This window comes from Dasypus novemcinctus, chromosome 9 (assembly GCF_030445035.2).
Source record: "Dasypus novemcinctus isolate mDasNov1 chromosome 9, mDasNov1.1.hap2, whole genome shotgun sequence".
Taxonomy (NCBI): Eukaryota; Metazoa; Chordata; class Mammalia; order Cingulata; family Dasypodidae; genus Dasypus; species Dasypus novemcinctus.
Genome location: NC_080681.1, coordinates 86,771,665 through 86,912,404, shown reverse-complemented (window position 1 = coordinate 86,912,404; position 140,740 = coordinate 86,771,665). Strand labels below are relative to the sequence as shown.

The 140,740-nt window shown below is 43.9% G+C and overlaps 4 protein-coding genes and 1 long non-coding RNA gene across 12 annotated transcripts; 3 read left to right on the top strand and 2 right to left on the bottom strand.

Moving 5' to 3' along the window:
- Positions 1–34,330: 34,330 nt before the first annotated feature.
- RAD54L (RAD54 like) lies at positions 34,331–59,488 on the top strand. Of its 2 annotated transcripts, XM_004462769.5 has the most exons (18): positions 34,331–35,021; positions 35,112–35,198; positions 36,798–36,917; positions 41,959–42,019; positions 42,768–42,903; positions 43,346–43,415; positions 43,554–43,842; positions 44,120–44,244; positions 47,110–47,260; positions 53,100–53,226; positions 54,230–54,304; positions 54,442–54,572; positions 55,133–55,243; positions 55,626–55,749; positions 56,095–56,173; positions 56,490–56,669; positions 58,815–58,978; positions 59,077–59,488. In XM_004462769.5, exons 1-18 carry the CDS (start codon positions 35,019–35,021, stop codon positions 59,285–59,287), a joined length of 2,244 nt encoding a protein of 747 aa, XP_004462826.1. In that variant the 5' UTR covers positions 34,331–35,018; the 3' UTR covers positions 59,288–59,488. The 2 variants fall into 2 exon arrangements, with proteins under 2 accessions (XP_004462826.1, XP_058159627.1); XM_058303644.2 differs by lacking the exon at positions 56,490–56,669.
- LOC139439678 (uncharacterized) lies at positions 49,269–54,020 on the bottom strand. Its single transcript, XR_011649677.1, has 2 exons — positions 53,964–54,020; positions 49,269–49,395 (listed from the first exon to the last, which is right to left on the bottom strand). It is a non-coding gene; the product is annotated as an uncharacterized lncRNA (long non-coding RNA).
- On the bottom strand, positions 59,408–77,664 carry LRRC41 (leucine rich repeat containing 41). Of its 2 annotated transcripts, none has more exons than XM_004462771.5 (10): positions 77,161–77,664; positions 73,276–73,362; positions 72,175–72,245; positions 65,552–66,653; positions 62,147–62,407; positions 61,414–61,578; positions 61,212–61,310; positions 60,513–60,635; positions 60,206–60,281; positions 59,408–60,113 (listed from the first exon to the last, which is right to left on the bottom strand). In XM_004462771.5, the coding sequence occupies exons 1-10, from the start codon at positions 77,357–77,359 to the stop codon at positions 59,894–59,896; spliced, it is 2,403 nt and encodes an 800-aa protein (XP_004462828.1). In that variant the 5' UTR covers positions 77,360–77,664; the 3' UTR covers positions 59,408–59,893. The 2 variants fall into 2 exon arrangements, with proteins under 2 accessions (XP_004462828.1, XP_058159626.1); XM_058303643.2 differs by lacking the exon at positions 77,161–77,664 and adding an exon at positions 76,106–77,095.
- Positions 77,665–77,698: 34 nt separating this feature from the next.
- On the top strand, positions 77,699–86,710 carry UQCRH (ubiquinol-cytochrome c reductase hinge protein). The gene is made up of 4 exons (XM_004462768.5): positions 77,699–77,855; positions 83,327–83,353; positions 84,135–84,296; positions 86,489–86,710. The coding sequence occupies exons 1-4, from the start codon at positions 77,802–77,804 to the stop codon at positions 86,519–86,521; spliced, it is 276 nt and encodes a 91-aa protein (XP_004462825.1). The 5' UTR covers positions 77,699–77,801; the 3' UTR covers positions 86,522–86,710.
- Positions 86,711–102,322: 15,612 nt separating this feature from the next.
- NSUN4 (NOP2/Sun RNA methyltransferase 4) lies at positions 102,323–136,960 on the top strand. Of its 6 annotated transcripts, none has more exons than XR_011649676.1 (7): positions 102,323–102,455; positions 106,379–106,722; positions 112,352–112,506; positions 115,018–115,178; positions 132,715–132,973; positions 134,884–135,008; positions 135,610–136,960. XR_011649676.1 is itself a non-coding variant. In XM_058303641.1 (7 exons), the coding sequence occupies exons 3-7, from the start codon at positions 106,433–106,435 to the stop codon at positions 135,884–135,886; spliced, it is 1,008 nt and encodes a 335-aa protein (XP_058159624.1). In that variant the 5' UTR covers positions 102,800–102,991; positions 105,109–105,854; positions 106,379–106,432; the 3' UTR covers positions 135,887–136,960. The 6 variants fall into 6 exon arrangements, 5 of the variants coding, with proteins under 5 accessions (XP_058159621.1, XP_058159624.1, XP_058159623.1 ...); XM_058303641.1 differs by lacking the exons at positions 102,323–102,455; positions 132,715–132,973 and adding exons at positions 102,800–102,991; positions 105,109–105,854; XM_058303640.1 differs by lacking the exons at positions 102,323–102,455; positions 132,715–132,973 and adding exons at positions 102,800–103,046; positions 105,109–105,854.
- The last annotated feature ends 3,780 nt before the right edge of the window (positions 136,961–140,740 follow it).

The following is a 140,740-nucleotide window of genomic DNA, read 5'->3' as shown; positions in this document are numbered from 1 at the left end:
TGTGGTCTTTTGTAATTCCACAAGAAGGTACTTCCATGTCTGGTTCTCTCTTTTTGGTGTTAGCAGCCCCTGATGATTGTTGTCTAGATGCATTATTGTTTTTTGTTTTATTTTTTAAGATTTATTTATTTATCCTCCCTCTCCCCCTCATTGTTTGTACTTGCTGTCTGCTCTCTGTGTCCATTCACTGTCTGCTTGTCTTCTCTTTAGAAGGCCCAGGGAACTGAACCTGGGACTTCTCACATGGGAGAGAGGTGCTCTCTGCTTTGTTCTCATTGTATTTCCTCTTGGTGTCTCTTATTGTATCATTTTGTTATGTCAGCTTGCTGTGCCAGCCTATTGCGCCAGCTCGCTGTCCTGCTCATCTTCTCCAGGAGGTACCAGAAACCGAACCCTGGGGAAGTGGATTTGCCTCAACGGATAGAGCATCCACCTACCATGTGGGAGGCCCAGGGTTCAAACCCAGGGCCTCCTGACCCATGTGATGAGCTGGCCCACGTGCAGTGCTGATGCATGCAAGGAGTGCCGTGCCATGCAGGGGTGTCCCTGCATAGGGAAGCCCCACGTGCAAGGAGTGGACCCTGAAAGGAGAGCCACCCAGCGCAAAAAAATGTGCAGGCTGCCCAGAAATGGCGCCATACACATGGAGAGCTGACGCAGCAAGATGATGCAGGAAAAAGAGACACAGATTCTGGGTGCTGCTGACAAGAACACAAGCAGACACAGATGAACACACAACGAATGGACAGAGAGCAGACAACTGGGAGAGAAATAAATAAAAAATAAATCTTAAAAAAAAAAAAAGACTACAATGTGAAGGCTGGGAATGTTCATTGCTATTTAGTTGTCATAGCTCCTAGGCCTTTTCAATAGTCAGAACCAGGAAATACATATTTTTAGAAAGAGAGGAAAAATTGTGAGTATTCATGGATGTTTCCACTGCAAATTTAAAATTGCAGGTCTTAACTTAAAAAACAAATTATACTTGTGTCTTTTTTTTTTTCTTGTTTTTTTTTTCTTATACTGAAAGCCTTGATTGCCAACCACATTTACATAAGTACTTACCTGCTTTATCATACAATATACATTTCTTGTTCGATTTTGATATTGTAAATATCTTCTAACCTATCACCGTCTGTTAATATGGTGTCCTTAATTGAACAGAAATGCTTAATTTTCTAAAACATGGTTGCATTTATTTACTTACCGTTCTTTTTAGATAAAATTTATATATGTTAAAAGCCCACAACTTCTCTAATTAAAAAAGGGGGGCATGGGTGTTGCTTATCAACATTCTTCGCCAAATTTGACATGGTTAGACTTTTCAGTGTTTGCCAATTCAGTGGATATGAAATGATACCAGTTGTAAAAATAATTTGTTGTTCTGGGATAACTAGTAAAGTTGAATGTTCAGCTTATTGGTCTTTTTTATATTCTCTTCTGTACTAACTTCATTACATTTGTCCTTTCCTTTTCAATAGAAAATCTTTTTCAATAGAATATCTTTTCCCAATTGATTAGGATTATTATTTAAATATGTTCTGAATATCAATCTTTGCTTGGTTAAGTGTATTTTTTCCCCATTTTTATGTAGTATTTTTTTTCTTGGTTACTGGTACCTCTATGTGTGTGTGCACTAAAGTTTTCCAATTCAAGTTTCCTTAGGAACACGGCTTAATTCCTTGGCTCTGTTTCCTGTAAAATTTGTTTTTTGGCTTATTCATCTTCCAGTATCACAGTATATTACCTATAATTTTATAATAAATTTTAATACTTGGCAAAACAAAAAATATATATATATATATATGTTGAAATGCACAAATATTAGCTAGGATTTTAACAAATGGTTGTACCTGTGTAACCAATACTCTTGTCATGATATAGAGCAGGGGTTCTTAACCTTTTTTGATCCATGGACCTCTTTGCCAGTCAGGTGGAAAACATGGACCCATTACTAAGTCCACCCTATATTTAATAAATATATCACACCTGCACCAACATCTCCCCACAAGAATGATGTTTTTTGAATTTTCAGTTCAAGTTCATGGACCCCCAAAAATCTTTCCATGGACTCGGGGGGACCCCTGGTGAAGAACCCCTGTTATAGAGCATCACCTTTCCTCTGGAAAGTACCCTTGTCTCCCATTAAGTCAACTCCCTACCCCTTCACAAGCAACCACTGTTCTGATTTTTTTTCACCTTAGTTTTGCTTGTTCTAGAGCTCATATATGTAGAATTATATAGTGTGTGCTCTGTGTGAGGCTTCTTTCACTCAGCAGAATGCCTGTGAGATTGATCCATGTTGCTGCCTATATAATAATTCATTTCTTTTTGTTGTCAAGTATGAAAACACTTCCCTGCCTTTGTTTTTTTTTTTTTTTTTTTAATCCCTTCTGTTAATGAATCTTTAGGTTATTTCCAATTTTTGCCTATTATGAATAAAGCTGCCATGAACATTCATGTATAAATGTTTTCATTTCATTTGGATTAACATTTAGGAGTGGAATTGCAGGGTCAAAAGATAGGTGTATTTATAACATTATAGGAAACTGCCAAACTACAGTCTCCTCACCATTTGGTGGTATTAGCCTTTTCAATTTTACCCATTCTAGTGGTTGGTAACTCATGGTTTTAATTTACATTTCCCTGAAGACTAAAAATGTTGGGCATTTTTTCCTGTGTTTATTCACCATTTGTACTTCTTTGTGAATTGACTGTTTAACTGTTTATCTATTTTTTATTGAATTTGCCCATTTTAAAAATTGTTTTGTTTTTTTTTTAAAGATTTATTTTATTTATTTCTCTCCCCTTTCCCCCCGTTGTCTTCTCTCTGTGTCCATTCACTATGTGTTCTTCTGTGTCTGCTTGCATTCTTGTCATGTGGCACCAGGAAACAGTGTTGCTTTTTTTGTTGCGTTATTTTGCTGCTTCAGCTCTCGTGTGTGTGGCACCACTCCTAGGCGGGGCTGTGCTTTTTTTGCCTCGGTCGGGGTGCACTCCTTGCGCATGGGGCCCCCCTATGCGGGGGGCACCCTTGCGTGGCATGGCACTCCTTGTGCACAGCAGCACTGTGCGTGGGCCAGCTCCACACAGGTCAAGAAGTCTTGGGTATAGAACCCCGGTCCCTCCATATGGTAGGCAGATACTCTATCAGTTGAGCCACAACTGCTTCCCTGTTTTTCTTTTTATTGTTGATAGTAGGAGTTGTTGGCGGCGGACTTGGCCCAGTGGTTAGGGCATCCATCTACCACATGGGAGGTCCACGGTTCAAACCCCGGGCCTCCTTGACCCGTGTGGAGCTGGCCCATGCACAGTGTTGATGCGCGCAAGGAGTGCAGTGCCATGCAGGGGTGTCTCCCGCGTAGGGGAGCCCCATGAGCAAGGAGTGCGCCCTGTAAGGAGAGCCGCCCAGCGCAAAAGAAAGTGCAGCCTGCCCAGGAATGGTGCCAGACACATGGAGAACTGACACAACAAGATGACTCAACAAAAAGAGACACAGATTCCTGTGCCGCTGACAACAATAGAGGCGGACAAAGAAGACGCAGCAAATAGACACAAAGAACAGACAACCAGGGTGGGGGAGGGGAAGGGGAGAGAAATAAATAAATAAATAAATCTTTAAAAAATATATATAGTAGGAGTTGTTTATATATTCTGGCTAAAAGTTTTTTGTCAGATACATGTTTTGTGAATATTTTCTCCCAATTTGTGGCCTGCCTCTTCATTTTGTTTTTTTAAGATTTATTATTTATTTATTACCTGCCCACCCCACCACTTGTTTTGCACTCACTGTCTGTTTTTTGTGTCTGTTAGTTGTGTGCTCGTCTTTTTTTTTTTTTTTTAGGAGGCACCAGAGACTGAATCCAGGACCTCTCATGTTGGAGGGAGGTACCCAATGGCTTGAGCTGCCTCCTCTCCCTTAATTATGTTTTTTGATGAGCAGAAGTTTTAAGTTTTGATGAAGTCTGATCAATTTTTTTCTTTTGGTTATTGCTTTCTGTGTCGTATCTAAGTGTAAATCTATTTCTGGGCTCTCTTTTCTGTTCCACTGATTTGTGTTTCTTGATGTTTTGTTTTGTTTTTTTCTTTTTTCTTTTAAAGATTTATTTATTTAATTCCGCCCCCCTCCCCCGGTTGTCTGTTCTCTGTGTCTATTTGCTGCATCTTGTTTCTTTGTCCGCTTCTGTTGTCATCAGCGGCACGGGAAGTGTGGGCAGCGCCATTTTTGGGCAGACTGCACTTTCTTTCGCGCTGGGCGGCTCTCCTTACGGGTGCACTCCTTGTGCGTGGGGCTCCCCTACGCGGGGGACACCCCTGCGTGGCAGGGCACTCCTTGCGCGCATCAGCACTGAGCATGGGCCAGCTCCACACAGATCAAGGAGGCCCGGGGTTTGAACCGCGGACCTCCCATGTGATAGACGTATGCCCTAACCACTGGGCCAAGTCCATTTCCCTCTTGATGTTAATATCACACTGTGTTGATTACTGTAGTGTTACAGTAAATCTTGAAATCAGGTAGTGTAAATTCTCTAATTTTGCTCTTTTTTACGATTGCTTGGGACTTTGCATTTCCATATAAATTTTAGTGTCAGTTTATCAACTTCTATTAAAAAGGCTGCTTGGCTTATGATTGGGATGGTGTTGAATCTATAAATTAATTTTGGGAGAATCAATAACAATATTGAGTCAATCTATAAACACAGTACATCTCAATTTATTGAGGGCTTACATTTTCCTCAGCAGTGTTTTATGGTTTTCAGAGTAGAAGTTCTGCACATCTTTTGTTATATTTATTCATAAGTATTTTACACTATTGTAAATGGAGCTATTCTCTTAAATTTTTGTCTTCCAACTATTTGATGCTAGTATTAAAAATAAGATAGATTTTTAAAAAATGACCTTCCATCCTGGGTACTTGCTAAACTCACTTAATAGTTCTAATATTTTTTGGTGGTGTTAATCCCTTAGGATTTTCTATGTACAAACTCTTGTCATCTGTGAACAGGGAATGTTTTACTTCTTTTCCGATCTATATGCCAAACTATTTTATTTTTCTTGTGTTATTGCACTGGCTAGGATCTCTGGTATAATACTGAATAAAAGTGATGAATGGACTTCCTTATGTTGTTCTCATTCATAAGGGAAAAGAATTCAGTGTATCATAATTAGGTAGTATGTTAGCCATTGGATTTTAGGAGATAACTCTTTATGACATTCAAGATGTTCTTTTATACCTAGTTTGCTGGGAGTTTTGGTTCTCAGTAAGTACTGAATTTTGTCAAACGCTTTTTGTGTGTGTGTCTATCAAGATAAACACATAGTTTCCCTCTTTCATTCTGTTTTTATGATGAATTGCATTGATTAATTATGAATGTTGAACCAAATTTGCATGCCTGTCCTAGACCCCACTTCCTCATGAGGTATTATCCTTTAATTATATTATGGCATTCTATTTGCTAATTTTTTTTAAGATTTATTTTTTATTTATTTCTCTTCCCTTCCCTGTGTCCCCCCCAACCCCTCCCCCAGTTGTCTGCTTTCTGTGTCCATTCCTGTATATTCTTCTGCGTCCACTTGTATTCTTGTCAGCGGCACTGGGAATGTGTGTCTCGTTTGTTGCGTCATTGTGCTGCGTCAGCTCTCTGTGTGTGCCATACCATTCCTGGGCAGGCTGCACTTTTTTTGCGCTGGGTGGCTCTCCTTACAGGGCATATTCCTTGCACATGGGGCTCCCCTACGCAGGGGACACCCCTGCGTGGCACGGCATTCCTTGCAGGCATCAGCACTGCACATGGGCCAGCTCATCACATGGATCAGGAGGCCCTGGGTTTGAACCACTTTCCTGCTAATATTTTGTTACAATTTTTATATAATGATATTCAGGGATATTGGCTTGGAGTTTTCTTTCTTGTAATGTCTTTATCTTGTTTTAGTACCAGTGTTATCCTGGCCTCAGAATATAAGTTAGGAAGTGTTTCCTCTTCCTCTGTTTTCTTTTTTTTTTTTTTAAGATTTATTTATTTATTTAATTTCCCCCCCTCCCCTGGTTGTCTGTTCTTGGTGTCTATTTGCTGCATCTTGTTTCTTTGTCCGCTTCTGTTGTCAGTCAGCGGCACTGGAAGTGTGGGCGGCGCCATTCCTGGGCAGGCTGCTCTTTCTTTTCATGCTGGGCGGCTTTCCTCACGGGCGCACTCCTTGCGCGTGGGGCTCCCCCACGCGGGGGACACCCTTGCGTGGCACGGCACTCCTTGCGTGCATCAGCGCTGCGCGTGGGCCAGCTCCACACGGGTCAAGGAGGCCCGGGGTTTGAACCGCGGACCTCCCATTTGGTAGACGGACGCCCTAACCACTGGGCCAAAGTCCGTTTCCTATCTTCCTCTGTTTTCTGAAAGCATTTGTGTAAGACTGGTAGTGTTACTCAATATTTGATAGAATTCAACAGTGAAAATTCCTGGACCCACATTTTCTTTTTTCCTTTTTAAAGTATACTTTTTAAAAATTAGAGAAGTTGTAGGTTTACAGGAAAAAACACGCAGAAAGCAGAGTTTCTATATCACCCCCCCCAAATTAATACCTTACATTAGCGGGGTACCTTTGCTAAAACTGTTGTAAGAGTATTCCTTTAACTATACTATTATAGTCCATAGTTTACATTAGTATTCGCTGTGTTGTACAATCCTAAATTGTTGGGTTTTAAAATTTTTACTCTAGTAACCCATATACAACTTAAAATTTCCCCTTTTAACCATATTGAAATATATGTTAGTGCTATTAATTACATTCACAATGTTGTGCTACTATTACCACCATCCATTTCCAAAAATCTTTCCATTATCCCAAACATAAACGCTTTACCAACTAAGTGTTAACTCCCAATCCCACCCCTACCCCAGCCCCTGCTAACCTGTATTATAGCTTCTATGAATTTGCTTATTCTACTTATTTCATAACAGTGAGATCATACAATATTTGTTCTTTTGTGCCTGACTTATTTCACTCAACATGAGTCTTTAAGGTTCATTCATGTTGTTGCATGTATCAGATCTTCATTCCTTTTTACAGCTTAATAACATTCCCTTGTATGAATATACCATGTTTTGTTTATTCATCTGTGCATGGATACTTGGGTTGCTTCCATCTTTTGGCAATAATGAATGATGCCACTATGAACATCTATGTGCAAATATCTGTCTGAGACCCTGCTTTCAATTCTTTTGAGTATATACCTAGGCATGGGATGGCCAGGCCATGTAGTAATTCTATACTTAATTTTCTGAGGAACCACCAGATTGTCTTCCATGGTGGCTGCACCATTTTACATTCCCACTAACAATGAACAAGTGTTCCTGTTTCTCCACATCCTTCCTAACACTTGTTATTTTCCATTTTTTAAAAATAGTAGCCATTCTCATGAAATGCTACCTCATTGTAGTTTTGATTAGCATTTCTTTAATGGGTAATGATGTTGAGCATCTTTTCATGTGCTTTTTGACCATTTGAGTACTTTTTTTGAGAAATATCTATTCAACCACAGTTTTCTTTATGGGAAAGTTTTTAATAATTTCTATTTCTTTGAGAGATATGGAGCTATTCAGATTTTCTATTTCATTTTGAGTTAGTTTTGATAAGTTGTACTTTCCAAATAATTTGTTCATTGATATAAGTTGTTGAATTTATTGTTATAAAGTTGTTCATAGGGAAGTGGATTTGGCTCAACTGATAGAGTGTCCGCCTACCACATAGGAGGTCCAGGGTTCAAACCCAGGGCCTCCTGACCCACGTGGTGAGCTGGCCCACGCATAGTGCTGATGCACACTAGGGGTGCCATACCATGCAGGGGTGTCCCTGGTGTAGGGGAACCCCACATGCAAGGTGTGTGCCCTCAAGGAGAGCCATCCCGCGCAAAAAAACTCAGCCCACCCAGGAGTGGCAACGCACACACGAAGGGCTGATGCAGCAAGATGATGCAACAAAAAGACACAAATTTCTGGTGCTGCTGAATGCAAGCGGACACAGAAGAACACAGCAAATGGACACAGAGAGCAGACAACTGGGAAGGTGAGGCAGGGAAAGGGAGAGAAATAAAAAAAAAATCTTAAAAAAAAAGTTGTTCATAATATTCCGTTATTCTTTAAAATAATATTTTAATTGTAAAATAAAGCACAAGTGTAGAAAAGCATGCAAAATGAACACAAGGTTTAATGAATTATTTTAAGTTGAGCTCTTATGACCAACACCATGTCAAAAATTAGAACCCACCTGTGGTGATTTGAAACTGAAAAACATGTTCTTAGATTTAATCCATCCCTGTGGGTGTGGACCCACTGCAAGTAGAGCCTTTTGATGAAGCTACTTCAGTTAAGGTGCGACCCACCTCATTCAGGATGGGTCTTTTTTTTTTTAAGATTATTTTTTTATTTCTCCCCCACCTTTGTTGTTTGTGCTTGCTATCTGCTCTCTCTGTCCATTCATTGTGTGTTCCTCTTTTTTTTAAGGAGGCACTGGGAACCAAAACTGGGACCTCTCACGTGGGAGGGAGGCGCCTTGAACCACCTCTGCTCCCTCCTTGTTGTGTCCCTCATTGCATTTCCTCATTGTGTCTCTTCATTGCATCATCTCATTGCATCAGCTTGCCACACCATCCTATTGTGACAGCTCTCTGTCTTGCTAGTCTTCTTTAGGAGGCGCTGGGAACTGGACCTGGGACCTCCCATGTGATAGGAGGGTGCCCAACTAATTAAGCCACATCTGATTCCCCAGAATGGGTCTTAATACTATTACTGAAGTTCTTTAAACAAGAATGAAATTCAGACAGAAGAAAGAGAAAGTCACAGAAGCAACTAGCTAAGATCCATGAAGCCTGGAAGAGACCTGGAAGAGACCTGGAGAGACCAGGAGATGCTGCCATATGCCTTGCCATGTGACAAGCTAAGGAGCAAGGGTTCCTGACAGCCAGCCTCACAGTACCACATCTTGGGGAGAAGGCATCGCCTTGATGATGCCTTGAGTTGGACATATTCCCAGTGTACTAGTCAGCCAAAAGGGATGCTGATGCAAAATACCAGAAATCTATTGGCTTTTCTAAAGGGTGTTTCTTTGGGGTAAAAGCTTACAGTTACAAGGCTCCAAAGAGTCCAACTGCAGGTACCATAAGAGGTCCTTCCTCACCAAATGTCTGTTGCCACGTATTGAAGCAGGATGGCGAGGTTCAGCCTTCCTCTTCTTCTTAAGGCTCAATGGGGCAAGCTTCTTCCAATAAATCTCAGCTGTAGGCTGGAGGGCACATTTCTTTCCAGGCTTAGCAGCTTTGTTCTCTTTACAAGGTCAGCTATAGACTATCAGGTGAATGGCTCATCTTTCTTCTCGGGGTCGCAGGATCAAAGTTCATTCCTTTTTGGTGTCTGTGGAGCTCTCTCTACTCCTCTCTGTGTATGTCTCCTTGACTGACTGTCTATTTGTATAATCCACAGAAGGGATGGGGACTGTTACACTCTACTGATATGGTCGAATCAAACCCCTAATCTTTTTTTTTATCCCCCTCCCTCTACCCTGCTGTTTTGTTGTCTGTGTTCATTTGCTGTGTGATCTTCGGTGTCTGTTAATTTTTGTCTTCTCTTCTCATTTTCTCTTCTAGGCTTCACCAGGATTCAATCTCAGGGACCTCCAATGTGAGAGAGAGGCTCCCTGTCGCTTGGGCCACCTCAGTTCTTGGTTTCTGTTGCATCTTACCTTAACTCTCCCCTACAGCTCTCTTTTGTTGCTTCAGCATCTCACTGCATCACTCACCGCTTGGGCCTGGCTCACTGTGCAGGCATGCCTTTACCAGGAGGACACAGGGATGGAAACTGGGTCCTCCCATTTGGTAGATGGAAGCTCAGTTGCTTGAGCCACATCTGCTTCCCTCAAAGCCCTAATCTTAATGTAATTTAATCAAAGACATCTCAGCTGAATCTTTTTAAAAAAGGTTTATTTATTTAGTTAGTTAGTTCTCTCCCCTCCCCCCCCCCCCCACCCCGGTTGTCTCTTCTCTGTGTCTATTTGCTGCATCTTCTTTGTCCGCTTCTGTTGTTAGCGGCACGGGAATCTGTGTTTTTTTTTTGTTGCATCATCTTGTTGTATCAGCTCTCCATGTGGGCGGCCCCATTCCTGGGCAGGCTGCACTTTCTTTCGCGCTGGGCTGCTCTCCTTATGGGGTGCACTCCTTGCGCATGGGGCTCCCCTACACTGGGGACACCCCTGTGTGGCAGGGCACTCCTTGTGCGCAAAAGCACTGTGCATGGGCCAGCTCCACACGGGTCAAGGAGGCCCGGGGTTTGAACCATGGACCTCCCATGTGGTAGACGGACGCCCTAACCACTGGGCCAAGTCCGCCACCTCAGCTGAGTCTAATACAATCAAAGGGTATCCTGCCCAGAGGAACAGACTTGTTTACAAATATAATCAAATATCCTCTTTTGGAATTCATAATAGTATCAAACTGCCACACTCAGCCTCAAAACCATAAGCTAATAAATTCCCTTTGTTTAACATAACCCTATTTCATAGTATTTGCTTTGAGCAACCTAGGAAACTAAAACACCGCCCAAAAGTTCTGTCTGTTTGCCCCACTTCAATTATAATTGCCCTCCTCCCCTTATTTCCCCCTAGATGGCTCCCTCGTCTGTCTGCTCATTGTCTGCTTGCTTTCTCTGCTCATTTCATCAGCTCGTTGAATCTACTCATTTTCTTTAGGAGGCATTGGAAACTGAACCTGGGACCTCCCATGTGAGATGCAGGTGTTCAACTGCTTGAACCACATCTGCTCCCTCCCTCATTTTCTGACTTTATCGAATTCATTTCCTTCCATCTTTTTTTTAATAGTTTTATCCTCCAAATGTGCATTCCTAAAAGACATGTTTTTAAGTCTCTTAATCTAGAAGGTTCCCTTTTCATCCCTTTCTTAATTCCTTATAATTTATCTGTTGAAGAACTTGGAGCATTTGATTTTTTAAAAAGATTAATTTATTTCTCCCCACCCCTTTGCTGTTTGTACTTGCTGTGTCTGTTCATCTTTCTTGTTTCTTTTTTTTTCTTAAGATTTATTCAATTTATTTATTTCTCCCCACCCCTTTGTTGTTTTTCACTTGCTGTGTCTGTTCATCTTCCTTGTTTTCTTTAGGAGGCACCAATAGCCAAACCTGGGACCTCTGATGTGGGAGAGAGGTGCCTAATCGCTTGAACCACCTCCACTCCCTGCTTTTGTTGTGTCTCATTCTGTTTTTCCTCCCCACATCTCTTTTTTAATATGTTTTTTATTTATTTTGAAAAAATACTTAGTTTACATTAAACATTACATTAAAAAAATAAGGGATTTCCATATACCCCACCTCCCACACCTCCCACTTTTCCCCATATTAACAACTTTTTTATTAGTGTGGTACAATTTGGAGCATTGCCACTAAGCATGGATTACAGTTTACATTGTAGTTTACACTCCCACTCAATTCTGTAGGTTATGGCAGGATATATAATGGCCTGTATCTGTCATTGCAATGTCGTTCAGGACAATTCCAAGTCCTGAAAATGCCCCTATATTACACCTCTTTTTTTCCCTGACTTCAGCACCTCCAGTGGCCACTATCTCCACATCAATGGTATAATTTCTTCCATTGCTAAAATCAAAATAAGTCTATAGTAGAATACCAGTAAGTCCACTCTAGTCCATATTTTATCCGAATCCTGAGGATTCTGGGATGGTGATGCTCACTCCACCTCTAATTGAGAGGCACCTTGATCCCAAACAGCTGATGGATGGGGCCTCTTGCTTGCAGTTGTAGACTCTCTCAGTTCTTTGGTGTGCTGATTGTCCATCCTCACCTCCTTGTTAGTTGTCCTGGGTGAGTCTAAAGAACTGGAGAGTAGGTGTTGCAACTCCGCTGAGGCTCATGGACAGCCCAGAGATTCAAGTCTCTTGGATTGGATGTACACTTACCAACTCCAGCACCAGCTACAGGTTCAAATAAAAGGGACAGAAGAGGCATGTGTAGAGTCCAACTCTGTCACACTTGGGAGCACAAACTCCAAAGTAGGACCCACTGGCAAGGCACCAAATTCCAGAGCTATCTGCCATGACCATAGGACCTGGGTGTCTCCAGGGCCTTCTCCCCACGTCTCTTGTTTCATCATCTTGTTGCATCAGCTCACCGTGCCTGTCCATCTTGTCAGCTTGCTGACTTATTTAGGAGGCACTGGGAACCTCTTTTCCCTGCTTTTGCTATGTCTCCCATTATGTTTTTTTATTCCCCCCTTTGGCTTTTTTGCTTGCTGTTTGTTCTCTGTTTCCATTCACTGTGTGTTCTTCTGCATCTGTATTTATTTTTATTTATTTATTTCCCTTCCCTTTTGCAGCTTGCTTGCTGTCTGCTCTCTGTGTCCATTTGCTGTGCGGTCTTCTGCATTGTTTTTTTTTGCTTGTCTCCCTTTTTGTTGCATCACCTTGCCACAGCCGCTTCTCTCCCATTATGTTTTTTCTTCTTGTGTCTCTTGTTGTGTCACTTGCCACACCTGCGCATCATGCCAGCATGCTGTCTTCTTTAGGAGGCACTGGGATCCGAACCAGCGACCTCCCATGTGGTAGGTAGGTAGCCCAGGCAACTGAACCACATCTGCTTCTCCCTTGTTTCTTTAGGAAGTACTGGGAACCGAACACAGGACCTCCAAGATGGGAGGGAGGCATCTAATCACTTGAGCCACCTCTGTTTCCAGCTTTCTCGTGTCTCTCATGTTTTTTCTTCTTGTGTCTCTTGTTGTGTCAGCTTGCCATGCCTGCCCCTCATGGCAGCTCGCTGTCTTATTTAGGAGGCACTGGGGAACTGAACCAGGGGCCTCCCATGTGGTAGTCAGGACTCAATTGTGTGTGCCACATCTGCTTCCCAGAGCATTTGATTATAGAGTTTACCACAGTCTGGATTTTGATGATGGCACACATCAGTGGCAGTACTGACATGTCTCTGTCTTTCCCACAAACTGACAGCTAGATTCAGAGGCTGGATCAAACTCAGACTTGATCACTTTGGTAAGACTTTAGGAAGTATATAAATCTAGTTGTCTGTACTCGTGATTTTTTTCCAGGAATTAATGCTAATTGCCTGTATCCATGAATTCACTGAGGATTGAAAGTCGGTACCATCCTAATAATATACATTTTTTATTTATTAGTTGAAATACTTTTATAAAGAGAAACATCCTCTCATCTACTACTTGGTTATTGAGTAGTACAGTACACATAAGAAAGTTCAGAATAAATGCTTGAATTCTTTCCCTTTTCTTACAAGTTTTCATGATAATGAATTGGATTCCTATCATGCTCAGAAGGTGACCATTTTAAATAATATATCATGAACTTATGGATTTATATATATTTGATGGGTTTCAATCAATTTTAATTGTTGTCATTATTGAATGTAAACTGTCCCAACTTAGGCCAGTGGAGCCTCTTTATATTGGCTCCTGGGTCTCTTGATATGACCCTAGTAATTTTTAATAGCTTTCCTTGCTATTTGGTATGACAAAATATTCCTTGGCTATCTTGTACACTTTCTGCTCTAGACTGAAATCAGCCATTTCTCCAAGAAGCCTGGTTTCCTTTCTTTCGGTGAGATATTGTATTTCAAGACCATATCTACGGCGGCGGACTTGACCCAGTGGTTAGGGCGTCCGTCTACCACATGGGAGGTCCACGGTTCAAACCCCGGGCCTCCTTGATCCATGTGGAGCTGGCCCATGTGCAGTGCTGATGCGCGCAAGGAGTGCTGTGCCACACAGGGGTGTCCCCCGCGTAAGGAAACCCCACGCGCAAGGAGTTCTCCCTGTAAGGGGAGCCGCCCAGTGCAAAAGCAAGTGCAGCCTGCCCAGGAATGGTGCCACCCACACGGAGAGCTGACACAACAAGATGACACAACAAAAAGAGACACAGATTCCCGTGCCGCTGACAACAACAGAAGTGGACAAAGAAGATGCAGCAAATAGACACAGAGAACAGACAATCGGGGTTGGGGGCAGAGAAATAAATAAATAAATAAATCTTAAAAAAAAAAAAGACCATCTCTATGGAAGTGAATGTAGCCCAGTAGTTGAACCTGCTTCCCATGTACAAAGTCCTGGGTTCAATCCTGATGTCTCCTGAAACAAACAAAAAACATATCTAGGTGTTTTTGGTATACAGAGCTAGGATATAAATATATTCACACAGACACACACTCCTCATGACACATTTTGATACTTTCAATACAAATCAAGACTAAAGAGTTTTTACTTAATTTCTTCTCTAGCTCCTTTTTTTCGTACTGGGAGTCCTGGTTTTCAGGGACACAGGAGATGACAGAATTAGAATATTCCATAACAACTAATTTCTTTTATTTCATATTACACACAAAATACTTAGAATACCAACAGTAACACTACCAACAATAGGATTACTGAAAACATCTTAAAAGTATTTTGTTAATACATTTCCCATTCTCCATCCACTTTACTTTAAAAAAATTGTATTAACCTTACATTGTCAGAGCATATAGTCATTATGTGTTATATTCTGTCCTTCTTAGCCCGTAGGCAGTCTTAGTTCTATAAGTAACCTTATAGTTAATGCTCACACTAGTCCTTAAGGGTGCTGCTCTATTCATTTGCATTGTTTGAAGTTTGTTCTGTAGTGGTTTCCTCAGGAAGGGTGCATTGGAACAATATTCTCTGAGCTCTTACATGTTGGTAACAGTTTTCTGTGCCCTGTATACTTCAAAGTCAGTTTTGCTAGAGTTACACTTTCTTTTCTTGAGTCTGTTAAATACATTATTACATTATGTTCTGGCATAAAGTGTTGCTTTTGGAGAGTGTAATGATAATCTACTTTTTTGCCTTCTAAGTTATGTGCTTCCACCCCACCCCACCCCCCGGATGTCCAATGAATTAATTTTTTTTAAAGTTTAGCAATTTTATTAGAATATGTATTGGTGTTACTCATTTTGGGTCCATATATTCAGGTTTGCAGTAAGTTCTTTCAGTATCTTTATTTCAGGAAAATAAATAGTATGAATAGTATTTAGCATTTGTTCTCTCTCTCTCTTTTTAGATTTATTTATTTATTTCTCTCTCCTTCTCCCCTCCCCCCCGCAGTTGTCTGTTCTCTGTGTCTATTGGCTGCATCTTCTTTGTCCGCTTCTGTTGTTGTCAGCGGCATGGGAATCTGTGTCTCTTTCTGTTGCATCATCTTATTGTGTCAGCTCTCTGTGTGTGCGGCGCCATTCCTGGGCAGCCTGAACTTTTGCGCTGGGCGGCTCTCCTTACAGGGTGCACTCCTTGCACGGCTCCCCTGCGCGGGGACACCCCTGCGTGGCACATCACTCCTCGCGCGCATCAGCACTGCACATGGGCCAGCTCCACACAGGTCAAGGAGGCCCGGGTTTGAACCACGGACCTCCCATGTGGTAGACAGACGCCTTAACCACTGGGCCAAGTCCGCCTCCCCAGCATTTGTTCTATTCCTTTGCTTTTCTTCTTTAGGGACTCACTATCTATATTTTTTATCTTCTTTGTTTATTTTCAGTATTTGTCATTGTCTCTAATCCTTTTTTTTAAAAAGATTTATTTCTTTATTTCTCCCACACACACCCTTGTTGTCTGCTCTCTGTGTTCATTTGCTGTGTGTTCTTCTGTGTCTGCTTGTCTTCTCTTTAGGTGGCACTGGGAACTGACCCTGGCACCTTCAGGAGTGGGAGAGAGTTGCTCAAGCTCTTGTGCTACCTCAGCTCCCTGGTCTGCTGCTTCTCTTATTGTCTCTCCTCTGTGTTTCTTTTTGTTGCATCATATTGATGTGCCAGCTCTCTGGTCAGGCCAGCTTGCCATGTGGGCCAGCATTCCTGGGCAGGCCAGCTCTCTGCTTGGATCAGCTTGCTGTGTGGGGCAGCTTGCCTTCACCAGGAGGCCCTGGGAATTGAACCCTGGACCTCCCATATGGTAGACCAGAACCCAATTGCTTGAGCCACATCTGCTTCCCTCTAATCCTTTTTCACTTTTAATTTCTGTTTGATTTTTTTTTTTAACTTTCCTTTTTCACCTATTTAAAGCATTGTCTATTATGTTTAGTCACTCTCGAGTAGATTTTATTTTGTTTTCCTTTCTAAAATGATTTTATTTTATTTCTAATTCTTTCTAAATTCTATCACTTCATTTCAGAGTTTTTCTAATTCTGGTTTATGTTGTTCCTTCATATATATATCATATTCCTTTTTTTTTCTCTCTCTTTATTATTTTTTTAATGTTACATTAAAAATATATAAGAGGTTCCCATATACCCCCACCCCCCTCACACCACTCCTCCCACATCAACAACCTCTTTCATCATCGTGGGACATTCATTGCATTTGGTGAATACATTTTGGAGCACTGCTGCACCACATGGATCATGGTTTATATTGTAGTTTACATTCTCCCCCAGTCCACCCAGTGGGCCATGGCAGGACATACAATGTCCAGCATCTGTCCCTGCAGGACAACTCCAAGTCCCAAAAATGCCCCCACATCATATCTCTTCTTTCATATCATATTCTCAATACCTTTTAGGTTGTTTTCAAATGGTAGGTTGAAGGTTTTTTCATTTTGTTTTGTTTTAAGTATTATCATTTTTTGAGCACCCACCATATTATACAAGCTTTCTAGGAATTATTGGTAATCCATACAGCACCCCTTCAGAATGGGATTTTTGTGTTTTTTTTTTTAGGAGGTACCTGGAATTGAACTGGGTACTTCATAGATGGGAAGGAGGCACTTAACCACTGAGCTACATCCACTCCCTGTAGGTTGAAGTTTTGTGGCATATCTTTCTGGTGTGTGCTTCCCCCCACCCCCGAGATGACTCCCTCATCTGTCTGCTCATTGTTTCCACTTGTTGTCCGCTCATTGTGTCCACTAGTCTTCTTTAGGGGACACTGGGAACTGAACCCAAGACTCCCCATATGGAGGCTGGTGTCCAACTGCTCGAGTGATACCTGCTTCCTGCTCATTGTCTGCTCATTTTCTCACTCGTGTCCTTTGAGGCACCAGGAACCAAACCCAGGACTGCCCATGTGAGAGGCAGTCCCCTAACTGCTTGAGCCATATCCAGTCCCTCTGATGTGTTTTTATTGTGTATAGGATGTTATTCTTATGGTTTTAATAATAATTTTATCTGGGATTTGATCTCAGAACCTTACTATTGCCAATTTTTATGTGAAATTAGTTTCCCTGAATTTATAGAATGAGGTGGGGTTCAGGAAAGCTTTTATAGCATTGCAGAGCTTCTTTTTCTGTTGTTTTTATGTGGCTTGTTTTCTGTAGCCTGGGATAAACAGGAAATCCTCCAGGAATCCAGGGCTCACTCGACTGCAGAGATGCCAGGTTTTATTTTCTGGAGCCTCTCCTGGGGGTTGGACACACATGACAGAAGGATGGGGATAGAATAGGGAGGAGGCAAAGCAGTCTAAGACCCTTAGCTCAATAGGAGTCTCTCCCCAGTAACCTCCCACTACTCTTCCAGTGTCCTGTTGTCACTACCCCCATGTATCCCACTATGGCAGTTTGAGATTATTTTACGAATCCCAAAAAGAGAAAAATTATATTTGTAAACTAATCTATTCCTCTGGGTATGGTACCCTTTGATTGCTTTAAATTCAGTTAAGGGGTCTTTGATTAGATTACTTGATAAGACCACTTTAGGATTTTTTATTGGATTTCGTCAGTGAGGTGTGACTCAGGTTGAGTTTCCACCCTTTTGTTGGGTCTGATATAAATGGAGACACATAGACAGATAGACACAGGAAAAGGAAGCTGCCATGTTTGATCCTGCCATGTAAGAGAGGCCTAGAGGGTAAGCACGACGTCTCAAGAGGCTGGGCCAGTGGAAAAGCTCAAGAGGAGATCAGCCCTGCTCGATACTTAGTAGCTTACAACTGAACTCAGGAAGAAAGCAGAACAGCTGAGATGGATATAGGAGGACTGTAGAGAGACAAACCCTATGCCTGGTTGCCCTCAGCTGAGCTTAAACCTCAGCAGAGATCGGGAGTGATCTTGCTTCAGCATGTGGCATCTGACTTTGGTGAGAAAGCACTTCTTTTTTTTTTTTTAATGTATTTTTTATTTTTAAAAGATACATAGATCACACAAAATGTTACATTAAAAAATATAGGAGGTTCCCATTCACCCCACTCCCTACACACATACCCCACTTTATCCATATCGACAACATCTTTCACTAGTGTGGTACAAGAGAAAGTACTTCTGATGGTGCCTTAATTTGGATATTTTATAGCCTTGGAATTGTAAGATTTTATTCCAAATAAATCCCCTTTCTAAAAGCCAACCCATTTCTGTACTTTGCAGCAGCAGCCCTTTGGTAAATGAAAACACCCACTTTTCAGTAACATGAAACATGCCCAGGACACATCCTGCTGTTACACACATTTATGCTTTAACACACAGCGCTCTTTCTTTCTGATACCTTGCCTACCACCAGTTTATTATTACATTACTATAATATTTACCATGTTAATTATTTCTCCTTTATAGAGTAGCTCAAACATCACTTATAGATAAAAATAGTATGGGAAGCGGTAGATGTGGCTCAAGCAGTTGAGTGCCTACATCTCACATAGGAGATTCCAGATTCGGTTTCGGTGCCTCCTAGAAAAAACAAAACAAACAACAAGCAAAACAGATGAAAAAACCAGCTCGGGGGAGCCGATGTGGCCCGGTGGTTGAGCACCGGCTTCCCACACACGAGGTCCCAGGTTCAATCCCTGGCTTCTGGCACCTCAAAAAAAAAAAAAAAGTAGGGACTTCCATTTCTGGGAAGATGGGTGTAGAGGCGTATTTTCCCCTCCCACTAAGTACAACTGAAACCCCTGGACATTTAGATAAAGCAAACAAAAGATTCTGAATGAAAGAGAGAAGAAGGAACAGCAGGTAGGGCCTTCAGGACCTGAGGAACAACATGGTGGTGCACTCCCTGGGTTTTCTTCTTGCCTTATAATCCCCAGACTAAGAAATGAAGAAACTGGCAACCCAGAAATGCTAGTGGATGTAGACCAGAAATGCCCCAACAAAAGCCTGCCTTCTCTAGCCAAAGGAGAAGGAAAGGGACAGCTTAGCAAGAAGGAAAACTAGTAGACAGTAAACACTCTATTCCAGCCACATTAGGAGCTGGCTTTCCCATCCCTATCCTGCAGTAACAAGTAGTCCCCCACCTCAGCTGTCAGCGGAGGTTGGACTTCCAACCATACTAGGCAGTGACTAGACAGTGCTCCCTCCCTTTCCCCACCAGACCAGTGCTAAAAAAAAAAAAGCTGGGTAAAACAGAATTTTGAATAAGATCTAGAGCTTCATAATATAATATGAAAGGTTTCAACTTAAAAAGAAATCACTCACCATACAAGAAAGAGGAAGATCTCAACCTAAGTGAAAAAGGGCAAATTAATAGGTGCCACCACTGAGGTGACAAAGATGTTAAACTAACCTGACAAATATTTTAAAACAGCCATGATAAAAATGCTTCAGTGAGCAATTATGAAAATGCTAGGAATTAATGAAACTAATGAACAGAGCCTCAGCGAAGAAACAGAAGATATCAAGAAGACCCAAACTGAAATTCTAGAATTGGAAAAAATAATAACCTTGATTAAAAAAAATAAAACCCTCAATGGATGAACTCAAATGCAGAATGGAGGGGACAGAGGAAAGATTCAGAGAATGGTAAGATAGAACAATAGAAATTACTCAACTTGAATAACAGACAAAACAGACTGGAAAAAAAAAGTCTCAGGGACCTGCGGGACTACAAGAAAAGATTCAACATTTATGCCATTAGAGTGCAAGAAGGAGAGGTGAAAGAGGGCAGGCCTGAAAAAGTACTCAAAGAAATAATTTCTGAAAATGTCCAAAATTTGCCAGATTCAAGAAGCTCAGGCAGTTCCAAAGGTATAAACACAAAGAAATTCATGTCAATACATATCATAATATCCCAATTAAACTTCTGAATAATAATGACAAAGAAAAATTTGAAAGCAGCCAGAGAAAAACTGACACTGTACTCATGGGTGAAAAATAATTCAAATGACAGCAAAATTTTCATCAGAAGCCACAGAGATCAGAAGGAAGTGGCACAATATTTTTCAAGTGCTAAAAGAAGAGATCGTCAACTAAGAATCCCATACCCAGAAAAAATATACTTCAGGAATAAATGGGAACCAAGATATTCTTAGATGAAGGAAAACTATAAAAAATTGTTACCAGTGATGAACCTAAAGAAATGGCTAGAGGAAGTTCTCTAAACAGAAAGAAAATGATAAAAGAAAGATTCTTAGAACATCAGGAAAGAAGAAAGAACACAGTAAGGAAAAATATAGATAGTACAGTAGGTTTCCCTTGAGCTTTCTAAATTATGCTAGCTGACTGAAGAAAAAATTATAACACTGTCTGATGTTGTTCTAAAGGTTTGTGGAAGAAATAAATACTTAAGACAATTATAGGGAAACGGATTTGGCCCAGTGGATAGGGCGTCCGTCTACCACAGGGAAGGTCCACAGTTCAAACCCCGGGCCTTCTTGACCTGTGTGGAGCTGGCCCATGCGCAGTGCTGATGCACGCAAGGAGTGCCGTCCCATGCAGGAGTGTCCCCTGCGTAGGGGAGCCCCACGCACAAGGAGTGCGCCCCGTAAGGAGAGCTGCCCAGTGCGAAAGAAAGTGCAGCCTGCCCAGGAATGGCACTGCACACACAGAGAGCTGACGCAGCAAGATGACGCAACAAAAAGAGACACAGATTCCCGTGCCGCTGACAACAACAGAAGCGGACAAAAAGAAGAACACGCAGCAAATGGACACAAAGAACAGATAACTGGGGCGGGGGGGGCGGGGGGGGAGAGAAATAAATAAACACAAATCTAAAAAAAAAAAAAGACAATTATATTATAAACCTGGGACAGTAAAGGAACATAAAGACAGGTGAGAATTCTATGCTTCATTTGAACTGGTAAAATGATGACACCAGTAGATTGTGAAATGTTATGTATACATAATGTATTATCTAGAACAACCACTAAAAAAGCTATAAAAAGAGATATACTCAAAAACATTAGATAAATCAAAATATTCAAGGAACTTATAGGGAGACAGGCAAATGGAAACAAAAATGAAAGAACAAACAGAAAGCAAAAAATAAAATGGCAGATTTAAGCCCTAATATATCAATAATAAAACATGAATGGTCTAAATACACCAATTAAAAGAGATTGGGAGGAAGTGGATGTGGCTCAAATAACTGGGCTCCTACCTACCACCTGGGAGGTCCATGGTTCAGTTCCTGGTGCCTCCTAAAGAAGACAGCAAGTTGGCATGATGGGCAGGTGTGGCAAGCTGACACAAGAAGATGACACAACAAGAAATACAAGAAGAAAAACATAATGAGAGACCCAACAAAGCAGGGAGCAGAGGTTCCCAGTGCCTCCTAAAGAGGACAAGCAGGATGGCAAGCTGGTATGACAGGACTGATGCATCAAGATGATGCAACAACAGACACAAGAGGAAAAACATAAGGAGAGACACAACAAAGTAGGGAACAGAGGTGGCTTAAGTGATTAGGTGTCTCCCTCCCATATGGGAAGTCCTGGGTTTGGGTCCCAGTGCCTCCTAAAGAAACAAGGAAGATGAACAGACATACCAAGTGCAAAGACTGAGGGGGTGGGGAGAGATAAATAAATAAAATCTTTTTAAAAAATAAAAAAATAAAAGAGATTGGGCAGGGGAGAAGATGTGGTTCAAGTGGGTCAGCACCTACTTCCAGTATGGGAGGTACCGAGTTTGGTTCCCAGTGCCTCCTAAAAACAAAACAAGAAGCAAACAAACAAAAAAAACCAACTCAGGGGAGCCGATGTGGCTCAGTGGTTGAGTGCTGGCTCCCCACATGCCAGGTCCCAGTTTCAATCCCCGGCCCTGGTACTTCAGCAAAGAAGAGAAGAGAGAGATTGGGGAGTGGATGTAGCTCAAGTAATTAAGTACTTGCTTCCCATGTAAAAGGTCCTTGGTACCTCCTAAAAAAAACCAAACAAACATGAAAAAAACAACTTTCTTTGAAGGAGTGGATGTAGCTCAAGTGGTTGAGCAGCTGCTTCCCATGCATGAGGTCCTGGTTTAATCCCCGGTACCTCCTAAAAAAAAAGAGAGATTACAGAGTGGATTAAAAATCATGGCCCATGGGAAGTGGATGTGGCTCAACTGATAGAGCATCCGCCTACCACATAGGAGGTCTAGGGTTCAAACCCAGGGCCTCCTGACCTGTGTGGTGAGCTGGCCCATGCGCAGTGCTGATGCATGCAAGGAGTGCCGTGCTACGCACAGTGTCCCCCGCTTAGGGGAGCCCCACGCACAAGGAGTGCACCCCTCAAGGAGAGCTGCCCTGCGTGAAAAAAGCGCAGCCTGCCCAGGAGTGGCACTGTGTACACACAGAGAGCTAATGGAGCAAGATGATGCAACAAAAAGAGACACAGATTCCTGGTGCTGCTGACAAGAATGCAAGTGGACAAAGAAGAACACACAGCGAATGGACACAGAGAGCAGACAACGGGGCGGGGCGGGGGGGCAGGGCGGAAAGGAGAGAGAAATAAATAAAAAATAAATCTTAAAAAAAAATAATCCATGGTCCAACTATACCATGCCTACAAAAAACTCACTCCCTATGTAATATAGACAGGTTGAAAGTAAAAGGATGGAAAAAAATACATCATGCAACCATTAATCAAATATTTATTCTTGTGTAAGCAACAGAGCTGAAAAATATGTGACGCAAAAACTAATAGAACTGAAAGGAGAAAATGACAAATCCATGATGAGAGTTGGAAACTTCAATAGCTCTCTCAGCAATTAATAGAACTAGACAGAAAATCAGAAGGATATAGAAGAATGCAGCAATACCATCACCCAACAGGACCTAATTGACATTATACCAACACTACCAAATAGCATCAGAATATATATTATTTTGAAGTGCTCATGGAATAAGTACCAAGATAGACCATATCCTGGGCCATAAAACAAACCTCGTCTAAAAGAACCAAAATCAGATGGAGTGTGTTCTCTGATCACACTAGAAACCAATAACAGAACTTTACAACAACAGCAAAAAAATTTCCAAACAATTGGAAACTAAAAACCACACTTCTAAATAATCCATGGTTCCAAGAGGCCAAGAGGGAGTCTCAGGGGGGAAAATACATGGAACTGAATGAATGAAAATACAATATATCAAATTTTGTGGGACACAGCTACAGTAATGCAGAAAGAAAAATTTATAACAATACGTAAATGCATACATTAGAAAAGAGGAAAAAAACTCAAATCAATAATCTAAGCTATGACTTTAAGAAATTAGAAAAAGAAGAGCAAAGTAACCAGAAAGTTAGCAGAGGGAAGGGAATAAAAGATAAGTGCAGAAATCAATGAAATTGAAAACAGAAGAAAAATAGAGAAAATCAATGAAGCAAAGGGCTGGTTCTTTGAAAAGATCCATAAAATTGACAAATTTCTAGCAAGACTGACAAATTAAAAAAAAGACACAAATTTCTTTTCTTTTTTTTTTTTTAGTTAGTACCAGGGATTGAACCCGGGACCTCATGTGTGGGAAGTAGGTGCTCAACCACTTGACCTATATCCACTCCCCGCAAATTTCTAATATCAGGGATATCATCACAGATGCTACAGACATCAAAAGTATAGTAAGGAGGGAAATGGACTTTGGCCCAGTGGTTAGGGTGTCCGTCTACCACATGGGAGGTCCGCGGTTCAAACCCCGGGCCTCCTTGACCCGTGTGGAGCTGGCCATGCGCAGTGCTGATGTGCGCAAGGAGTGTGGTGCCACTCAGGGGTGTCCCCCGCGTAGGGGAGCCCCACGCGCAAGGAGTGCGCCCCGTAAGGAGAGCCACCCAGCGTGAAAAGAAAGTGCAGCCTGCCCAGGAATGGTGCCGCCCACACTTCCCGTGCCGCTGACGACAACAGAAGCGGACAAAGAAACAAGACGCAGCAAATAGACACCAAGAACAGACAACCAGAGGAGGGGGGGAATTTAAATAAATAAATCTTTAAAAAAAAGAAAAAAAAAAGTATAGTAAGGAAATACTATGAATACTTCTACACACCTAAATTTGACATATTAGATGAAATAGAGATCCCAGAAATCTACCCACACAAATATGCCCAACTTTTTTTTACAAAGTTGCAGAAATAATTCATTGAGGGAACAATAGCCTTTTCTTTCTTTCTTTTTTTTTAAAATTTTGATAACCACCGAGGTAGGTAGTGTTTCTTTCTCTTTTTTTAAAAAGATTTATTTATTTATTTATTTATTTATTTATCTCCCCCCCCACCCACCCCAGTTGTCTGTTCTCTGTGTCTATTTGCTGCGTCTTCTTTGTCTGATTCTGTTGCTGTCAGCGGCACGGGAATCTGTGTTTCTTTTTTTGTTGTGTCATCTTGTTGTGTTAGCTCTCCGTGTGTGCGGCGCCATTCCTGGGCAGGCTGCACTTGCTTTTGCACTGGGCGGCTCTCCTTACAGGAGAACTCCTTGCGCTTGGGGCTCCCCTACGCGGGGGACACCCCTGCGTGGCAGGGCACTCCTTGCGCGCATCAGCACTGCGTGTGGGCCAGCTCCACATGGGTCAAGGAGACCCGGGGTTATGAACCGCGGACCTCCCATGTGGTAGACGGATGCCCTAACCACTGGGCCAAGTCCACTTCCCCCAATAAATTCTTTTCACTACCCTAACTTAAAAAAAAAGAATCCTCAAGACACAACAGTCATAAAAACAATTCAATTAAAAATAGGCAAAAATGTAGACCCATTAGCATTAGTTTTGTTTTGTTTTTTTTCTTCAAAGAGAAGGGAGAAATCACAGATGTTAACATGAAATCTTTGTAACTGGTGACAAATTTTAAAAAGTTTAAAAACGTGGGTCAGAAAAAATCCCCTGTAGGCCAGACTTACCCTGCTGGTCACCACTTTATAATCTCTCATAGACTCTTCTTATTTCTCCCCACCCCCTTGTTGTTTGCATTTGCTGTGTCTGTTTGTTGTGTGCTGGTCTTCTTCTTAGGAGGCATGGGAAACTGAACCTGGAACCTCTGATGTGGGAGGGAGGCACCTAATTGCTTGAGCCACCTCTGTTTCCTGCTTTGTTGTGTCTCTCACTATGTTTCTCATTGTGTCTCTTGTTGCAAAATCTTGTTGCGTCAGCTCACCGTGCCTGCCCAAGGCGTCAGCTCACTGTCTTACTTGTCTTCTTTAGGAGGCACAGGGAACTGAACCAGCGACCTCCCATGTGCTGAGTGGGAGCTCAGCTGCTTGAGCCACATCTGCTTCCCTCTCAGGGACTCTTGTTTTATTACCAAAACATGGAATTGTCCAACAGTCAACTTCAAAATTAGCATAGTCATCACTTTTTAATTGGAGAATATATTGTAATTCATTCTTTGGTCAGGTATGCTTAAAATATCATCTACCTGCATCTGTTATGAAGATGGAGCAGGACTCTTATGACTGCTTCTCTCCAGGAGCTGTGGAAAGGAATTGGAAGGAAATAAACATGGGCAAAAGACGTGAAGACATATTCCACTGAAGATAATAAGTAGAAAGCAAATTAGTATATGTAAAGATGTTTCAGCATCTTTAGCTATTAGGAAATTAAGACCACAATGAGGGGAGCGAATGTAGCTCAAGAGGTTGAGCACCTGCTTCCCACGTATGAGGTCCTGGGTCAATCTCTGGTACTTCCTACAAACAAACAAATGGAAAAACCAACAATCATTGGAGTGGACATAGCTCAGTGGTTGAGCACCTACTCCCATGTAGGAGGTCCTGGGTTCAATCCCCAGTACCTACGAAAAAATAAAAAACACAGTGAGATATTACTTCACGCCCATCAGAATGGTTAAAGTAAAAGATGTTGGTGAGGATGTAGAGAAACTGGATGACTCCTGCATTGCTGGTAGAAATGTAAAATGGTGCAGCCACTCTGGAAAAGTTGGGCAGTTTTCTGAAAACTAAACATGTAACTACTATACAACCCAGTAATTATGTTCCTGGGCACCTATTAAAGAGAAATGAGGACTTATGTTCACACAAAAAATTTCTATATAGCAAATTTATTCATAATAGTTAAACACTGAAAACAACCCAGATATCCTTGAAAAGGTGAATAAACTATGGTACATCTATAGTATAGGATACTACCCAGGATACACACAAAAATCTGGATGAATCTCCAGAGAATTATTCTCAGTGAAAAAAGCCAATTCTAAAATGTTAGATACTGCATGATTCCATTTATGTAACATTCCTGAACTGTTTTTAAACAATTCTTAAACACTTTTTAAAATTATAAAAAGAGACAGGATTATTGGTTACCAGGGGTTAAGGGCAGGAGATGAAGGTGGGAGGAAAGTGGGTGCATCCATAAAAGGGTAACATGCTCCATCTTAACTGTATCACTGTCAATATCCTGGTTGTGATACTGTACTAGTTTTAGGGAAAAATGGGTAAAGGGTACATGGGATCTTTCAGTATTGTTTCTTTTTTTTTTCTTTTTACATATTCATACTATATTTACTGAAACCGATGTACAGATATTGAGACAATAGCTTTCAAACAAGGTAACATTTGGGTTTACATTGTGGTTTATATTTTAGTGTAGCTGAGCGAGAGGGTTTCGTCCTCGCTCAGGCCCAAGAGTCAGGGGGGCTTGCTCCTGCCGATCAGCCGGTGGGGGGTGCCCCAAGAGGGAGCACTGGTTCTCCAGGCGTGGGGGACGCGCGGTTGGGGAAAAACCACGGAGACCGCTTGAGCGCAAGAACAGGTCTGCTTTATTACGGAAGTACACTTAGCTATATAGGGTTGGGTAGAGGGAGGGGCGTGATGAAGGGAGGGTTGGCTAAGGGGCGGCTGTGGACAGGCTGAAGCTGATGGATAGACCTGAGGTAAGCAGTTACTGGGGAAGAGGGCAGATTGTAGGTTGGCAATATGGGCGGGACTGGCGGGAAGGGCGGCGGGGGCTGAAAGGGGAGGAGGGGTGGAGAGAGGCGGTAACAATTGCTCCTTTTGTTTTAAAAGGAAATAGAAGCAACAAGTTTTGGCGCACACGGTGGGTGTGAATGGCTCGGCGTGCGCAGCAACAAAGACAAGGATATGAGGAGGAGGAGGAGGAAAAGGAGGTCATAGGGACGGGCACTGGGATAAGACGAGGGGTGGGGGGAGACCACGAGGACCGGCCGGTCGTGAGCGGACAACATAGCATCTGGCCAGGATGCATGTGCCCGCCATTAGGGTCGGCGCACGCCGGCGCCTGGCGCGCGCCGAGCCTTGCCAGCGAAACGGGCCTGTGATGCCCCTGTACCCCTCGCCCGAGGGGGAGGAGTAGTTGGGGAGAAGTAAGGAGAGGAAGACAAGAAGCTATAGGCGTGTGGTCTGGAGTAGGTGGCGCGGATGGAAGGGGCGTGGTGGACGGCTGGGGGGGGACTCAGCGGTGGCGAGGTGTTGGTAGTGGACTTGTACAAAGGAGCTGAACACTGCATTGAGTTGGTCTTTGGCAAGGCGGACTATTCTCCTGATGGCCCAGGGGCCCACGGTGAGGGCTAAAAGGATAATGATAAGGGGCCTAGGAATGGGAGCAGGTACGGGAGGAGAGAGTGAAAGAGTGTAGAGGAGTAGCTCACGTTGTTGCGTTCTCTTTGGCGTCGCTCCAGGCCTTCGCGGACTTTTTGTAGGCTATCTTCTGCGAGGCCCGTGGTATTGGCGTATACACAACATTCTTCTCCAAGGGCGGCGCAGAGCCCCCCTTCTTTGAGCAGGAGGAGGTCAAGGCTGCGACGGTTCTGGAGAACGACCTCAGAGAGAGAGTTAAGGGAGTTTTTTAGATGCTCAACAGCTTCTTGGAGATAGGTAATATCTTGATCGACCGCCTGCCGGAGGGAGGAGAGAGAGGCGGATTGCGTAGCGAGGGCGGCGATCCCTGTGCCTGCTCCAGCGAGACCTAAAAGGGTGGCGACGGTAAGGACAGCAGTAACAGGCTCCCTTTTTTGAAAGTGGGAAGAGAGGTGGCGGGTGTGAAGAGAGAGAAAGAATTCATCATCTCCATGGAAAAGGACTCGTGGGGCGAGGAAAATAAGCAGACAGGTTTCCTTAGAGGCATTTAGGGTGGCGATGTTGAGGCAGGGGGTTAATCCCGTGGAGGTACAAAGCCACTGGGAGGTGACTTCCTTGGCATCTAAAGGCCAGACAATGGTGTGTGGCGGGATGCCATACGTTTGTATGGAGAGAAGTACTAGGTCAGTGGCCAACGCGATCCAGGCCCTTGTAAAAGGGCAGGTTTTCGGGAGTTTGCTCTTTGACATATGCAGAAAAAGGAGAGGGCCATCTTGCCACAAGAGACCTGTGGGAGTGATTGGCGTTGGCAGAACTAAAGCCAAAATTGGAAGGTTAGGGGAGAACCGCTCCAGGCGGCACTGCTGCAGAGCGGCGCTAACTTGCTGGACGACTTCTCAAGCAGCAGGAGTGATGGTGATGCTGCGGGTGGCTGCAGTTGGTGGGCTGTCGGTCTGCAAGAGCTCGAAGAGGGGTTGCATCTGCGCTGTTGTGATGGGCAGCGCCGAGCGAAGCCAATTGATTTGTCCGCAAAGTTGTTGGAGTTCAGTCAGCGTCATCTTGTGAGAGACATGAATTTGTGGGCTTGTGGGCTGAATGAAGTGATGAAAATGAAAGCCCAAAAATTGAAAAGGAGGTTGGAGGTTTATTTTGTCTGATTGCATGGTAAGTCCGAGGCTTGAAAGGTTTGTCATCACTGCAGAGAGCAGGTCATTGAGGAGCGCGCTGGAGCTCGCTGCTAAGAGAAGGTCATCCATATAGTGGAGAATGTATGTTTGCTCTGGATGAAACTTTGAGCGCAGCGGCTCAATGGCATGGTTAACATAGAGCTGACATATGGTTGGGCTGTTCCGCATACCTTGCGGTAGCACTCGCCATTGGAATCGAAGCGCTGCGCCCTGGTTGTTGGTGCGTGGGACTGTAAACGCAAATCGCGGACAGTCTCGCGGGTGAAGAGGAATAGAGAAAAAGCAGTCCTTGATGTCAATGGTTGCTGCATGAAAATGTTGGGGGACTGCAGTGGGGTGCGGGCATCCTGGCTGAGGTGACCCCATTGGTTTGATATGCTTGTTGATCTCGCGGAGATCGTGGAGAAGGCGGTATTTGCCAGTGCTCTTTTTGCTGATGACAAAGACTGGTCAATTGTAGGGACTAGTGGATGACTCTATGTGCCCTGCCTGTAGCTGCTCTTGGACGAGGGCGGAGAGAGCTTGTAATTTGTGAGCTGGTAAGGGCCACTGCTCGACCCAGATGGGCTCCTCTGTGTCCCATTCCAGAGGAATAGGGTCAGGTCTTGAGATGTGAGCAGTGGCCCCTAGTAGGGGGGGGGCAGCGCAGCTGAGAAGGCCTCTGTGGTAATTCGGGCTTTTAACTGGCTGAGGACATCTCTCCCCCACAAGATGGTCTGGACAGACGAAAGGACGAGTGGGCGAATTTGGCCTTCGTGGCCTTCCCGGTCGCTCCAATGCAGAGGCTGGGACGTTTTCCAGGAGGTAGCGGCTCCCGTGGCGCCGATGACTTGAGGGCCGGTCTCTAGGGGCCAGTGATTGAACGCAGCAACTTCGAAGGGAACACAGGAGACTTCAGCGCCGGAATCCAGGAGCCCATCAAGCCATTGCCCATCGATTTTAAGCTCCAATGAGGGTCTCTGGCAGTGCGTGATGGGCATTGTCCACATTATGGCTTGGGAATTCTTCTGGGGGCCTCTTGGGGGTGGGGCTGAGGCCTGCCCCGCTGGGAGTTTAAAGGCTGCTGAGGACTTTGGACAGAACGGCAGTCACGGGCCCAGTGATATCCTTTCCCACAACGCAGACACGGCGTAGAAGGGCCCCTTGGCCGTCGCATTGGCGGGTCTGAGCAAGGCGCTGGGCCTGGCTGGGAGCACTCGCGGACGAAGTGGCTGGGCTGGCCGCACCGAAAGCAGACGGAAGTGGGGGCGGATGAAACAGCCATGGCAGAGGCAAAGGCAGCGGTGAGTGTTTTGACTTGTGGGTCGACGTCACGGCAAGCAAGGACCCATTCGTGCAGAGCTTTGTCGCGTATGGGAAGGACTACGGCCTGGAACGGCGCAAGGCACCCGTCTATGATAAGTTCTTTGGCCAGCGCAAACTGGGCGTCCTCGCTAGAAATTTTTCCCTGGCAAGCTTCCAGGACGCGGGCGACAAATGCGGAGAAAGTCTCATTAGAGTCTTGAAGCAGTTGCGCGAGCTTGGTGGGCTGCTTGGTGGAGACTAGAGAGAAAGACCGCTGGATGAGGACCTTTACCCGGTGCCAAAACCCTGGGTCAATTTGGAGGTAAGAACGAGGGTCTGCATAATTGTTGGTCCCCATGTATGCATCGGAGGGATCGAGGACGCCAGCTTGGGCATTCTCCACGATTTGCCGGTCAACAGCCGCTTGGTAATGGGCGCGCCATTCAATAAATTGACCCGGCGTCAGGATGGTATGGGCTAGTGCAATCCAGTCATATGGGAGAACGAGTTGGGTCCCCAACTCCTCAAGTAGTTGCTGCGCATAAGGGCTGCCAATTCCGTCTTCCTTCACAGCTTTGCGGAGGGTCCTGACCTCTTCCGCTGTAAAGGGTAGCCAAGTTTGGGGTCGCTGCGGCGTGGGCTGCGGATTTAGCGGATACAGCTGGGGGGTTTGAGAAGATGTGGCACCGGGGACTGATGGAGCAGCCAAGGCAGGTGAAGGGCTATTGCCGTACGGCGGCGGCAAGGGATAAGCGGAACACGGGTAAGAAAATGGCGGCTTAGCGGCTTCCGGGCGACAACAAAATGGCGGCGGGACTCTTCTGGGCGCCAGCCAAGATGGCGGAGCAGCCACATCCGGTGGCGGACAAAATGGCACGAAGGGCGCTTCCGGTTTAGCGGAAGATGGCGACCATGCAGCTTCCGGGCCCAAACCGGATGCTGACTGGGCAGGAAGAGGCGGGTAGAGGCGGGAGGAGGAGGATACCGGTGGAGAAGAAGCCGGATGTGCGCCATCTTGGGCAGAAGTGGGGGAAGAAGGCGGAAGTCCGCCATCTTGGGGAGTGGCAGGAGTGGTTTCTGTCTGCTGCGGGGAGCTCGGGCGGGGAGGTTCACGCTCGAGAGCAGCAGCAAGTTGGTTAGACAGAGAGTCAGTGTCGGCGGACTCATCGGGATCACAGTCTAGAGGCCGTTTGGGAGAAGCTTCATAAACGGCTTCGGTCGGAGCGCCAAGGAGACAGGCGCGAGTGGCAACGAGAACGGGTAAGAGGCCTGCTGGGAAGGTGCGTTTCTCGTGCTCCATGGCGGAGGTGACTCGATCTATGAGTCGCGAGTATGTATCCGGGCTCCAGAGTTGGCAGGTGGCGAGCCACGGATTAAAGGGGAGTAAGAGGTCCCAGTACTTTTGGAGTTGCCGCAAAGAGACGCGGACTCCATTGGCATCTAGCAGGGCAGCAAGGGCCCTGACTTGTGGCGCCTGACGCAGCGACAAAGAGGCGCCCATGACGGGATAGGAACGGGACGACGGCAAGGGGTCCCTTGGGGCTTGTCCGGGCGAGGGGTCCCTACCTGGAGAGGAGGACGATCACAGCAGCAGCAGCAGCAGAGAGGGGCCGGGGGAGGCGCCGCCACGTTGGGCGCCAGTTGTAGCTTAGCGAGAGGGTTTCGTCCTCGCTCAGGCCCAAGAGTCGGGGGGGCTTGCTCCTGCCGAACCGCCGGCGGGGGGTGCTCCAAGAGGGAACACCGGTTCTCCAGGCGTGGGGGACGCGCGGTTGGGGAAAAACCACGGAGACCGCTTGAGCACAAGAACGGGTCTGCTTTATTACGGAAGTACACTTAGCTATATAGGGTTGGGTAGAGGGAGGGGCGTGATGAAGGGAGGGTTGGCTAAGGGGCGGCTGTGGACAGGCTGAAGCTGATGGATAGACCTGAGGTAAGCAGTTACTGGGGAAGAGGGCAGATTGTAGGTTGGCAATATGGGCGGGACTGGCGGGAAGGGCGGCGGGGGCTGAAAGGGGAGGAGGGGTGGAGAGAGGCGGTAACATTTTAGACTACACAATTTTCTAAATTTTTAGTTTTCTTATGTTTTACATTATGATTTACATTTTAGCCTATCAGCCCCTATATATTTTTGGTGTAATTTTACATGTCTTCTATCCATCCTTGCGTACTCTTGTGGAACACTTCTATTACCCACACAGATACAATGGTTCCATCTATTCAATACCTCTTTCCCCCTCCCCTTAGGGCCCACAGTGACAGTCAATCTTCATTGCTTGAAGGACCATGTTCAGAGATACTTGCAACTGTGTTGAGGGCTCAGTATTATTTCTTTTTTTTTTTAAGATTTATTTATTTCTCTCCCCTCCCCCCCAAACCCGGTTGTCTGTTCTCTGTGTCTATTTGCTGCGTCTTCTTTGTCCGCTTCTGTTGTTGTCAGCCGCACAGGAATCTGTGTTTTTTTCTTTTTGCTGTTTCATCCTGTTGTGTCATTTCTCCGTGTGGGCGGCACCATTCTTAGGCAGGCTACACTTTCTTCTGTGCTGGGCAGCTCTCCTTACGGGGTGCACTCCTTGTGTGGGGGGCTCCCCCATGTCGGGGACACCCCTGCTTGGCAGGGCACTCCTTGGGCTGCACACGGGTCAAGGAGGCCCGGGGTTTGAACCACGGACCTCCCATGTGGTAGACAGATGCCCTAACAGCTGGGCCAAGTCCGCTTCCCAGTATTATTTCTTAAAACTATACGTGACTTTACAAATGATCTCAAAATAAGAATTTTAAAAAAATCAATAATATTAAACATTTTTATTCCTCACCCACCCCCCAGCCCCATAATAATAATTATTACAGGCACATTTACCATGAAACTAACTAAATATAATTCAGGGGCCCACCTGCAGACCTTGGGAGTGCTGGGAGTTATAAGGATTTGTAATCAGAATATTCTAGTTGGGGAAGAAACCAGGCTGCAATAGGAAGCATTATTAAGAAGCATTTCTGATAAATTATTAAAGAAGTTTCAGAAGAAAGGGACCTAAATCTCCAAGTTTCCATAATTGGGTGTTTGTTTTCTCATTCTAAATAAATATTAACCTTTATATCTAATTCTGTGTTCTTTTTCTTAAAAAAAAATTCAGGCTCCACAAAACCCATCTCTGCACCTCCTAAGGACTGCGTGGTGTCTTAAGAACAAGGACTTTGGAAACAGCCTAAACTCAAATCTTGGCTATACTAACAAGGTGTGACCTTGGACAAGTTAATTAGTTCTCTCTACCTGTTTCCTCACTCATAAAATGTGTACAATAATAAACGTTATTGTTTTGAGCATGAAATACTTTATTTTTAAGAGGTATGGTATATTTAAGTACCTGGTAGTGGAACCAGTGTGTACCCTTAGCATTATTAGTGAGCAGCTAGGCTGTGCCTGGCATTGTGTGGAGTACTTTAGACACATTAATTTACTTAATCCTCAAAATAATCCTGGCGGGGAGGTACTATTATAATGCTCACTTCAGAGATGAAGAAACTGAAGTTTTCAGAGACTAGAGGTTAAGTCTTTGGGATCAAGTCCTGACTCCAAAAACCACGGTTTTTTCAATAACGATTTGGCCTAGGAAAGGCAGGCCGCTTCCTTCAAGACATTCCAGTCCGAGAAAAGTCGTCCTGGGGGCTGCTACTGCCTGGGCTGACCCGCCGGACTCCAGCTCCCGGTTGGGTGAGGTCTGACTCCAACCCCGGATCCCGGCTCCAGGTGCCGCATGGGGGACGTTCAATCAGCTCCAAAGTCCGAGCTAAATTCGTAAAAATAAGCCGCCTTTCATAATCCAATTCTGCAAACAGGTGGCAACTCCTCTGCAGCCCAGCCCGATGCAAATCCTCATTTCGCCGCCTGCTGGGCCAAGTCTTGCGCCTCGGACAAATCACAAGCGATCAGATTTGGACGCCCGCCCTCAGGCACCAAACTCGGCCCCGTCCCGCTCGCCCCGCCCCTCCGCTTCCGCCGCTGTTGGCCCCAGCCTTCCACCTAAATCCCGTCCCTGGTACGTCCGTTTAGCCGCTCCACCTCCAGAGCCGTCGTCCCCTGGTAGCTTCCGCTCTAGGCCCGTCCCTTTCTTTGGGCGCGAGCGCCGAACGCATCGAACGCAGCCAATGAGTGGTGCGGCGGGAGCTCCGCGGGAGGTTCGATTGACGGGGCCTGGCGGGCCGGGCCGGCTGTTAACGCGCGCTTTGGGAAGAGAAAGGTTAAACGGGAGGTGCTCGGTCCTGAATTTGTTTCTGCCGCTCCTTTCAGCCCCTCTTGGGATTCCCCTCTCAGTCCAACCTGGGGCCTTCTCCCTGGCCCAACTCGATCTCCCTCAGTCCGGGCTTGGGGACCGCGTCCCAGAACTGGGAAATTCCCCTTCTCCGGGCTCGGGCGCCTCGCCCTCCCCAGGCCTCGGACTTCCACGTCAACTTCTCTTCTCGCCTGAGATTATCACCCCCACCCCCCCGCAACTACCACTCCCCTCCCTTCAGCCCGATCTGAGGCTATTATCCAGATTCTTCTCTGCCCAGCCTTGGGTCCCCACCTGCTTCCTCTTCCCATCCCAGAGATAGCTCTGCTTTGGCTCCTTATTTGGCCTGGTCTCCCATCTCGCCTAACTGAAGACTGACACTCACCCAGTTTGAGTCCAAATTCTAGGACCTGGCTGGACACCACTCCTCCCCCCACCCCCATACATGCCTCATGGTTTAATTTGCCCACCCCCTCAATAATATAGCAGTCCCCTGCTTTACAAGGTCCTGGTCCTGCATTCTTAGCTACTGATTGCTTTTGACCCTTTGCTGATGACTTCTTGAAGTTTTACCTTCCTGGGCCCAGGATGGTAAGTGTGGGCCTAGGGAGACTCTCTGGGTCTAATGGGTCCAGGCTGCAGCATGCCTGCAGGTGCTTAATTTCTATTCTTCCCTTACAGAGGAGAAGCTTAGCTCCCAGCCAGCTGGCCAAGAGGAAACCTGGAGGCCAACTGTCTGATGATGAAGACTGGCAGCCTGAGGCAGTGGTGAGTGAGTACTCTGCCCTCATGGGAAGGTGGGGATGCAGGACTATTTGGGCAGAAAGAAAGCCTGGACTAGGTTTCTGGGGTTACCCAGTCACCTCCAGAAGCCTCTTCCATGTATTTATTTATTTTAAAAGATGTATTTCATTTATTCCCCCTCCCCCGCATCATTGTTTGTGCTTGCCGTCTGCTCACTCTGTTGGTTGTGTGCTCGTCTTCTTTTTAGGAGGCACTGAGAACCAAACTCAGGACCTCCCATGTGGGAAGGAGGTGAACATTGGCTTGAGCCACCTCTGCTTCCCATTTTCATGTATTTAGTAAACTTTTAATGAGTACTTACTCCGTGTCAGGCACTGAACAAGATAAATGAAATCTTTGCCCCGAAGGTGCTCCCTAGAAGCTAACAGAGCTTTATTTCTGCTGGGAAGGGGTATCTCAACGCCAAAGAGCTGGTTAAATTAGGTCTTTTGACTCCCTTGAGAACAAAGTGCTCTCCAATAGCAACTTGCAGCCTGTTCTTTTGCTCTTTGTTCCCTGCCCAGTGTCACAGTGTTCTGGGCCTACCTTAGGGTCCCATGGTCACTTGGGGACCTGAGGGATGGCGCCCTTTCAGTCCCTGCTCATGTTCTAGTATACAGTATGTTCTAGCTTGGACTGTATTTCCTGCCTTGGAGGCTTGTTGGGCTGGCTCTGGGCAGGACTTATATGAATAAAATAAATAGGACATACAGCATGTCCTACAGAGAGAGAGGGCAGTTAGAGAGGAAAAGCCTTGGCCGCCGGAGCTTTGGAGTAAGGGATTATTTAAGGAAGTACTAGAAGGGAATTTAGGGCAGGGTCAGAGATGAGTAAAGGAATGTAGAGAGGGGAAGGGACCTAGCATTTTTGTTGCAGGTGTGCCTTATAGGACGACTGGAGGCTTAAATACCTTGGTGAGTTGGTACAAGTGGGTTCTTGCTTGATTGTTTGGTAGGGCTTGTTGCACTGCTGGCGTGCTGGGGGCTCCTCTACCTGTGAGGGAGGTACATAGGCTGCTCTCTGCCACTTACGTGGGTCTCAGACTTGAACTTGGGACAGCACTCTGTGTACCTACATCATGAACAGTGCTGTCTGCAGCTGGTTGGCCCTAAAAATGTTTTTGGTGCTAGTGTCCTCACCAAGGTATGGACTGGGGAGTAGCCCCAGTGGCCTGGGAGTTGAGGGACAGTTGTGCTCTTGCCTTTTTGGGAAATTGAGGGAGGCAGGCAACTGGTTGTTTGGTTATTCCTTAGGGCTTTTGGAGTGGAGATTTGGGGATGGACAGCATGACTTCATGCTGCTGGTCAACCTGCCCTTCACAGGTCCACTTCATTCACCTTTTCTGGTGCCTGTTCCTCAGTGTAGGTAGGTTATTTAACTTTGGTAAGGTCCCGTTCTCGCACCTGTTAAATAAGAATACTAATCAGCCTATGTCATAGGGTTGCTGTAAAGATGATACAAGATAATGCATGTGAAGGACTTAGCCCAGCACCTGGTACTTAATAAGAACTTTGAGTGTGAGGTGCTGTTATGGTGATCTTTGTAATCTTCCAGACTTATGTCTCCCCTAATTCTCCCTCCTAGACTCCTAAGAAGCGGAAACCTAGCAGTGAGAACCAGACCGCGGAGTGCTTCCTGTCTCCTTTTCGGAAACCTTTGACCCATCTAACCAATCGACCACCCTGCCTGGACAGCAGTCAACATGTAAGTCAGAACTGCAACCCACCTCGGTGTATGTGTGCCCATTTGTTCCACCTAGAGACTCCTGCCTCTCTAAACTTCCTCTGTGGTCTAGAGAGTAAGTGACCAGGGACGCGGACTTGGCCCAATGGATAGGGCGTCCACCTACCACATGGGAGGTCCGCTGTTCAAACCCTGGGCCTCCTTGACCCATGTGGAGCTGGCCCATGCGCAGTGCTGATGCACGCAAGGAGTGCCCTGCCTCGCAGGGGTGTCCCCCACATAGGGGATCCCCACACGCAAGGAGTGCGCCCCGTAAGGAGAGCCACCCAGCGCGAAAGAAAGTGCAGCCTGCCCAGGAATGGCGCCACACACACGGAGAGCTGACACAACAAGATGATGCAACAAAAAGAAACACAGATTCCCGGTGCTGCTGCTAAGGATAGAAGCGGTCACAGAAGAACATACAGCAAATGGACACAGAGAGAAGACAACTGGGGGGGTGGGAAGGGAAGAGAAATAAATAAAAAATCTTAAAAAAAAAAAAAAAGAGTAAGTGACCAGCAGACAGACTTTGGTGCAGGCTTTGGGCCTACCTGCAGCAGTTGGGCCTGGAGGAGACCTGGCTACTTCTTTAGAAATACGTGCCTGACTTTGAGTCCCCTCTTGTTTGTAATAATATGGGCAGCGAATCCCACGTGGCCCAGGATTCTGTTGAGGACACACAGGGTAGAAGAGGGAGAACGCCCTGGTGGGATGTTGATGGATCCTTGTGTCCTCGCAGCCTATGATTTGCTTGTAGCTTTAAGAGGTACCAGAGCCCTGTAGCTTTCATGTGTATCCTCTGGTAAAGTCAAAGCTAATTATTGCCATGGCAGTATCTGTGCATTATCTTACTTCTCATTTTTTAAAATGAGGAAACTGAGTTCTCAGAGGGAGTAAGTAATTTTCCCAAGGTTACAGAGTAGTCAGTGGATAGAGCAGATTTGCCTAGCTCCAAAGCTTTTTCTCCAAGATTTATGAGGGACATTTTGAAGAGAAAATGGGAATATGTTGACGGGAGTATATAATGAAGGTTAGTCATTTGTGTATTCAGCAAACATCTAAAAGCATTTTTATACAATATTTGACCAATACAAAAGAATGTGTAGCATATGAAAGTTATAAAATACAAAATAGAACAAACATCTGTGAACCCATCACTCCCTTGCTTTTTGTGATAGTTTTACCATATGTATGTAATTCACTACGTAGTACATAGTTTAATTTTTTATATATTTTTTCATTAGAGAACTTGTAGGTTTACAGAAAAATCATGCATAGAGTTCTATTTACTGCCCTGTTAATACTTTGTATTACTGTAATAAATACATTACCAGTTGATGAAAGAACATTTTTATAATTGTGCTGTTAACTATAGTTCATGGTTTACCTTAGGGTTCTCTGTATTGTATAGTTTTAGGTATTTTTTTTTTTATTCTAATGTATATAAAACCTAAAACTTCCCTTTTTAACCATATTCAAACATATAATTCAAAGCTTTTAATTATGTTTTCAATGTGGTGCTACTATCATTATTGTCCATTACTGAAACTTCCGTCAACACAAATAGAAACTCTGTACAATTTAAACATTAACTCCCTATCCCATATCCCCACCCTGACCCATGGTAACCTGCCCATGGTAATATGTTTAAGATTTAGTAAAAGGCAAAAGATTTATATGATCTGAAGAGAAACCAGAGTATAAGATTTAGAAGTGGAAAGACGTAGATTGACTGCAGGTGAGAAGAGGGAAAAATTGAAAATCAATTTGAGATTTCTAATTTGGGCAAGATAGGTGAATGGTGGTGCTATTCACTGAGATAGGAAGCACAGAGGAGGAGCAGGATTTGGTGGGGAGATGAGCAAGACTGTCTATGGTACTTTTAAGGGCCCATGAAAATGTTTTAATTCCTTTTTCAATCTGAAGGGAAAAACTGAGGACATATTAATAAATCCAGCCTGGCTTATATTCATCTCTATACCAATGAATATAATTTTTAGTAATATTTTTATGAAGAAAGTATCCCAAAAGGCAAAAGTGCCCAGAGTCCACAGAAGTCATAGTGCAGCCCTGGAGATGAAGACTAGCTTTAGACATGAGTTGGAGGTGCCTGTAGGATATCCAGGATTGGAGGCACTTGCATAGGTGGGTATGGAGCCTAGGAGAGAGGTATGGCCTAGAAACAGATTTGGAGGTCATTAGCATAATGAAAGCACTTGGCACTTTGGAAATGTATTTGAATATCCAGGTAGTGTGCAGAGTCCAAAGAGCTGAGGACCAAGTCTAACCGAGATGAGCACAGACTTTTATGGGGATTAGACAAGGAAGAACATGTTAGGGCTGGGCATGAGGTCCCAGAGATGGGAGTCACTCGCAGAGAATATTTGAGAGGGAGTGGCCAGTGTTGTCAGGTTAAGTAAGATAGAAACAAGTAGTTAGAGTTAGTGTAGGCCACAGGTGATCTTGGGTAAAGTCATTTCTGGGGAGTGAAAGGGACAGAAGACAAGGAGTAGAAGATAAGGATGGGGAGACGTGCAGTTTTTTTTTTTTTTTTATAAGAAATTTGCTTATGAAGGGAGGGGAGATGAGTCAAAGGAAGTTTTGTTTTACGGTAGGAGAGAGTTAAGCATTCTTTAAATGCTGAGGAAAAAGCTAGTAGAGAGGGTGAGGTTCAGATAAGAAGAGATCAGGCATAACTGATAGTGAATCCCTGCAGAAGAGGGATGCTTTGACCTTGAAAGGGCTGAGGGATACCCTCTAATAGCTGGAAAGGATGGTCTGTAGGAATTTTCAGTAGCTAAATAAGCAAGGAGTGAGAGCATGGTCTCTTCCTTGCCTCTGCCACAGACTCTGGTGAACATTACCAGACCAGATCCCTGGTATCTGACCATTCCAAGTTTTGCAGTCTGTGCCTCGCAGAAGTTTTTGGCCAGAGGTCATCATATTCCCCAACGTCAGTTATATAACCTGCACTTCTCCCTGCAAGGCCTGTGGCTCCTGGTTCTATTGAGTCTTGCTGTTTTAATTTGAAGCATAAATTCTTGGTTAGTCAGAGTCTCAAATGTAGCCTTCTATATTAATATTAGATACTTATTTAATAATTTCTAATCTTAAAATAATATTTCAGTTTTAGAATTGAAAGCTGAATTGATGCCAAATTAGAAAAGAAGTTAAAGTCCCTCTCCTTTTTCTTCTCCCTTGACTTAAGGATAGCTATTTGGGAGCATCTCTCATATATGAGTTTCTGATTAGCATTGCTATTCATAGTTTTATAGCAATCATTTTAATTATAAATAGACAAATAAAGGAGGATTTGAACCTTTCTCCCTACTTTGACCTTGTCATGTTATTTAGTGTGATAATGAAGTTCAATTCTCTGCATTCCTTTTTTTTCTTTCAACAGATCACAGAATATTCATTATATTTTTCCTATTTAAAATACATTGAGTTTGTAGAAATTTATCATGATCTATGTATGTGAAGAGATGGGTCAGAATACAAAGGTAGAAATATCAGGGCAAGACTGCCTTGCTTTTTTTCCTATTAAAGTACCTTTTTGCTACAAGGGAATTTTTTCATTACTGCTTTTCCACTATGTATTCCCATTAAATCTACCTTTAGGGTTTCTGTTTCTTGGTTTCTCCTTGCTCTTTTGGGTTCCAGCTCTGGTTCTGTTGACATTCACATGTAATTGTAATTCCCCAAGACTTACGATATGTGTGTGAGGTGGAACTTTTCCTGGGAGTTGTCAGAGTCAGTACAGCAAGTATAGACTTTCTTGCTTCCTTTGCCCCTGCCCCAGCCCCATAGTCCAGTGCTGATCCCAGGCTGAAGTGCTGGCACAGGGATTCCTGTAGGCCCCAAGGTGGAGGCCAAACACCCTGCACCAGGGTCACCTTTCTCCAGGACCTGTGTGTGTCTGCTTCCTGTCACCCTTGTCCCACTTGCTCTTTTTTTTTTTTTTTTAAAGATTTATTTATTTATTTCTCCCCACCACTTTGCTGTTTGTACCTGCTGTGTCTGTCTTCCTTCTTCCTTCAGGAGGCAGCGGGAACTGAACCATGGACCTCCCATGTAGTAGGCAGGAGCTCCATTGCTCGAGCCATATCCGTTTCCCTGCTCTTTCTTGAGGATGGGCCTGGCGTCTCTCTCATGTCTCCTCTTTCATGTTTTTTCCTCTCCCATACCTTCCCATGGCAGTAAGCTGTTGGCTTTGGGCTGAGCTGAATGGCTGCGTGCAGACAGATTGTGTTCAGAGGCCACTGTTGACAAGTACAGGGCCTGGAAATCAAGAAAGTCCTGCATCTGTCATGACTGTGTGACTTGGGAAAATAACTACCCTGAGTCTCAGTTTACTCATCTATAAAATGGAGAAGTCAATAATATATAGATCTAATAGGGCTGTTAGTGAAGATTAAATGATGATATGAATGCAAGGGGTTTAACTATGTGGTACTCATCATTAACCATCACTGTTGATGTTTTATCTGTCCTTACTATCATTGTTATTTTACTACTATTGCTCCTGTTGCTTCTACTACCACTATTCTTTGAAGGGTTCATTAGTCCCCAAGGATTAAAGTTTTAGATGTAGTAGGCAGAATTGATGTGACAAAAAAAGAACTGGGTATACTTGGGTGTAGCCCTATAGAACAGCTATTGAACCCAGACATTGGAGCTCCCTGTTAGTACCACAGTTGGGTAGGTGTGGGAATCCTCACTGGCATGGTCTTTCATGAGCAAATGGTCTCTGAACCTTGTGGTTGACCGAAGCAAGGCACTTGCCAGTGTCACTTTGCTGGCCCTGGGTGTCTGCAGAACCTTAAAGATGGAAGCTGTTGTATGAAACCAAATGTGGAGCACCTCTTACATTCTGGATACGCTGGGTGACATGTAGTGAAGATACATTGCTTTGAATGTGTTATGAGGCTTAAATAGGCATTTTAGACTGCCTTTATAAAAATGCTGTCGTATAACATTTCTAATCAGTCCTGAATCCCTGTTTCTCCTTTCTTTCTAGGAAGCATTTATTCGAACCATTCTGTCAAAGCCTTTCAAAGTTCCCATTCCAAATTATCAAGGTAAAATGGAGACTTTGCTATTTTTTAGATCAGTCTTGTGTGAATGTGCCTGAATAGATTTAAGACCTCTGCTATTGTAAAAACAAGCTTAGTTTAGAATTGAAGATGCTAGTCTTGTGGGGGGCTGTGAATGAGTGGCTCTCCTGAGGCCTGCACAAAGGTAGTGTTTGGTAGCTTCAGTAAGGGCTGCCAACACTAACTGCACAAAGGTAGTGTTTGGTAGCTTCAGTAAGGGCTGCCAACACTAACTGTTCCTCATCTGGAGAGCTGCAGTGACTGATGGGCCTGGACTCCATTCTGTCCAAGTTATTTCAACAGCATCTCCTTTTGGAGGTGGACTGTGTGGGAGGCCTGGATTCTGTAAGGGTTTTTCCCATCCTATGCAGGACACAACACTGTGCTAAAACTGGGGCTGGGGAGGGAGGAGACCAGCTCCTAAGAGCTCTCAGATTTGAAAGGCCCCTTTAGGGTTTCAGACTTTTCCAAGATTGACTTGAGTTGAGATGAACAAGACATGATCCTCTAGAAGTTTGCAGTTGAATGATAGAAACAAAATGGGAAAAGCTTTGATCTAAGGCAGACTGGGATAATGGCTAAGCCGAGGTGCCCAGATCAGGTATAGAGAAGTTCTGAGAGAAAAGGGTTTATATGGGAGCTCAGGAAAGGTTATATGAAGGAGAGGTATTTGTGCTGGGCCTGCTGTATCTCCTCAACAGAGAGACTCAGGTGACAGATTGTTGGTTTCTAGGTCCTCTGGGCTCTCGGGCATTGGGCCTCAAAAGGGCTGGGGTCCGTCGGGCCCTACATGACCCCATGGAAGAAGGTGCCTTGGTTTTGTATGAGCCTCCCCTGCTGAGCGCCCATGACCTGCTGAAGCTCGACAAGTATGTGCACTGGTATTTCTTGAGCAGTTCTAGTCCTTTGTCAGAACACATACCTGAGAGGGAGGAGGGTATTTTGATGTGATTTTCCCCTTGGGATCAGCATATGTTTCCAGAATGCTATCATAGCTACTGTACCATTTAGAGAGTGGGTAATGGGGGAAGGAGAGTGCTCAGACAAGAAATATGGTCATGTCCAGTTGGTTGAGTCTCCTCACCACTTCTGTTGCCCATTCAGGGGAACAGAAGGAGCTGAGGTGATTCTATAGGGAACATGTCCTCCCCGCTCCTAACTTTAGAGTTTGCTGAGAAGGAATTTACTCTGGTTTGGTGCCCATGCCAAAAAGTCCTCTCTCAGGCAGCTGCCTTTGTTTCCTCTGATTTAGCAGGACACAGCTTCCTGAGGGTGTCTGAGCTTCATGTTTTCTTTCATGTTTTTCCTCAGGGAAAAACTCCCTGTCCATGTGGTCGTTGATCCTATTCTCAGTAAGGTCTTACGGCCTCATCAGAGAGAGGTAAATGGGGGTGGGGTGTGGTGTGGTGGAGGGTGGGAGGAATGAAGTGTGGGCTAGGAAACTGACCCTGGGAGGCTGCCATCCCTGGGCCAGCAGCAGTGTGTGTGGCCAAGGTGGCTGAGAGCTGTTACTCTGCAGGGAGTGAAGTTCCTGTGGGAGTGTGTAACCAGTCGGCGCATCCCTGGCAGCCAAGGCTGCATCATGGCTGATGAGATGGGCCTGGGCAAGACGCTGCAGTGCATCACATTGATGTGGACACTTTTGCGCCAGAGTCCAGAGTGCAAGCCAGAAATTGACAAGGCAGTGGTGGTGTCACCCTCCAGCCTGGTGAAGAACTGGTACAACGAGGTTGGGAAATGGCTTGGAGGGAGGATCCATCCTCTGGCCATCGACGGAGGCTCTAAGGAAGAAATAGACCAGAAACTGGGTATGGAACCTTAACAAGAGGTCTGTACACTTCTGACCAGCCTGCTGCTTTCTTTTTATGTGTATGATCACTTATGGTCAGGATTAAGAGCAATGCAGGTATGGAAAAGAAGAAAATTCCCATTGAAAATAGTTGAAAGAGTGGGTTATTTCTGGGCTAAAGTAAAGAACTGTCAAACTGTTTCCTTCAAGATAATCCAAAAGTTGGGCATTGAGCTTTTAATTAATTCCTTGGGAATATGCCTTTTTATGTTTCCTTGACATCTTCCCTGTTGTAGATGGATTCATGAACCAGCGTGGAGCCAGAGTGCCTTCTCCTATCCTCATCATCTCCTATGAGACATTCCGCCTTCATGTTGGAGTCCTCCAGAAAGGGAGTGTTGGATTGGTCATATGCGACGAGGTACATAACTCAGCAGTCTGGGTGGTAGGAGAAAAAGCTGTCAAAATCTCCTCACTGAGCAATGTCATCAAGGGCTATGCTAGTCATTGGGGAATGCTGATAGGCAACATGGCCTGAACAGGGAAGTTACCACTCCAAGTTTTCATGTTTCCAGCACTTACAGTGAATTCCTCACAGCTGACTCTTTTATCCAGAACATACCACTTCTTCATGGTAACTCTTAGGTACAAAAGCCTTGGTCTGCATAGTAATCCTGAGGGAGGGAGGACAAATCAGAAAACTTGGGATCAGCTTTGGCTTTGCCACTTGCAAGCATGACTTGAAGCAGATAACTGAATGTCTCTGAGATTCTGTTTCTTTATCTGTAGTGTGGATGACACAGGGTTTACCTGAAAGAGACATGGTGAGGATGAAGAGAGAGGATATGGAGAGGCTTTTTGTGATGTGGATGAATAGGGGAGGGATTGACTCATCATCTCAGTTTTCGAAATTAGGAGACTGAGGCTCAGGGAAATATAGTAACTTGCCCAAGTTCACCCAGTAAGTAAATAGTGAGCTGGGACTTAATCCAGGTCTGTGATTCTAGTCTTGGTGCTCTTCCCTATCCTCGCTGCCTTGGATATAGCTGAGAGCTTGGTGCAGGAAGCAGCTTGGGCAGGTATGGAAAGGCTATCCCTGTAAGCCTTGTCCAGACTTGCATATGTTCCTTAACAAGTGCTAGGACACAAAGTAAGCCAGAGGAAAGATGCTGGGGAAATTCATTAAAAAACAAGAATGCTATCACAGGGCTCATGCTCCAGAGAGAGAAATGGTGGTAGTTAGTCTTGGTATCAGTTTTTGTTTTTAAAAATGATAAATTATGAACTCTGGAATGATCATCAGAAATTCCATAGCAGCTTATAAATAGGAGCTTTGACAGCCTTTCATCTGGCCAAATATTTGATTTGCTGCAATGCCAGGGGATGGTGGCAGGAGCTGGGTCTGGAACCTTGACCATAGGGATCTGGGTTTCCCTTCTGCAAGACTCCCAGGGTCGTGTGGCAGCCCCTTTCATTCCCTCAGCTATTTATCAAGTGCCTGCTGTGTGTCTGGCCTTGGGGATCCCATGATGCCTGTCCTCAGGGAGCTTAAGTTTAGAGGGATCCAACTGCTGATACTCCTTTCCCCAGGACCTTTTTGGGAAATTCTTCACAAGTTTCAAGTCTCATTTCCCTCTTCAGCTTAGAAGTATCAGCCTTCTGTTTCAGGGCCAATGCTTGGTACTTCTGGTCATTTTTTAAAAAATAAAAATTCTTTAATTCTTAAATAGTGGCTTTGGCCTTTAATTCTTTAATTCAATAAGCATTCACGGAGTAGTACTCATGCAGGGACATATACCCTATCCCTATAGGGACATGTCCCTATGGTACCCTGTCCCTATAGTACCCTGTCCTATACACTAGAGTTATGAAGGTGAAGCTGCATTGTCTCTGCCTTAAGATGTTCATGCCTAGTGAGGTAAAATACAGTAAAGTGTGATTAGTACTCTGTATATGTAGTATTGGATGAGCGGTAGAGTAGTGCAGTGCCCAGGCTTTGGAGTCACACAGACCTGAGTTCAAATTCCAGCTTTGATACTTTCTACTGGTGTGATCTTGGATAACTCTTCATCTCTCTGAGCCTCAGTTGCTTCATTTCTAAAATGGTAATATAATGTCCACTCATTTGATTGTTTGGATTATAGAAGAGAATATAAAGTGCTTAATATAGTGTCTGGCATGTTTAAAGTGTTCAATAAATAATAGCAGCTATTTTTATGCACTGAATGCCATAGAAGCACAGAGATGAGAAGGCCCAGCAGCCTGGGGTGATTGTGGAAGTCTTTGCAGAGGAGGTGACATTTGGGGAATTTACCTGTGGGATAGCATTCTAGGCAGAGGAATAGCATGGGCAAAGAGAAATATGGGGAAAAATCAGCATTAGGATGGTTAAGGCTTCCTGGAGCTTCTAAGCATGACAAGCTGTGGAGTCTCTCAGAGATGTTGGCAGGGGCCTCACTGAGAAAGACTTTGAATGCCAGGTTGAGGAATTTGGACTTGATCCTCTAGAAGGGAAAGTCAGTGGTGTCTGTTTAATTGCATTGTAAAAAGCTGCTTAGAGGGAGCAAGGCTGATTTGTTTAATCATTCTTTAACTGGTGCTTGAGTTTTGTGTGCCTTGTGCCCAGTACGGGGCTGAGAAGGGGCAGGATGTAGAGAAGGCCTGATTTTGCCCATGAGGTTCTTGGGGAAAGTAGTGTCCTTTTAAATTTTCTTGAGGAAAAATTGAAGAGAAAGAAGTAATAGGTGTGTATCTTGGTGGACAAGAAGAATAGAGATTGGGGAAGATATGCAAGGGAGGCAGGAGGCTCTTTAGATGTATATGCTGTGGGCATTCTGGTGGAAGGAGAGGAGGAGGAGCCAGGGCCATGTCCCATTAGCACTGACAGCTCAGGTGAGGGCTTCTAATTCAGAAGGCATCTGGCTCAATGGGTTCTGGGTTGGTTGGGCTAGTGGGGAGGGTGTCCTCCTTGAAGGTCTGTAACATGGCCTTATGATCTTCAAGGAGGATAAGCACGCTGCCAAGGCCCTGGAGGTTGGGGCAAGGAAGGGGATGGGAGGGAGCAGAGGGAATCCTTGTTTTATGGATGTAGCACTGGACTGGAAACTTAAGGTCGATTGCTTGAGCCTGACCTTTCTAAGCAAGCAGGTAAACTCTCTCTTGCTGTCTCCTGCCCAAATCCCTAGGCCCCAGAACCTGTAATGTTTGTGACTCCCCTTTTCCTGTCTGCACAAGACCCTGCTATCACATTGTGCCCAGGCCTGAGCGAGAATTAATTCCCTTGCAGGGGCATAGGCTCAAGAACTCGGAGAATCAGACTTACCAGGCCCTGGACAGCTTGAACACTAGCCGACGGGTGCTCATCTCCGGGACCCCCATCCAAAATGATCTGCTTGAGTATTTCAGCTTGGTACATTTTGTTAATTCGGGCATCCTGGGTAAGAATTCAGTCTTGTCTGCCTCATTGGAAAGGCCTTGGCCTTGTAGTATAGCTCCAGCTGAGTACTCTTATAGGAAGACTTCTCTTGCCATTGAGTAGCAAAGCCACTAGAAGGCCTTAGCTCTGCTGAACAACTCAGCAAGGTCCGCTCTGGCTCAGGGGCTACGCAGGACCTGGTGTCACTATAACCCGGGAGTGAAAATATTACCCTCCAGTCTTTTTTTTTTTTTTTAATATATGGGAAACCTGTGCTCAACCTCTTGAGCCACATCTGCTCTGCCCCCAGGCATTTTTGATCCTCATGTGCTACCTGCCTCACAAGAATTTTGGCCTCAGAGCAGACTGTTTTGGGCAGTCCTTTTACATAGACATTTGTGAAAAGGTTTACTAGTGGCACCTCAACTTGCCAGTACTTAAGAATCACTTTAGGCAGAGAACTTACTGAGTAACAGAATTGTCACAAAGTGAACACATTTGTGTAACCATTACCAGATCAATTACTACCACTATCTTAGAAATGCCCTCTCCCCCAATTACTACCTTTTCCTTTCTCCCCAGAAGGAAATACTCTTCTGATAGTAGAGATTGATTTTTGCCTGTTTTTGAACTTTATGTAAATAGAATCATACAGTATATATTCCTTTGCATTTGATTTTTGTTCAACATGTTTATGAGATTCATCCATGTTATTGTGTGTAGCAGTAATTTGCTCTTTTTTTTTTTAAGATTTATTTATTTATTTATTCCCCCCCCCCCAGGTTGTCTGTTCTCTGTGTCTATTTGCTGGGTGTTCTTTGTGCGCTTCTGTTGTCAGCGGCACGGGAATCTGTGTTTCCTTTTATTGCATCATCTTGTGTCAGTTCTCCGTGTGTGTGGCACCATTCCTGGGCAGGCTGCACTTTCTTTCACGCTGGGTGGCTCTCCTTACGGGGCGCGCTCCTTGCGCGTGGGGCTCCCCCATGCAGGGGACATCCCTGCGTGGCACAGCACTCCTTGCGTGCATCAGCACTGCACATGGGCCAGCTCCACATGGGTCAAGGAGGCCCGGGGTTTGAACCGTGGATGTCCCATGTAGTAGACGGACGCCCTAACCACTGGGCCAAGTCCGCCACCAATTTGCTCATTTTCATTGCTCTGTACTATTCCACTTTATGAATATATCAAAAGTTAGACAATTTAGTTGTTTCCAGTTCTTTAGACCTTTGAATAATGCTGTGATGACCATTCTTTACATACCTCTTTGTGAACATAGTATGCATTTCTCTTGGGTGTATACCTTAGCTTGGGATTGTTGGGCCATATGTTATGCATGTGCTCAGCTCTAGTAGGTACTGCCAAACAGTTTGCCAATGTGATTGTACCAACAAAGATTGTACCAGCAACTTCTACATTAGGGATTGACAGACTTTCCTAAAGGTCTAGTAAATAAAGGCTTGTATGCCATATTGTCTGTGTCACAACTTCTCAATTCTGCTGTTGTAGCATGAAAGCAGCCATAAGTAGTATATAAATGAATGTGCACCACTGTGCTCCAGTAAAACCTTATTTACAGAAATAGGCAGCTGACCTATAGCCATAGTTTGCTGACCCCTGCTATGTATCCCTTATGTCATCATCAATAGCTATTTTTTGTTTGTTTGTTTTCAATGTTACTCATTACTCGTTCTGGTGGGTATTTAGTGATATCTCTGCATTTGCCTAATGATGAACGAAGTTAAACATCTAATATCTTTTAATATGTTCATTGGTCATTTGGATATACTCTTTTGGGAAGTGCCTGGTCTCGTCTTTTGCCCTTTTTTTTGGGGGGGGGAAGGGTTATCTGACTTTTTCTTAATGTTTTGTAGGAATTCCTTATATATTCTGGGTATAAGTCCTTTGTATTGTGAATATCTTAAGAACAGAAGTTTCTAATGTTATTGTAACCCTGCTTACTGATCATTTCCTTTATGATTAAGTGCTTTTTTGTGTTCAAAGAAATCTTTGCTTACCCCATGTCAGGAAGATATTTTCCCATATTGTTATAGATTTATTGTTTAACCTTTCACATTAAAACTGGGGAGTGAATGTGGCTCAAGTGGTTGGGTACCTGCTTCCCACATGGGAGGTGTCAGGTTCCATTCCCAGTGCCTCCTAGAAACAAACAAAAAACAATAAGCATACAAACAAAGTAACCAACTCTGGGGAGCCCATGTGGCTCAGTGGTTGAGCGATAGGTTCCCACATATGAGGTCCAAGGTTCAATCCCCAGTTCTGGTACCTCACACACACAAAAAATCTATAATTCATCTAAAGTTGATTTTTACATATGGTGTGAGGTAGGGATCAAGATTCATCTTTTCCTATCATAATGGATATCCAGTTAACCCAGCACTGTTTATTGAAAAGACTGTCCTTTCCCCTTTTCCATTTTTGCAGTGCCGTTTTTGTAAATCACATGTCCATTTATGTGTAACTCTATTTCTGGACTTTATTCCATTGGTCCATTTATCTGTCCTTGTGCCAGTACTTACCTGCTTTAAGACTATAGCTTAATAAGTCTTAATATTGTTTATGTGAGTTTTCTAACTTTTTAATATGGTCCTAGCTTTTCTTATCTGGCAACCTTGCTAAATTTAGTGTTCATTCTAATAGTATGTATAGAATCTCTGGGATTTTTCTTTTTTCTTTTTTTTTTTTTTAGGAGGTACCAGGGATTGAACCTGGGACCTTGTACATGGAAAGCAGGTGCTCAACCACTTGAGCTACATCTACTCCCAGGGATTTTCTACATAATCATGTCATCAGTAAACAATGACAGTTTTATGTCTTCTAATTTCTTAAAATGTTCATCTCTTTCTTGTTTTATATACTGGTTAGAACCTTCATTACAGTGCTGAATAGAAGTGGTGATAGCAGGCATCCTTGTCTCATTCCTCATCTCGGGAAAAAGGAGAGCTTTCAATACTTAACTGTGGAATAAAATGTTTCTTTTTTTTTTTTTTTTTTAAAGATTTATTCATTTATTTCTCCCTCCCTCATTGTTAGTGCTTGCTGTCTGCTCATCTTTTTAGAAGGCACTGGGAACTGAACCCAGGGCCTCCCACGTGGTAGGGAGGTGCCTAATCTCTTGAGCCACCTCCACTCCTTGCTTGTTGTATCTCATTGTGTTTCCTTGCTGTGTCTCTCACTGCGTCATCTCACTGTGCCAGCCCATTGACGGCTCACTGTCTTGCTTGTCTTCTTTAGGAGGCACCGGGAACCAAACCTAGGACTTCCCGTATGGTAGGCAGGAACCCAGCTGCTTAAGCCATATCTGCTTCCCTCCTGTTGGGTTTTGTAGTCATTCTTTAACAGGTTAAGGACATTTTCTACTATTTTATTATTACAGTTATAGGAGATTTTTGGTTTTAAAGATTTTTTATTTTCCCTCCTTCCCCTCCTCCCATCCTGCTGTTTTTGCTGTCTGTGTTGTCTTCTCTTCTCATTTTCTCTCCTCTAGGATTCACTGGGATTTAATCCTGGAGACCTCTGGTGGGGAGAGAGGTTCCCTATCAATTGCGCCACCTCAGTTCCTGGTTTCTGCTATGCTTCTTCTTGACTTTCCCCTTGTTTCTCTTTTTGATGCGTCATCATCTTGCTGTGTGGCTCACTTGCGCAGGGCACTGGCTCACCATGTGGGTACTCACGTGGACACTCGTGTGGGTACTGGCTTATCACGTGGGCACTCATGTGGGTACTGGCTTGCTGTATGGGCACGCTTTCTCTTCTTTTTCACCAGGAGGCCCCAGGCAGGTCTTCTTATATGGTAGGTGGAAGCTCTATCAGTTGAGCCACATCAGCTTCCCTATAGGATTTTTTTTTTTCTTCTTCTTTATTTTCTTTTAAATGTTACATTAAAAAAATATGAGGTCCCCGTATACCCTCCACCCCCCCACATCCCACTTCTCCCACATCAACAACCTCTTCCATCACTGTGGCACATTCATTGCACCTGGTGAATATATTTTGGAGCATTGCTGCAACACATGGACAGTGGTCTACATTGTAGTCTACACACTTCCCTATTCCACTCAGTGATCATGAGTAAGTGTTCAATTTCATTCAATGCTTTTTTAGAAAGCATATCATGAGCATATTTTTCCCCTGTTATAGTATAAATATGGGAATTATATTGATTGATTTTCAAACATTAAATCAACCTTACATTCCTGGAATAAATAATAAATCCAATTTGATATGGTAATATCTTTTTTAGATACTGTTGAACTTGGTTTGCTAATATTTTGTTTAGGACTTTTACAACTATACTTATCAGAGATATTGGCCTGAAATTTTCTTTTCTTATAATGGTTTTGGTTTCAGGTTTTGATATCAAAGTTATGCTGGCCTCATAAAATAATTAGGAAGGGTTCCTTCTTTTTATTTTCTATGGAAGAGTTTGTATAACATTGGTAATGCAACTCAGTTTTTCCTTAAGTGTTTAGAAGAATTTACCAGTGAAGTAATCTAAACCTGGAGTTTTCTTTGTAGAAAGGTTTTAAATCATGGATTCAATTTCTTTGTTAAAGGACTATTCAGATTTGCTCTTCTTGTTTCTGTTTTGGTAAGTTTTTTGTTTTCCTAGGAATTTGCAGTCTCTTTCATATACATTTTAAAATTTATTATCAGAGAATTAGCTTTTGAATGTTTTAGAATCTGTAGTGTGACCCATTTCTTCATTCCTGTTATTTTTGTGCCTTCTCACTTCCTTTTCTTCTTCCCTCGATCAGTCTTGCCATAGGTTTACCAATTTTATTAGTGTTTTAAAAGTACCAACTTTTGACTCTGTCATTCTATTTAACTTCTTGAGATGGATACTTAGATAATTGATTTTTCAGCCTTATTTGTTTATTTATTTGAGGGACAAGAGATTTAACTTGGGACCTTGTATGTGGGAAGCTGGTGCACAACCACTGAGCCACGTCGGCTCCCCTGTTGGTGTTTTCATTTGTTTTGCTTATTTGTTTTTTTTTAGGAGGCACTGGGAACTGAACCCAGGATCTCCCATGTGGGAAAAAGGTGCTCAACTGCTTGAACCACATCTGCTCCCCTATTTTTTATTTTCTAACATAAGACTTTTATGCATGGCTGCATTCTACAATGTTTGATATGTATGCTAAAATCTGCCACTGTGATTGTGGATATGTTTTTTTCTACTATTGCTTTTTTATTTTTATTTTTTTAAGCAAATCAATTTTATCAATACATAATAAAGAATACAATTCATCCAAAGTGTATTATCAGTGGTATTTGATATAATCACATAGTTGTGTATTTATCATTTCATTCATTATTAGAGCATTTTCCTTATCTCAATAAAATAATGAAGAAAGAAAATTCTTCACCTCTCAATCTATTATATTTCCCCTGCTGTACATAGCTGCTATTTCTGGCTATTGCACAATTATTCATTTATTTATTAAGCAGTTATTGAGATATATTCACATACCATACACTCTATCCAAGGTATAATCAGTGGTTTTTAGTATAATCATAATGTTGTGCATTTATCACCTTTCTATTGGGTTTTTGCTTGCTTGTTTTTAGAAGTACCAGGATTACCTTTCATTCCTTTTACATTTAATGTAATTAGTAATATAGCTGGGTTTTAATCCATTATCTCATCACTATTTGGTCCTTTAGGTCTTTGCTGCTCTGATCGCTCTCTGATTCCTTGAAAAAGAAATTGCCTGTTTTTGTTCAGCTTTGTTCTTGGCAGGGAGGTTGATCCGTAACAAACTAGTCTACCTTTTCTGGGGGAAGATCTTTCTCTCTGTTCTTTAATTCTTTCATTTTTCCTTCTCTCTTGTGCTCAGGGACTGCCCATGAGTTCAAGAAGCATTTTGAGTTGCCAATTTTGAAGGGTCGAGACGCAGCTGCCAGTGAGGCAGACAGGCATCGAGGAGAGGAGCGACTGCGGGAGCTCACCAGCATTGTGAACAGGTAATGGCTGCGTGAGTGTTGGGCTCAACAGCACCCTTCCTGAGGTCCCCGCACATTACCCCTAAAGCCATCTGGGGCCAATCCTTTGGAACCTCAGCCTGTGTAGAACTGTCAGGGACTGGGATTCTAGGCCACTGAATTTCGAAATGAAGGGATCTTGCAGGTCAGCTCACTACTTTCCTCCTGGCCTGGGCCCTGTGCTTGGTTTGGGGCTGCCTACCAACCTGCTGAGGAAGCTCTAAACTGATGCTTTTGGACTTCTGAGCAAAATATCTCTTGGAGTGTTGCTAGTACTGCAGAAGCTTCTGTCTATGTCAGACCTAAAGCACCAGTCTTCCCTTCCCAGGTATCATAACCTTTCTGTGACAGGAAGAGTAAACCTAAAGAATGGGTATAGAGCCCAGGCTAAGAGGGCTTCTTTTTCCATGGAGGCCACATTAGTCCAGGGGCTAGGTACATCCTGACTCCTCTGTTGTAGGCTTGCACACTTGGTGGTTTATATCCTGATGTGTCCTGCTGTCCTTCACAGCTTTCAGGTCTCTCTCCCTCCCAATTTTAGATGGCAAGGAGAGTCAGTGTGTTCCTAGGAGCTGCTTCTCAGGTGCCTGATCCCTGTTGTTCCTGGTCTGCCAGGAGGTATGGGCTTAATTTCATTGAGCCTTGGGCCATGTGGCAGGCATTTGAGCAAATGCAAACAGAAACTCCCCTGAGGACTTAGTGATTTGCAGCTTGCTTACCTGTTGGAACACCAGGCTCAGTTGGAAACCTGGGCCTCTCTTGAAGACCAGCCAGCCTGTTGAAGGGGAAGAGAAATTGTTAGTCTAAGGTAGACTGTTTGGATTTGTTCCCATGGCTGAAACCCTTATATATATATATCTTTGCCACAGGGCCGTGGTATTTGAGACTAGAAAAGAGAGTCAGTCTTGGTCTTTTGAGTGTAGCTATTATTCCAGTAGTTATGGCAGTTTTATAAGCCACTTGCTTTTTATCCTCTTCTTCCCAGGTGCCTGATCCGGAGAACATCTGATATCCTCTCTAAATATTTGCCAGTGAAGATTGAGCAGGTGGTTTGTTGTAGGTACTAAACTCAACTGAGGGGTATGGAGTGGGTGAGTAAAAGCTTAGCCCCTGAGGCATGGCTGGTCTCTTAAGGTGTCCTCAGAGGGCAGAAGTATGGTCCAGCCTTTCCCCACTGACCTAGCTATCTTGTTTCAGGCTAACACCCCTTCAGACTGAGTTATACAAGAGGTTTCTGAGACAAGCCAAGCCAGCAGAAGAGTTGTGTGAGGGCAAGATGAGTGTGTCTTCCCTTTCTTCTATCACCTCGCTAAAGAAGCTATGTAATCGTGAGTTGGGCCCATTTCCTGGGGTCCTCTGTGAGAATGAGCAAGGGAAGAAAGGCTCCTTTGGGTAATCCACTCACCTTCACTAAAACTCGAGTCCTCTTAGAGGCCACATGTGATTCCAGCCCTTCCCAAGACATGAGCCCTACATTGTGTACTGTGTAAACCCGACCCTTTGCTTTGTAGAATTCAGTTTATTCCCTTCCCAGACCATGCTTGATGTGATACTTGGGGTATGTAGATGAGTATGTGTGTGTGTGTACGTGTGCACGTGTGTGAATAAATGTGTGCATGTAGACATGCACATATATGCATATAAAATGTTGGGGAAGAGAGAAAAATAAGAAGGAAAACTTAGTTTCTCCATTATAGTTCTGCTTGTTGCTGGGAAAACACACTAGTGATCAAGATTGTCCACCTAAGGTCCTAGGTGTCACTAACTGCAAACTGGGACCGAGGCAGACCTTTTGAGTTAGGCTTCTAGAGGGAATTCTAGTGAGCATTAAAATGGAACTTTCAGAAGACAAAGTAGCTTGCATTCTCCCTGCTGCCCCCACCCCCAGACCCAACACTGATCTATGACAAGTGTGTGGAAGAGGAGGATGGCTTTGAGGGTACCTTGGACATATTCCCATCTGGTTATAGCTCCAAGACTCTAGAGCCTCAGCTGTCAGGTAAGCCCTTTCCTACCAATTTTGAACTTCTCTGGAAGAAGGGTGGAAGAAGGGTGGGGTTGTTCTCTTTGTACTAGAGCTATCCTTTTTCCTTCCTCTCTTTTTTTCTAACTTTTTCTTTAATATAAAAGATAGCAGTGCATATTTTACATAATATTTTTTAAAAATACTAAAAACTCTCAAGGAAGTATTTAATGAAAATAACAAATATACTGAAGGGTATCAATGGCTACAAAATTAACAATAACAAATCAATATTGATGGCTTTTTCATTAATATTTGGAGGGTGGACCGAGAAAATATAAAATAGAATATGGGGCAGGATATTGGTCCTGGGCTTCTGGGAGGGCCCATTGGGGTTTGATGGTTGCTGCTCTTTCAGGTAAGATGCTGGTTCTTGATTACATCCTGGCGGTGACCCGGAGCTGCAGCAATGACAAAGTAGTGCTGGTATCCAATTACACCCAGACACTGGACCTCTTTGAGAAGCTCTGTCGGGTCCGAAGGTAGGGAAGAGCTTGCTTCTCTACTGCCCACTTAGGAATATTAGGTATTCTGATGGGTGGATGTGGGTCAGATGTGAGTAAAAAAGAGACTTCTCAGGAATTGTCTGTTCCCTTTTTTGCTGAGATGGCCCTAGGTCCATCTTTAAGCAGAACAGTTCCCTGGTTTTTTAGGTACTCCCAAGGATAGAGACCTGGACCTTAGCTTCCTGCCCCTCCCTTTGGGTGTTTAGGACCTCAGGCTGTACATGAATAGCCTCAGGCATGGTTGATTCAGTCCCTTCAATAGCTCTGGCTCCAATGGGCTCTGCTTCCTTCCTGGGTCTTGATCTTTGGATTCCTCTTCAGGTACTTGTATGTCCGCCTGGATGGCACGATGTCCATCAAAAAGCGAGCCAAGGTTGTAGAGCGCTTCAACAGTCTGTCGGTAAATGCACAGCCCTTCCCTCCATACCTGCCTATGCCGTAACAGCAGAATTAAGGATTGATAAAGAAGCTATAAGGGTTTTTTTTTGTTTTGTTTTTTTTCTTGTGGGTATGGTTGAATTATGCTGGTTGGTGACAGCTGGGTGGGAACTGATTTTTTGTGGGCTGGAAAATTGGTCCGTGGCAGATAAATTAGTGGGTCTGTCAATGGGTCTGAACCATAGGAGCACAGAGGCATGAGGGAAAAGAGCTGACTGCGCTGAACAGAATCCCATATAGGCTGTAAAAAGTTACTCCCTTACTTCCTATCTTCCCAGAGCCCTGACTTTGTCTTCATGCTGAGCAGCAAAGCTGGGGGCTGTGGCCTCAATCTTATTGGGGCTAACCGGCTGGTCATGTTTGACCCTGACTGGAACCCAGCCAATGATGAACAAGCCATGGCCCGGGTCTGGCGTGATGGTCAAAAGAAGACCTGCTATATCTACCGCCTGCTGTCTGTAAGGATGGTGATAATGGTCAGATAGGGGCAGGTTATGGACCAAGACCTTTAGGACCACTATGGATTGTTTCTCAGTGCTTTTCTTTGACTCCTCTGCCTCTAGCAGTGGCCAGGCTATGGGCTTATCTTCTAGCCATTGATTCATCTGTTCTTTCTCCCCTTTCCCTCACCTTATTCCTCCAAACCCTTCTTACTATGCCCTCTGGACCCTTGTTCAGTGGTAAATCCCCTTATGGTCTCATTCTTTTCACAGAGCACCTGCTTTCCCACATACCCAACTTCTGTGCCTCTTGCCTTGTAGTCTTCACACCCCATGTTCCATAGAGCTAAGAAGTGGTATAGGCATTCTCCAAGTTTTCAGTTACCACTTTCAGACCATCCATCCCAAAATTCCTCCTCAGAAGCTCATGTCTGACTTGACAACTTTTCTTCCTTGTTGCAGTCATCTACCCTGTGCTGTTTTCCTAATTCCTCAGTGACTTTGGGCTCAGTCTTTCTTCAAATTCAGCTATCATCCTGGCTGACTTCAAGGGCCAGCATTCTGGCCTTCATGCTTCCTTGACCTAATGAACTCAACTCCCACTCATCTAATTACTCCCATGATCACACTCTGGAACTTGTCAATACCCAGTACTTTTAAGAGCTATCATTGTACTCTCACTCCCTAACCTTCTTTCTCTGTCTTCATACTCACTACATCTTCTTCAACCTAATGTCCCTAGAAATCCCCCACCCTCACCCCATCTCCCAATCCATCACTCCCCATCCAGCTTGACTTCATTTTCTGTCCAGCTGTTGTTACTGTGCATCCTTTCAGCCCCTTTCCCTAATACGCACTCCACTTGGATAATTCCAGCTGTTTTTGGCTTCTACATCAGCTAAATTCTGCCCTTAGTGGACCACCACCAAATTCTCATTTCCTTCAACTACTTCAGGCCTTTACCACTTCCCTCAAGTTTCTTACCCAACCCTGTCCCTTATAACTTCTGCAGACCCCTTGTTTTGTACTTCAGAGAGAAAATGTAGGCTTATCAGGCATGAATTCTTTCACCTTTCTTCATCTGTTCCATAAATGTGTATGCAAGAGGATTCCCTTCCTCTCTGTTCAAGGCTCCCGTCCAGCTCTGTTCTAGACCCCATCCCATACTTTTTCTTGATCAACTTCTTCACCTTGTTTAAATGAAAATTTTCAACCTCTGTCCAATCCTATATTCACTGTCAAGTTTTTCTAAAGCAAACAGATTAACTTTTTTACCTCCTTTTCTTTTAGTTACTCATCAGACACTGGCAGTGTGGCTTCTGGCCCTTTATGCCATTGAGTCTGCTTTTGCATGGATGACTGATTTCCTAATTGCCAAAACAAGAGACTGTTGTTTTGTTTTCGCGTCACCCTCGACTACTACTCCCTTCTTAAAATTCTCTTCTCATTGGAAACTCCATTCTGGGTCTCCGACCTCTGCTTTCATATATGTTGATTATTATGTTGATGAGTTTCTAACTAAATTTTGAGCTTGGCTTTCTTACCTGAGCTGTAGATCTGTATTTTCATCACTACTATACATTTCCAACATTTCCATTTGGATGTTTTATGAGCATTTTAGATGCATCATGACTAAACTTGTTCTTCTGAATTCCATCATTTAATGGCTCCGTTATCCACCCAACCCAAACTTGGTAATTATCCCACTGAGCTGGTCTGTCCCCTAACAACTAGATTCCTACCAATTACTACTGATTTCACATTCTTTAATTTCATCCCCTGTTAAGACCATAGCTATCCCTCAATTGGATATTGCAGCAGCTTAATTCTTTACCTAATATTTACTCAATCAGTGAGACTCCGGCTTGGTGTAGTCGTCTGATGAAGATGGTGGAGATGAACCTAGTTCACCCTAAAGGTGAACTCAGCCAGGCACCCTCCATTGGTACAGAAAATAACTGGGTGGGCAGACAAGCTCAGGTGATGTTCCCGACACTAGGAAAATGAGGCTCAATTGAGCAGACAATGTATTGCTGTAGAACTCTTATTTTCCATCCATCTCCCCCTTCACTGGGGTGGCTGTAGTTTCAGCCCGTGGGTTTCCCTGCTTCCTCTGTATGAGGATGACTAAGGTTCCCCCCCCCATCCCTCCCTCCCCCCCAGGCAGGAACCATTGAGGAAAAGATCTTCCAACGTCAGAGCCACAAGAAAGCACTGAGCAGCTGTGTGGTGGACAAGGAGCAGGATGTGGAGCGGCACTTCTCTCTGGGCGAATTGAAGGAGCTGTTTACCCTGGATGCAGCTAGCCTCAGTGATACACATGACAGGTAGGTAAAGAATGCCCTTGTTGGCCTTTATCTCTGAGCTCCTTGTACAGCATGGAGGTAGGCTCTGCAGTGACCACAGCCCTGTCTGCTGCCCCCAGGTTGCGCTGTCGTCGCTGTGTCAACAACCACCAGGTCTGGCCTCCCCCTGATGGTTCCGACTGTACCTCAGATCTGGCTCAATGGAACCACAGCACTGATAAGCGGGGGCTCCAGGATGAGGTACTCCAGGCTGCCTGGGATGCTGCCTCCACTGCCATCACCTTCGTCTTCCACCAGCGCTCCCATGAGGAGCAGCGGGGGGTCCACTGATAACCAGCCGGTCTGGGTGTAGTTGTGTGTGGGAGAGGGAGACAGGGAAAGGGGGTTCCCTGCCTCACAGGGCCCTACTGTGTTTTGTTCTCTGGGAGAAAGTCATCAAGAAGGGCTGCATGATGTTTGCCCAAAATTTATTTTATAAGAAAAACTTTTTTTTGGTTTAAAAAAAAAAGAAAGGAATAAAGGTATGAAAGGGACTGAGGCCTGGGAGCAGTGTGATGAGCCCAGCTGGGAAGAGGCCTGGTAGTGGGCATTCCTACACTTCTCTAAAGCCTGGGTACCTGCTTAAGGAGGGAAAGCAGGAACCCTGGGGCAGGGGGAGAGGGACTGTTCTCAGTGACTATAATGATCACTGTAATTTCCTGGCCCAGGGTTCCCAGGGTACTGAATAAGGGGCCCAAAGGCTCTAAACCCAACTCTGGGAATACCTTTGCTGGGCCCCCATTAAGACCTCCAGGACCTCAGTGCAGGGGGGAAAGGAAAGAAGAGAAAAAAGGTAGCAGAAAGAGAAAGAGTTGGTGGTTAGGGGTCTGGGCAACCCATGTCTCAGCCCCTGCAAGCTGATGGTACCGAGCATGGGCCTGTGAGGTATGGGCCCCATCACATGGTGCTGACATAATCTGCGAAGGCCTGGGAGGAGTCCCATGAGTCGCTAACCACGTGGCAGGTTGCCCGGAGCCGCCGGATGGCTTCCCTGGCTGTGACTGCATCCTGGTCCAGCCAGTTCTGGAAAAGGCGCAGGTGACCAAAGGCTCCACGGCCCCAGCGCTCCAGCCGCTTGGCGAATTCCAGAAGCCCATCTGGCTTGATGCAGTTGGAGCTGGTAGGGGCGAGATGGATTAGACACCTAGGAAGCGACTGATCCCTGGTCTATGTCCCTGTAGCCCCATCCCTTCATCCCTCCCCATGTACCTGATGTCCAGCTGACACAGAGAGGAGGATGAATCCTCTGAGAAAACATCTGCCAGGGCCAGCAGGCCAGCGTTCCCTGGGGAGGAGAGAAGCGCCTGTCATCCTTCACCTAAGACCAGAACAAGGATATCCCAACCCAACTCTGGCTGGGAAAGAACCCAGTCCTGCCAGTTTCTGAAGCCCGAGCACACAAATATCTACATTTCTACCCCCATGCTCCCAGTGGAGGGGGCCATGCCCTTACCCACGGAGTTTCTGGGTCAAAGGCCTTGTCCCCACCCCCCCCTCCCCTGGGTCTGGCTCCCACCCAGGCGGTTCCCTGGCAGCCGAAGGCCCTTCAGTGTGGAGTTGCCCTTCATAGCAGCAACCATCTCAGGCAGAAATTGGGCTGGGCGCTTCTCAAACAGGCGGCAGAAGGAGAAGGTAATCTCTGTCAAGAGAAATTAGAGTGAATTCTGATGGCTGCACTAGGACTGGTGCTGCCCCTCCTAATCCTAGCAGTTGGCCCTAGCAGGGGGTGTTGATATTTCATAGTGGCCCAGAAAGAGGAAGGAATTTGTCCAAAGCCCTAAACAAGGCTGGAACTAAATCAGGATTCAAACCAGTAATTGAATATTCACTGTAGGGGAGAGTCTCTGCACGGCCAATTTTCGATTCACTTCCTTCTTTCCCTCTCCATCCACTTAGCATCCTTTATACAGGGGTTGGGATCAGAGAGAAGCCTATGAGGGGAGCCTGGTGCAGCACATTTACCCTTCCCCAACACCATTTCTGTCAGTCCCTGAAAGGTAAGAAAATATTCTCAGTGAGACTCAAAGTGAGTAATTTCCCTCATTTAGTAGAGAAGTTGAGTTTGGGGCCTTTTAGTAGGAAGGTCGTACAGATTCTATATACATTTTATAGATGAGGACACAAGGCCAAGAAAGGACAGTGGTTTGCTCATAGTAAGACAGAGGCAGTCACAATGAGAACTCAGGAATGTTCCAGGTTCTGAATGGAACCTCACCTTGAAGAGTCAGATTCTGTAGCAAAAAGAGCACCTCACTCTGACAGTCAGCCAAATTCATGTCATGGAAGCTCAACCTCTTCAGGGCTAGGTTGTATTCTAGATGGAAGGCGGAGACAATGGGCCATGAGCATTAGCTTAAACAGAGAACAATGCAAGGTCCCCATCTATCTCCCCCCTTACCATTCTTTCTAGGTCCTACCTTTAAGTGTCTGCAGCACAAGCCCAAAATCCTGGGGAGAGGCAAAAGTGGCACTATCCAGGGACAGCTGCTGCAGAGAACCTGAGGCCTTCAGTACAGAGCAGAGAAGTGGGGCTGGTTGGGCTCCCCGTGGAAATCCCATCTCCAACTGCTCCAAGCAGTTTTCTGGAAAAGACAGGGAAAGAAGATTCCAGTTGGTAATCTGTATATTACTCTCATAGCAGATCTAATCCTTTCCTTAAGGATTCACTAAGAAGTCATCTATTCATCTAACTACTTGTCCTTGAATGCCTATTGATATATCAGGCACTGTGCTAGGTTCTGAGGATAGAGCATTAAATGCAAGATTTGGCCTTGCCGTCACAGAACTTTTAATCCAGAAGGCTAGATTACTCAGACACAAGCAAATAAACAGAGCTTGTAGAATGGTGGGATAAGAGTCATACAGGACCTAAGGGAACATACGAGGCAACCTAATCTAGTCTAAAGATCAGTTATGTTCTTGGTTCAGACTCTTCCTGGAGGATGAGTTACCAAACTGATCCCTACTGGGTTCATGGTGGTCTGGGCCCTCTCCAGTTTAAGATTATCTGAAAGGAAGGCAGACTCTAAAATGGGGAACAAAGCCTAGATTAGCCAGGAATAAGTAACAGTAGGTCTGGATTTGAGGTCCTCCCCACTTTACCACACAATGTTCTTGTACATTTTTGTTGAGATACATGCAGTGCCTCACCTGGTATCTCCTCATCCCCAATTATGTGGCTAGGGGGCCCTGCATTCCCTGGCACAGCAGGGTTGTCCCGCTGGCTGGGGTGGTCGACACGAATAGAGAGGACCCGCAGCAGAGGCAGGGCTCGCACAATGGCACGTGTCAGCTCCAGGATGGGCAGTGGTGAGAATAGGTCACTTAGATGCAGGGCACGGAGGCGACATCCAGCCTGGCCTGACAGGGCCCGTAGGCTGTCCAGCAGGCGGAAGATGTTAGAGCCCAGGCCTATGGCAGGAAAGAGATTAGGTCAGAGTCATGTGGGAGCATAAGCAAGAACAAAGCTATGCAAGGATAACATATTCAAAGACAATTCCAAGTATTTCTATTCATTACTACCACATCTCTTGAGCTCTGGATCAAGTTATTTAGAACCATTTGTCTCAGCTACTCATCCACTGTCTCGCTTTTTCCTCAGGTAACCAACAAACTGATGCCTACTATACTGGGCCATGCCCTCAAGAAGCATTAGTCAGGGTAGAGTCATAAAACAGAAGATGTGGTGGGGCAACATGTGGCTCCAGCTATTGATAGGCCCAGACAGCAGCAGAAGTCTCTGGACTTCTAGGTTTTGAGTAGTTTGCTGAAGAAGCAGGTCTTTGAAGGAAGGAAATATTGGACATAGGGAGAAGACACAGTCAAAGATAATAGCTAAGTGTGTGGGGGTGGTGCATGAAGGTGGCTCAGAAAAGAGCTTCTAGAGGGTGGAAGTATGCAGCCTGTGTTGTGGAAGGTCCTGAAAGCTAGGTTAAAGAGAGGGCTTAACAGGTCACGGGGAACACCTGAAACTGAGCAGGAGTGTGACAGTGACCCACAAGGGAATACTTTAGATGACTCACTGGGTGGGAATGAAGCAAAAAAGGAAAACCATATCCCACAGATGAGAGGATACTGAAAGGTTAGGGTAGTTTAATGCCACAAAACAATTTCCTAGGAACTCACTCCCTACGTTTTATCTCATTAGATTGAGCAGGCTCCTGTTGATTCACTGAACTAAACTTTACCCAATACCTACTAAATACCAGACACTCTGCTAGGTACTTGTGAGCAGATGTTCCTGCCTATATAGCCAGATAACAAAAGCATGATAGAAACTAGGGAAGTAGAGTACCTAACACCTGGTCTAGGCTGCATTAGTGAAGGCTTTCCAACTGAGTTTTGAAGAACAAAGGAGACAAGGCTAAAGGGAGGGAGAAGAGAGTGGCAGAGAAAACTCAGCATATATTAAAGGCCTGAAGGAAAAAGATTGGCAGGATCCAAAAACTGGAAAGTATTTAATGTAACTGGTGGGTAAAGTATGAGTGGGAAAGTGTGCATGATGGTAAGCAGGGGTGAGAAGATGAATAGCCTTGTTAGCAGTATGGTGACAGGAAGCCATTTGAAGGGTTTTTTTGTTTGTTTGTTTGTTTGAGGTACTAAGGCTGGGGATTGAACCCAGGACCTCATATGTGGGAAACCAGGGCTCAACAACTGAGCCACATTGGCATCCCTGAGTTGTTTGTTTTGCTTTTTTTTTGTTTAGGAGGTACCAGGAACTGAACCCAGGACCTCCCGTGTGGAAGCAGGTGCTCAACTGCTTGAGCCACATCCACTCCCCTGAAGGATTTTTAAGTGGAAGGAATGGCAGAATCAGATCTGCATTTTTACAGAATGCTTGAGCTGCAGTGTAAATAATGGATTGTATGGCTAGAGTAGAGTCAGGAGGAACTGCTGAAAGGTGAGACATAATGGTAGCTTGACTTAAGGAGGTGGAGATAGAGAAAAAAATGCCTTTGAGAGACAGTGTAAAGATAAGACATGTTGAACAAATAAGATGTGTAGGGTAAAGGAAGGGGTTTTACCCTTCTTGGGCTACTGAGTCAACTGTGATGTTGCTTACTGAGAACAGAAGGATCACTATAAATGGAAGAAGATGCATTCAGGTTGGACACAGGAGTTGGGAACCCATGGTTTCCCAAACGATGATGGATAAATAAGTCTGGAGAAAGATCTGGGCTAATGTCATATAAAGGGGAGTCTTCAGCATAGAATTAGAAATTAAAGCCATGGGAGTGGATGAAATTGTCCAAAAGGTATCTGGCAAAGTAGGAGAGCTCTGAAGAACTCTGATTATGAAATAAGAGAAGTAATGTCCAGAAATGGAGGAAGAAAAGATTATAAAAGGTTATAGTAGTATAAACAAGAAGAGGATGTTTCATAAAAGACAATACTTCATACTAGCAAATGTTGCCAAGAATTAACATAAAATGAGAACTTTGAAGTGGCTGTGAGAGAAGTGGAGACAATACAAATAATTTTTTTTTTTAAGGAGGTATCGAGGATTGAACCCGGAACATGGGGAGACGCACTCACCACTTGTATCCCCAAATAATTCTTTAAAGTAATTAAGGAATGTGGGATTGAGAAAGGCAGTGGTGGTAGTTGTACTTAACTCTACAGAGTTGCTGTGAGGATTAAATTAGTTAATATACAGAGTACTTAAATATGCATGTCATACTAAGCAGTATATAAAAGTTAGCTATTATTAAGGCATTTGAGAAATAAGCTTTCCTAAGAAGGTGGTAGGGTATGAATCCAGAGCACAGGTAGAAAAATTAGCCTTAGATAGTATGGCCTTTTCTACATGGTGAAGGAGGAAAGGATGAATGCAGATGTAGCAGAGTTGATAGGTTTATTAATAAATTGAAGGAGTTCATGTGTGATGGCTTTTATTTTCTCAGGGATGCAGGAGGTGAGGTCATGTGCTGGGAAAGAAGGGAAGGGTTTAGATGTGGCACAGAAGGAAAGGGAGCTGAGGGTATAACCACAGTGAGTGTTCACATGAGGTTGACAAATGTATAGCAGCACCAATCTGCACAGTGGTATGACTTTTCTCTAGCAGTGCCCACCAATCTAGGCTTACTGTAGTGTTTAGCCAAGTTTGAAGTTTTGCTAGCTGGGCACAACCAGGTGGAAAAGGACAGTCTGCTTTGCAGGATGCTGGTCCGATAAAAAAAGATCCTGTCCCACACCACCTGTCTGTACAGTTGGTAAGATCCTACTCCAGCCCTGGCTGGGACTATATATACTAGACTGCTCCCATCTTGCCCTGGATTGCCTCCCTTATCTATAATATACCCATTCTTCAGATTTCAGCTGATTCATCTCATTGTCCCTCAGGAGTCTCTGCTTCTAACCATAAATCAAGCCAAGCCTATAGCCCTCATGTTCCTCTTCCCTAGCACTAACAGTCAGCCTCTATTTCATGAGTGTGCCTCCAGCTTTCTGGTCATACCCCCTATCCTTGCCCCCCACAACCTCCCACAGGACTGACCACAGAGCTGGTCCTATTGGGAGACCCAGACCCAACCTCTGCCCCTCCAGGACACTCACCATTGTAGGAGAGTGTGAGACTTTCCAGAGACACCCAGGAGCTCAGCAGGTGGCAAAGTGTCAGAGCTGCTTCTGTAGAGAGTGGAACTGTGAATAGCTCCAAAGTGGAGATGCTGCGGAATCGCTGGGAGGCCTCCAGCACTGGAAGCCCCAGGCAGCTGGGATCTGACCCATCCAAAGCTCCACAAGCTACTTCTCCTATCTCCATCTCTTCACCATCCTCTTTCTCGCCAGCCACAATGAAAACAAAGTCATACAGGTCTTCAGACTCTGCACCAGATCCCTGACGGGTGCGAGTACCCTTCTTTCCTGTAGCTCGCTTGAAACGCTTTAGGGGCTTAGGCTGGGGGGCTGAGCTAGCTGGAGCCCGTTTGGATGAGGATGTGGAAGAAGAGGCAGAGGAGGTGGTAGCTGGAGCAGAGGGCGGGGACTGCAGCTCCCTTTTAGGGTCTGTTCCACCTGTTGTCAGGTTCTCCTGTGTGCTCCGGCGTGTTACCCGAGTGGCAGGTGCAACTCTGGGCATCTGCTTGGCTTCACTCTTCCGCCGGGTGGCCATCAGAGCTGCAGCACATCGCTCAGCAGCATCCCGGCGAGGTCTGCGTGAGCCCAGCAAAAGGGACCCTTCATCTCTGGATGGGGCCCGGCCTCGGGAGGCTTCTCCGCAGAGGCGGCAGGGTGGGCCACCAGGGCCTGGCTGCCAGAAGCCAGCACTCATGGTGAGGATAAGAATGAAAAGGGCTGACTCAGGCACAGGCCAGGAGTATAATGATACCTGGCTAACAGCCCCATGGTGAATGAGCTGGTGCAAGAGCTGCCGAAGTGACTGCTGAGCAGCCACATCAGAGAACAACAGATGGCGGAACTTAAGGGTATGCAGGGAACTGGCCAGGGTCTCCAGAACCCTGCGGTTGGGTTCAGCCACTAGCTCAGTTGCACCCTGCAGCATGTTACAGATGGTAAGCTGCCGGACATGGCGGGAGCTGTGCAGAAGAGGCGAGAAGCGCTGGTCACAAAGGCGCCTGTCAGAAGACACATCAATGGTCCCACGTAGAACATGGGAAAAGAAGGCCTCCATAAACTTGGCTCGCCAACAGGTCACACTCTGCAAGCAAGAACATGCCAGACAGCCACGATTCTGAGTGTTATCCATGGACTGTTATCACTGACATCCTCTGAATTCTTTCCCCCTTCCATCAGTTAGCTATTTACTGAGCCAGGCAACGTTCTAAGTAATTTATATAAATTCATTTAATCCTTTGAAATCTGTATTACTATTAGCTCTATTTTACAGGTAAGAAAACAGGCATAAAGAGGTTGCTATCCCCTGTGGTCCTACAGGTAAGTGGAATCAAGATTTGAAGCCAGGGGAATCTGGTTCCAGAGTCCACATTCTTTTGCTGTAGTACCTCAAGCAAAGCTTCACTCAATCCTGTAGTTTCTTCCTTGTTTGTTTCTAGAACCTGGTCCTAGCTTTCCATTGTTAACACCATCTTTTTTTCAGCCCCTTACCACCTTACACCTGACCATTTCATTAGCTTCCCTGTCCCCTTTTCCCTTCCCCAAACTACTCTGTGCAAGCTCATTCGATTCATCTTTGTAAAACACTACTTTGATTATATTCTGCTTTTTTAAAAAAATGTCTGCCCACTGCCTAGAGTTAATTTGAGGTTCCTCAACCTGATTGGCAAAACCCTCCACAACTGGCCTCTGAGAAGCTTTATTTCTTACATGTTGCTCATGTGAATGCTTTGCTCTGGCCAAATTGGTCACTTCAGTGACCCAAACCTGTCTTTTATGCCCTTTCCTACATCTCCCAGAAATGCTCTCTTGCCAGACCAAAAAGGCTCTATTAACATTTCACCACTTGAAGGCAGGCAGACTGACTTCCTCACTGGAATTCCTCTGATACTCTGACTGCTCAGATTTAAGATATTGGTGGACAGTCTCATGGTGTTGAGCCTCTTTGCCTGTGTATATGTCTTCTTATCCCAAACAGATTCGAAATTCCTAGGGAGTAGGAACTAAATCTTAGATTTTTTTTTTCTCCAAGCCAATACATTATTTGCTTTTATTGGATATGGGACTTCATCAGACTAGTCTGATGTTTAGAAGAACTCTGCAAGTGGTTCTCAACCTTTGGTGCACATCAGAATTTCCTGTGGCACTCCCCAATAATTCATATAGCCAGAGATTCAGACTTGATTCTGTTATGTTACATCTGGGGTGTGATCCAAACACCTTTATTTTTTTAAGACTCCCCCCAAATGATTCTGACATACAGATCAAAGGTTGGGAATTATTGTTCTCATCCCCAAAAAGAGGTACAAAGAGAGGTACCAGGCCCCAGTTTCTAATTCAAGATATCTCTAAGGCTCCATCCTCTCCTAAAGTGCAGAAGAAAGTCTGTTGATTTATACTCTGGACCTCTCAACCTCTTTTCTCTTCTGTAAAATATGGATAACATCACCTGTTTCACAGGACTGTTATGAAGATCAAATGAGACAATGCAAGTGAAAGCAGTTTGTAAATTGCAAATACAAAGTAAATGTCACTGCTGCTGCTGTTGCTGCTGCTAACACTAATGATAATTAGCCCAGATGGATAATGTGAAATGGGCTTGACAGAGGCAAAGCTTGTTAAGAAGGATGCTTACTCAGCCTGAAGCATAGGTAGTGGGGGCCTGAGGTTCCCCAAGACTAAAACTAAAACTTTGGTTCTTACCCTGCCTCCATGCATTCCCCAATACCAGAATGACCCTCAATTTATGTATGAGGCTCTAGGCAGGACTTGGGTCACCAAGAATGTGATGGCTGGGCCCCTACTGCTCAGGTAAAAGTGTCATTACCCTAGACTCTGCCTGCTGTGTTAATTAGGAACAACATCTTCATGTTTGAGCTAACTGCATTTAGCAACATTAGGGTCTCACTAGCTGTAGTACAGGTGCATTGTGAGGGGGAGGGGGCAGGGCAAAATATCTGCTAACCAAATCTCTTCTAGCCTTGAGTGGAGGCCAAGAAGGTTTGCCTGAGTCCTTTGGGTTCTACCTTACCTTATCACTTTTACTAATGTTTGCTGGCCCACATCCACACCCTTGAAAAACACTTGCAGGTGATCCTAGCAAGACTTTTAGCGCTCAAATGAGATAAATGGTTAAAAAATCTGGGGCTGAAACATGGACAAAAATGTGAACCAAGACGTTATGGCTGTTAATGGCTGATAATGGGAGAGAATATTTGAAATCTGAACATCCCTTGATATGTGATAACTGCAGTGAGAAGCAGCTTGGTAGTGTGATTAAGATCTTTACATCTGTAAAGTGAGGAAAATAACTATAACCACATCATAGAGTTGTGAGGATTAAATGAGTATAAGTTATAACTTCAATGGCTTTTTATAATGAATTAACGCCATGAGCACATTTTTTCCGCCATTACTACCTTTAAAAAAACTATGCTAACACTTAAAAGCTGAAAAATACTTGAGAGATCTAGTTCAAGCCACTCTTTGTGGACTTGTACACTATAGCCCAGAAAATGCTAAGTCATTTAAATACTTTCTTTTGGGTGAGGGTAAGAAAAAGGAGGGACCACCAATGAGGTGAAGTGACATCAGTCTACAACAATCTCTCCATTCTCAAAGGGTTGGCAACTCATGCTCTGGTAGTAGAGAGATGTGCACTTAAACTAGGAAGGACTAAACATTTTCCTGAACTGAATTGCTAAAGCCATTAAATATTACTATATACTGTCCATTGTTTTCCTGATAACAGGAATGTTTGTGGAATGATAACTGAAAACTCTTGTGTTAAGCCACATTAACTCTTTGGAGTATTTATCTTTACAGCATTGAGATGATTCCAGACATGCTCAAATACTGTGCTTTAAAAAAAAAATTAGGTCACCATGTCTTTAATATTGTACAGCATGATTTTATTAATATTTTGAAAATATGGATATGCCATAATCCAATAATTCCTATATTGTTGAAAACTGTTTCTACCTTTTTGATATTAAACTTTGCTGTAATGAACAATTGGAACTCTTTAAGAGGATTATTTCAATTTTTGCATACTATAAATTCTGAGAAGTAGAATTTGAACATTTTAAACACTCTTGACAAATAAACCACCAAACTGCCTACCAAGGAAGTTATAACAATTTTTCTTCCCCCCGATAGCATATGAAAATGAAAGTTTTACTCACTCCTGGCCAACCTTAGGTATTATCTTTTTCAATTTTTAAATTTTTTAAATTAAGCAGTATTATTGAGATGTATTCATTACAATCTATCCAAAGTGCATAATCAATGGCTTTTAGTATAATCACAATAGGCATTATTTTTTAAAACAAAAATCAAGTAAAAAATGACTATTTAGGAGGTGAAATCTTATTATTTCCATTTTTTCATTAATGAGATTGAACATTTTTCATTTTAACAGAGGATTTTTATATGTTCTATGAGACTTGCCCAAATCTTTATTCATTGTATTCTAAGATGTTCATCCATCGTATTCTCTGTATTCCTCTGCTTTTCAAAAGTTGCAAGCATCTTCCTGTTTACCTTTAAAATTTTGTTTATAGAGATATTTATGTGGTTATATACTCTAGATTTCCTTTTTTGATTCTGCCTATTTACTAATTAGAATTCTTTCTCCATCCTGATTTTAGGTAATCAGCATCTTTATTCTCTTTTAGTTGTTTTGTGCTTTACTTTCTACATTTTAATCATTAACCCACAGAGATATTATTTTGGAGTGTATTATAAAGTGAAACTCTTAATTTTTTCCAAATTGTTAAACCAACTGCTAGAGAACCACTTATTGAATAATCCTGCATTTCCCCATTTATCCCCAGAATTTCTATTCTCTTCTGCAGATCTGTTTATACACATACATTAGTACTACACAGTTTGAAATACTATTGCTTTGTAAGCATTCAGGGGCTATGCCTATCTTGCTTGCCATGGTATCTCTAGAACCTAGCATAGTGCCTGAAACTGAACAGGCTCTTAAAAATGTTTTTGAATTATGAATGAGGGAAGGGTTACTGTTGTGTGTGGGAGGCAGAAGAGGACACTCTTTGGAATGGATATGCTCCAAGATAGGAGCTCTGACTATGTGACTCTTGGGCCACCAAGCCTGGTGCCTCCTAAATGTTCTAAGCCCAGAAAACAGGATAACAAACATTCTTTTCTAGGGAGCCTAAGGTAATGTTGGGAAAAGAAAGTTTTCTCCAAGAGAAAATTGTTAAAATCACCAGCTAGTCAACCACACTGCTTGTGAATCTGATGTTTCTTTACACATGGCAGAAAGGTGTTACTGTTTTCTAATATTCTGAAGTCTACTTCTTGTCCTCATAGGGCCCAATTCCTATAAATAGTGCCTGAGGATCTAGTTGGGCCTTAGTGTCATCATTCTGAACTCCAGGAGTCAGTCTAGATCTGGAAGTGGAAAACCTGAAGGATATGGGGCTGAATGTTATTGATCGCAGTGAGTCATCAGAAATTAAACCTCCAATTCCAGACACTAGCTTGTTTTCTTTGTTGTTATTTTCATTTGGCCTCATTCACCATATAAAGTCGAGTTCAAATACTACTTCCTAGGAAAGCCTTTCTTGCTTCCTTCTCCCTGAGCCTCCTTGTTACCCTCTATCTTTAGTAAACTTGTACTGAACTTATCTGTCTTATCACTTACTTGGATAGCAGCAAAAGAAATTCTCCTTAAATGAGAGTTCCAGTGAGTTATAGCTGAATCAATTAATAATAGATTCTCAGGGCTAAAGGACTCCTGAAGGTCATCTTATCCAACCCCTCTTCCAATGCTTGAATTCCCTATACAATACCAAGTTATCCAGACTATTTGAACACTTAGTGATGGGAATCTTACTATCTCTGGAATTAGCTTGTTTGCATCCCTGATACTCAAGAGTTTAAAAAATTTATCCTCCTTAACTTCTACCCAGAGCAAGTCTATTAATCCCTCTTTCATGTGACAAATACACTCCTTGTTCCCCAAGTCTTCTCTTCTTCAGGAAAAAAAAACATCCCCAGTCTTCCAAATGTGGCTCACATGATATGGCTTTGACTTTTCTCCATATTCCAAAGGTAGCCTGACCACTGTAGAGCCAGACAGGACTATTTCCCTTGTCCTTCAGGCTATTTTATATTTACATTAGTGCACACAACTCAGGGTACAGTCACAGTAGCTTCAGCACACTGTCAACTAAACTTCGATGTCTTTTTCATATAAACAGATGCTAAATCAGGACTCTGCCTGCTACCCTGATGCCATATAATTGGACTTTTTTAGACTCAAGCAGATTTCAATTTCATCTTGTTAGACTTGGCCATTGCTCCAGCCCTGTCAAGACCTCTAGGAATCCTGGTTCTATCATCCAGTGTGATCACTACCCTCCCCTGTTTTGTGTAATCTGCAAAGATGGTGAATAAGTAAAGTCAATGACAAATGCCAAATGGGCCAGAATCCTATAACAAGCCATCAGAGCCCTCCCGAATCCATTCCATCCCTACCCCTGTACTTTACCAATGTCTAACTTGTGTTTGTGTGCTATTCCTGCTTTCACTGTATAAAGTCAGGCCAGAGTTCACCTAGTGCCTTAACTTACCTCTAAACTGGAAGGCCTGGTCTTCATCAGCTCATCCCAAAGCCGACGCCAGATGGCCTGAGTGGAAAGGCCTGTAGGGAGTAATATTACACTTAATTGGTTGCTCCCTGGCCACTATCTGTAAAGTACATCAGCCTTTCAAATTGTCCTTGTCTGGGTTCATAGGAGCAATATAGCAGGGTGATTAACTCTTAAGAGCATTGACTCTAAAGACAGAATGCCTGGGTTTGATTATCAGCAACACTACATTCTAGCTGTGTGAACTTGGGCATGTTGCTAAATCTCTATGTACTTCAGTTTCCTCATCTGTAAAAGGTGTTAACAGTAGCTAGAGTTGTTGAAAGGATTTAATGAGTAAATGAGTTCCTCTAGATAAAGTGCCTAGGACAGTGCTTGGCACAGAAGGGTTAGATTGATGTTAGCTGTTATCAGGTGTGCCCAATGAAGGCTTTAGGAAGCAACTTAGTAAAATAGAAAAATTCAGAAGATCTGGTTTGTAGTTTTGGCTTTGCTATTAAATGTGTGCCTGACTCACTGTTATCGGTATAATAGGCATCATATATTTGCCTTCTATTTTACAAGATATTCTGAGGAATCAGTTAGGAACAAGTTTTGAGTATGAAGAGTATGAAGTTCTCTACAGGTATCAGGTGTAATGTTTACCTGAAGAACATGATGGTGCCTTGCTCACAACACTGACTAAGAGGGAAGCAGATGTGGCTGAACTGATAGAGCATCTGTCTACCATATGGAGGGTCCAGGGTTTGATTCCCAGGGTCTCCTAACCGGTGTGGTAAGCTGGCCCATGCGCAGTGCTGCTGTACACAAAGAGTGCCGTGCCACGCAGCCACCCCATGTACAAGGAGTGCACCCTGCAAGGAGAGCCACCCCACGTGAAAAATGCACAGCCCACCCAGGAGTGGTGCTGCACACATGGAGAGCTGATGCAGCAAGAAGACAGAACAAAAAAGAGATGCAGTTTCCCAGTGCTGCGGGATAATGCAAGCAGGTGCAGAAGAACACACAGTAAATGGACACAGAGAGAAGACAACAGGAGGGAAGCGGAGGGAAATAAAAAACCAAACAAAACAAACCACTTACCTTTCTTGAGGGCAGTTTCTTCAATCCTCTCCAAGTAATATATATTGAGCAGAGGTAAGATGCTTTGCAATATTGGGCCTGGGAGGGCTACAAAAATCAAAACACAAAATTTACTCCCCCCCACCCCCCAGGGTTCCAAGCATTATTTATCCTATCAGATAGGAAAAGAAAACAGAAGGGCAGACTGATTTAACAAACGGAGTCTGTAGAAGCTAACTTAAGTCTGTTCCAAAATGTGGTTCACTAATCTGCAGTCACTCAGTTGGTGGTTGGAATTTCAGGGCCAAGCACTTCTTCAAAGCTGAAATAATCCTATAAAGCAAGCTGGTATACCCATTTAGGAGATGGTCAGTTCAGTTCTGCCCGAACAGAATGAACCATTCTGCATTAAGGAGGTCCTCTTGCAATATGTGCGCCCTATAAACTCCAGCTTCCTGCTTTGCCTCCTATACTTTGGCCACACGAATTTTTTTCATTTACTTAACATACTATGCTTCTTTCTGCCTCTGTGCCTTTGTTCGTGCTGTTCTCTCTGCCAGGAATGTTCTGGACACTTCTAACATATCAACTACTTATCTTTCAAGTATGACATGCCCTTTATTAAGATTTTACTTTCCAACTCATTCAGATCAACCACTTCCATTCTTTGGGTCCCCACTATACCCTGAACTAGTACTTTTCTATGAAGAGAGATAATTAGGCTCTACACTCAAAATTCAACATATCTAAAAAACAAAACTTGTTTCTGCTGACTTCCCTTGTTCTGAGAGTCACCATAGTGACTAAAGGGTTTGGTCTCTAGAGGTAGACAAAACTGACTGAAATCTTGTCTGTAAATCCTCGGGAAAATTATTTAACCCCTTTAAGCTTCAGTTTCTTCAGTTTTAAAATGGGGATGATAACTACCTCATGGGATTGTTGTGGAAATTAAAGGGGCTCTCATTTGTAATCTGTTTTAAGATAAGGCCTGACCACAATAAGCTTACTAATGTTGAGTATAATTCCTCTCCTGCCAATAGCACCTCTGTCCTGCCAATAATGGGTCTAAGATCTTGGAGCAAAGCATATCAAAGGAAAGTTCTTTAAAACTTCCATTACAAGATCTCCTTTTATCTTTACTTATGGAAAAACTGAATCTTGATATCCAAGCATCTAAGACAATTCTTTGTACACATTAGTTAATATACTTGCTGAATGAAAGTATTAATTCCCTGTTATTACATTAACGTAGACCACATCACCATTCATCTGGACTATTTTAACAGAATTCTAACTGCTCTTCTTGACCACAGCCTCTCCTCAGTTTCTCCCCATTGTGCTCTTGGTGATGTCATCCCCTCTTCAAAACCCTTCAAAGACTATATTGCCATAAAGATCAAGTCCAACCCCACAGCCTGGCATTCAAGTCCCTTTATAACATACCGTATCCTACTTCCTGGCCTCTTCTCCCACTACACTCTTTCACAATCAGCGAAATTTCCTCATGTACCTTTTCCTGCTTTCTGCCCACTTTTTTCCTCCTCTCACCTATCAAAAAGCAGTGTTAGTCTTCTATCTCCAGGAAGTCTTTCCCGGCTGTCAGCCCACATTGAGGTCTTCCTCCAAAATAGCACTGCTTTAGCAGGTCTCTTATTTGGCCCTTTCTCTTAAGAGGGCTTACTTGATCTTTTTCTGTGTGTGTTTACCTGTCTATGCCTATAGGATCTCCCTGTCTCCCTCCTTTCAGCCTGGCTGGGAGTTCAAACAGCGATAATGATGGATCACCAAGTGGTGGGGATGGGAGAAGTGGGAAAGGAAAATTCAGTAAACTGTTCATTAAGATTGTTTTAGGGGAAAGAGGCAACAAAGAAGTTCTTCCAGAGCCTTGCTCACCCTGTCCCCCTCACCCCCCTCAGCATCCTTCCAATATGGTTCCCTCTGTTTAGCCATCTTCTCTCACGGCCATATGAATTCCCATCCCCTATTATCCACAAACTCCTTTCCTTTCTCCATAAGCCAGGCTTCTCCTTGCTTCCTTTCCACCTACATCTCTAATGCTTCCTCTTCCTAACCTGGGGTCTCCACACACAGTCCTCTCTCCTAGCCAGGTTCAGCATCCCAGAAGCTCCAGGCCAACACTGCCAGACCCTCTCTGCCTTCGACATTACCCTCAACTTTTCTCTCATTTCCCATGGGTCAACCTGACTCTTCTTGGCTGCTGGCACCCAGTGGTGACAATCCCTTTCCCCCACCAGGCCTGCCTGGGGGCTTCTAGCAGCCTCCTCTACTACACAAGGCACTCAGGCTTCTTCAGGTCTGAGCCTCATCCCTACCTCACCAGGGGCCTCCACACTCCTTCCTATCCCATTCCAGGGCCTCCTTGACCACTCTCCAGTCTTGGGGCTTATTCCTGGAGCTCCCACAGCCCCCTTCCCCCAAACTCCAGGGTCTCTTCTCCAAACCCACCTTTTCAAGGTATAACCCAAACACCCCACCTAGGGAGCTCAAGGCCTTAACTCTGGCCTGACCAGGGGCCTTCTTCCTGGCAAAGACACCACCACCAGCCCTGAGGCCTCCTAGTACCATTCTCCCTCTCCACTACACCTCCAGGGCCTCCTCTCCTGCCACCCCCTGTCCAAACCTGGGCCCTCAGCCTGGCAGGATCTCCTCATCCAACTTCAGCCCTGGCCTCTGGACCCCTCCCCCTCACACCACCAGACTGTCAGGCCTAAGGCCTCCTTATCCTCAGTGCAGTCAGGCCTGCCTCCCAGAGCCTTAGCTTTCCCCTCTTTTACTCAAGTCGCGTATCTGAGTTTCCCTCAGCTGCCGGACTGCAACCGGCCTTACCCACCCCACAGCTGGGCCTCCTCTCCTCCGCGCCCGCTGGACTCCCATGCCGACTAGCCCGGCTAGACAGTCGGGCCTTCTCGGCCCTTCATCCCGGCGTCCTGGGCCGCAGGCCTTTGGTGCTCTGCCTAGGCACCCTCAACGACGACGAGCGGCCCGGCCGCCCTCGGGCCTTCTTTCACTCCCATCTGGACCAGGGCCTCCTAGTGGCGACGCGCCCCTCTCCCATTCGGTCAGTGCGCCTGGGGCCTCCTTGTCGCTTTTCGCCTGTCCGTCATTCCAGCCTCGCTCGCCGCTCGCAGACCCTCACCCGCACTCGGGCCCTTCCTAGACGCTCGGGCCATCCAAGTGGCCTCCGGCGTTCACTGCCAAGCCTGTCCCGTCAGGCGCTCTACCAGTTTGGCACCCCAGGTCCCGGCCGTCAGTTCGCTCCCTTCAGCCCTGGGCCGTCGGGCAGGCCCAGGCGCCCGGGTCTTTCGGCCTCTTCCCCCAGCCCCATTCTCGCGCTCTCCTATCTACTGGGCCGCCCCGGTCCATTCGTTTAGCCTCCAAAGTCTCGGCACTCACGGTGTGTCAGGCAGATGCCCAAACCCCGGGCCGTCAGTCAGGTTCTGTGGCCCCGGGTCTTTTACGCCGGGCCTCCCAACCTCGGCCCCCGTCCCCAGTCCCCAGCAGCCGGGCCATCCTGGCTCGTCGGTTCCAGATCCTACACTACCCAGTTTGGACCAGTCCGAGTGTCAGTTCGGTGCCCAAGGCCCTGGCCCATCAGTCCTGCCTCTGTCGCCCGGGCCCAACCTGCCTCGCCCCAGACCCGGCCTCCTGGCCTCGCCCCCGGTGCCCCCAGTCAGGCCGCGGTGCGAGTCCACCTGCTGACTTGGTCTCCGTCATTACTCTGCCCAACCCGGCCAGTCACGGAATTCATGCTCCAGCCCGACAATGTGGCTTCCATTGCCCGAGGCTGGGCCTCGCCCCGGGCCTCTCGGCCTCGCCCCCCGCGCCCCCCGGCCGCTGGGCCGCCCCCGCTCGTAGCCAGGGGTAGCCTCTTACCCCGCCACTTACCCCACACTCCGCTCTCCAGAACCCCCATATGGGCGCTCACCGCCCGCCCGCACAGCTCGAACAGGGCGGGGGGAGCGCTGGGGCCCGAGGCCGAGCTCTTCGCTGGCGCCGCCTCCCGGGACGTGGCCTCCATGGTCGTTGCCGCCGCTACCTCACAGAACCAGCAACTCCGGGCGCGCCAGGCCTCGGGCGCCGCCATCTTGGGGAGGTGCGCGAGCCCGAGAGTGTAGCTCGCGGACCGCCATCTTGAGAAGGTCGGCAATAAGGACGGCTCTATTAGCGATGTGGGTACGAATAGTAACTACGCTAAACGAATATCGCAAAAATAAGGATACTTTCCAAGTCTTTTAGGAACTGATATCTTAAATCAAAGCCTAGATCAATATATTTGGGTCTGGAATGACCAAGGCTATATATGTTAGCAAAACCTTCTCAGGTGCAAATACCAGCCACCCCTACCCTCTGCTTTTGGCCAGTAGTACATGCCAATCGGAGCATGTGTTCGCGAGTACGATGAGTATGCCGCACTTCCGGCCAGACAGCCGGATATCCGTCGAGTGACCCTTACAAGTCCTTCTTGATCCTGAAGTGGAGTTGGTGCCGCTGTTGTGCTCGCGCTTAATCCAGAACCTGAGACGGACATGGGGCTAGAGGATGAACGAATGATGCTCACCGGAACCGGAGATCCCAAGGAGGTAAGGCAAGGCGATCGAGTAGACCCAGCGTCCAGCCTGCCAAAATATGCCTGTGGCTTTCTTGGCCCGGGTTTCCCTCCTGGTTTTCAGGGTCAGGAGAAACTGGTTCCCTCGACCCTCCCTCAGAATTTATTGGGTGACCTTGGGCAAATAGATGACTAGTCTCTGGGTCTCGGCTTCCCCATTCTATGACTGTGGTGAAGAAGATGCTGTAACCATTGTATAAATAGTATTCATATTTTTAGCCGATTAGGTGTTTTGAGGCCCTGGTTTGACAGGTTTGGGGAGCATACTGACCAAACCTAGCCCTCATTCCAACTTAGGAATCCCCACCACATCTATGGAAATTCAGGAGATCTGGCCTTGCACTAGTTTGTGAGAAAGTGGTTTCTTGGTGAGAGTGTACGTGTGAGAATCTTTGGGGACTTGTGTAGTATAATTCTATGATGAAAGAGGGAGCACTTTCCCAGAGTAGGAAGGCAGATAAGGTAACCAGTAGTTATTGACTGCTTACTATTCCAAGTGCTTTATATGTATTCATTTAATCCACGCAATATTCCTATGAAGAAGGTGCTGTGTACTATTGCCGTTTTACAGATGAGGAAACAAGCAAAGAGAAGTTAAATATCTAGTTTAAAGATAATAATAAATGGTAGAGGCAGCTTTATTTCCAGTCTCGTTTTCTTTTCTACTCATTTGTTCACTGGTCACTTTAGGGTAGCCATTCTGATTTCATAATTCATAATAATTAGAAACTCATTTATCCCATAATGATTTTTCCTAGTCTTGTTTCAAGTTTCCAGTATACATTTTTTGTTTTTTAAGAGCAAGTTTAAGAATTTATACCTGGGAAGAGGATGTGGCTCAAATGATAGAGCATCTGCCTACCATTTAGGAGGTCCAGGGTTTGAACCCAGAACCTCTTGGCCCGTTTGGTTAGCTGGCCCATGCACAGTACTGATGCACACAAGGAGTGCCATGCCACGCAGGGGTATCCCTGCATAGGGGAGCTCCATGCACAAGGAGTGCACCCTGCAAGGAGAGCCACCCCATGCAAAAAAAAAAGCACAGCCTGCCCAGGGGTGGCACCGCACACACAGAGAGCGGACACAGCAAGATGATGCAACAAAAAAAGAGACATAGATTCCCGGAGCCGCCGAGAATGCAAGCGGACACAGAAGAACACACAGCAAATGGACACAAGAGAGCAGAAAACGGGCAGAAGGGGGAGAAATAAATAAAATAAACCTTAAAAAAAAAAATCATACCTCTACTGCCACAGTAAACATTACCTCAAATAGCAGAGCCCCTGAGGACTCTAGAGATATCCAGGAACTATAAACAGGGCAGACAGCTCAGGAACTTGGCACCCGGTCAGTGGGTCAGCCTTTGGAATTTATGCTCCCTAGTGTAACAGAGTTAGACTAATTTATAGGTTCTCTACACATGGCTCTCCTGCCCCTTTTATTTGAACCCATAATTAGCACTATACTTGATAAATATATGTCCCAGGGACTTAAGTCTTTGGTCTGGCCATGTGCTAGTTGAGCCCTGAATTTTAGCAGAGTTGCAATACCTACTCTCAATTTCATTGGACTCACCCAGGACAACTATCAAGGAGACGATGATGAATAAAGCCCATCCCAAGGAACAGAGTGTCTGCAACTGCAAGCAAGATAGCTCCATCCATCTGCCCCATGGGATCTAAGCCCCATCTCAGTTAGAAGCAGAATGAGCATCACAATCCCCAAATCCTCAAGACTGGGAAATGAGCAATGGACTATAGTAGACTTATGATTCTACTATAGGCTTGCTATTATTCCAGCAGTAGAACTCTTTTTATCACTGATGTAAAGGCAATGGCTGGGAAGCGGACTTGACCCAGTGGTTAGGGCGTCCGTCTACCACATGGGAGGTCCGTGGTTCAAACCCCAGGCCTCCTTGACCCGTGTGGAGCTGGTCCATGCGCAGTGCTGATGCGCACAGGGAGTGCCGTGCCACGCAGGGGGTCCCCCGCGTAGGGGAGCCCCACGCGCAAAGAACACACCCCATAAGGAGAGCCACCCAGCACAAAAGAAAGTGCAGCCTGCCCAAGAATGGCGCCGCACACACGGAGAGCTGACATAGCAAGATGATGCAACAACAAAGAGACACAGACTCCTGTGCCGCTGACAGCAACAGAAGTGGACAAGAACAGGTAGCAAATGGACACAGAGAACAGACAACGGGGGGGGGGGGGGATAAATAAAATAAATCTTAAAAAAAAAAAAAGGCAGTGGCCACCAGAGGTTCTGAGGGATGGGAGAGGGAAGAATAGGTATAATATGGGGGCATTTTCGGGACATTGGATTTGTCCTGCGTGACATTGCAGTGACAGATACAGGCCATTGTATATTTTGTCATAACTTAAAATAGTGAGGGACAAAGTGTAATCTGTAATGTAGACTAGTCCGTGGTTAGTAGCAGTGGTTCAATATGGGTTCATCAATTATAAAAAAAATAAAATACTGGTAGTAAATTAGAGTGTGTTTCATTAAAACCTCACCAAGGTTAGGCAGTGTATAATTTTTAATAAATGATAACTTAATAGGGTAATTATTGCTTTGTTTTAGTTAAATTTTTTATTGCTAGAAATCATTTAATATTTACTTTTGAGTTATCTACTTGTATCATTGATCATTTATATCTTTTGTGGGAGGAGGAAAAAAACCTTGTTTAATGAAAAACTAGGATTTATATACTAATTAGCATCTCCATGTTTGGAACTGACATTTGCCAATTGTGAGACGAAATAGCCTGGGTTATAGTTGAACTTGCTTTAGCCCTCAGGTTAAAGGGGTAAAGCAGGTTGTGTGAGCTTTGATCCCTTTCCTGAAGGACATGGTAGAGGATGAAGCAGGTTTTTTTGGAATTTTGAAAATATGAGGGGTTGCTGAGCTTGTTCTTTTTATTCCTCCATGCCTTTTCTTTCCCTTCCCCCAAATGTAGCCACCTGCATGCACAGGCAGGCAAAACATTTTGTTCCTAATAGATTGTTGAAACACTGATCAGACCCTGCTCTGTTCTACCTTCAAGTTTATGCTGATACTCCCACAGAGACTATTTTTACCCTGCACCCCTTGGAAGAAAGGAAACTAAGTTTGAAGTCATGCCCTTGAATCAGAAGTAGATAGAGGGTGGGAGGCATAGGGAGTGGGGCATATGGGAATCCCTTATATTTTTTTGCATAACACTTTGTGTACTCTATGCTTTTAAAAAATAAAAAATATGTTTAAAAAAAAAAAGTAGATAGGTAGAGCCTGGTGTTCCTAAGTCCATCTTTGGAGTTGTGTATACCTTTTGGGCACATATATTGATACTTAGTTTACTCAGGGTCTTGGGAGTTCAGCAAGTCAAAATAACAGTAACTAGAACTATTTTTAGTTAAACTCTGGTTAAAATCCATGAGCTTTCCCAAAGCTTCTGAAAATAGTCAACTATGTCAAGTTGGACAAGGACTACTTTTAGTGACTTCCATGGCCCAGCTCAAAAGTAATAACATTGTCCAGAAAAATGGTGACTGTTTATGATCTATTTTGAAATTGCCAGAGAAGAGAGGTCTTTAACTTTCAGACTGAAAGTGTCATAAATTGTAGATTTTAAAAATAAAGTTATTTTTAGTTTGTATATATATTACTTGAATAAGAAAAAAACCTTAGGAAACATAGGGCTGTACAACACAAAGAGTGAATCTTAATGTAAACTATGAACTATTTTTTAGTAGTACAATTGCAAAAATATTCTTTCATCAATTGTAACAAGGGTATGATACTATTGCAAGGTGTTAATAATAGGGGGGTATACAGAAACTCCTCTCTGCATGATTTTTGTGAACTTACAACTTCTTTAATAAGTAATAAAAAATATTTAAAAAACAAAAACAAAAAAACTGGTTAAAAAGGCATTTAGGTTTGAGGGATCACTACCAAATACCAGCTGAAGATGGAACTAGAAAATGACCTTGAATTAGAGATTCAATGCGGATCAGCAGAATATCCCTGTCTACATATAATAACATGACCTTAAAATGCTGTTTGACCTAATGTAAGGGGGAAATGGAAAGCAGAAATGAGTTTATATGGCTACGAGTCTCTAAAAGAGTCTGGAGGCTGTCAGAAGGATTGCCCCTGTGCACAGCTGAGCAGAGTCTGGGAGACAGATGGGAGTGGATGCAATCCCCAGGTGTTGGTTCCTTTGAGGGCTAAAGAGACCCACGGATTCTATGGTCATGGCAGACAGAGTTCACTGCCATGTCAGATGGCCCTTCTTTGGAGCTGGTGTTCCTGCGTGATGGAACTGGACTCAGATGGGATCTCTTTTCATAAGACTTTCATCCTACTTTACTGGAATTGTAGTTGGTGTTGGGGTTTAAGATATATTTAGGGGATTTGAATCTCTGGACTGACAATAGGATAGCCAGGCCCTGAGCGTCAACAGACTCCAGCTCCTACAATCTGATTTATTGGACTCACCTCACTCAGCTAAGATGGAGTTGAAGAAGGACAACCACCACACCATGGAGCCTAGAGTGCCTACAACTGAAAGCAGGAGGATTGCATCCAGTATCCATGTGGAATCTGAGCCTCCTCCTGACATAGAGGTGCAACAGACACAACCAATCCAAGGCCCACAGAGAAAAGGTGGCATTGGAATGGGAAAAGTGGACATGGTGGCTGATGGATATGGGGAATGGCAGGAAGAGATGAGATGTGGAGGTGCCTTTGGGACTTGGAGTTGCCCTAGATGGTGCTTCAGGGGCAATCACCGGACATTGTAAATCCTCCCAGGGACCACTGGATGGAATGTGGGAGAGTATGGGCCATGATGTGGACCATTGACCATGAGGTTGCAGAGATGCCCAGAGATGTACTTACCAAATGAAATGGATGTGTCATGATGAAGGGAGTGAGTGTTGCTGGGGGGGGAGTGGTGGGGCGGGGGTGGTGGGGTTGAATGGGACCTCATATAATTTTTTTTTTAATGTAATATTTTTACAAAATCAATAAAAAAAATTTTTAAAAAGGCATTTAGGTTTGTCCATTTGCATATTCAAAATTCAAGTTTAAAGTTTAAAAAAAAAAAGCTTTCCTCTTTGACCTTAGTTTGAGGTATAAGGACTAATTTTATCTGTTTATGGCAACTCTGGGACCTACCAAAATCTAGACTAAAGAAGGCTTAAATTTAAATTTCTATTAGGAAATGTCTAATTATTGTTCGTTATCTAAACTGGAGTTATTGTTTCAAGAGGCTGTTCTGAATAATCAAATCATAACAGATATGAAAGTGGTTTATAAATGTAGAGTGTTGTATACACTTTAGTTGTTAGCTAATGAAAGTGAGATGTGTCTCTCCTGGTAATTATATCATCAGTGTGATGGGGAGTATATATGTCATAAAATTGCCCTCACATTAATTTTGTTTTCCTTTTGTAGGAGGAAGAGGAGGAAGAAGAATTAGTGGTAAGAACTATCTCTGGTTTGGAACCATCACAGTAAAAGCAGGAAGTTTGGGCTGCATGAATCTTTACAGGCATTTTTAAGAATATTTACTTAACACTTTGGAGTGTTAAGAATATTTACTTAACACTTTGGAGAAAATGGGGATGCAATAAGCCTGCAAGACTTTTCTCCACAGCTCCTGTTTGGAACTGTGGGCCTAGGAAACTGAGTCTTTTCTGGGTTTGCTTAGGCCTTCTCCAGTCATGGTGCCAGGGAGCACAACAGCGTCTTGATGACCTGGCACTCTGTCATCTCTTTGTGGTTTGATAAAGAATTCTGGGAGGAACCCTTCTCAGGTAGTTTCTCTCTATGTTAGCTTAGCCTGTCTAGCTGGGCAGCTGTGGTGCATAAACATGGTTCCCAGATGAAGAGAACTGAAATTTACAGACATGACATCCCAAAATTCTGTGTTAAAATGTGAGGCCTCCTGTAGATCTGCTTCAGGTTTGGCCAGGTCTCCTTTTCCAACCTTGTTTTTTTCAGATAGCACTGAGGCTTTCAGTGCATACTGGCAACCTTGGAAGGCAGGAATGTGAAACTCTCCCATACTACTTAGCATCAGAATTGAATGGGAGACCCCATTTTGCCATTTCTGGAGGCAGTATGGCTCTGCCAGCTGGCCTTCTGCATGGTAATTCTGAGGCAGCATCTTGGTTTGGTGATTGTATTAATCAAAATATATGGACTGGTAGATGTTCTCCTAAAACCCCCTTTTTGTTCTTCTACTGTGTTCCTCCTTCAGGATCCTCTAACCACAGTGAGAGAGCACTGCGAGCAGCTGGAGAAATGTGTAAAGGCCCGGGAACGGCTAGAACTCTGTGATGAACGTGTCTCCTCCCGGTCACAGACAGAAGAAGATTGCACGGAGGAGCTCTTTGACTTCTTGCATGCCAGAGACCACTGCGTAAGTTATTCTGAAGTTAGGGGATGGCTCTTGGTGGCTGGGGAAGACTTGCTGCTGACAACTTTTCTATCCTAGGGCCAGGTCCATCAATAAGTGTTTTCTTTAGGCCCAGTATGTGCCAGGTACATTGCTGAGCACTTTACATTAATAATCCCACCAAATCCTTATTGCTTCCACTGAAGATACATATCATTATCTCCATTTTACAGATAAGAAACAGACTCAGAGAAGAGAATTGGTGTGCCTAGTTGCACTGATAGACAGTGGGGAAGCTGGATTTTGTATTCTTAAACAGAATTTATATTCTATCATGCGTCTTGTACATAGTTCTTGGTCTAAAACGTTTTGCTTTTTTGTTTCAAAGTAAATTTGTTTGACTCTTTTACATAAGATAGTAAGATATTTTACATGAAATTACACAGACAATGTTTGATATGGTTGCTTATGTTAAAACGAATGGGGTAGCCAATAAGTGCATGGAACGATGTTCAACATAATTAGCCAATAGGGAAATATAAATCCAAACCACAATGAGAAATTATGTTACACCTACTAGGATGGGTATAATCAAAAAGACATAATAACAAGGGTTGGTGAGGATGTGGCGAAATTGGAAACCTCGGGCATTGCAGGAGGGAACAGAGATTGGCACAGCTGCTCTGAAAAACAGTCTGGCAGTTCGTCAAAATGTTAACCATAGAGTTACCTATAACCTAGCAGTCCTACTCCAAGGTAAATATCCAAGATTATTGAAAACATGTGTACATGCAAAAACTTGTACTCTGATGTTAATAACATTATTCACAGTAGTTAAAAAGTAAAAACACAAAAGAAAATTAAAAATGCAAAAAAGTAGAAACAACACAAATGTTTATCATTTGATGAATGGGCAAATTATGGTATATCCATAATTTGCATAAGCTGTTTGGCAATAGTGAAAGTGCTGACCAAGATCATTTTGATACGGGTGCTTTCGGTAGCCAGGGCCGTGACTCGGGCCATGGGGCAGGAATTTGTAGCCAGCCAGGCAGCAGCTGACACCCCAGGATGCTCACTGACAACAATCTCCAGCCACATCCAGCCTGTTTGGTCTCAGCCTTCAGGCAGCTTAGCAGATGTTCATAATCTCCAAGCTGACCCTTGAGAGGAGATCTAGAAGAACTATGAACATTTAAGGTGAACGATGACTCTCTGGGTGGCTCCTTCTGCCTACAGATAAAGGTGGTCCAAGCAAAGGAGCACTTCAGTGAAGAACTCAGAATCCAGGCCCAGGAGGACAGAGAACGGACAGATGCCCAAAACATAACTGCTTGACCCACTCCTCACCACCTCTAATTTCTAGCTTGGAAATAAATGTCTTTCCTGCCATAAAGTACTGATATATCCTACAATATGAATGAACCTTTAAAAAATTTATGCTAAGGGAAAGAAGCCATGTACATGGAACCTAAATTATTAAATGATCCCATTTATATGAAGTGTATAGGCATATTGTGATCTGCTCCCTTCTGATGATCTCCCCTTGCCCCTTGTTTTTTTATTCATTCAACAAATATTTGAATACTTTTATGAACCAAGCCCTGAGTTAGGATTTGGGAGTGTAGATATAAATGAGATAGAAATGGTCCCTTCACTGAGATTATGAGCCAGCATAGGAGACAGGAGGAGAGCAAACTAGTAATAAACTGCTTAAGTCTCTTAGGTATAGCTTTCTCAGGATGGCCTTCACTGACTACCCTGTCTAAAGTTGCTCCTACATTCCTCACCATCAGAAGTTACCTGATTTGTTTTCTTCATTACCCTGAAATTTCATAAGATGCAGAGATGATGCCTTGTTCACAACTGTATATCAGCACCTAGAACAGTACCTGGCATGTAGAAGGTGCTCTATACATATTTGTTGAGTTAATAAGTCTGTAATAGGGATTGCATAAGACTGTGTAGGAAGAGGACAGGAATAAGAAATGACATGTAAACAAAATTCTAAAGGAAGACTAAAAAAGTTAGGTGAAAAGAGTGGGAAAGAGAGTTCCAGATAGAAGGGAGATAGTATTTAGGTAACTGAAGTGTGTTTGCTAGGGCTTGAGTGTGGTGTGGGTGTGTAAGACGGGGATTCTAGGTCATAACGGATCTTGTAAGCCATGACACTAAAGTTGTCAGTTGATGATATTCTTTTTCTTTCCCTCATCTAGGTGGCCCACAAACTCTTTAACAGCCTGAAATAAATGTACAGACTAATTTACCCCAGCCTTCATCACCTGGACATCAGGATATTTCCTCATGGTTTTGAATATACCATTTGTTTCTAATTTGTGTACCTGTAAGTTCATGTGAACCTCATGGATTTTGGCTTAGGCAAGTAGCTTCTGTGTAATCAGCTATAATTCCATCTGAATAAAATCCACTGTTCTGCAGACTGCCTCCTGTCTTTTTTTCTTAATTAGAAATTTTCAAACATGTATGAGTAGATAGAAAAATATAATCAACTTCCATGTGACCATCACCTAGCAAGTATCTATCTCTAAAGGATAAGAACTGTGATTTTTTATTTAGCTATCACACCATTATCACATTTAACAAAATACGTAATATTTCACAGTATGTTAAGTACTATATGAAATGATTAACTAATTATTATCATTAAATCTCCAGTCCTTAGGAAAAGTGTCTTTTGACAGTTTTGGGGTTTCCGTATCCAGTGAGATTCCTTTTCTTCAAAAATATTTAGAATGGTTGTGAGGAGGGTGTAGGGTTGGGTGGGGAAAGTATTGGATCCTGAGCAAGGTGAGAAAAGGGTACCTAGGTAGACGATGCTAGCAGTGAGAGATTGGTTACATACAGGGAACTGATCCAGTAAGTAAATCTATTAAGGTTAATAGGAGCTAGCACCCTCAAAGAAGGGAGTTATAAATACAGAAAGAGACAAACTAGAGTGAGGCCTATGGAGTTGAGTTGGAATTAAAAGTATTGATATGAAGTAAAGTATAGATGCCAATGTATAATTATGTAGGGAATACATATATTCTCTATCTTTGTTCTCAAAGAGGGCTTTGGTCTCTAATAAAAGGAACCAGAGCTCTTTGGAGAAATGCTGATTCCAGAGCTAGAGCAGGGAAAATAAAAGATGTGCCTGGAACATTCTGTTCCAGAAAGAAGTGCTCAAATAGCGAGAGACTTATAAAAAGTATACAAGCCACTGACCAAATCTGAGATGATTTGAACATTAAAATATATAATGATAGTTCTGGATTATGACCCATTGAATAAAATAAGAATCCATATTAAAAAATAGAAAAGCAGATGTGGCTTAACAATTTGGGTGCCTACCTACCACACAGGAGGTGCTGGGTTTGGGTCCCAGTGCCTCCTAAAAGAAGACAAGCAGACAGCGTCCCCACCACAACAAGCAGATTCCCCAAGGCAGCAGATACTGCAGCCCAAGGGAGTGGATGTGGCTCAGGCTGTTGGGCATCCCCTCTTGTGGGAGGTCCTGGGTTAGGTTCCCCGTGCCTCCTGAGAAGGCGAACAAAGAATGAGCCGACAGAGGAGAGAACCATCTAGGGGAGGGGAAGGATAAATAGAAAAAAATCCTTAAAAAAAAAAATCAGTTTAAAGTTTGGTGAGGAAGGGGATACTTATTAATTACAAAGGGAGAAAGTGCCACAGAGAAGCACCATAAGTGATGGAAGCCAACATCACTTGGAGGACAAATCAAAACTACCACCTACAGATTACAATGAGAAGAGCACAGCATCACTGATACCTGAGAAGATGAAAAGCTGAATCAATCTAGGTCAGTACTATCCAAGAGAACTCTTTACAATGATGGACATGCTCTGTGCTGTCCATTGCAGTAGCATCTAGCCACACATGGCTACTGAGCTCTTGAAATGTGGCTAATGTGACTAAGGGACTAAATTTTTAATTTTTAAATTCAAGTAGCCATGTGAGGCTAGTGGTTACCATATTGCCCGGTGCATATCTACAAGTTACAAATTCAACCACCCAAGTGATAATGGAAGGAAGCAGGCCCTGTAGACACTGGAATACTCTGGCCAGCCATTGCTATGTGGGAATGCAGGCCCACTGTTGCCTGATCTCTTAAGGATCTGGAAATGCAATAATTTGTTTTTAACTGGTGGGTATATAATAAACTATATTACTAAGAATAAAATCAATGAAAACCACAATGGTCAAGACTATAGCAGGGGGTGATGGAATAACTGGGACTGGACATTACATTCTACTCTAAATTACTAAAAAACTGAACAAAATATATAAAGTAACTGATTTCATGTATTGGATACCAAGCAGCTCAGGACTGAATCCCTGAGAGAAGGGAAACAAATACGGTGAGCCCTAAGATCCCCAACTTTCTGCTTGGAGGCAATTTTCTGATGGCAGTGCAGGGAAGGATCACAGAGAGTGATGGTCTCACTGACTTGTGGAGACAAACATCAGAGTTCGGGGAGGCTGAGGAAACTGGAATGTGAAGGGCAGAGAGAAGGAATTATCCACTGAAAGAACTACAGAGTTATGCATAGAGTATGAGTCAATCTTGGGAAGCGGACTTGGCCCAGTAGTTAGGGTGTCTGTCTGCCACATGGGAGGTCCACGGTTCAAACCCCGGGCCTCCTTGACCCGTGTGGAGCTGGAGTGTCCTGCAACGTAGGGGTGTCCCCCGCATAGGGGAGCCCCATGCGCAAGGAATGCGCCCTGCAAGGAGAGCCACCCAGCGTGAAAGAAAGTGCAGCCTGCCCAGGAATGGCACCGCCCACACGGAGAGCTGACACAACAAGATGACGCAATAAAAAGAAACACAGATTCCCGTGCCGCTGATGACAACAGAAGTGGACAAACAAGACGATGCAGCAAATAGACACAGAGAACAGACAACAGGGGGGTGGGGTGGGAAGGGGAGAGATATAAATAAAAATTAAAATTAAAAAAATCTAAAAAAAAAAAGAATCTGCTGGATGTGTATAGGATGAAACTCCACATAGCCAGGCAAGGAGCTACTAGGTAGCTGTAAACTGAACAATTCCCAAAGCTAACAGAGGGCTGGGAGATGTTTGAATTATTTATTTTTTCTTGCTTTTTTTGGCTTGTTTTTTGGGTTTTTCAAATAGATGTTTGGGGAAAGCGGACTTGGCCCAATGGATAGGGTATCCGTCTATTACATGGGAGGTCCACGGTTCAAACCCCGGGTCTCCTTGACCTGTTTGGAGCTGGTTCATGCGCGGTGCTGATGTGTGCAAGGAATGCCTTGCCACGCAGGGGAGTCCCCCAGGTAGGGGAGCCCCATGCACAAGGAGTGCGTTCTGTAAGGAGAGCTGCCCAGCGTGAAAGAAAGTGCATCCTGCCCAGGAATGGCGCAGCACACACGGAGAGCTTATGCAACAAGAGGATGCAACAAAAAGAAACACAGATTCCCTGTGCCGCTGATAAGAAGTGGTCACAGAAGAACACACGGTGAATGGACACAGACAGCAGACAACTGGGGGGGGGGGGAGGGAGAGGGGAGAGAAAGAAATAAAAAATAAATCTTAATAAAAATAAATAAATAAAAAGATATTTGAATTTTGACCAGCTAATGTGGGGAGTTCTTGGTGGACACTTGAAACATTGAGTGGAGACTCCAGAAGAGGATGCCTCAGAGTAAGGCTAACCTAACCCAAGGGAGAGGCTACTCTTGACATGCCCTAACACATCTTAAAAATAAGTCTTGATTAGAGTGGACTAACTGATATTCTACTATGGAACTATTGTGATTAGTAATGGAAGAAATTGTAGCACTGATGTGGAGAAAGTGGCCACAGTAGCTGCTGAGGGTAGGGAGGGGGAAGAAGAGATATGTGGGGCATTTTCAGGACTTTTTTTTTTTTAATCTCATTTATTTGTAACTTCCTTTCTGAAGTTCCTTTCTTTTTTTTTTTAAAGATTCATTTATTCATTTATTTATCTCCCCTTTCCCCCACCCCCCACCCCAGTTGTCTATTCTCTGTATCTATTTGCTGTGTCTTTGTCCGCTTCTGTTGTCGTCAGCAGCACGGGAATCTGTCTCTTTTTGTTGCATCATCTTGTTGTGTCAGCTCTCTGTGTGTGAGGCGCCATTCCTGGGCAGGCTGCACTTTCTTTCGCACTGGGCAGCTCTCCATGGGGCGTGCTCCTTGCGTGTGGGGCTCCCCTACATGGGGGACACCCCTGTGTGGCAGGGCACTCCTTGAGCGCATCAGCACTGCACATGGGCCAGCTCCAAACGGGTCAAGGAGGCCCAGGGTTTGAACCGCAGGCCTCCCATGTGGTAGACAGGTGCCCTAACCACTGGGCCAAGTCCACCGCCCCATTTTCAGGACTTGGAGTTGTCCTGGGTGGTACTGCAAGGACAGATGCTGGACACTGTATGTCCTGCCATGGCCCACTGGATGGACTGGGTGAGAGTGTAAACTATAATGTAAACCACTATCCATGTGGTGCAGCAGTGCTCCAAAATGTATTCACCAAATGCAATGAATGTCCCACAATTATGAAAGAGTTGTTGATGTGGGAGGAGTGGGGTGAGGGGGGTCGGGGGTTTATGGGTCCTCATATTTTTTTAAATTAACATTTAAAAGAAAATAAATAAAACCATGGGGGAAAAAAAGCCTTGAAATGATTGAGCTGATTCACAAAATATCCTGGCTGCCTGCCAGAACAAAGTCCAAAACATTTTAAAGGAAGACAACAAAATCTAGCATTCAATAATGTAAATTTCACAATACCCAGCATTCAACTTGAAAAGGCTAGATATGCATAGAAGCAGGTAAGGGAAGTAGACTTGGCCCAATGGATAGGGCATCCGCCTACCACATGGAGGTCTGCAGTTCAAACCCCGGGCCTCCTTGACCCCATGCACAGTGCTGATGCGCGCAAGGAGTGCCCTGCCACACAGGGGTGTCCCCCGCGTAGGGGAGTCCCACGGAGTACGCCCCGTAAGGAGAGCTGTCTAGGGCGAAAGAAAGTGTAGCCTGCCCAAGAATGGTGCCGCACACATGGAGAGAGCTGACACAGCAAGATGACGCAACAAAAAGAAACACAGATTCCCGGTGCTGCTGACAAGAATAAAAGCAAACACAGAAGAATACACAGCGAATGGACACAGAGAGCAGACACTGGGGGCGGGAGGGGGAGAGAAATAAATAAAAAAATAAATCTTAAAAAAAAAAAAGGAAGCAGGTAAATGGAACCAGTAACCAGATAAAAGGATAGCCATTAGAATCAGAAATAACAAAGATGATAAAATTAGCAGATAAGGACTTTGAAACTGCTATTAACAAATATGCTCAATGAACACAATGAGAGAAGTGGAAAATATAGAAAGTAATCAATTGGAACTTCTGGAGCTTAAAAACATGTAAATGAAATAAAAATTCACCAGAACATAGATATCTTTGTCCAAGAAGCACAGGGTACTCCCATCCGAAAAAAATCCAAATAGATCAACTCCAAGATATGTACTCATCAGAATGTCAAAGGCCAAAGACAAAGAGAGAATTCTAAGAGCACCAAGAGAAAAGCAATGCATAACATATAAGGGATATCCAATAAGATTAAGTGCTGATTTCTCACCAGAAACCATGGAGGCAAGAAGACAGTGGTCTGATATATTTAAGATACTGCAAGAGAAAAACTTCCAGCCAAGAATCTTATATCCAGCAAGACTGTCTTTCAAAAATGAGGGTGAGATTAGAATATTCATAGATTAGCAGAAACTGAGAGAATTTCTAAGCAAGAGACCAGATTTTTAGGAAATACTAAAGGGTGTGCTGGAGCCTGAAAAGAAAAGACAGGAAAGAAGGGCTTGGAAGAGTATCTAGAAATGAAGATTATATTAATAAAAGTAACTAAAAGTGTCAAAAAAGTGGTGAAAGTAAAATATGACAGATAAAACTCAAATAGTCAGGAACAAACTTAACCAATGATGTAAAGCACTTGTATTCAGAAAACTGCAACTCAATGTTAAAACAAATAAAAAAAGCCCTGAATAACTGGAAGAACATTCCATGCTCATGGATTGGAAGACTAAATATCATTAAGATGTCAATTCTACTCAAATTGATATACAGATTTAATGCAATCCCAATAAAAATTCCACCAACATTAAAGAAAAAATTGAAAACACAATCATTAAATTTATTTGGGTGGGTAAGGAGTGCTGAATAGCCAGAAACATCATAAAAAGGAAAAGTCAACCTTCATCTCCAAACTTTAAATCATAATACCTACCTATAGTGGTAAAAACAAAATGGTACTGACCTAAAGACAGACACAATAGACCAATGGAATCAAATTTATGGTTCAGAAACAGACCCTCACAGGTATGGTCTGGTGATTGTTGACTTGCCTGTCAAACTCACACAGCTCGGGCAGAACAATCCATTTAACAAATGGTGCTGAAAGAATTGGAAATCCACAGCTGAAAGCAAGAGGGCCCCTATCTCATACCTTATCCAAAAATTAACTCAAAATGGATCAAAAAACTAAAAATAAAAGCAAGAACCATAAAGCTTCTAGAAGAAAGTGTAGGAAAATATCTTCAAGACCTGGTGGTAGGTAGTGGATTCTTAAAGGAGATAAAAGGACTCAGTGGACTACTGATGTTTAATGTATGTAGAAGTTTCAATTAGCTTTACTGTAAAATTGTGGAAATGTATAGAGTGGATGGTAACACACAGTGAGTAACAGCTAGTTTATAAATGCGAATGTGACTTAAAATGGTAGTCTAGTTATTTAAATGCCAATTAACAGAATGCTTGAGAATAATCTAGGAACTGGATAGCACAGTATACCAAGAGGGGTGAGAATTGTGGTTGATGGTACAGATTCAAGAGCGTCCTTTGTTAGCTAGAACAAATGTATATCACTACTGCAGAGTGTTGGGAATGTGGAGAAGCATGGAAAAAAAAGAGCTGGAGTGACTTATGGACTGTGGTTAGTAGTAATAGTGTAATATTCTTTTATCTATGCAAAAGATGTACTGTGTTGATACTGAGGCAGTATGGAAAATGTGAGCCAAATGTACATTATGGACATGGCAATAATCAGATGATATTATTTTATCTGTAGCAAACAGCACACCATATTGTGGTGTGTTGGTGAAGGGGTATTGTTTGGGAATTCTGCACACGTGCATGATTGTTTCATAAGTTTACAACTTCTGTCATAAAAAAAACATACTTAAAAAATAATAATAGGGTGGGTTGGGGGAAAAACATACCAGATGTAAGATAAGAACTGATTAGTAGTAAGATTTTGACAGTATTCTTTCATAGTTTGTAACAAATGTCTCATGACAATGCACGGTGTTGGTGGAGGGTTGATGTATGGGGCCCCTGTATGATGTTATGCATGTCTGCTTTGTAAGTTCACAACTTTTACTATACACTTAATTGTTTATGTATGTTCATATATAAATGATATAAAGATAATAATAATTGGATTGGTTAGGGGAAAAATACTTTGTTTAGTAGTAATATTTTGACAATGCTCTTTAATCAATAGTTAAAAAGGTTTAAAAACAATGCAAGTTATTGGTGGTAGGCTGAGATGTTATATATGTTTGTTTGATGTTATATGTTTGTTTTGTAAGTTCACAACTATTATACATGTATGTTTATGTATGAGTGATATATTTCAATAAATTTTTTAAAAATTCACCAGACAAATTTAACAGGAAAGTATTAACTGCTGAAGGAGGAAAAATCCAGGTACTGGAATGTACTTGAAGACACAGCAACAGGAACTGTAAAAACTGAAATGCAGAGAGAAAAAAATATTAAGAATAAATTAAAGACAGTATAAGCTGTGGTACAATATCAAACTGCCCAAAAAAGTGGGGAGGTCATTAAAAAAAGGCAGAAAGTTTTCAAATTTGGTAACATTATAAACTCACAAAACTCAGAAATTAAAAAAAAAACCCAAACAGAATAAACACAAGGAAAATTACACCAAGTCACAGTATCTCCAAATTACCAAAAACCAGGAATAAGGAGAAAACCTTAAAAACAATTAAGGAAAAACAATATAGATGCATTACATACAAAGGCACAATATAAAATTACCACACCTCATAAGAAACATCTTCATAAAGTGCTGAAAGAAAATATTTTGAATCTAGAAATTCTGTATCTAACAAAAATATTTAAAAATGAAAGCATAAACCAGCACGATGCACGCAACTCATTCTCAAATGTTTAGAAAATATGTAGATAGAATGATATAAATAATGTCGTAAAAGGTTAAAAGTTGCTAAATCTGGGTACTGGGTAGGGAGTATTTTGGAGTTCTCTGTATTGGTTTTGTATTATTTTCCTGAAGTGTGAAATTATTTCAAAATGAAAAGCTGTGTGTGTGGTTGTTTTTTTAAATGTTTTATCACGTAAATACAGTTTAATAGTCTTGGGGGAGAGGTGAAGAGAAAGCCTTCCACGTGGGAAGGGCTCTTCGACCGCATTACCAGCTCGCAGGTAAAGTCATTCTGTCCTCTAGTAGCGAGCCCATGGGCTCCACTCCGTCAGTGTCCCCGGCGCGGAGCCGCTCCGCGAAGGCGATGGCTTTCTCCGGCCGCCTCACGCTCCCGGGATGCCCACGTCCACAAGCGCCAGACGCTCCAGGTGCTCCACCCCCTCCCGAGCCTGGGCCACAGCGCTGAGGACCAGCCTCGGCCGTGAAGCCCCGCCCCCGCCGAGCGGGACCGGAAGGCTCAGCCGCACCGCCCGCCTCCACATGTCTTTCGTTCTTGGCCTGCTTAGTGCGCCCTTAGCCGTTTTTGTTGTTGTTGTTTGTGTGTTTTATTTTTTAAATAAAAGCAAAATAAAGACGTTTTCAAGCTAACAAAAACTGAGAGACTTCATTTTCAGCAGACCCGAACTACAGGAAATGTCAAAGGAAGTTCTTCAGGGAAAACAAAAAGATACCAAATGGAAGCTTTGATCAACACAAAGGAAATAAAGAGTGCCAGAAAGGTAAATTCGTGGGTAAATATAGTAAACATTTTAACTTATTTTTTAATTTCTTTAAGAGATAGCTAGCAATTAAAAGAACAAATTAAGGGGAGTGGATGTAACTCAGTGGTTGAGCACCTGCTTCCCATATACAAGATCCTGGGTTCAATCTTCCGAACCTCTAACGAAAAAAAAAAAGAACAAATTAAGTAGAAAAAAAGAAATAATAAAGAGCAGAAAAGAATAAAATAAAAAAGAGACAAAAGAAAAAAAACCAGTGAAACCAAAATCTGGGTCTTTTTTTTAAAAAAAATCAGTTATGGATTGAATTGTCCCTTAAAAAATTCTTCAAATCTTAACCTTGGTGATGTGAATGGGGCCTTACTTGGAAATAGGGTCTCTGAAGATGTTATTAATTCAGATGAGGCAAGCTGGATTAGGGTGGGCCCTCATCCAATATGACTGGTGACACAGACAAGGACACAGAGGGAAGAGTGCCAGGTGGAGATGGAGATGGAGACAGAGAAGCCTCTACAAGCCAAGGAACGCTAAGGACCGCTGGCAAACTCGAGAAGCCAGAAGAGGCAAGGTAGGATTCTCCCCTTCAAATTTCAATGGAGCATGGCCTTGCCAACATCTTACAGGCTTCCAGCCTCCATAAACTGTGAAACAATAAATTTCTGTTGTTTTAAGCCATCCAGTTTGTGCTACTTTGTTTTGGAAGCCCTAGGAACCTAAGACAACCAGTAAAATAGGCAAAACCTCTACAAAAGTGAAAATACATAAATTACCAATATCAGAATGAGAGAGCACACATCACTTCAGATCTACAAACCAGGGATCAGCAAAATTTTTTTTGTAGAAATGGCCAGATAGTAAATATTTTCAGCTTTGTGGGTCACACTATCTCTGGTATAACTAAATAACTACGCAATTCTGTTGTTTTAACACCAAAGCAACCACAGACAATACAAATGAGGAGTGTGGCTGTGTTCCAATAAAACAATATTTTTAAAAAATATTTTATTTATTTATTTATTCCCCCCCCAGTTGTCTGTTTTCTGTGTCTACTTGCTGTGTGTTCTTCTTTGTCCACTTCTGTTGTTGTCAGTGGCACGGGAATCTGTGTTTCTTTTTGTTGCATCATCTTGTTGTGTCAGCTCTCCGTGTGTGCGGCACCATTCCTGGGCAGGCTACACTTTCTTTCGCACTGGGTGGCTCTCCTTACAGGGCGCACTCCTTGTGCATGGGGCTCCCCTATGCGGGGGACACCCCTGCGTGGCACGGCACTCCTTGCGTGCATCAGCACTGCGCATGGGCCAGCTTCACACGGGTCAAGGAGGCCCGGGGTTTGAACCACAGACCTCCTATGTGGTAGACGGATGCCCTAACCACTGGCCAAGTCCGCTCCCATAATAAAACAGTATTTACAGAAATACAGTGAAGGCCTGTAGGCTGTACTTTACAGACCCCTGCTATAGACATTAAAAGGAAAAATATTGAGAACTTTACGTGAAGAAATTTGACAATTTAGATGAAGTGGACAAATATTGCATAATTTCACTTACATGAAATATCAATAGTAAGCAAATTCATAAAGACAGATGGTAGGTTAGACGTTACCAGAGGCTTGGAGAAGAGGCAATGGGGATTTATGGCTTAATGGGTATAGAGTTTCTGTTTTGTGTAAAGGATGGTGGTGTTAGTAGTATAATATTATGAATAAACCTAATGTCACTGAATTGTACACTTAAAAAAAGCTAAAATGGCAAATTTTATGGCATATATGCCACCACAATAAATGACAACATGGAAAAAAACCTGGAAATGACCTAAATGTCCATCAATAGGCAAATGGAAAAATTGTGGTATGTACATACGATGCAGTACGAGTCGGCGATAAAAAGGAACAGCTACTGATACACTGGAAAATAATGATGAATCTCAAAAATATGCTGAGCAAAAGAGGCCAGACATAAGAGTATATCATACATGATTCCGTTTCCAAGAACTTCTTGAAAAGACAAATGCAAATGATTCCTATCCAAAATAATGTAAATGAATTTTGTCCTATAGAGATGGAATTGATTTCCATCTGATAAAAGAGATAATCCTATCCATTACAGTTGATTACCCAGTAGATTATTTTTTTAAATATTTATTTATCCCCACTCTCGTTGTTTGTACTCTCTGCCTGCTCTCTGTGTCCATTTGCTGTGTGCTCTCTATGTCTACTCGTCTCCTTTTTAGGAGGCACTGGGCACTAAACCTGGGACGTCCCATGGGGAGAGAGGCACTCAATCATTTGAGCCACCTCAGCTCCCTGCTTTGTTGTGTTTCTCATTTTATTTCCTCTGTGTCTCCTTGTTGCACCAGCTTGCTGCACTAGCCTGTCAGCTTGCTTGTCTTCTCCAGGAGGCAGCAGAACTCAACTGGGACCTCCCGTTTTGGTAGGTGGGAGCACAATTGGTTGAGCCACATCCACTACCCTACCCAGTAGACTTCCTACCCAGTAGATTAATCAACATTGTGAGTATTAGTGAATTTACTTCAGCATTCCTTTGGCTGATTATCTAAATTTCTGAAACTCAAATTCTTATTTAAGGAAGTCTTATCATCTTACTGGTTCCTTCATTATTTAGGATAATGGATTGTTTTAGTTTTACAGTTTGCTCAAAGCAAATATCACGAATTGGGTTGAGTTAAACAATGGGAATTTATTCACTTATGGTTTTGAGGCTGGAAAAACATCTAAATCAAGATGACACCAAAGCAATTTCTCCCTGAAGACCTGCTGCCGAAGATGTGTGGCTCCTCTGTCACATGGCAGTATCTGTTGGTCTCTCCCTTCTCTTCTGGGTTCCATTAATTTTAGCTTCTGGCTACTCTATCTGTGGCTTTCCCTTTCTTTGCATTTTGTTTTCTTATGAAGGACTCTAGTAACAGGATTAAGACTCATCCTGATTGAACTGGGTCCCACCTTAAGTAGGTATCAAAAGGTCGTACTTACAATGGGTCCATGCCACAGGAATAGATTAATTTTCCCCCTATAGAATTATTTATTAGTAGCAAGAACTTGTGAATAATAAAAATAGACAGTAGGAACTAGATTACATTATGATACATACATTAAATTTAAGAACAGGTTTTTCAGAGCAACTGTGATGGTTTGAAGCAGTATGGACGAGAGAGAGAGAGAGAGAGAGAGAGAGAGAGAGAGAGAGAGAGAGAGAGAGAGAGAGAGAGATTTTTCTCAGCCTTGGAACTTTTAAGCTAATGAATCCTCATCGTAAAAGCCAACCCATTTCTAGTATATTGCTTTTGGGAGCCTAGTAGACTAAAACAGGGACATACAGCTTCAAACCACCTCATGGATAAATTGTTTATTAGGAAGAATAAAATCTTTGGCATGTGTTCATTTTATATTTGCATAAGAGTCATGTTAACCTTTTGAGAATTATAATTTAGTGCAGATATTAAAATAATAAATATATTTCAGATAGTAATAAATGATAAGAATAAAAACAGAGTAAGATGACAGCTATTAACTGGTGGTGTAGTATATACCATTTTAGATAGGGTCAGGGAAGGCCATTCTGAAAACACTGGGCACTAACCTGAAGGTAATTAGTTGAGCAATCCATGCATATAGTTATGTGAGGTAAGGCAAAGGAAACAGCAAGTATAAAGGCCCTGAGGCAGGTCTGTGCTTTAATTTTTTTTTAAGATTTATTTTTTATTTATTTCTCTCCCCTTCTTCCCCCCCAGTTGCCTGCTCTCTGCGTCCATTCGCTGTGTGTTCTTCTGTGTCTGCTTGTATTCTTGTCAGTAGCACTGGGAATCTGCATCTCTTTTTGTCCCATCATTTTTTTAATGTTACATTAAAAAAATATGAGGTCCCCATATACCCCCTACACCCCTCACCCCACTCCTCCGCCCATAACAAAAACCTCCTCCATCATCATGAGACATTCATTGCATTTGGTGAATACATCTCTGAGCAATGCTGCACCTCGTGGTCAATGGTCCACACCATAGCCCACACTCTCCCAAGTCCACCCAGTGGGCCATGGGAGGACATACAATGTCTGGTAACTGTCCCTGCAGCACCACCCAGGACAATTCCCACCCCCGAAAATGTCCCCATATCACATCTCTTCCTCCCACTCCCTACCCCCAGCAGCCACCATGGCCACTTTCTCCACACCAATGCCACATTTTCTTCGATTACTAATCACAATAGTTCATGAATAGAATATCAGTAAGTCTACTCTCTTCCATTCTCTATTCCTCCATCCTGTGGACCCTAGAATGGCCGTGTCCATTCCACATCTATATCAAGAGGGGGCTTAGATTCCACATGGATGCTGGAGGCAATTCTCCTGCTTTCAGTTGTAGGCACTCTTGGCTCCCTGGTGTGGTGGTTGATCTTCTTCACCTCCATGTTAGCTGAGTGGGGTAAGTCCAATAAACCAGAGTGTAGGAGCTGCAAGTCTGTTGAGGCCCAGGGCCCGGCTATCACATGGTCAGTCCAGAGATTCAGGTCCCCTGGGTATACATTAAACCCCAGCACCAACTACCGTTCTGGTAAAAGTAACAGGAGAGGCTTGTGGACAAAGATCACATCTGAGTCCAGCTCCATCACACAGAAACACAAACTCAAAAGTAGGGCCAACTGACATAGCACTGGACTCCATCTTGTTGCATCATCTTGACGTGTCAGCTCTCCATGTGTGCGGCACCGCTCCTGGGTGGCTTTCCTTATGGGGCACACTCCTTGCACGAGGGGCTCCCCTATGTGGGGGACACCCCTGTGAGGTATGGCACTCCTTGCGTGCATCAGCACTACGCATGGGCCAGTTCACCACAGGGGTCGGGGGGGCCCTGGGTTTGAACCTTGAACCTCCCAAGGTTGCTCTAGGTGGATGCTCTAGCCCTTGAGCCAAATTAGCTTCTCTGTGCTTTCATTTTTGAGAAACAGCAAGGCAGATAAGGTAACTACATACTCTTCCCAGTCCTCCACGCCTTAGGGTAGATGAGATTAGATTAAAAAAAAAAAAAAAAGGAGAGTGGGGACAGCCCATGAAGGGCCTGTCAAGTCAAAGCAAGGGTTTTGAATTTTAGATGAATGGGGAAACTATTAGAGGAGAGGAGAAGCATGATCTGCTTATATTTTTAAAGTATTGTGGGTTTTATGTATGTGGAGAATAGACTACAAACTAGGGTGCATGTAGAGAGACCTGTCAGGAGGGCTGACCAGCTCAGCAATAGGTTGCATGAAGGGAAGGCAATGCAGAACTGAAGAAATGAAAGGACAAAAAGAAAGACAAAAGAGAGGAAACAAAGATGGGACCAGGGGGCTTCACAGCTTCTAAAACTGAGAGCCTCAACCCTATTTTCGCCATCCTATTTATTTGAAAGCTTAAGGAGCAGCTGTGGGCTACAGGAAGCAACTTGCAACATTTACAATAAGGTAATTTACAACAACAGGAGGCAACTCAGAACATCTTGTACAATAACAAGAAGCAACTAATAGGTAAGCCAGTTTCCCACAACACAGGAGGTTATAACAGTCCAGTTGGAAGCAAAAGAACTGCGGCTTGAATTAGGTTGGTAAAGGTGAAGGGGAGGGAAGATAGAGTCAAGATTTGTTGATGGATTGGAACATAGGATATGAGAGAGAATAATGCCAAGATTTGGTCATAGCAACTGGAAAAATGGATCATTCCACCAAACTGCTCTCACTAAGGTCACTGTCATCAAATCTAATGGTCCCTATATAGTCATTATTTTATTTAGTTTATAAACAGTATGTGACAAACTAAATACCACTCCTTCTTTCTCAAAGCTCTGCTTTGGCTTCTTTAGCCTCATTTTCCAGTTATCTTTCTCTCACTGTTCATCCTCACTTTCCTTCATGAGCTCTTCCTTCTCTGCCCTAAACTGATAGTGTTCCTCCAGGTTCTTCCAATAGGTCCTATTCTTTTTATTTTTTTGAACAGAAAAAAAAAAAAAGCTTTATAGAGATGTAATTCACATACTAAAAAATTCACCTATGTAAAGTGTACAATTCAATGGCTTTTAGTATATTTACAGATTTGTGCAATCACCTCAAACTAAGTTTAGAACATTTTCATTAATAAGTCCTATTGTTTAGATTTATACTATGAGTTCTATGAGAGGATGGATGTGTGTTGTATCCTCTCCATCTGGTACAGTGACTGACACATAGTAGTCACTCATTGTCCAATGAATGAATGACTACATCCACTTCCCAGTCCTCTACTCCTATTGTCCACTGACCATATATTTTAAAGAAGGTACCAGAGATTGAACCCAGGACCTCATATGTGGGAGGCAGCTTCTCAACTACTGAACTACATCTGCTCCCCAATTACCACTTTTATATTGATAATCCCAAATGTCCATTTTCCAGCCCAGACCTCTTTTCTGAGATCTTTATATCTTCATGTGGATGTTCTACAGGCATCTCAAACTCAACATGTCCAGGACTGAACTCACCATCTTCTCTCATCCTTAATCCTCCTTTTGTGTCCCCCACAATTCAATAAATGGAACTACTCAAGCCAGAACATTTGGATTATAGACCCATTCCTCAATCTAACCCTCAGTCAACAAAACCTGTAATTCTCTCTCTCTCTCTTCTGAAGAACTGCCTTTATTTATTTGAAGGAGGTGTTGGGAATTGAAGCCGGGGCCTTGTATGTGGGAAGCAAGCTACACCTGCTTCCCATGTAATTCTCTCTCTTGATTGTAAATGGAATTCATTCCCTTCTTTCCATCCTCACTGCCGCCACTCTAATCCAAACCATCATCTTCTCTCACCTGACCTCCCTCCTCTTCTCCCACCCACTCCGATCATCGGCTGTCAGATGACCATTTTATAAAACACTTATCTCCCGCGGGGTTTCCATCAACGATATAGAGATGGGCGGAGCCCCGGGAAGAGCATCAGACATAATTCCCTCCCTTTTCCAGCTCCCGAGGGGGCGCACCGCCGCCCCGGAACCCGCTGGTCGTCCGCTACGGTTCCGGCCGGAATTACCCGGTGGCGCACGCGGACATGGCTGCGCTGGTGCGGGCAGGTCCCCGGGAGCTGCTGAGGCGTGCGTTCCTCGCCACGGCCCCGCGGAGACATCGGCACAAGAAGAAATGGGTAAGGTCAGGCCGGGGGCCCAGGAGGGAACAGCGGCGGCGGCGGCGGCGGCCTTTCCCGAGCATTTTGGCCTCTTTCCTTTATCCCTCAATGCGTATCGCTAACTCCGCTTCCTCCCTGCTGCCCGACGGTGAGTGATGGGCTCTGCCCGCGCTTTCACTTCAGCCAGTCTTCGGCGGTGCGGGGTCTCCTCCGCGGCCTTCTGACTCCGCCTCTCTAAGTGACGTCACCACTCGCCCTCGTTCTCGGCGTTAAGTCACTGCTCTTGCTGCCCAGCGCGAGGTTACCTTCCCCTTGGGCCCCACTACCCCTTCCACTTCCCTCCCTCCTCCCCTTCCTCCCCTTCTTTCCTACCCCCCCCCCCCCCCCCATGACTGCCTCTCCTCCTTTCCTCCTCGAACTTGGAGTCCCGCCGCCCTCACCCCTCCGAAAATGCCTTAAAGATCCCTCCTTCCTTACTCCTGGGTCGCCGCCGCCCTCCGGGAAAGGATTCAGCCCCGTCCTCACCCTCGAGCTGCCTCTGGCGCCCAAAAAAGGTTACAGCGACCACCCTGCCCAGGCTCCCAGGCTTTCCCCCAAACCAGCCAAAAGGTGCAGCGACTCCTCTCACCTCCTGGGCTCTTCCCCCGTCTCCAGGGACTGTTTGTCTGGCCTTGCCAGTCAACCTGGAATTCCTTTCCCAACCGGCCCACCGGGACAGATTCCCTCCCCGCCATCACCTCCCTCCACCCCACCACCCTCTCTGTGCCTGGGGAAGTGTTCCTTTGAACCCAATTCTCCCCCACTCCTCACTAGGCCTTGCTGCCGCGGACCCAGCCTCTCGGGCTCACTCTCTCCGAGCCCTAATTTTGACCGATTCAGCCTTATGGCGTCGCCCCCTCTCCGTCCGCGGAGCCCTTATTGCAGCTGGATCAGGCCCCCGAGATTGCCGCGTCCCTGTCCCCGAAGTCCGCACTTTGACCGGAACACTTACCTCTGTTACTGCAGTGAATACTCTTCAGCCCCGGGAACCAGCCCGGGGACCTCCCCTCCCCTTCGTCATCATCCCCCAGGAATTGGTCCTTTGACCATCCCTTCCCGCAGTCGTGTGTCCTTGGAAACTGGCCCCATGATTTCACCTTCTCATGTGCATCATCAGACCCCAGGAACTGGCCCCTTGACCTCCCTTCCCTTCAATGGGCCCCTGGAGACTTACCCCATGATTTCTCCTCCTCTTACTCATCGCCCCCTGGGAACTGACCCTGTAGTTTCACCTTCTTTTGCTCACAGGCCCATGAAAACTAGACCTATAGTCTCCCCGTCCCTTTCTCACAGGCTTTTGGAAACTGGGCCTGTGATCTCCCCTTTGGCCTCTCCTCTGTCCTCAGGGAGGAGTTATAATGACCCTGCTCTTTCCCCAGAATCTCTCCAACCCCCCAGCAGCTTTTATTGTCGCTGCTTTAAGCCTTCAGACTCTTGTGAACCCAAACCACAGCTTGACCTGTCCCTGGGGAAAAATTACTGTGGCCCCCCACTTCCTTCTCCTGCAGGCATCTCTGATCTTCCCAGCCTGCCTCAGGAGGGCGCTCATCAGGACGCCCATCTTCCCCCAGAAGCCCACATACCTGCCCCTGCGGGCCCTTACTGTACCATCCACCTGCCCCTAGGGAGTACTTGTTCTCCCTGCCCACCCCAGTCCCAGACCTCCAGTAAGCCTTATTTGGGGTCCATGCTCTCCTGGGAGACTGGTGGGAGCTCCTACCTCTTCCTTACTCCAGGCACCATGATTTCTGGTTCCCCTTCCTCCCAGGAAACCCCCCTTTCCCTCTCCTCCCCCCATCCTTATTCTGCCTTCCCTTTCCCTTCATCCCTGAGCAATCAGTTTATATCTCCACCCCAGTCACCCCCCCGCAGAAGCTATAATGAACCCCCTCTCCCCACCCCAGTTTCCCCCCAGGTGAAGTTCCTCAAATCCTCAGAGTTGAGACAGTCACGTGCCTCCCACAGGCATCACCCCAAGGTTGCCTCTCCCCATCCCACCCTTCCTGACCAACCTGGGCCCACAAAGGCCAGCACCTCTCTACCACCTCCCTCTTGTCCCTCCAGCCTCTCCATTCCTTGTAAGGAACCACCCATCACAAATCCCTCAAATTCCTGCCCCAAAGAACTTCCTCCAGGGACTACCTTACCCACTCTAATCCCTAGAATCCTCAAAACTGTCACCCCCACTTCCCTTCCCTTCTGTCTTCCTTGTGATCCTGCCATACGTCAGAGTAGCCCCCATGGAGTCCCCATAGGATCCCCCTGCAGTACTCATATGTACTCTGTGGTTCCCCCTACCCCCCATCCCTGCCCACTCTCTGGTTCCCCCAATCACTCCACAGCCCCCCCTCAGTGTCATAACCAGCCCCTAGTACCTCCCTGTTACACCTACAGCACTCCCAGGCCTCCCCCCCAACCCCATCACCAGCCTGTGGTGCCCCCTTGTTCTACCCACTTCTATTCATTTATCCCTTTGAGAACACCCTTTGACCCCAAAAATTTACCCATTGCCCCCCGAGCTCAGGTCTGCCCTGATATTATCCCCTGTGGCCTCCATGTCTACTCAGTGGCATCACGAGGCTCCCCCAAAGAGCCCCCCCAGATCCCTTACAGCTGCCCTTTGCCTTCCAAGAGTTCCAACTGTTCCACTAATCCCAGCTGTAGTTCGACAATTATTAGTGACAGCCAGAGTAATGACAACCAGAGCAAGAGTACCCTCCCAAGCAGAAGTGGGAGTCCCGTTAGCCAAAGCAAAAGTCAGAGCCCAAGCAGGAGTCCCAGTAATACTAGAAGTCTGAGATGGAGCAAGAGTCCTCATGAAAGCCTCGAACAGGATCAGAACGAGAATCTCCACCCTAGCAAAAGCCAGGGTCAGAGTGAAAGTACGAACCGTAGCGTAAGTTGGAGCCAAGAGTCCCCACCTTAGCAAAAGTCAGAACCAGAACAAGAGTTCCCATCTTAGCCAAGAAGAGAGCCAGAGCGAGAGTTCCCAGCATGGCAGAAGTCAGAGCAAGAGCAACAGTCGTAGTTGGAACAAGAGTCCCTGCCTTAACAAATGAGGGCCAGAGCAAGAATTCTGACCAGACCGAAAAATCCAGAGCAGAGCTCAAGTCACGAACAGTAATGAGACTGCCAGCTATAGCAAGGATCCCAGCCGTGGCAATCAGTACCAACTTGTGAACTCATTTGGGGTCTCTATTTCCCTTTTACTCTACCTTTATGTTCTTCAAGCCCAACTCATGCCCTTCTCTGCAACCCCAATAGCAGTTGCCATTTCAGCTAACACCTCATGAGTTCTCATCCTGCCTTCCTGAGTTCAGGAAACTCCCAAAATGACCCTCAGCCCTATGATTCTGAGCATTATGGCATATGCCTTAGGTAAGTACCCTTATCTCTCCATCAAATGTGGAGGGTTGTGATTTTTTTTTCTAATCTCCCTGAGTGTTCTGTTGTGATGCTCGTGGAAACTATTGGACATGAAAGTGCTTTGGAAAATAGGACTGTTCAGAGGGAATAGGCCCTTGTTTGTAAGCTTGAATCCTCTAGGACCTTTGTAATTTCTCCCAGCCTTCTGTAGGCTTTCAGGATTCCTTTCTTGAGTGCTCATTCTCCAAGTTCCTCTTCCTCCTAAGCCTCAGGGAGTGCCCACCCTCTTGTTGACGCTCAGGTGCTATTGTGAGAACTACAGCTTCCTTTCTTTCTCAACCATGAAATGGGAAGGCCAGCTCCCCGCTACATTTCTATACCACACTTCTCTGGCAGGTAGAGGCAGGATGCAAAAGCAGGAGTGAGCATTCTCTGGATCCAGGTTTGTCCAAGGGCTCTGAGGTTTTTATGGGTTTGGGCAGTAGGGGGTTGAGGCCAAGGTAGGAAGACTAATAAGCCTGTTCTTGTCTCTTTAGGCTTCCACAGAGCCCAAATTTCCTGCCACACGACTGGCTCTGCAGAATTTTGACATGACCTATAGTCTGCAGTTTGGGGATCTTTGGCCATCAATCCGGGTCAGTCTCCTCTCAGAGCGGAAGTATGGTGCACTGGTTAATAACTTCGTTTCTTGGGATCTTGTGATTGCTGAACTGGAGCAGCTGAGTGCCAGGGACTTTGTGAATGAAGCCATCTCCCATTCGGAACTGGAGCCTGAGAATAGCCAAACTGCAGCATCAGCCCCTAGTTCCTGGGCCTGCAGTCCAAACCTTAGATGCTTCACTTTTGCCAGAGGGGATGTCAGCCGCTTCCCTCCTGCCAGGTAGGATCTGGAGCTATGACTGAGGCTGTCCTGAGTGCTAGGTGGAAATACATAGAATGAAACAAACCTCCTGCCCTTCATAATAGTGATCATAATATTTGAATATTTACTGAATGCTTATATGTACTAGGCATTTTTCTAAGTGCTGTACTTACATTATCTCCTTTAATTTTGTTAACAGCCCTTTTACAGGGTAATGCCATAGGGAACTGAGGTACAGAGAAGTTAAAGTACTTGCTTGATTTAGGTTCCTTAGTTAGTAAGTAGTGAAGCTAGTATTTAGACCCAGGTGCTCTAGCCCCAGAACCTGCCCTTTGAATCTGCTCTAGTGCCTCCTTTGGAAAACAGGTACCCCTTTCAGGAGTATTCACAGTGCCCTCTTAAGTTAAAATGTGTGTTATTCATATCTGTCTTCTCATTTTGTCCTGATAGCCACCCTTTAAAGTAAACTTCTGGTATCTTCAAGTAAACGTCTGGTACCAAAGATAACGTGGAAATGGAGCTTAGGAAATGGAGCTTAGTCTAGGGCACAAAGTTAGTATAAAATCCAGATAAAGAAAGCAGAACTTCCTGTCTCTTGATCCAGTGCTGATATATGTACATGCCTGAAAAAAAATCTAGAATCTGGGGAGTGGAGGTGGCTCAAGCAATTAGATACCTTCCTCCCACATCGAAGGTCCCAGGTTTGGCTCCCAGTGCCTCCTAAAGAAACAAGGGGGAAGTGGACTTGGCCCAGTGGTTAGGGCGTCCATCTACCACATGGGAGGTCCACGGTTCAAACCCTTGGCCTCCTTGACCTGTGTGGAGCTGGCCCATGCGCAGTGCTGATGCATGCAAGGAGTGCCCTGCCACACAGGGGTGTCCCTGCGTAGGGGAGCCCCACGCGCAAGGAGTGCACCCCGTAAGGAGAGCTGCCCAGTGCGAAAGAAAGTGCAGCCTGTCCAGGAATGGCGCGCCCATACGGAGAGCTGCCAGCTGACTCAACAAGATGATGCAACAAAAAGAAACACAGATTCCCGGTGCTGCTGATAAGGATAGAAGCGGTCACAGAAGAACACACAGAGAGCAGACAACTCGGGGGGAGGGGAAGGGGAGAGAAATAAATAAAAAATAAATCTTTAAAAAAAAAAAAGAAACAAGGAAGACAGACTCAGCAAGTGAAAAACAACAAGGGGGCAGAGAGAAATAAAAAAATAAATCTTAAAAAAAAAAAAAACAAGAATAAAAATAAATAAAAAGAAAAGTAAAAAACAAAAAACCCACTCTAGAGTCGAACACTAAACTGTACTTGAGAAATTGAGAAGGGGAAACTTCAATGTTGTAGGGTATAGGACTTGATCTTTGAAGGATTAATTAATTCATTCAAACCAATCATTATTTTCTGTCACATGCCAGGTATTTTTATGTGCCTGGGTTACTGGTACACAAGCCCTCATGGAGCTTATAGTCTAGTGAGGAAACTAGAGCTTACAGTCTATTAAAAAAAACTGCAGGGCAGTGGACTTGGCCCAGTGGTTAGGGCGTCCGTCTACCACATGGGAGGTCCGCGGTTCAAACCCTGGGCCTCCTTGACCCATGTGGAGCTGGCCCATGCGCAGTGCTGATGCGCGCAAGGAGTGCTATGCCATGCAGGGGTGTCCCCCACGTAGGGGAGCCCCATGTGCAAGGAGTGCGCCCCGTGAGGAGAGCCGCCCAGCGCGAAAGAAAGTGCAGCCTGCCCAGGAATGACGCAGCACACATGGAGAGCTGACACAAGATGACACAATGAAAAGAAACACAGATTCCCATGCTGCTGACAACAACAGAAGCGGACAAAGAAGACGCAGCAAATAGACACAGAGAACAGACAACCGGTGTGTGTGGGGGGGAGAGATAAATAAATTAAATAAATCTTTAAAAAACAAAAAAAAACTGCAATTACAATGAGTGCTAAAAGAAGTACTAGATATTATGAGACTGTGAGTTCTTAAAATTAGGAGATCTAACCCAGATTTTTTTGAGGAAGTGAAATTTGAGCTAAGACCTGAAAACTGAGTGGGATTTAATAGAACTGGTGGCATGGGGCATGGGAGTGGAGAAGAAAGGTTAAATATGAGGCTACAAAGGTAGGCAGGAGCCAGATTGTGAAGATATTAAAGGGTATGTGGGATTTTGGACTTTTTCTCTAAAAGGAATCCATGAAAGGTTTTAGGCTGGGGGATGACATGATCAGATTGAATTTTTATTTTTATTTTTTTAAAGATTTATTTATCCCCCCCTCCCGCCCCTCACCGCCCTCATTGTCTGCTTTCTGTCCAGTCGCTGTGCGTTCTTCTGTGTCTGCTTGGCTTCTCTTTAGGTGGCACTGGAAACCAATCCTGGGACCTTCTGGGAGAGAGGTGCTCAGTCTTTTGCACCACCTCAGCTTTCTAGTCTTCTGTGTCTCTTATTGTCTCTCCTCTGTGTCTCTTTTTGTTGTGTCATCTTGCTCTTTCAGCTCTTGGCTTGGGGCAGCTGCCACGTGGGCCAGTACTCCTGCACAGGCTAGCACTCCTCTGCGGACCAGCACTCCACTCGAGCCAGTTTGCTGCACAGGCCAGCAGTCTGTGTGGGTCAACCCTCTGCTCAGGCCGGCTTGCCCTCACCAGGGGCCCCAGGAATCAAACCCTGGACCTCCTGTATGGTAGATGGGAGCCCAATTGCTTGAGCCACATCTGTTCAGTTTTTAAAATTACACTCTGCCTTCTGTGTGGAAAACAGATTGCAGAGGGGCAAGGCTAGAAATGGGAAGATTAATTAGAAGGTTTTGCAATAGTTCTGGGTGTTAGCTTGAGGGAAGGCTGCATGCTTAAGTGAAATGAAAGATGAGGCTAGAAAAATATACAGGGATCATTTGTAGGTACTTTGAATGCCAAGAGCTTATAGGTTGAGGGAAGGAGAGTTTTCTGATTACCCAGAGTTGCTTGCACATGACTGGGACTGCCAGGGCTGGATGGCTTTGGACCATGTGCCCTTTTAGGACATACTGCTGTAAATGGCCAAGATCTGTTCTAGAAAACCACTGAAAAGGGTTTCTGAGTAGAGGAAAGGCAGTAGTCTCAGTGGTTATAGACATGGATTTTGGAGTCAGGCAAACTTAATTGAATCTTGCCTTCATTTATTAGATGTGGCATTGGGTGACTGAGCCTTGTCTTCCTTATCTGGAAAATAATATTAATAGCTAACACTGTAGCTCACTATGTGTTATCTGTTCTAAGCACGTATATTAATTCATTCAATAACCTATTTGGTCGTAACTCTTATTACAAATGAGGAAACAGGCACAGAGAAGTCGAATAATTTGACCATATAGCTAATGAACAGCTGAGTGGGGTTTGAGACCCAGGCAGTCTGGCTTTAGAATCCAGGCTTTCCTGCCTTACAGGGTGGTAGTGAGAATTAAGTGAAATGATGTATAGTAAACACCTAGCTAGCTTAGTGCCTGCACTATAGTACTCATAAATAGTACCTCTTTCTCTCCATGTTATTCTCATCAGAGTTATGGTTCAGGAAAATCATTTTAGTCTTTGTGTGTTGGAAGTAGATTGGGGCAGGATTGGAGACCAACTCAGAGGTAGTTGCTTTAGGCAGAACCATGGGGCTTATGAGGTTTCCTAAATTGCCTGAGTCACTTGGCACCTACTTAGAGTGAGGCACAGTCAGGATGGAAAGATACCCTGAGAATAGTGAGGGAAGCAAACACAACAGACTTCTGGAGGTTGTCTGTCCTTTCACCAAAAACTAATTCTTTCTCTCTCTGTCTCTGTCTCTCTTTCTCTTTTATATTCTTTTGCCTTGATGGGCTCCCTATAATCAAGGGTATCTTAACCTCTCAGGAGTTCAAGAATATTCATGGAATCCAGAAACCTCCTGAAATTGTCTGAAAAATTGTGTGTGCCTTTTTTGGAGAGAGAGACTGTAGCTTTTAGCAGATTCTTAAAACTTGAACCAAAAAAGGGATTAAGGAGTGATGCTTCCAAAGGGAAGGGATTTGATTTAATGAGGATGGGTTTTATGAGTCAGTGCTGGTATAACAGCAATTCTGTGTTTTTCTCAGATTTCTCAATCTCATTGGTCTCCTTTGTGAGGTGTGAGGCACATGGTTCTCACAGACAATCCAATCGTGTTTTGATTTTGAAAAGATCCTCTCAGCCCTCATTTGTGAATGCTGGAGGTGTCACAATCTCAGCACTGGGAATTGTAGGTCTTGCTGACCCCTGGTGGTGCTTTGTCTTATGTCTTGTCATGTCCTTCTCTCAGACCCTTCCAGTCAGGACAGCAAGTTTTCTCCAAAAAAGGCACACACAGTTTTTCAGAAATTTCATGGGGTTTCTGGATTCCATGAATATTCTTGAACTCCTGAGAGGTGTGGGTAGAGAGAAAGGGACAGCCAACAACAGTGTAACTGGACATAGAAAGACTCCCCACCCCCAGGCCTGTTGTCATAGGGAAGCTGGGGGTCAGCATCAGTTCCTCTGCATGAGACACAGTCAGTGGAGACAGACTCAAGAAGAGAGAAAACGGTTGCTGCTACTCTTCCTGCCTCATCACTCTCACTTGGACTCTTACAGCAGTCTTCTCCCTGGTATCTCTGTCTCTAATTTTGTTTCTTCTATCCCACCTAGCTTTCTAAAACTTAGATCTGATATGTCATTTTCCCTAAAATTCTTTGGTAACTGCCTGCAGGTTATACTCCAAACTCCTTAGTATAGGGCTCAAAACCTTTTACAACCTGACACAGTCTGCTTACCAACCTCAATCTCTTGTACTTTGTTTTTCTTCCACTGATCCTAAAAGAAGGTATGAGTTAAGAAATAAGTTAACGAAAAAAAAAAAAAAGAAAGAAAGAAGCTATGAGTTTGCATGGTTCTGTGACTTTGCTCATTCTTATTTCTTCTACTTAGAATGCTCCTCTTATTTACCTTGTAAAGGCCTTTTCCTTCCTCAGGCCCCAACTCAGGTAACTCTGACAAACACAATTGTTGGCGTTTATTTCTAAACCCACAAAACACTTTGTATCTCAATGTGTAACCCAATAAAACTGATTTCCTCCTATGTGCCAGACCCTGTATTAAGTGTTTTACAGTGAATATAGCAGGCAAAATCTTTCCTGTGGAGCTAACATTCTAATGGGGCAGGGGGTAGGAAAAATATATTTATAATACATCTCTACAAATAATGTGAATAATAGGTGAGGGATGGAAGGTGATTGGAGCAGAGAGTTGCTCTCTTAGAGTGGTCAGAGAATGCCACTCTCTTTCAGATGAAGTAACTTTTGAGGAGAGACTTGAAAAAAGTAAGGGAGCAAGTCATAGATATTTGAGGGAAAAGTGTTGCAGGCAGAAGGTATAGCATCTGCAAAAGCCTGAGACAGGAGCATGCACAGCTTAACTGAGGAAGGGAAGGAGGCTAGAGTGGATGGAAGGGTGAATGCAGACCCAGAATTATTCTCTGGATCTGTATAGAAGAATGAGAGTAAGTGGGTGGGTCTGAGAAATAAGAGTTTCTGCTGAGCAGGGCTCAGTAGTAGCCCCTAAGGGTACAGACTTGGTGGCTTTGACTCCCAGTGGGTGACCTGACCTGGAATTTGACACCATGGTCTCTCTTTCAGGCTCAGCAGCCTAGGTGTCTTGAACTACTACCTGATGGATGCTGCCTCCTTGCTGCCTGTCCTGGCCCTTGGCCTGCAGCCTGGGGACACTGTGCTTGACCTGTGTGCAGCCCCTGGGGGGAAGACACTAGCATTGCTTCAGACTGGTTGTTGCCGTAAGTAAGTCTTGGGCAGGGAAGACCCACACTTTGTCTCAACAGTGGCACACTGAATGCCTCTCTGGTCTCAAGATCAGAGGGGGAAATAGTCCTTGCTAACTGGTATATATTTTTTTTGCCTTTTCAATTATCACCTCCCTTCTTTGTCAGTTGGCCTGGGAAGAATGTTGTTAAGGTCTCTGAAGGCAGATTAAAGCAGAATCCTAATCAAGCACATGACTCCCTCACCCCTCTGCCTCTGCTTACTTTGTCTCCAAAATTAAGTCCCATTTCCTTAGCCTGCCAACTGAAATAAGATCTGACTGCATCTGCCCTTTATACCTTTATGTGACACCTTTCCCCAGGCTTTGCTTTCTTCAGCCACAGCCCACTACTCTGTCACCTGAATAAGCCTCCACCTTTGCTCCTGTTGTGTTCTTTTTAGAATGTGCCTATCCCACCTCTGTTCAGTCCAAACCCTTTTAGCTCACATGCGCCACCTCTTGGAAATCTTTCCTCATGACCTCTGCTGGCAAGTTCAGAAGGGCTGTCTCCTGGGTTCCCACGCTGTGGGTATCACCCTTGTAACTGTTAGCAATTACCCTTGTGTCAGAGCTTTCCTGGATATGCATCTTTGAATTCCTTGGAGATAGGCCCAAGTCTGGCTCATCTTATTAGTGTAGCCCAACCTGGGCCTTTGTACTGTGATTACTCACCTCAGTCATCTTCTGGCCAACTTTCTGCCTTAAAACAGGGGACCTGAGAAAATCCACAAGGGGGTTGTGGTTTTTCCACTCACCTTGGAGTTCAGCCCTCAGGCTTGCCAAGTGCCAGAACCTTCCTGTTGGGTCTGGACTCTTCCAGTTCTAGTCAGCCTGCTTGCACAGTTTGAGTTAGTCTCTAGCCCTATAACAGGACCCATGGGTGACTCAGAGAGGTGTTACACTTGGTCTCAGCCTTCTGAAATTCCAGAGGGAGAGGTGAAAAGATGTTGACATGGCTTAATGATTCCACTGCAAGAAAACCCAGATTGTTTGCTGAGCTGTGCTGATCTGACAGTGCTCTGGGAATCCATCCACAGAAGGGTGGTGAAAGAGGGTAGGGTTACACAGAAGAGGAGGAAACTTGAACTAAGAGGAGGGAGAATGACAAAGGAAAAATAATTGAGAGTTCTAAAGGCATGCTGAATTACCAATACCCCACTTCATCCCAGCTCCTCACCCAGGTGACTCCTTGATCCCAGGAAGATGGAATCACATTGCAGAAAGGAAACGTAAGAGTTTACCTATTCTAGCCCTCATATTTTATGGAGGAGGGAAACTAAGCTCTGGCAAGATTAAGTAACTTAACCTAAATCTTACATGAGTAGGAGGTAGAACAGAACTGGAACCTAGCTTTCTTGTTTTCAGTCCATATCCTGCTGCAAATTCCTTTAGAGCAGAGAATTAAATTTTTACTTATTTGAGTGGCAACACTAAGCTGGATCTTCATTGTGATCATTCCTGTTAAATAAGGTATGTGCTCTCTAATTCTTCAGCACCATTCCCACCCCTTCCTATGACTCCTGGACTCTGACACCAGGTTTTAATTATCTTTTATCACCAAGCTTTTAGTAGCATTTTTATTAAACTAGGGCTAAGAGCAAGATGAGGTATTTCTTGAACTCATGTCTTTCAAAAAAGGAAAAATGAAAGGTAGATGATGAGTCAGTTAGGATTAGATTTGGTTACAGGCAATAAAAAACCCAAATAACTACTTTAAAGAAGGAAAGTTTCTCTTTTCCATAAGAGAAACTGGACTATAGGTCCAGAGCTGGGAAGGAGACCCCATATCATCGGGGATCTGGACTCCTTTCTTTTGACAACCTATTTTTTTGCTGGCTTCCATCCTCAGGATTACCTCATGGTCTACTCTAATATGATTACTGTACCTCCAGACATCACATTCAAATTCTAGGCAGGAGGAGAGGACTGGGAAAAAGAGGCATATCTCCCCATTGTGTCAGTTCCTTTTAAACATCTTTCTAGAAGACCCACACAATACTTCTGCCTGCAACTCCTTGACCAAAACTTAGTCATAAAAACATACCTAGCTATAAAAGAAGGCTGGGAAATGTAGTCTTTTAGGGCACATTGCCCTCTCCAGTAAACTTGGGTTTCTAGTCTAAGGAATAAGAAAATAAATTTTGGGTGAATAACCTGTCATGTCTACTAAAGATAAAGAGAGTTGCATGATTTAAAAAAAGTGGGAGAGAGCATATTTTTTTTAAAGATAAATATTATTATCTGATCTACTGTATTTATATAACCTTCCTGGACCCTGTAGGTGTTTACCAACTTTGCAATCCCTGCTGTAAAGTGTCTGGTACTGTGCCATGCATATAGTAAATGTCTTCTCTCCACCCCGATCCCGCACCTGTGGTCTGCATTGATTGGCTTTGCCTGGGGATTGGTGTGACTCTCCATCAGCGCTGATACTGGTAGGATGTTTCACTGGGCCATGGCCTTTGAAATTTCTTTATTCTCATAGGCAATCTCGCTGCCAATGATCTCTGTATTTCCCGAACAAGCAGACTACAGAAGGTCCTTAACAGCTATGTGCCTCAAGATATCAGAGATGGGAATCGAGTTCGAGTCACCTCATGGGATGGCAGAAAGTGGGGAGAACTGGAGGGGGACACTTATGACCGGGTGAGTGATTCCTAACTTAGGATATCCAACCAGCCAAATCTGACTCGGAGGGGTAGGATCTGGCTCTGAGGGGCAAGATCCAGCCTCTGTGTTTGAACATGTAGGACAGTTTCTGGACCTGGCCAGCTCTCCATGGTTAACAGGAGAAAACAGCCATTCTCAGACTTGTCAGTTTAGCCTAGATGAATGGCTCCTCTCTTCATTAGAGACAGCAGCAAAAAAGAGCTTGAACCTCACCCAATGGAAAAATGTTATTAGGTTTATTTTGTTTCTCAAGTCACTTGGTTGCTCAGAGACCCTTGTGAAGATAAGTAAAAATAAGTTTATTTAATTTATTATTTATTATTGTTGTTTTATATATATATATACCATAAAATTAGCCATTTTAGCCGTTTTTAAGTATATAATTCAGTGGCATTAATTACACTTACAATGTTGTACTGCCATCACCGCCATCCATTACCTAAACCTTTTCATTCTCCCAAACTCTGTGCCCATTTAGTAGTAACTCCCCATCCCCCCCTTCCCCCTCCCAAACCCTGATAACCTCTAATTTACTTTCTGTTTCTTTAGACTTGCTTATTCTAGATATTTCATATGAATGGAATCATACAATATTTATGCTTTTGTGGCTGACTTGAGGATACCTTCAAGGTTCATCTGTGCCCTGTAGCATGTATCAGAATGCCCTTCCTTTTTATGACTGAATAGTATTTCTTTTTAATTACTAAATTTTAAAATACATTTCTAAACAGAAGGGCCAATTGGGTCATAGTTTCTGCTTATCTCCATAGCAGAGCAGTCCACAAAGACACAAGTAACACTGATTTTTTTCTCCCCATAATCAGGGATGAAAAATAAATAACTTGTTTCTGAACCAAAAGCACAACCACAAGCAGTTTAAAATGTTTCACCATTAATATGGTCCTGGCAGAAATCATGTAGAATTTTTTTTCCTTAAAAAAATTAAAAAAAAAAAATTTCCATTAAATTGTTTTCTACCATGGCTATACCATTTTACATTCCCACCAACAAGGCATGAGAGTTTCAATTTTTTCATATCCTTTCCTATGCTTTCCTTTCCTCTTCTTAAAAAAAACCAGCTTATCCTAGGGTATACAGTGGTATATCATTGTGGTTTCAATTTGCATTTCCCTAAAACTAATGATATTGAACATCTTTTTATGAGCTTATTGGCTATTTGTATATCTTCTTTGGAGAAATATTTATTCAAGCCCTTTGCCCATTTTTAAATTGCATTATTATCTTTTTACTTTTGAGTTGTAGGAGTTATTTATATATTCTGGATATTAAACCCTTATCAGATATATGATTTGCAACTATTTCCTCTCATTCTGTACATTGTGTTTTCACTTTTTGGATTATGTCCTTGTATACATGAAACTTTAATTTTGATGTCCAATTTTAATTTTGATGTCCAGTTTATCTAATTTTTCTATTGTTCCTTGTGCTTTTGATGTCATATCTAAGAATCCATTGCCAAAATAAAAGCTCGTGAAGATTTTCTGCTATGTTTTCTTCTAAGTATTTTATAGTTTTAGCTCTTATATTTAGGTCATTGATCCATCCTTTCTTTTTTCTTTATTAGAGAATTTGTAGGTTTACAGGAAACTCATGCATAAAATACAGACTTCCCATATACCACCTTTTTATTAATACCTTGCATTAATGTGGTACATTTGTCACAATTCATGAAAGAACATTTTTATTCCCACAGCTAACTACTTCCCCTTCCTGCAAATGACTGTTCTTTATATTTTCTTCTGTATTCTTTGAAATATTCTTTGTATATACAAATATAAATGTGTGTTTTTAAAAACAGGAACGGTAGCATATTATATGCACTATTCTGAGCTTTGTGTGTGTGTATATATATATATTTTTTTTTTTTTTCCATTTACTAATGCATCCTGGAACAATCTTTTTTAGTCCTATAGAGCTCCTTCATCCTCTTTAACAGTTGGGTTATTCTATTTTATGAATGTGCCATATAGTTTGCAGTGATTATCCTTGAACTCATATGATTTCCCACAAGTGCAAGTATGTTTTTAGAACAAATTCTTTGAAGTGCTGGATAACAGTTTATGTACATTTAAAATTTTGATAGAGATTGTGGTGGTTAAGCTAGTTTCACTCCTTCTGGTAATGCATAGAAGTGTTTTTTCCACATCCTGTAAACACTGGTGTCAAATTTTTTTGTTTTTGCCAATCTGACAGTATCTAATATATGCTTTCTTATTATAAATGATGTTGAAAGTCTTTTCATATGGTTGTTTTTTCTTTTAATCTGCATACTCTAAAACATTTATTTAAAACATATACTTTAAAAAATATAAAAAATATGTAGCTGTTGTCTCTGTCTTGTCATCTGATTTATATAATCCGTCTAGTTCTCACCATCCTGACTCAGCCACTAACAAAGTGAAAGAAAGCTCAGAGCATCTTGGAGACACCTGAGAGAACAGCATCTTACCTGTGTAGGAATCCCTTATTCAGCTTTCTTGACATGGAATTGCAGAACAGAGTAGAGAGAGCATGACCGCTACTGTTAGCCTAACCTTTTTCTGCATCGCTTGGGCAAGCTGCTTGATTTCACTGAACTTCACCCTCTTCCCTTGTGAAACAGGAAATGCCTACCACATTGGATTGTTGTGAGGATTTAGTGAGACTGTCTAGGGAGAGCACTTAGCATACTACCTGGCTATGAAGATTAGACGGATGATAGCCATTGTAGTACTTTGATATAGTTATGAATCCAAAAATAGATATTGGATTATGTTTGTAATCTGGTCTATTACTGGGCATGATTGAGTTATGAATTAGAGCTTTGTTTGGGACAGAGTTGGAGCTTTTGATGTGAGGGTTCTTAATGTTGGAGTTTTGATGTTAGAGTTTGATATGCTGAAGTCTGATGCTGAAGTCTTAAGCTGGAGCCCCAGGGAAAGAGACAGAACTGTTCGCCTGATAATCTACAGCTGACCCTGTATAGAGAGCCTCATAGTCTACAGCTGTCCTTGTGGAGAAAACAGGAGCTGAGCCCAGAGGAACCCAGAGGAACCCAGGAAGCCTGAACCTTCGCAGATATCAGCAGCCATCTTGCTCCAACATGTGAAAACAGACTTTGGTGAGGGAAGTAACTTATGCTTTATGGCCTGGTATCTGTAAGCTCCTACCCCTAAATACTCTTTAAAAAACCAACCAGTTTCTGATATTTTGCATCAGCACTCTTTGGCTAATACAGCCATTATCATTATTCAGGCTATCCTTGCATACTTCTATGGACAGGGGCTTCACTGAGGTTCTCTTGAACAACCTCTGATGTTGAAAGTTCTTCCTTTTGTTGAACTAAATTATGCGATTGTATGGTATATGATTTAGTATAAGGATTCTGGAGTCAGACTGTTTGGATTGGCCAGAGAAGTTTGGGCAAGTTACTTAACCTTTTCAGTTAATCTTCAACTTCTTCATCTGTAAAGTAAGAATAATAGTAATGCCTATCTCTTATGTGAAGATTAAATAAGAACACAGGTAAAGCATTTAGCACAGTGCCTGGTGTATAGAAAGAATTCAACATCATTATCACCATCACAGTCCTTATTGTTATTATTATTTTTTAATTTATTGAAGTATATCACTCATACATAAACATATGTAAACAATAAGGATATAGTAATAGTTGTGAACTTTCAAAACAAACATACACAACATCATACAGGGCTCTCATGCCTAACCCAACCACCAATACGTTGCATTGTTGTGAACTTTTTTTTTTTTTAAAGATGTATTTATTTTTCCCCCTTCGCCTCCTCCTGCTCTGATGTTTTTGCTGTCTGTGTTGTCTTGTCTTCTCATTTATTTCTCCTTTATGATTCACCAGGATTCGATCCTGGAGACCTCTGATGGGGAGACAAGTTCCCTGTCAATTATGCTGCCTCAGTTCCTGATTTCTGCTGCACTTCACCGTGACTCTCCCCTTGTCTCTCTTTTGATGCAGCATCATCTTGCTGCGTGACTCACTTGCATGGGGCACTGGCTCACCATGCAGGCATTAGCGCGGGCACTGGCTTGCCGCATGGGCACGCTTTCTCTTCTTCTTTTTCACCAGGAGGACCCAGGAATCGAACCCAGGTCCTCCCATATGGTAGGCAGAAGCTCTGTCACTTGAGCCACATCCACTTCCCTGTTGTGAACATTTTTAAGTAATGATGAAAGAGCAACCTCAAAATATTACTACTAACCAGAGTATCTTACATTTAGTGTATTTTCCCCCTAACCTTCCCTATGATTATTATTATTTTTATATCATTTATACATGAACATACATAAACAATAAGTGTATAGAAAAGTTGTGAACTTACAGAGCAAACATGCATAACATCATACAGGGGTCCCATAGATCAATCCACCACCAGCACCCTGCTTTGTTGTGAGAAACTTGTTACAAATTATGAAAAAATATTGTTAAAATCTTATTATTAACTATAGTTCATACCTTACGTTTGGTGTACTTCCCCCCCAACCCACCATGTTATTATTTTTTCTAAATATATTTTTATTACAGAAGTTGTGAACTTACAGAACAACCATGCACACGTGCAGCATTCCCATACAACATCCCTCTATCAACACACTACCCTGTGGTGGAACATTTATTACAAATTATAGGATAATATCAAGACTATTACCACCAACCATGGTCCACAGCCTACGCTTGGCATGCTTCCTCCATATTTCCCCATCATCAACACAGTACGTCTTTGGCATAGATACATGAATATTACAGTATTGCTCTTAATTACAGTCCATAAGTCACTTCAGTTGTGTTTTTCTCATGCTTCTCCACATTCTCATCACCCTGCAGTAGTGACATACATACATCTGCTCTAGCTCATATAGGACACTCTTGCATCTGTACCATCAACCACAATTCTCATCCACCTCTGGGTTTACTGTGTTATTCAGTCCCTAGATTATTCTCTAGCTTTCTTTCAATTCACATTTACATCCCTAGACTACCCTTTCCAGCCACATTCCCATTTATAAACCAGCTCTTATTCACTATCATGTGTTACCATCAGTTCTATACATTTCCACATGTTTACAGTACAGTTAGTTAAAACTTCTGTATACATTAAGCATCAGTAGTCCATCTCAGTCCTCCCCTTGTTTCCTTTAAGAGTCTACCACCTCCCATCAGGTCTTGAAGAAGTTTTCCTACATTTTCTTCTATAAGCTTTATTGTTCTTGCTTTTATATTTAGTTTTTTGATCCATTTTGAGTTAATTTTTGTGTAAGGTGTGAGATAGGGGTCCTCTTTCTTTCTTTTGGCTATGGATATCCAGTTCTCCCAACACTATTGGTTGACTGGACTGTTCTGCCCGAGCTGGGTGGGTTTGACAGATTTGTCAAAAATCACTTGACCGTAGATGTGACGGTCCGTTTCTGAACCATCAGTTTGGTTCCATTAGTCTATGTGTCTGTCTTTATGCTAGTGCCATGCTGTTTTTACCACTGTAGCTAGGTAATATGATTGAAAGTCAGGAAATGAGAGTCCTCCAACTTCGCTTTTCCTTTTTAAGATGTTTCTGGCTATTTGGGACCCCTTACCCTTTCAGATAAATTCGGTAATTGTGTTTTTTATTTATTTTTAAAATGCTGGTGGAATTTTTATCAGGATTGCATTGAATCTGTTTATCAATTTGGGTAGAATCTTAGTGATATTTAGTCTTCTAATCAATGAGCATGGAATGTTCTTCCAATTATTTTGGTCATTTTTGATTTCTTTTAACAATGCATTGTGCATTATATTTTTCTGAATACAAGTGGCTTACGTCCTTCGTTAAATTTATTCCTAAATATTTGATTCTCTTAGTTGCTATTGTAAATGGAATTTTTTTCCTGACTTTTACCTTAGATTGTGTGTTACTAGTGTTTTTTAAAGTCTATTTACTCTGATATAAGTATGACTACTCTGTCTGTTTTTTTGATTACTGCATGCGTAGAATATCCTTTTCCAGCCTTTCACTTTCAATCTCTTGGGTCTAAGGTGAGTCTCTTGCAGACAGTATATAGATGGCTCACATTTTCTGCCAGTCTTTGTCTTTTGATTGGGGAGTTTAATCCATTAACAATCAATGTCGTTACTGCAAAATGTTATTATCACCCATTTTTTACCTTTGGGTTTTATCTGTCATATTTTATTTTCAACACTCTTTTGAGACTTTTAGTTACTTTTACTGATATAATCTTCATTTCTAGACTCTCTTCCAAGACTCCCTCTCCTTTTTTTTCATTTCAAATTGTAGCACACTCTTTAGAATTTACTGCAAGGCCAGTCTCTTTGTTATAAACTCTCTCAGTTTCTGTTTATCTGTGAATATTTTAAACTCACCCTCATTTTTGAAAGACAGTCTTGCCAGATATAAGATTCTTGGCTGGATACTTCTCTTGCAGTATCTTTTTTTTTTTTTTTTTTTTTAAAGATTTATTTATTTATTTAATTTCCCCCCCTCCCCTGGTTGTCTGTTCTTGGTGTCTATTTGTTGTGTCTTGTTTCTTTGTCCGCGGCACGGGAAGTATGGGCGGCGCCATTCCTGGGCAGGCTGCTCTTTCTTTTCACGCTGGGCGGCTTTCCTCATGGGCGCACTCCTTGCGCGTGGGGCTCCCCCACGCGGGGGACACCCTTGCGTGGCAAGGCACTCCTTGCGCGCATCAGCGCTGCACATGGCCAGCTCCATACGGGTCAAGGAGGCCCGGGGTTTGAACCGCGGGCCTCCCATATGGTAGACGGACGCCCTAACCACTGGGCCAAAGTCCGTTTCCCTCTTGCAGTATCTTAAATATATCATACCACTGTCTTCTTGCCTTATGGCGTCTGGAGGCTTATCTTGTTCCTTTAACGGGGCCAAATCTTCCTCTTTCTCTGTATGGATTATAATTTTTTGTTGGTATCTTGGCATCTGGCTTACTAGATTTATTTATTCTGGGTGCAGTTTCTCTCTTTAGTTTAGGGCTTTCTTGCCCTTTCTCCCTTTGCTGGTTGAGTAGTAGGAGATGAGGATGTAGGTAATGGTATAAGCTGCGGAGGCTGAAGCTGCCTGCATTGCCCCAGGGACTGATGAAACTTTTCCCACCTTTCTCCTTTGCCAGGGATAGGGACAGAGCCTCAACTGTGTATAATAATCCAAGTCATGCAGGCCTAGACTGCAGTTGCTTAGAGAGACTGATGAGGCTTCACGCCCCTTCCTTCCCTGCTTGGGGCAGGGATAGAGCTGCTGGTCTGGGCAGCAGTCTATGCTCTACAGGTCCAAATGACTGCAGCTGTGCCGGTAGACTTGCGACTATTCAGTCTGTCCCAACAGAATGTACCTGCAGTTACTCTGAGAGGCTGGTGTAGGTCCTACCAGCTTCCTCCCTGCCACAGGTAGGGCTGAAGCCCAGACTAGGGCTGCAGATTGATCTGAGTGGAAAGAAGCCAGTCCCTACCAGCACAGTGATTTTCAGTCCGTTCTGCTGATTTCAGTCTTCATGCTGGGGGCAGAGTAAAAATGGCAGCTACCAGCCTCTTTACAACTTTGACAGGTTCAAACTTTAGCTATTCTTAGGGTTATACTTTAGCAAGCTGAATTTACTAATCAGTAGATGAAGTCAATGGCCAATTGTCTCTTCCTCCCCTGTTTTTGGGAAATGGAGCTTCCAATTCCAGTCACAATATCTCCTGAGGTGGTTTGTGCTGCTAGAGTAGGATGATCAATGGCCTCTGTGGCATGGTCTGTATTTTCCCAGGGAGGCTGGTGCAGGTTCCCCCAGTTTCCTCCCTGTTGGAGGTGGCTGGGGCTTAGGCGAGAGCTGCAATCCGATCTGGGTGGGAAGAGGCCGGTCCTTACCAACACAGTGAATTTTCAGTCAGCTACTGGCCTCTTTCTGACTTGAACAGGTTCAAACTTTAGCTGTTCTTAGGGTTATACTTTAGCATGCCAAAATTACTTCTTAGTAGCTGAAGTTGCCATCAGTGGAGGATGGGCACCAGCTTCCATGATGTGGAATGCTCTATTTAACAACTCTTCTCTGCAGATGGGTAGTCGCCTCCTTCCATTCTTTTAGGAGCCCCCAAACAGGTGCTTTTGATAGCGCTGGGTGATTACTAACTGCCCTGTAGCACAAACTGTCTCTAGAATCTCCTTACTCTGCTGCCATCTTGCTGGTTCTGTCCTTATTATTTTTTTTTCCAGTCATTGATTCTAGTTATGCCCTTGGAACAGTATAGAATGAGCTGCCTGCCTTTTCATTTGACAGTTCTTCAGACATTTGAAAACTGCTTTAATTTCTTGAAGTTGTCTTCACTAATTTATTTGTTCAACATATAGTTGTGGGGAAGCAGATGTGGCTCCAGCGATTGAGCTCCTATCTACCATATGAGAAGCCCAGGGTTTGATTCCTAGGGCCTCCTGGTGAAAGCAAGCTGGCCTGCCCTGTGAGCTGGCCTGAGTGGAGAGCTGGCCCATGTGGATTGCTGGCCCATTTGGAGTGCTGGCTCATGCAGAGGTGCTGGCCTGCTCAGGCGTGTTTGATTATGCAGCAAGATGACCTGAGCAGAAAGTTGGTGAAGCAAGATGACACAACAAAAAGAGACACAGAGGGGAGACAATAAGAAATGCAGCAGACGAGGGAGCTAAGCGGGCGCAAGTGATTGAATGCTCTCTCCAACTCTGGAAGGTCCAATGATTGGTTCCCGGTGCTACCTAAAGAGACGACAAGCAGACACAGAAGAGCACAAATACACACAGACAGCAGACGGCAACCATGAAACAATGGGGTGAGGGGGAATAAAGACATGATTATTAAAAAAAACAAAAAACAAGTAGTTGTGTATAGTCTACTATGCATTAGGTAAGTGTTAAGCACTTGAGATGCAAAGAATGTGACTACAGGGCTCCCTACACTTTTGTTAACTCCAACCCTCCGCTAGCTTCAACTGGCCATCAGCTGGAGTGAGGACAGGACTCCAAAGCTCTGTGTGTTCATCGCAAGACACTTAACCTTTGTGCCCCGCCCACACTCACAGCTTTCTTTTTTTCCACCTAACACATTGCAATTATACTTTGCTCATCCCTATATATTAAAAAAAAAAAAACTTTGCCAGTCTTTGCAGATCAACCTGAATGCTCTCCTTCAGAGATTATCCACACAATGAGTTTAGACAATACATTAGCCTTGTTGAGTCATTTCCTTTTAAATGTTATTCTTGTATACTACACAGAGTTGGGTTTTGTTTTGTGAGCCAATCTGTAAAATTTATTATTTTAATTGCTGATTTAAGTAATTAGTACTACTGATGTATTTGGTCTCCGCTCTGTCAGATTATTTTACTGTATTTTATTTACTGTGCTTCTTTCACTGTGTGGTCTCTTTTCTTTCCCTATTGTTTTTCTTTTCATTTTCTTCTGTTATTTAGGACAGTTTATATTTTAATTCTACATTAGGCTATATTTTAATTCTACATTTGTTTTGCTTGTTGTTCTTTTGTTTGTTTTTTTCAGGAGGCACCAGAACAGAACTCAGGATCTCCCATGTGGGAAGCACGCGCTCAACTGCTTGAGCCACATCTGCTCCCCAACATTATGGCTTTTTATTTATTTATTTTAAAGATTTATTTTTTATTTATTTCTCTCCCCTTCCCCCCCAGTTGTCTGCTTTCTGTGTCCGTTCACCCTGTGTTTTTCTGTGTTTGCTTGTATTCTTGTCAGCAGCACCAGGAATCTGTGTCTTTTTTTTTTTAAGATTTATTTTTTATTTCTCTCCCCTCCCCCCCGCCCCCCACCCCAGTTGTCTATTCTCTGTGTCCATTTGCTGTGTGTCATTCTTTTTGTCTGCTTCTGTTGTTGTCAGTGGCAAGGGAATCTGTGTTTCTTTTTGTTGTGTCGTCTTGCTGCATCAGCTCTCTGTGTGTGCGGCACCATTCCTGGGCAGGCTGCACTTTCTTCTGTGCTGGGTGGCTCTCCTTACGGGATGCACTCCTTGCTCGTGGGGCTTGGTAGATGGGTGCCCTACCCACTGGGCCAAGTCTGCTTCCCCAATCTGTGTCTTCTTGTTGCATCATCTTGCTGCATCAGCTCTCTGTGTGTGCAGCACTATTCCTGGGCAGGCTGCGCTTTTTTCACACTGGACGGCTCTCCTTATGGGGCGTACTCCTTGTGCGTGGGGCTCCCCTATGTGGGGGACACCCCTGCTTGGCATGGTACTCCTTGCATGCATCAGTACTATGTGTGGGCCAGCTCATCATACAGGTCAGGAGGCCCTGGGTTTGAACCTTGGACCTCCTATGTGGTAGGCAGACGCCCTATTTGTTGCGCCAAATCCACTTCCCATCGCTTTTTGTATCTGTCTAGCTATCTATCAATCAATCTATCTGTATTTTTACACAAAGACAATTATTTAAGATCTTTATTAATAGGTGCTTGTAGTTTGTTGACTTCTCTGAAAAAAAAGTTGTAAACTTTTATTAGAAATAAAAATGAGGTTCTTAAAAATTCAACTTGACCAGATACGAAGAACTTAGAAAACTTTAAAGGTGTATTGAGAAAAATCAGGCTTTAAAACAAACAAACATTTGTCATTACCAAAAAGAGACATATTTAGGTAAAAGTAGAAAATATGCCATGCTGCATAGATAATGCAGATAGTTCTAGTTATCTGGCCAACGGACAAAAAGCAAGCACTTAAGGTCTTTAGTTCTAATCTTTTGTTCATTTCTTATTGCTGGAATTTCATATTCATTTCTTCTTATTGGATGACAAAACTGGATGTTTGTAGAGATGGTAAACTGGCATTTACTCAGCCTTGGGAGCAAATGATTACTCAGCAGGTGGATCTGCTGCTTTTGTCTCTCCCATTTTGTGGTTTAGGGGTTTTTTTTGGGTGTCTGTGTCAGTAATTGAAGTTGAGGTGGCTGCTGACCTTGGGTCTCATCTCAATTTTCCTTATCTTCATTGCCATCCTTTCTAGGCTGTCTTTGGCAAGGTCTGTAACCCCTATATATTTTCTGTCTCGTTGGTCTTCTTTGTCCGCATCCTCCAGAGTGCTGGCCTGTTCAGAGTAGTGCCCCGTGCAGGTGTGCTGCCCCATGCAGGAGTGCTGGCCCATGCAGAGAGCTGACGCAGCAAGATGACACAACAAAAAAAGACACAGAGGAGAGAGAATAAGAGATGCAGCAGATCAGGGAGCTGAGGTGGTGCAAGAGAATGATCACCTCTCTCCCACTCCAGAAGGTCCCAGAATTGGTTCCCAGAGCCGCCTAGTGAGAATACAAACAGACATAGAAGAACACACAGCGAGCAGACAATGGAGGGAGGGGGAGAAATAAAAAATATATTCCACTCCCCATCCCACCCCCACTCCTCCCACATCAACACCCTCTTTCATCAGTGTGGCATTTGTCAATTTTATTGAGTTTTTCAAAGAACCACCTTTCTGTTTTGTTTATTCTCCAATTATTTTTCTATTCTCTTTTGTTTATCTCTGGTTTTGACAGTTTGAATTTGGTGAATCCCCCCAAAAATATTATGCTTATTAACTAATCTATTCTTGTGGGTGTGTTAGTCTTTGATTGCATTAGATTCTCTTTAGATCACTTGGTTAGATTGCTTTTTTTTTTTTAAAGAATCTGCCCATTTTATCTTTTCAATCTTTTATTTTTTTATTATTTTTAAATCCCGCCCCCCCCCACTGTCTGCTCTCTGTCTATTCGCTGTGTGTTCTTCTGTGTCTGCTTGTATTCTTGTCAGTGGCACTGGGAATCTGTGTCTCTTTTGTTGCGTCATCCAGGCTGTGTATTTTTCATGCGGGGTGGCTCTCCTTATGGGGCACACTCCTTGCACGTGGGGCTCCCCTATGCAGGGGACACCCCTGTGTGGCACAAGCACTCTTTGCACACATCAGCACTGCGCGTGGGCCAGCTCACCACATGGGTCAGGAAGCCCTGTGTATGAACCCTGGACCTCCCATGTGGTAGGCAGACATTCTATCAGTTGAGCTAAATCTCCTTCCCTCAAGGAGTGGACTAGGATTGGACTATGTCAGTGAGGCATGACTCAGGCTTAGTCTCCACCCTCTTGCTGGGTGGTACATAAATGGAGACAGGGAAAAAGGAAGCTGCCATATTGATCCTGCCATGTGAAATAGAGGACTGCAGGAAAACAGAAGCCCCAAGAGACTGAGAGAAGTCCTGGAGTCTGGAACCAAAAGAGCACAGAGGCAAAGAAAGAGGCCCCCAGTGGGCTGGGACCACAGAGCAGCTCAAGGGTGAGGAGATGAGCCCTGCCATATGTCTGATTTGCCACTTGGCAGGACACTGGATCAACAGTAGCTGACTATGGTGAGAAAGCATCTTTGATGGTACCTTGATTTGGACATTTCATGGCTTTGGAACTGTAATCTTTTACCACAGATAAATCCCCTTTACAAAAGCCAACACATTTTTGGTACTTTGCAGTGCCAGTCCTGTGGCAAACAAGACAGTGGCCTAAACCTTAATTATTTCCTTTCCTCTGCTAATTTTGGGTTTGCTTTTGCTTTTTTAGTTATTCAAGATGTAAAGTTAGATTATTAATTTGGGATCTTTCATCTTTATTAATATAGTCATTCATAGCTATAAATTTTTCTCTGAGCACTGCCATTGCTGCATCCCATAAATTTTGGTATGTTGTGTCTTTGTTTTCATTTGTCTCTAGGTATATTCTAGTTTCCCTGTGATTTCTTTTTTTTTTTTTCAAGATTAATTTTTAAAATTTATTCCCTCACGCTTGTTGTTTGCACTTGCTGTCTGCTCTCTGTTTCTGTTCATTGTGTGCTCATCTTCTTTTTAGGAGGCACTGGGAACCAAACCTGGGACCTACCCATGTGGGAAAGAGGTGCCCATTGGCTTAAACCACCTCCACTCCCTGCTTGTTGTGTCTCTTATTGTTTTTCCTTGTTGTGCCTCTTCATTGCATCATCTTATTGCACCAGCTCGCTGTCTTGCTTGTTTTCCTCAAGAGGCACCAGGAACCAAACCCGGGACTTCCCATGTAGGAGGCAAGTGCCCAACTGCTTAAACTACTGCAGCTTGCTGCAGCTTGTCTTCTTTAGGAGGCACTGGGAACTGAACCTGGGACTTCCCATGTGGGAGGCGGGCACCCAATTGCTTGAGCCACATCCACTCCCTGATTTCTTTTTCTGTTTTTTTAAAGACTTATTGATTTATTTATTCCCAACCTCCCCCCCCCCCTTGTTTGCTCTCTGTGTCCATTTGCTGTGCATTCTTCTGTGTCTGCTTGTCTTTTCTTTTGGTGGCACTGGGACCTTCTGGAGTGGGAGAGAAACCCTCAATCTTTTGCACCCCCTCAGCTACCTGGTCTGCTTTGTCTCTTATTGTTTCTCCTCTGTGTCTCTCTCTTTTTCTTTTTTTTTGGTGAGTGAAACTATGACTGGCAGCCTGTACTGTGTCTCTGTTTGTTGTGTCATCTGGCTGCGCCAGCTCTCCATTCGGCCCAGCTTGCCATGTGGACCAGCAGTCCTGCAGGGGTCAGCACTCCTGTGCAGGCCAGCACTCCACTCAGGCCAGCTCACGATGTGGGCCAGCTTGCCTTCACCAGGAGGCCCCAATTATTGAACTCTGGACCTCCCATATGGTAAACGAGAGTTCAGTTGCTTGTGCCACATTTGCTTCCCCGATTTTTTTTTTCTCTCCCTTTCCCCCACCCTCCTGGTTTGCTTTGTCCATTCACTGATCTTCTGTGTCTGTTTCTTTTTGTCTTCTCTTCTTGTTTTCTCCTTTAGGCTTCACTGGGATTTGATACTGGGGACCTCCGATGTGGGAGAGAGGTTCCTTGTTGCTTGCACCACCTCATTGCCTGGTTTCTGTTGCATCTCACCTTATTCTCCCTTGCATCTCTCTTTTGCTGCATTATCATCTTGTTGCATCCCTTACTGCACAGCCCTGGCTCACTGCTGGCCTGGCTCGCTGCACAGGCACACCTTTACCAGGAGGCCCCAGGGATCGAACCTGGGTCCTCCCATTGGTAGATGGAAGTCTAATCCCTTGAGCCACATTCACTTCCCCCTGATTTCTTTTTTAACCATTGGTTGTCTAAGAGTATGCCATCTAATTTCCACGTATTTGCATATTTTCCAGTTTTTCTACTGTTATTGATTTATAGCTTCATTCCACTGTGGTCAGAGAGGTTACATTTTAAAATTTAAGTACTTTTACATTTGTTGAGACTTTTCTTGTGCCCTAACATATGGGGTGTGTTAGTAATTTTTTGACTGAATGCCAAACATTGTATGAAAAATTGTGGAGATAATCTGAGGGTCTGGATGGTGTTATCTTACTTTAGGGAGGATTTGCTTTTGCTTCAGGCAGATAGTTAATTCAATCAGAAATTAAGATGATTCAGAACTGGACTTTGTGTGAACTGTTCTGTAACTGGATTTTGTTTAGGTTCTTGACTGTGCTGCAGAAATGAATTTCAAAGCATGTCGGGTGAGTTAGGCCAGTAATTTATTAAGGTAGGGAGGGAAGAGAAATGGGACAAAATAACAGATCATGGTTCCCAGGTAGAGAGGAAGGGGCTAAAAAGTGATAAAGTGGGCTGATTTACAGATTACAGTTCCCCATTATAGATTATAAATACCCAGGTTTTACTTGCATGTTCTTCATGACAAAGGAAAAACGGCAAGAGCAGGGCGCAGAAGGCAGGAACAGGCACACGAACTGGCACCAGGACTGACACCAGGACAGGGTGAAGGCAAGAGAGCAAGAGAGCGTGGCACTTTTTTTTTGGTTAGTTTTAATTTATTTTTATTATCTTTTTTTTTTTTTAAAGATAAATAGATCACACAAAAGGTCCTTGCTCTTTAAACCATTAATTATTCCACCCCTTTGCTAATGGCAGGGGAGGAGTTCCAGCTGTTTGCTGTTTGTGATTGATTACTCCACCCATCAGTCCCCCAGGAGGGCCCAATTATAAAGTCCTTGGGGAATATCTGGGGCTTCTCCTGGCTTGTGGAGGAAATCTTGTTCTGAATGGCAGGATCTTGTGTGTGTGGGGGTCTTCCAGCAGCCATCTTGGGGTTATTGATGTCCAAGTGGACTCTTTGCCAGGTTCCAGATCCATCCATTGATCCTTATCTTACTAGAAGCTTCAGTTCTATTTCCAGTTTACCTCTACACCTAGGTTAATGAACTTCAGGTGTCCAATTCAAGGCATGAGGTTTTTAATTTACTCTAGGACTCCCTCTTCCTTGGCTTGGACTCAGAATTCCAGTTTTTGTCCTCTCAGCTATTTCTGGCTCCCTCCCTATACTTTTTCTCTGTGAGATCTTCCTTCCCACATTCTTTCTTCCTTGTTAGATTACTTATGATTTCAGATAGAATATAAAAAATATTTTGTTAAGCATTTCTAGTTGCACTCAGCAGAAAGGTTGGTATGTAACAAGCAATTCTTCCTTTACTAGAAGTGAAAATATCTGATTTTGTTTATTGTCAGTTTATGATCATTGTTTAGTTAATGTGAGAGTGCTGTTTTTTTTTAAAGATTTACTTTTTATTTATGTCCCCCCCGCCCTTTGTCTGCTCTCTGTGTCCATTCGCTGTGCTTCTATTCTTCTGTGACCGCTTCTATCCTTATCAGCAGCACCGGGAATCTGTGTTTCTTTTTGTTGCGTCATCTTGTGTCAGCTCTCCATGTGTGCGGCACATTCTTGGGCAGGCTGCACTTTCTTTTGCGCTGGGCGGCTCTCCTTACGGGGTGCACTCCTTGTGCGTGGGGCTCCCCTACATGGGGGACACCCCTGCGTGGCACGTTCGGTGGGGGCAGCATCTGCTCATCTTCTTTTAGGAGGCACTGGGACTGAACCGAGGATCTCCTGTATGGTAGGTGGGCACCAACTAGTCGAGCCACATCCACTTCCCTAATTTTAAGATATATTAAATGCATGGTTGTGACTCCAAATTGCCATTTAGTATTTGTTATAATAGCATACAAAAAATGTTTTCCCTTCCAACATATGGAATTTTAAGTTGACATTCAAGATATCAAAGCCTTCCATAATCCAATATCCCAGTATTTTCTTGTTGTCCCCCAAAATAAACAACTAACAAATGATTTCACCTCTTTAAAAAAAGCATTTGTACTTTAAAAATGGGGTGATATGGGATTCCAGTCTCCTTAAAAATGTTTCTAGAGCTACAGAAAAACTTGCATTTACAAAATAGTTGATAAAATTATTACTCTGGATTGTACAAGAAGGGAGATCCAGGGGCCAGTGAGAAGTCATGGTATATGATATTATTCAGAATTGGCTTCTTTTTCTCCCACTTCATAAGAGGCTGGACTCTCCTCATTTTTAGTTTCTCCATTTCCTGCAGGTAAATCTTAAGTTCTTGGTTAGCTACTTGACTGGTTTTCACTTATTTCACTTTTCCCTTTGATTGCACTTTTTTGTCTGAAGATCTGTCTTTTCCTGCTGACTTCTCTTTGTTTCATGAACATTTTCATAGGAGCAGGTTTAGCTGAAAACCTCTCAGATCTCATCTTGGGCTCCTCCTTTACTCCCCCTATCTGCTAAGCTGAGCTTCTTCTTGGGTGTCTTGGCAGCAGGAAGAGCATGCATTGAGAGACTTTGGGAAGCTGGGCTGCTGCTGCTCTTCCCTCCACCTGAGCTGCTGGGACCCATGGCAGGGGCAGTGGAAGAACTTGACTGGTGGACACAGAAAAAACACCAAGTGAATACGGCACCACTCGGGGAAGTCATGTGAAGATGGAGGCAGGGTAGAGTTATGCATCTACAAGCCAAGGAACTCCAGGGATTGCTAGCAAACATCAGGAGCTAGAAGATGCAAGGAAGAAACTCCCCTATAGGCTTCAGAGGAAGCATGGCCCTGCCAACACCTTGATTTCAGGCTTTTCATCTTTAGAGCTGCGAGACAATAAATTTATGTTGTTCTAAGCCACTTAGTTTGTGGTACTGTTACCAGCCCTAGGAAACTAATACTGACCATGGTACCATGAAGTGGGGTGCTCCTGTAACAAATACCTAAAAATGTGGCACTGGCATTGGAATTGGGTAATGGAGAGGCTGGAAGAATTTTGAAGTGCGTGGTAAAAAGAACCTAAATTGTCTTGAAGAGAGTGTTGGTAAAAATATGGATGTTAGAGATACCTCTGGTGAGGTCTTAAAGGAAATGAGGGACATATTATTGGACAATGGAGTTTGTCAATCCTTGTTATGAAGTGGCAGAGATCTTAGCTGAATTCTGTTCTACCATTGGGTAGAAAGTAGAACTTGTAAGCAATGAATTTGGATATTTAGCTGAGATTTCCAAGTAAAGCATGGAAGGTGTGGCTTGGTTCCTCTTGGCTGCTCATATATATATAATTTTTAAGATTTACTTATTTATCCCCCCCACTCCTGTTGTCTGCTCTCTATGTCCATTTGCTGTGCATTCATCTGTGTCTGCTTGTCCTCTCTTTAGATGGCACTGGAAACCGATCCTGGGACCTTCTGGAGTGGGAGAGAGGTGCTCAATCTTTTGTGCCACCTCAGCTCCCTGGTCTGCTGCATCTCTCATTGTCCAGCACTCTGCTTGGGTCACCTTGCCACATGGGCCAGCACTTGCGTGGGCCAGCTTGCCTTCACCAGGAGGCCCCGGGAATCGAGCCCTGGACCTCCTGTATGGTAGACAGGAGGCCAGTCACTTGAGCCACATCCGCTTCTCTTGGCTGCTTATAAATGTGAGAAGAAAGAAATAAATTGAGGAATGAATTATTAGCAAAAAAACCCCAGCACTTTATGATTTGTAAAATTCTTAGCCCATCCAGGGGTAGCATGCTCTGAAAACAGGGCCAAGAGTGTGGCTGAACAATTGTTTGCTAAAGAGCATAGGCATATGACTTATGGATTCAATTAACCATCCCAGCAGATGTCAGGAATAGAGATGGGGGAAGCGGATTTGGCTAACTGATAAAGCATCCGCCTACCATATGGGAGGTCCAGGGTTCAAACCCAGGGCCTCCTGGCCTGTGTGGTAAGCTGGCTTATGTGTTAGTGCTGATGTGAACAAGGAGTGCCGTGCCACGCATGTCTGTTCCCTGTGTAGGGGAACCCCATGCGCAAGGAGTGCACCCTGTAAGTAGAGCCACCCCACATGAGAAAAGCACAGCCTATCCAGGAGTGGCGCTGCACACACGGAGAGCTGATGCAGCAAGATGATGCAACAAAAAGAGACACACATTCCTGGTCCCGCTGACAAGAATGCAAGCAGACACGGAAGAACACACAGTGAATGGACAGAGAGAGCAGACACCGGGGGGAGGAATAGAGATGGGGTTATTTAGGAAAAATCTGTGGAGTACCCTCTTGTCTTATGGCTTGGATACCCTGTGAATTGCAAGGGAGACCTACAAGGTTTTTGAGAATTTTATACCAGCAGAAACATCGCCAGCCTGGACTAAAAGGGACAGATGAAATGAAATGAAGGAAGAATGGCTCTAAGGGCAGAACCAAGGATGCAAAGACCAAAAAGAGTGAGGTCATTTCAGTGTGTGCAGAGGATAGAGCATCAAGCCGCAAAAGATTATTCTCAGGACTTGAAATCTAATGGAATTTTCCCTGCTAGTTTCAGGCTTGTTTGGGACCATAGCCCCATTTTTCCTTCCAATTTCTCTCTGTCCTATGCTTGGTCCACCATTGCATTTTGGAAGCAGATAATTCATTTTCTAGGTTTCATGGGTCCACAGATGGAGAGGAATTTTGCTCCAAGATAGACCATGCACAGTCTCACCTGTATATGATATAGATGATTAGAAGATGAGATTTGGGACTTTTTTTTTTTTAATTTGGGACTTTTTGAGTCATATTTAGATGAGATTTGGGAATTAGAGTTGTGCTGGAATGGGTTAAAACTTTTGGGGATATTGGGATAGGGTGAATGTATTTCAAACATAGGAAGGATATGGATTTTGGGGGGTGAAGAAGGTGGACTGTTATGCGTTGAATAGTACCCCTAAAAAGATATGTTGAGGGAGTAGATGTGGCTTAAGCAATTGGGTGCCTGCTCCTACATGGGAGGTCCTAGATTCAGTTCCCAGTGCTTCCTAAAGAAGACAAGTAGACACATGAGGGAGCCATCTTGGGGCAGAGGGGGAGTGGGGGGAATAAAACTTAAGTTTTAAAAAGATACATTGAAGTCCAAACCCTCAGTATCTGTGAATGACCTTACTTGGAGATAGGGTCACTGCAGATATTAATTAGGTAAGATGAGGTCATACTGGAGTAAGTTGGATCTTTCATCTAATCTGACTGGTGTCCTTTTAACAAGAAAGACACAGACACAAAGAACACCGTGTGAAAATGGAGACACACATGGGAGAAGGCAAGACTTTTCTCTAGATTGATATCAATTACTTAATTATAGTTATTCGTCGTTTTTGTTGTTTTCTGACCAGTTTCCCCACTCATTGTTTCACACTTGTCTACCAGGTTAAAATAGAAGCTTTATTATGTACACTGCAGTGGAGGTATGGGTATGGGCAGAGGAAATGCTCCACCAAACCTATCAAAGCGGGGGCCTAAAATACCCTGACCTAAGGAGAAGGAGGCTGTAAGGAACTCTTAAGACTTTTCCCTTTACTACCTTGGGCAGGTGCTGGTGGATGTGCCCTGTACCACAGATCGTCATTCTCTCTATGAGGAGGAGAACAACATCTTTCAGCGGTCAAGGAAGAAGGAGCGACAGATGTTGCCTATGCTGCAAGTGCAGCTTCTTGCGTGAGTGATGGATTTATAAAAATTGAGCACTTTGTGCTAGAGTGCTCTAGGAGTTTGGTCACCTGGGGGACTGCCAAGACCATCACCCATAGAGTGGTCATCAGGCTGGGAGACTGCCTAAAGGAGACAGACATCATAGGGTGGTCCTTCTCTGGAACATAGAAACCCTATCTAATAGGATATACTTGGCAGGATGAGCTATGTGGATTTATTATGCTCTCTTATGCCATGCTATTCCCAGTATTGCTGAGTAGCGCATGTTTTAATAATAGCTACTAAAAAAACTTAAATAAAAAAGGCTACTGAGGTCAAGGCTTTCTGGGGCTGGGGTAAGGGCTCAATCCATAGCTAGCATCAGACTTGGCTATGACTAGAGTCAGAGCTGAGGGGATCGTTTCAATAAGTCTTATAGGAGGAGAAATGATGGATTAAGGTAGGGTTGCTCCCTGCCTTAAGAATGACTTCAGGGAGTGTCGTTGTGGAAGGGATTTAAGAGACTGACTCAGCTGCCTATCCCACAGTAGACTCAGTAGTCTTCATGCTCCCTGTTTTTTCTTCCACTGCTGAGAAGATCACTAATTATTGCTTCTCTTCCTTTCAGGGCTGGACTCCTTGCCACCAAACCAGGAGGCCATGTTGTTTATTCTACCTGCTCACTCTCACACTTACAGAATGAATATGTGGTGCAAGGCACTATCGAGCTCCTGGCTAATCAATACAGCATTGAGGTTCAGGTGGAAGACCTGAATCACTTCCGAAAACTCTTCACGGACACATTCTCTTTTTTCCCATACTGCCAGGTGGGGGAGCTGGTAATCCCAAACCTCCTTGCCAATTTTGGGCCTATATACTTCTGCAAAATGTGCAGGCTGACATAGTATCACCCTGTCCCTCACAAAGGGTGTAACCTGTTAGAGGGTACTGAAAACTGAGACCAATGGCAGAAATGCACTCTGGGTCCTATCTCCATTCTGTTCAAGTTTTCTGTGGTTTTTAGTAATAGGAGGAAGGAGTTTTTCTGTCCTACTTTCCAGATGTGGTACATCAGGAGGTTTTTGATCTACCCATGACTCCCCACCTGTGTCCAAGCCTATGCTAAATGTTCTTGCCCCACTAGGAGCTTAGGAGGAGGAGCTGGTGGGCAAGTTCACACATTAAACTATAATCTTGGGAAGAAACATTTAGCTAATAAAATTGTTGAAGCTCCTTGGAGCTGGGGCCTCATGTCAGTCCAAGTACTGTTGATTCCATTTGTACTAGCAGTTGCTGCTGAGCACTGACTCCTAGGGATGGTTGCCCAAAGTCCAGGGATATAGCCTGGTTATAGGCCTCTGGTTATAGAGCCTTCCTCACACTTGAGGTGAGTTCTACCTGCTCAGTCTTGTGATCAGCCTACGAACCCAAACAAGTCTACCTGCATATGGTAGACTGTTAATCTGCTTGCTTACTCACACTGAGAAAGCTCTCCGGAGCTAAATAATTCCAGCTTTTCTTCCTGGTGCCATCAGCACTCTTGCCCAAATGTGGCTAGGGAAGAAGCCCTGCTTCTGCCAGAAGGCTATAATACTCTTTGTGTATTTCTTCCTTTGTTAATTCATCCAGCAAGTTTTCCTTGAGCTCCTGTATGACAGTTAGCTAAGGAGCTGCTGGAGATGTAGCAGTTGGGATTGTGGGAGATAGGGCCTCCTTATTGTTCAAATGGCAGCTCTCCTCCTGCTTTATGAGCACCTAGGAACCTCCTGATGTCTTTTTTGTTATTTTGGGTTTGTTTTGTTCCTGATACACAGCTGAGTTCTGGTGCTAGTCCTTTGGCTCACTGGCAAGTCTCTCACACCTTATACAGCATGTGTTTAGGGATAACAGTATGTCATTTATTGACTTTTATAATTTTAGCCAGACAATGGGACTCGTTTAGTGGCAGGGATATTAAACAATGCTTTTGGTCACTTGCAGATATTGTTTTTTTTAATTAAAAAAAAATTTTTTTTTCTGAAAAACTGGCCTTGAGCAGAAAAGGGTGCACAATTTTAGAATACTTGGTTTCCTCTTCCTCTTTCTGCCATTCCCTTTGTCCTTTATGCTTTTTCTACTAATCCTTGCTTGGGTACTAAAGGTAGCAGCTGAAAGGTCTTTGGATGAGGTTAGTTTCTCCTTTCTTGGGATTTGCATTTTAACTAAGGGTTCTGGAATACCTCCAGACTCAAAATCTAGTGCAGCTAGGAAGATGGAGCCCCAGGGAGCTTGGCTGGTGCTCTGAGTAGGACCCTAACCGGCCTCCATGTGTGGCAGATAGTCCCTGCTTGCTGTTTACTCTGCACTTGGTGTTTGCTGAGGCTGGCAGGCCTAAGGTGCCTGGATTTCTGCCCTTGGCCTCCTTGGTGCTAATAGAATGCTTAGGAGTAATAATTCAAGAAAGGGGGAAACGGACTTTGGCCCAGTGGTTAGGGCGTCCGTCTACCATATGGGAGGTCCGCCGTTCAAACCCTGGGCCTCCTTGACTCGTGTGGAGCTGGCCATGCGCAGTGCTGATGCGCGCAAGGAGTGCCGTGCCACACAGGGGTGTCCCCCGCGTGGGGGAGCCCCACGCGAGTGCGCCTGTGAGGAAAGCCGCCCAGCGTGAAAAGAAAGTGCAGCCTGCCCAGGAATGGCGCCACCCACACTTCCCGTGCTGCTGACGACAACAGAAGCGGACAAAGAAACAAGACGCAGCAAATAGACACAGAAAACAGACAACCAGGGGAGGGGGGGGGGGATATTAAATAAATAAATAAATCTTTAAAAAAAAAAAAAAAAAGAAGAAGAAAGGGTCTCCTGCCCTTGGGGTCAGTCTATTTGGGGATATATAGACCCAGCTAAGGAAAGCAGAGAACAGTTTGATTATCTCCTATAATTGAACATTCACCTATCTTTCAATCCAGTCATCCAATACTAGGAATAAATCCAAGAGAAACTCATACATGTACGTAAGGAGACACAAGAATGTTCATAGCAGCACTCTTCACAAGACAAAAACCTAGAAACAATCCGAATGCCTGTCATCAAGACAGTGGATAAATAAACTCAAACAATGAAATGTTACACAGCTGTCCAACGAACTATAGTGACATAACAATATGGATGAATCTTAGCAATAAAATATAAAGTGAAAAAAGTTAGGTGCCAAATGATTAAATGTAGCATGATGCCCTTTTTAAAAAAACAACTCTTTTCTCTTTTTTATTAAGTTATTATTTACATATAAATTCATCAATTTAAAATATACTTTTGATGAATTTTATAATTGTATATAATGTAACCACCATCACCACCAAGATATAGAATAATTCCATCTCTTAAAAAAGTTTCCTTGTACTCCTTTGCACGTGATCCCCTTCTCCCATCCCTGTTCCCAAGGCAACTACTGATTTGCTTATATCACTATATTTTGCCTATTCTAGAGTTTCATCGTGTGGAAGACAGTTGATTTACAGCTGGAATGAAAAGTTCCATCTTTATTTCTGGCCATACCTGGTGTCTGGTTTATTGTTCTTGGCCAAGATAAAGGCATTGGGATTTATGATGTGTTGTTAAAGTCTGAAAGTCCCCATTGACCCCCAGGGTCACTTTTTTTTCTTCAGGTAGCAGGGGCTAGGGATTGAACCCGAGACCTCATATTAGGAAGCCATCGCTCAACCACTGAGCCACATCAGCTTCCAAGTTGCTTTTTCATTTGTTTTGCTTGTCGTCTTTTTTTTTTTTTTTTAAGATTATTTATTTATCCCACCCCCCCTTTGCTGCTTGCTTGCTCTCTGCTCTTTGTGTCCATTCTCTGCACGTTCTTCTGTGTCTGCTTGACTCCCTTTGTTACGTCATCTTGCTGTATAAGCTCTCCGCAGGCACGCGGGTTAGCTTGCCTTCACAAGTAGGCCCTGGGACGCAAACCCAGGGCCTCCCATATGGTAGACGGGAGTCCAATCAGTTGAGCCACATCCACTTCCCTTGTCATTTGTTTTTGATTTTTCAGGAGTCATTGGGAACTCAACCTGGGACCTCCCATGTGGGAGGTGGGACCTCAACCCTTTAAGCCTTTTCTGCTCCCAGGGTCACTTTCTTTACTGATGATTTGCAAGTGACCTAACCAGTTAAGTGTGCCTGACTTGATTACAGGATTACAGGAGCATAAACATCCTGCTGGGCACTTCTGATTTGAGCTCTTCCAAAGCCAGGATTCTTCACATATTTCATGGTGATTCAATCCAAAGACAGTGGGATGCCATCATGTGCAAATAAGGATCCTGGGGAGTTTGCACATGGGGTATCTCTCCAGTTCCTCCTGCTTGTATGCATTCTCTTTTTTGGTGAGATCAGCTCAGTGATAGGTTGGCTCGAAGGGAAGGCAATGCGGAACTTAAAGAAATAAAGGACAGAGAGAGAGACACGAGAGGAGATAAAGATGGGACCAGGGGACTCAAAGCTTCTGGAACTGAGAGCCTCAACCCTAGTTTCCACCTCATATTTATTGGGAACTACCAAGCAGCTGTTTGCTATCAGAACTGCAACATCATTTACAATAATAGGGAACAACTGCAACATCTACAATGGAACAGGTGCAACATTTACAATAAGGAACAGGTCATACAAACTTCAAATTCAATCTAAACTCTTTTCCCCACATTTCCCCGTTTTTGTTTTTGCACATAGGGGGTCACACAAAAACTAGATATATTCCAATAAGTGCTCTGCTAGATAAAATACTTTTCCAATGCTTGGCAACATCTAACTTAAGGCTAGAAAGTCCTGAACCAGCAGCCAACCAGAATCTGGAATGTGCTGACCCATAAGGCATTGGTTCACTGATTAACAAAGCTTCCTGCATGATAGTTTCACTTTTAGGTTTGAACAATACTCATTAAATTTTTTCTCAATATATTCAGTCCTGGGATTGTTCAAACTTAAAACAAGAGATTTACATATACATTCAACAAGGTACATCTAATTAAAAATTTTTTTGTTGTTGTTGAGGTACTGGGTATTGAACCTGGGACCTTGTATGTGGGAAGCTGGCACTCAACCACTGAGCCACACTGACTCCCCAACAAGGTACATTTATATATCACAATTCATCAAGTCACTTAAGTACAAAATATGTTATATTAAAGTTGTGATTAGTATTCAAGCATTTTAATACATAATCCATAACTGCCACAACAAACAATAAGACAACTAGCAGACATAAATAAACTTTCATTTCTCATGGGCTTAAGATTCCCAACCAACAAGGCTATATAGGCCAGTACTTGATAAAAAATGATCTTATTTTTCCCAGTTTGTATAGAGCTCTTAGCATCTTCACTGGACCGGGGGCCACATCCAATTCACAGGCTAAGTCAATATCCACCTTCTCTTTTTTTTTTTTTAAGATTTATTTTTTATTTATTTCTCTCCCCTTTCCCCACCCCATTGTCTGCTCTCTGTGTCCATTCACTGTATGTTCTTCTGTGTCTGCTTGCATTCTTGTCAGTGGCACTCGGAATCTGTGTCTCTTTGTTGCATCATCTTGCTGCATCATCTCTCTGTGTGGCACCACTCCTGAGTGGACTGCACTTTTTTCGCGTGGGGCGGCTCTCCATGCAGGGCACACTCCTTGCGTGGGGGGCACCCCTTGCGTGCCTCAGCACTGCTCACAGCCCAGCTTACCACATAGGTCAAGAGGCTCTGGGTTTGAACCCTGGACCTCCCATGTGGTAGGCGAA

Excerpts from the sequence above, each read along its gene's own strand:
- UQCRH (XM_004462768.5), top strand. The coding sequence starts at position 77,802 with ATGGGGCTAGAGGATGAACGAATGATGCTCACCGGAACCGGAGATCCC. Across the intron at positions 83,354-84,134 it reads AGGAGGAAGAAGAATTAGTG|GATCCTCTAACCACAGTGAG; the intron begins GTAAGAACTATC and ends TTCCTCCTTCAG. Across the intron at positions 84,297-86,488 it reads TGCATGCCAGAGACCACTGC|GTGGCCCACAAACTCTTTAA; the intron begins GTAAGTTATTCT and ends TCCCTCATCTAG.
- LRRC41 (XM_004462771.5), bottom strand. The coding sequence starts at position 77,359 with ATGGCGGCGCCCGAGGCCTGGCGCGCCCGGAGTTGCTGGTTCTGTGAG. Across the intron at positions 73,363-77,160 it reads TCTGGAGAGCGGAGTGTGGG|CCCTCCCAGGCCCAATATTG; the intron begins GTAAGTGGCGGG and ends TGATTTTTGTAG. Across the intron at positions 60,282-60,512 it reads GCTGCCAGGGAACCGCCTGG|GGAACGCTGGCCTGCTGGCC; the intron begins GTGGGAGCCAGA and ends TCTCCTCCCCAG.
- NSUN4 (XM_058303638.2), top strand. The coding sequence starts at position 102,363 with ATGGCTGCGCTGGTGCGGGCAGGTCCCCGGGAGCTGCTGAGGCGTGCG. Across the intron at positions 102,456-106,378 it reads ATCGGCACAAGAAGAAATGG|GCTTCCACAGAGCCCAAATT; the intron begins GTAAGGTCAGGC and ends TTGTCTCTTTAG. Across the intron at positions 115,179-134,883 it reads AGGGGGACACTTATGACCGG|GTGCTGGTGGATGTGCCCTG; the intron begins GTGAGTGATTCC and ends TACCTTGGGCAG.
- RAD54L (XM_004462769.5), top strand. Across the intron at positions 36,918-41,958 it reads GCCTGGACAGCAGTCAACAT|GAAGCATTTATTCGAACCAT; the intron begins GTAAGTCAGAAC and ends CTTTCTTTCTAG. Across the intron at positions 55,750-56,094 it reads AAGCTCTGTCGGGTCCGAAG|GTACTTGTATGTCCGCCTGG; the intron begins GTAGGGAAGAGC and ends ATTCCTCTTCAG.